The sequence below is a fragment of the Patiria miniata genome, unplaced genomic scaffold, assembly GCF_015706575.1.
Source record: "Patiria miniata isolate m_02_andy unplaced genomic scaffold, ASM1570657v1 HiC_scaffold_3, whole genome shotgun sequence".
In the NCBI taxonomy this organism is placed as follows: domain Eukaryota; kingdom Metazoa; phylum Echinodermata; class Asteroidea; order Valvatida; family Asterinidae; genus Patiria; species Patiria miniata.
In genome coordinates this window covers 36566521-36710089 of record NW_024037069.1, presented here as the reverse complement: position 1 = coordinate 36710089, position 143569 = coordinate 36566521, and the positions used below count along the sequence as shown (strand labels likewise).

The 143569-nt window shown below is 41.4% G+C and overlaps 8 protein-coding genes and 1 long non-coding RNA gene across 11 annotated transcripts in view; 3 read left to right on the top strand and 6 right to left on the bottom strand.

The window, feature by feature from the left end:
- LOC119738000 (transmembrane protein 220-like) overlaps nucleotides 1–1925 on the bottom strand; it is a 5743-nt gene extending 3818 nt beyond the window's left edge. The window contains exons 1-3 of one of the 2 annotated variants that reach the window (XM_038212701.1): nucleotides 1861–1925; nucleotides 801–976; nucleotides 561–590 (exon numbers count right to left, since the gene is read on the bottom strand). In XM_038212701.1, the coding sequence (XP_038068629.1) occupies nucleotides 561–590; nucleotides 801–956 (186 nt within the window). In that variant the 5' untranslated portion in view covers nucleotides 957–976; nucleotides 1861–1925. Of the gene's footprint in view, nucleotides 1–560; nucleotides 591–800; nucleotides 977–1801 lie in introns of both variants that reach the window. The other variant, XM_038212700.1, reaches the window with a different exon arrangement.
- A 1908-nt stretch (nucleotides 1926–3833) lies between these two features.
- On the top strand, nucleotides 3834–10049 carry LOC119736783 (steroid hormone receptor ERR1-like). The gene is made up of 6 exons (XM_038210793.1): nucleotides 3834–4126; nucleotides 5028–5144; nucleotides 5918–6025; nucleotides 6482–6732; nucleotides 7434–7752; nucleotides 8562–10049. The coding sequence occupies exons 1-6, from the start codon at nucleotides 3913–3915 to the stop codon at nucleotides 8960–8962; spliced, it is 1410 nt and encodes a 469-aa protein (XP_038066721.1). The 5' UTR covers nucleotides 3834–3912; the 3' UTR covers nucleotides 8963–10049.
- A 1349-nt stretch (nucleotides 10050–11398) lies between these two features.
- Nucleotides 11399–15659, top strand: LOC119736782 (steroid hormone receptor ERR1-like). The gene is made up of 6 exons (XM_038210792.1): nucleotides 11399–11784; nucleotides 11963–12079; nucleotides 12308–12421; nucleotides 13012–13212; nucleotides 14195–14467; nucleotides 15144–15659. Exons 1-6 carry the CDS (start codon nucleotides 11511–11513, stop codon nucleotides 15557–15559), a joined length of 1395 nt encoding a protein of 464 aa, XP_038066720.1. The 5' UTR covers nucleotides 11399–11510; the 3' UTR covers nucleotides 15560–15659.
- Nucleotides 15660–22522: 6863 nt separating this feature from the next.
- LOC119737410 (tektin-3-like) lies at nucleotides 22523–34527 on the top strand. The gene is made up of 6 exons (XM_038211748.1): nucleotides 22523–23630; nucleotides 25573–25643; nucleotides 29031–29174; nucleotides 31380–31602; nucleotides 32124–32278; nucleotides 32909–34527. Exons 1-6 carry the CDS (start codon nucleotides 22935–22937, stop codon nucleotides 33132–33134), a joined length of 1515 nt encoding a protein of 504 aa, XP_038067676.1. The 5' UTR covers nucleotides 22523–22934; the 3' UTR covers nucleotides 33135–34527.
- Nucleotides 34528–37294: 2767 nt separating this feature from the next.
- On the bottom strand, nucleotides 37295–99199 carry LOC119737008. Of its 2 annotated transcripts, XM_038211065.1 has the most exons (44): nucleotides 98895–99199; nucleotides 97998–98168; nucleotides 96583–96701; nucleotides 94997–95378; nucleotides 93642–93765; nucleotides 92023–92216; nucleotides 88594–88729; nucleotides 87444–87676; nucleotides 85622–85785; nucleotides 84737–85397; nucleotides 83943–84133; nucleotides 82825–82960; nucleotides 81468–81935; nucleotides 77402–81199; nucleotides 76677–76839; nucleotides 75063–75161; nucleotides 73291–73484; nucleotides 71889–72083; nucleotides 71280–71410; nucleotides 69283–69496; nucleotides 68657–68793; nucleotides 67686–67811; nucleotides 67136–67247; nucleotides 65805–66001; nucleotides 64585–64738; nucleotides 63504–63839; nucleotides 62575–62812; nucleotides 60992–61187; nucleotides 59910–60134; nucleotides 58750–58837; nucleotides 56809–57098; nucleotides 55737–56618; nucleotides 54988–55214; nucleotides 53448–53625; nucleotides 51722–51899; nucleotides 51088–51207; nucleotides 48833–49123; nucleotides 47734–47918; nucleotides 46712–46849; nucleotides 45714–45818; nucleotides 44183–44330; nucleotides 43086–43219; nucleotides 41270–41402; nucleotides 37295–38859 (listed from the first exon to the last, which is right to left on the bottom strand). In XM_038211065.1, the coding sequence occupies exons 1-44, from the start codon at nucleotides 99169–99171 to the stop codon at nucleotides 38696–38698; spliced, it is 13032 nt and encodes a 4343-aa protein (XP_038066993.1). In that variant the 5' UTR covers nucleotides 99172–99199; the 3' UTR covers nucleotides 37295–38695. The 2 variants fall into 2 exon arrangements, with proteins under 2 accessions (XP_038066993.1, XP_038066995.1); XM_038211067.1 differs by lacking the exons at nucleotides 92023–92216; nucleotides 93642–93765; nucleotides 94997–95378; ... (1 more) ...; nucleotides 97998–98168; nucleotides 98895–99199 and adding an exon at nucleotides 89842–89966.
- LOC119737009 lies at nucleotides 40628–41256 on the bottom strand. Its single transcript, XR_005272333.1, has 2 exons — nucleotides 41027–41256; nucleotides 40628–40911 (listed from the first exon to the last, which is right to left on the bottom strand). It is a non-coding gene; the product is annotated as an uncharacterized LOC119737009 (long non-coding RNA).
- Nucleotides 99200–102255: 3056 nt separating the features above from the next.
- Nucleotides 102256–112822, bottom strand: LOC119736781 (polycystic kidney disease protein 1-like 2). The gene is made up of 14 exons (XM_038210791.1): nucleotides 112541–112822; nucleotides 111735–111977; nucleotides 111145–111372; nucleotides 110638–111018; nucleotides 109892–110133; nucleotides 108899–109076; nucleotides 108409–108586; nucleotides 107667–107792; nucleotides 106906–107193; nucleotides 105488–105810; nucleotides 104184–104439; nucleotides 103574–103707; nucleotides 103205–103337; nucleotides 102256–102947 (listed from the first exon to the last, which is right to left on the bottom strand). Exons 1-14 carry the CDS (start codon nucleotides 112802–112804, stop codon nucleotides 102814–102816), a joined length of 3108 nt encoding a protein of 1035 aa, XP_038066719.1. The 5' UTR covers nucleotides 112805–112822; the 3' UTR covers nucleotides 102256–102813.
- A 1032-nt stretch (nucleotides 112823–113854) lies between these two features.
- Nucleotides 113855–126555, bottom strand: LOC119736780 (sperm receptor for egg jelly-like). The gene is made up of 16 exons (XM_038210789.1): nucleotides 126485–126555; nucleotides 125607–125791; nucleotides 124589–124789; nucleotides 124270–124400; nucleotides 123103–123271; nucleotides 122024–122061; nucleotides 121697–121822; nucleotides 120854–120974; nucleotides 120227–120282; nucleotides 119844–119997; nucleotides 119215–119309; nucleotides 118470–118722; nucleotides 117617–117742; nucleotides 116761–116911; nucleotides 116146–116356; nucleotides 113855–114109 (listed from the first exon to the last, which is right to left on the bottom strand). Exons 1-16 carry the CDS (start codon nucleotides 126553–126555, stop codon nucleotides 113855–113857), a joined length of 2343 nt encoding a protein of 780 aa, XP_038066717.1.
- Nucleotides 126556–128201: 1646 nt separating this feature from the next.
- Nucleotides 128202–141132, bottom strand: LOC119736779. Its single transcript, XM_038210788.1, has 11 exons — nucleotides 141053–141132; nucleotides 139876–140075; nucleotides 137300–137444; nucleotides 136181–136413; nucleotides 135911–136026; nucleotides 134550–135255; nucleotides 133966–134153; nucleotides 133625–133736; nucleotides 132883–133035; nucleotides 128743–131808; nucleotides 128202–128227 (listed from the first exon to the last, which is right to left on the bottom strand). The coding sequence occupies exons 1-11, from the start codon at nucleotides 141130–141132 to the stop codon at nucleotides 128202–128204; spliced, it is 5025 nt and encodes a 1674-aa protein (XP_038066716.1).
- Between the last annotated feature and the right edge of the window lie 2437 nt (nucleotides 141133–143569).

Genomic DNA, 143569 nt, shown 5'->3' with positions numbered 1-143569 from the left:
TACTGAACTCAAAGAACAGTTACCCATGAAAGTGTAAAGATTACCAAGATCAACAAAACAAAATAAATTCAAAGAAACAAACGAAAAGAAGAAGTGTTTAAAGGAAAGAAGGAAATGTCAAAAAGCACAATTGATAACCCTGAAATCCCTGTTTGTTCCAAAAGTATCGAATCTAACATATTTTATGAAATTAAAAATCAAAAGAAACAAAAAACAATAAATTTATGAAGAAACAGGGAAAGAAAATGTGGAGAATTATTCTTACCAGCACTAATATGCTTTCTACTGAAGATATCACAATGAAGACAGTATGATGAAATTGAACAAAATTATGTTAAATTGTGTGGCATTAGACGAATTTGATTTCTGACCAACAAGGTTGGGCGTAGACGAGACAAAATAAAATACTCCGGAAAAATGTGTGCTTATAGTTTGAATCTGCTGGAACTTAATTTGAAATTGGCTAATAAAAGACATAATTAAACATTGGAAGTGCACTAAATCAATGTTGCTGGATGAATTTGAATATAAGCATGATAAACGTTTTAGCAGAAACTTACCACCCAAATATATGGATCCGGATCATTGATCTACAATAGAACAAAACAAAAACTTGTCAAAAGGGGCATTTATACTTCCAATTTTCTTACAAAATACTTACAATACTTTAAATATAGTTTGTATAGTGATGTAATGATACTACATTCTCTCTGTACAGCTAGAAGCTTTTCTTTAGTGTTAATTTCCCATATTAAATGACAAAACTTTTTTAAAATCAAATTAAATCATGAAAGGCTGACCTGAACGAATGCAGCTAATGCAAAGAAGACGGCCATGACGGCGTTAATGCCGGCCCACAGCCACGACTGAGGGCCGGTGATTTCCCTTGAACCTGACCCATCGCTGTGATTGGATGTAACTGATGATTGGCTCTTCGACGATTGGCTCTTCCTCATGTTGCCATAGTCTGGTTAGACTGAAGAAAGAACGAAATCAGAACTTGTTCAGCTTGATTGAATTTAAACATTTTTAATGCTGGTTATCATGATTGATCTATCTATAACCCTGTTCATACCTGTTACGTCCCAACCATGGCATTGTCCCTCAAATGCGGAAAAACATGCACAAAAAAAAAATCAAGCCAAGTTTGCTCACTCTTTAGCCAACAAATTTCGGAAAAAATGTTGCAACCTGATGCTACTTTCAGACTTTCAAACAGAAAAAAAGACTTTTGGTTTTGATTATCTTGTAGTTGTACCTCAGAATGTGTGGCCAACTTAGTGAATTTGTACATGTCACGCGTCGGTTGAGGGCTTCAACATGCAATGACATGTAAAAATTCACTAAGTTGGCCACACATTCGCCTACAAATCTCTCTTAAAGACTTTGTCAGCATATTCCTTACAGTTCTCACATGAAAGTATACTTTCTGAGGTACATTGTAAGCCCAATTTTTTTTCTTTTTTCTGTTTCGATGTTTCGAAAGTAGCGTCAGGATGCAACATTCTTTCCCAAAATTTTCTTAGGGCAAAGTAAAGCTCCCCAACAGTATTTCACCAACCAAGTCACGCAAGTTTAAAGACTCAATTCAATTATTAAAGGAGACGTTTCTTCAATATTTTGCATGCGAGGGAAGTCAAGTGATTTTCAAAATGAGGCTAATATAAAACTAAAGACTAGACTGTACACGTCAAATTCATTTATTTTCAGACAAAATTCCGACATGCGCAACTGTGTAATAAAGCTGGTAACTAGAAATACCTTCAAAGAAGATGGTTGAGTAAAAAATTTAAATACCAACCTTCCGGAACCCTAACAATTAGTAACAATTCCCACTCCAAAAATGCCAACTCCGCCTACCCTTGCAGTGATCCTGTCTTGACAGTGAACAGCGCCCTCTATAGTTCATGTTTATTTTCAAAGGTGAAGAGTGAAGACGTATGAGGGCGCGCGCGTTTCAAAGTAATTTGGGCGAAACCGTTCGCAATCATGAAAATTTTACCGAAATGTTTCATTATGTGATTGAGAATTGGCATGATTTAAGAATCTCGGAAGTTACATGAGCAACAGATACATAACCGCTTTGCAGGGTTGTTTGCAAGGTCATTTTTATTGGTTGGGGGGGGGGGGTTAAAAACTTTTTGAAAAGGGCACTTGCACAACCGTGCTGAAATGTAGACACTTTTTTCCCGGACACTTGGCGTCCGTAAAATCAAATAGTGGATGGGGTTGGGGTGGGGGGTGGGTGGGGGTACATTCTGCCGATGGGGGCGCTGTTCAAAACCGACGATTATGCACACTAACGGACAATATATGTTTTTCAGGCATACATGCGCGAAATTAAAAACAAAGGCACCCGTGACGGCCGATGGCACAAAAAGAGCACGCCTTTATCTTTAAAAAGGGCACTTGTTCAGAAAAAAGGACACTTGTTAACAAATGAAGGGCACTCTGTACAAATATTGGGGGGGGGGGGGGTAAGCGCTAGAGAAAAAAAGGGCATTTGAATTGAATTAAAAGGGCAGTCTTTACAAAATAGTGGGGGGGGGGGGGGGTAAATACCCCCTTACCCTCCGCTGGCTACGCCTATGCTTTGGCTGCAGTGTGGCATTATAGACCTATAGACCGTATGCTTATATAAGGCGGGGTTATAGGACAGTGGTTCTGTACCATTCGGAAAGGACTGAGTAAACCAGCGCATTCATATTGTTACTTAATTAAAATAACAAAGAAAAGTACGTTCTGAGACACCAGCATGCAACGCAAAAAGTCTATGGGTCCATAACAATGCAGATAGTAGGCCGAGGCCTATACACGATTTCAGGGGCCTATTTCATTTGCGATTCTGTGCAAATGCAACCTCGTTCCCATGGCGTCGTGCAGTGCGCTCTAACTATGGCTGCCCTCTACTATTGTCTGAGGTTGAAAGCAGACCCCGGGAACGAGGTTGGTGCGAATGGAATTTGGTCCTCCATAAAAGTAAACGCCCAAGCTAGACGTCATTCCTTTTGTTTGTAGAAGTGTTCACTACGATAGATCCGTCCTGTATATCTTTCCAAAAACATGTTATTGCGTCAGGTGACGTAGTTACCATACGTGCAAATCATGAGAGTAATTTGTGTTCTAGTCTCGGTGAAGTGTGATATGGACTGTAGAAAATAGTACGTACCCATTGGTTGTATTGAGTATGCGCATGTCCCAGTGGACAATTAGAACATAACAGTTATTAACAAGCCCGTCAAGAGTGTAGCTAATGATATGAGTTTATAAAGGTGGCCAGATTTCACAGGAGTCCACATTTCATTATGACACCCAGCCCTATAGCTATACCTCTAGTACCTCTACAAAAATCTCGTCCAAATTCCACCTGATGTTATCATGATATGAGTACAGGCCAAGCGTGTGCAGGTACTTGAAAACCAATTAAGTAGTATCAAGACCAACAGAAACGGTGGTTGACACGGGTTTAAGAGGGTTAAAGTTTAAACGTGTAAAACAGGTCACGAGATAGTCGCAGGAATTAGGGCCAGAAAAGAATAATGGACAGATTTAGTTGGAATAGGTCCGTCGATATAGCGAAGGGCTTTATATTGTACAGTTAAGTGTGACTTAGGTATACTATAAGGGTTCTAGAAAGATGTGTATACCGAAAGCACGCATCAATATCAAAGCTTCGGTAGTGGTTGCATCAGAAAGCTGTAAACTGCACCCAGAAGGAGAATCGCTCTTGAAACGATTATGAGTTAACCACTGAAAATAAAACGAAGAATGTACGGCAGTTCAAGTTTTGTTTACAACGCCATGGCGGGAAGCTTAAGTCAAAATGACGATACGGTGCCGGTGACGTTACGAGAAGCCCTTAATGACGGCGACCGTGGTATCGCAAGCAACGACAGGTTGAAAGTCACCTGCATGGGCCCCCAAGATGAAACGTCGAGGTTTGATGCGTCATCAGAGAGGACAGACGCACCGGCCTGCCTCGCCGACGCAGGGGCGAGTGACGGAGGGGCGGATCAGGGGGACTCCAAGCGGCGCTGCACGGTGTGCAAGGGGTTAGCTACGGGGTACCACTACGGCGTGGCGTCGTGCGAAGCTTGCAAGGCGTTCTTCAAAAGAACCGTTCAAAGTAGGTGCATGCTCTATTAAAAATACTTTCCTCCTAGCATTTTGGCTTTTGGAGTGAAAACCCCCAAAGTTGGGGATAAGTTAGGAACCCTATGCCTCCACCATTCTCGATGTTGGTTTCCTCTCCAGATTTTTTTTGTCCCGTCAGTGTTTTTGGATATCGATACATGACTTATGGCGATTGTAAAAGTACATGTACGTTCCCTTTCCCTAGGTTACGAAAAGCAACCTTTTCTCATCCAAGTAGTGACACTGACCCCCATTAGTCAGTTTTGTCGGCAAAATCATGGTGCTGTCGGAAAAATAGACAATGAAGAATGGAGAAGGAAGGGGGAATTAAATGAAGAGGGCAAAAGATAAATGGAGAATGTAAATAATAACAAATGCTGCTCAAAACCCCGCGATGCTAAAATCCGGTTCTGCAACCCATGGCAAAAGATTGTACATTCTGTCCTGTCGGCACGAGCTACCGAGTGAGGTCGCTTCATATACGGCGGTTGACAGCTAGCTGTGCAAAACACAAGCATGTGCTCGCACGGAGGCTGATTCTTAGTGAGGACTCAAAATCATGGATCAAGCTAAAGAGGGCAAATCTCGAAAGAGAGTCAAGCTACAGTTCTGATGTGATGTTTGTGATGTAATATATCAACTTTGATGACCCACCCCCATCTCCGAAACACTAGCACATTTTCATTCAGGGAAAGTGGCCAGGAAATGCCTCAGATAGCTGCACCACAGAGCATCTAGAATCCAAAAATTTCCCGGGGCCCTTAAGCGGGAAAGAACATTGCATATCCCACCCAAAAACATCACAGCTGTTCAAATTTTACAAAAATAAGGTTATTGAAATTACGGAGAAGACTGTTTTAAAAATTTTACAAACCTGTAATTACAACCCGCAGAGAAACTCTCTTACACGTGTCTGGAGAAGCGGCAGTGTAGCGTCTTGTATGGGAAGAAGCGAACATGCCAGGCCTGCAGATATGAGAAATGTATCGAGGCGGGGATGATGGTCAATGGTAAGTACCCACACCCAATGCTTGCTTGAAGGCATTATAGGATAATCTACATTCAATGCATTTTGCTTGTTTCCGATAATTATTAATTTCTGGTAATGAAACCAAGGATTCCTCACTTGTGCTCCCACTATACTGCGCCTTAGGCACTGTAGCTCGAAAGCCTGAAGAAACCTGTAGATATGAGACAATGAGAAGAAATTACAGTTTTAGAGGTGGGAGGAAAACCCCAGAAGAATATTCTGGGGAAACTCACGGAATCAGGTAGGGACTGAAAACCCAATCCACATGTGGACCAGGGCAGGAATCGAACCCGGGCCATAGAGGTGGAAGGCGAGTAAAGCAACGACTGCGCCAACCTGCAATATCACCATTCAAAATCAAAAGAAGAAGGTTTAAAACCTAACCTGTTGGAGTTTTCACAGCTCAGCTCATTACACTCTTCGAGAAAACAGTGAAAACTATGCAGGGCCTTTTGATCACCAAACAGCATTTCGTCAATAGAACTCTTTATTCCAAAAATCAGTCAATTGACTGATCGTTAGAAATCACCTACATTTTTGGATTTCTTCTAAATGACAGCAAGCCAGACGGAATAATTTCATGGGGTGTTTAGTACCAATACAATCTTGAATCCAAGTAAGCCTTTTGACAATAAATCGGTAGGTTGGACAAGTGCAAAGTATCCTATGTCTTTAAGCTGTTCATCATTTTCCATCAAATTTAAAAAAAATGAAATGCTGACAACTCCTTGTCTGAATTTATACACGCGATAGGTGTTCGACAGAACCGGAGCAAAGGCGGTCGGCAGGAGTACAGACGCAGACCGGACGAGCGGGACTTCTCGCCGGCTACATCGGGCAAGAAACGCAAACACAAACTGGGTAAGACTGGGTCCGTCACGATTTGGATAATTGATACTTGATAGATACAATGACCCAACTGAACCCCAATGGGAAAATGTCCGAAGTTCATCTTGCAAGTTTAGAGCAACGACGTCGCTGTAATTTGCCTCAACGGACCGTATATTCAGCGAAGATCAAGCGGGCGCTATATTATCGAATGCTATTTTCACGTTAAAAATGAAAATATTACCGTGAATTATTGTTCAAATAAGGAGCAACATCAACCAATCATCAGATATTAAATGTTGACTGTTATTTCATCCTTCTAGAGTTTCATGAATTCCATTACCAAAAATACCCCTGGGTTCCGTTAAATACCTAAAAGGGCAAATTTTTCCAACTTTGAAATCGCTAAAAAAAAATACATGATTAGCCTACTACGTGTATGGTACTCATTTCCACCATAAAACAGCACTTGTTTCTTCATCTCGCTAGCTTTGGAGTTTTCTGAGCGACTCTTAGAGATCGAGCCGGAAGTGCTTCGAGTTCACGTCCCCGATGACATGAAGACGTGTTTCAATTCCGGTTCACGTGATAAGACCAAGCAGGTGCCGGGCATGATGATCATGGCGGATTTAGCGGACCGAGCCTTGATCACCACGGTGCGATGGGCAAAGAAAATTCCAGGTATGAGCATGGACAATCCGTCAATTAAAGACATGTGTTCGGTTCTGTTCTTCACAAAGGTAACTGCATAAGCACTGCATACTTAGTGCTGTCCAAGAGTTTGAGAGATAACAAATAACACGGCTTCCTCAGGTGGGACTCGAACTCACGACCTCCTGCTTACTAGTACAGTCGTCCTAACCACTCGACCACCGAGCTGTCCGGGGTCAGCTGGCTGACATGGTGGATTTCTCGTCAATATCTAAATAGGCCTACGAGGTATTTTAGATCAATAACTTGTCACTTTATTATTTTAATTAAGACTGGGTGACTTGCGACTGCTTCTGGTTGACTTATGATGACTTGTGATGACTTAATTGCGACTTGTGACGACTTCTTATGCGATCGCTTGTAAAGGCCAAGTCTGGATTATAGCTATTGTAGGAAGGAGGGAGCTTAGCATCATCAATTAGGTCAAGATGATGTGCTTCTGCCCATAGAGAAAGTTCTTCATGTTCTCTATGTTCTGCCCGACCCTCTTTATAGCCCCATGAGGTGCTGTGGCTTTTGAAGTCCCCAATGATAACATTAATGTGTTGGTAACTGAAAGATTGTGGTTCGTCAAAGGCAAATGTAGAGCCTGGCGGTTTGTAAACAGATGTCACAATTAGTTTCCACAGGTTCACAGCAAAGATTTCTATATGTTGTTCCTTTCTGTCTTGACTTGTGACTGACTGTGATGCTTACTGACTTGTGATAGCCTTGTTACTGACTTGGGATAATTTTATTACAACACCCAATCTCAGGTTTCGACAAGCTGTGCCTGAACGACCAGATGGCCCTCCTGTGCAGCTCATGGATGGAGATTCTCCTCATGAACGTCATCCACCGTAACTCCCTCCTGCCAGCCGCCGAGGCATGCGGGGGGATCGTCTTTGCTCCCGGTCTGGTCGTCTACCGTGAGGACATGAACTCACCGGAACGAAGCGTCTCGCCCCTCATCTTTGAGCAGATTGTGAACTTGGTAGACCGTATTCGACCGCTCAAACTCAGCAAGGCTATCGTGGTTATTCTGAAGGCTATGGTGCTTTTCAACGCAGGTATTCTTGAAAAAAATAAACCTCTCTTGTCAACAATTTTTTGTTTTCACGATTCATTCATGAATCAGTATTGGTTTTGCCCCATCAGCGACGTAACTTCATAAGCACTGTCAGTGGTCGCTCGCGTGGGTGTCACCCCATTATTCGTTTTTGCCGGTAAAAAGTCCTGTCGGTAAAATCGTGTGTTGGTTGGCATAATTATACGATTTGCAACGTATAACACCACCTGTTGTATAATAGTCCCAAGTGTCTCCGCTTTGGACTGAGCCCGATGAGTCAGATAGTGTCCCTTCCCCCAACTTTTTTTTAGTTTCAGTGGTCGGGTGACCAGAGTAAAAATTACAAGCAAGCTAAGGCCATCGGCATTTTTGATGTCACACCCCTATTCATATTGGATTTGCAACGCCCGTGGGCACTGGTATACCGATGTTACTTCGGGTGGGACTCGAACCCTCACCCTCCTGCTTAATACAAACATTTTGGAGTCCACGTCAAAACAAGCAACAATATTTTACCCTTAGGAGGGGGCGGGCTTACGCCATCCGATGTAAAAGATCTATTCATAGATCATTTGCACACCAGTTTTCATCGGTTGCTATGTGATACCATTCAGCACTCCAGACTCAAGAACCATTCCATTGAGTTTCAAGAACATACATGTAGGTCTGGGAGCTAGATAAGGAAAAAAATCCCGGATGTCCGCGCCTAACTAATGAAGGCGCTGATTTAAATACACATCGCATACAGAAAATATCAATAAGAAACATTGAATGAACTATGAGACGAGTACAACACTTCTGTTTTGACAGGCCCCTCGTTGTCGAATCGACTTCTGATGAAATCTCACAAGGAGTTGGAGGAAATCCAGTCAACCGTTCAAGACGCCCTACACTATCGCATCCAGCAGGAACATCCGGGCAACAAGCGTCTGGTATACCACCTCATGATGCTGTTACCGCTCGTCAAAGAAACGGCCCTGACTGTCTCCAGTCTGGTCTGGTCCGCGTTCGACCGGGAACGGGTGCCCATGCAGCAGTTGCTGAAGGAAGTGCTGCAGCCGATACTGCAGACCAGCGAACGGAACCAGCGAAAGATGCCGCGGTACTCTGCCGATGCCACCTCGACCTTACCCGAACAGCCGAACGATGACCGAGTCAAGACAGAACACACCCAGAACGCTTCCAAGCCAGCATTTGGCTACCCCACCTGAGTAACATAACACCGTGAAATAACATTATTACAACACTGACGATTGAAAGGAAATGTCAAAAGAATTCGTCGGCAAATCAAACTGATATCATGGCAAAGATCAAATTTCAAAGACAGAAAACGAGACTCGATAGTGGAATAATCTTGTGTAACTCGGGGAAGTTAACTTCAAGCTGTGAAAATCGTTCATTACATTAAAGTGAAACAATCAGTTTGGTACCGTACGGCAATGTTTAAAACATAAGAGAATAGAACTGTGATAGAAAGTGTATAAATACATGTAAATAAATAAATAAATAAACATTTTATTTAGTATTCTGTTCTAATGATGCATATACCTTTTGATCCAGATTGAATCTCCGATAAAGAAATCTGACTCCGCTACGATAATAATTTTATTTTCCCTGTTAAGTGTTTTATCCCCTTCGGGAGTGTACATTTTTGGTGTTTTTTAAAGCGAGTTTTCAGCATCGAATACCTTGAGGTATATATAGTTTTAGTGACTGAACAATAATTACAGTTCATTGGGGAAGGTCAGGCTGATATCAATTACCTCGTTAATAATTCGTCTTTCCGTGATAATTTGTCACGGAACACGCATGGTCACTTTCTATCGTTTCATTCACTCGGGCCATATCCCAATTTCGAATAATTCCGATTGCGAATTACGGTTAACTCAGCGAAAGCACACTTCCGTTCGTTGTAAAGTTATGAAGTTTCGATCAAGTGTGAATGTTGGTGTTTCTCATCTGAAGTTGAATTTCAAAGCAATATCTAAGCAAAAGGCGAAATATAAACCGAAATGTTCATACAACAAGAACTTTTTAAAAATCATAAGGAGCCTATCAACTGAAGAAATCCCGCAGTGATCCACAGAGGCATTTAATTAGCTGCATACATGTATATCAACTAGCACACATTTAACACTTAAAGTCAGCCATTTTTATTAAAATGAACTCATTGTTTCAACGAATGAGAGAATCACTGGCTACTAAAGTAAAATGGTATGGAGTGAGAATTTCAGTGTGTAATTTAGAGTGTTTTTCTCATTAAATATATTTATCACTAAGTAACATCATAAATGTTGTCCACTTTGTAAACAGAATTTAATGCAAAGAGAGCCAAGTTATTTTGTACCAAGCTTTCACCGATGTTCTGATTTTGTCTAATTTGCAGCCTTGCAGGTTATTTTCCAGTAACCACTCAGGCACAAACTTTGACATGTATATCAAGTTTGTCGACAACCATTCGCATAATCAGGTACGCCCACACAATATTGTTTTTTGGACCGAAGTCTGTGGTTCATTAAAGGGAATATACAACATTTGCAAACATCCAAAAATAAAACTACCATGTTTTTGCGAAATACCTTAATAGGATGTTGGTAAATGACAGTCTAAAGCATCCTGTAAAATTATGGCACCTGGTATACTGTCATTTTCAAGAAAAGTGCTATTTTTGTATCAATTTCCAACGCTGATCGGCCGATCAGCGTTGGAAACAACTGGCTTTTTTTCAAATACTGGCCCCAATTGACCATTGCACTTGTTTGCAATCGATTACAAACCTATGAACGGGTACGAGCCAGCTAGACTGGTTCCCTGACCTTACAATTCCCCAATGTATGTAAACTGCTCTGTTTCTTCTTATATGGAGTCGGGGAACCAGACTACAGGAAAATGATCGTTTTTCTTGGTTTTTATAGCATTTCGAACCCAAAACCTCCAAAAAGTCAGTGTAACTATATTTGCTTTATATTTCCAACCCCCCAATTCCATCCATTTCTGAAAATTACAGCGAAAGCAAATGATGTATATTCCCTTTAAAACAGGCTTAGCAATTATATGGGCGTGTTATAATATTACTTCACTATTACATGTAATATAAGATCGGCATTACTGAAATAGAAATCTAATAGATTGGGCACAGCCAAGATAATGTGCGTGTATGGTGTGCAAATGTAACATTTAGTCCCGAAATACGGATATCTCCATTGCCAGACGTGCCAGGTTAATCCCATTAAAAAGATAATCTCCTTTTGTAATAGAGATATCTCAATTTTTCCTATTTAAAACACAGACCGCTCTTTCAAAAAGAAAAAAAATATCTAAATATAGATATATCTTATCAGAAAAAGAAACTGAGATATTTCTCTTTCCAATGTAGATAATCTAAATATAGATATATCTTATTAGAAATAGAATTATCTCTTTTTTAAATAGAGATATCATTATTTTCGGGATTAAACGTTAACTTGGCACGTCTGGAAACACAAATATCTATTAAACTGGAGATTTCTCAATTTCAGGATTAAAATGTTAAGTTTGCACGCCGTCCGTGTTTCAATTTAGTTGCTCTTTGTACTTCTCGTTGGCTTGATACTATTATTAGTGCAGATACGATCTTACCATGACATCACCTGTCCCATGATCGGCCCACTTTTTGTCTCTTATCTACCCGTACATCTGGCTATTTTAAGGTCATGGTTACGTTACACTAGCTTTTTGACTTGTTGCGAACCGGTCTAACCATTATACCGAACTCCAACAATGGCAGGTAACACTGACAGAAAATCACCTTTAGCTGAAATCAAAGAAGCAAAGGAGCTGGCTTTTCAGGGATGTAACATTTCTCCAGACAGCTCCGTCCAAAAATTAGGTATAAAAGAGGAGGAATGCGGCAGTTCTGGCGGATGTCGGGAGGATGACGGGACGGCCGTACCGCGACGACTGTGTGCCGTGTGCGAGGGGCTGGCCACGGGGTATCACTACGGCGTACCGTCGTGCGAAGCCTGCAAGGCGTTCTTCAAGAGAACCGTACAAAGTAGGTAGTTCACATTCACGGATATTCATTACTGATAGTTAGGAACTTTCCCAAACTGAAGACGGTGGAAGTAGGAACAAATTTGGCATTGTGTTTTTAATTTGTTAAAGAAGACACATTGGTCAATTGGTCAATCGTCCCCAAGAATAACCATTGGTTGGCCATTTTGTGTGTGCAGGAAATATGTGCTACACATGCATTGAGGAGGGACAGTGTGACGTGTTCCGTGGAAAGAGGCGAACATGCCAGGCCTGTCGATACGACAAGTGCATTCAATCCGGAATGATGATCAATGGTAAGGTTGAGTTTTTTCTTTAAATTTACATCAGAACCCCTAATTCATTACTTCGGGAGTATAATGACATGACGTAAAATTCATCATTTCGTCATGCAGTTTTGTAGTCATTTTGCATTCGAAATGAAAGTTCCAATATCCCGCATGCACCTTTATCAAAATAAACGTAAACCAGCTACATTTCGTAATATTTGTTCTCAATAATTGATTTTCATTCGCCGATTACAGGTGTTCGACTGAATCGATGTAAAGGCGGTCGGCAGGAGTACAGACGCAGGCCGGACGAGCAAGGCTTTACCCCCGTGTCGACCGGCAAGAGACCGAGGAAGAACAGCACACAGAGTACGAAGACACTCATATTACTTGTCACATTCTCTGGAGAGGCTCACCTTTATCGAAAGTTGTTTTGGGTGATGTCCTACAACTCGAAAATATTACATTTCTTTGAAAGAGTCATAGTGGGTCATTGGAAGAAGAAAAAGAAGCAGAAGTCAATCATGTCAGTGACAAGTCAATCGCAAGTCCCTCACAAATCCATCAAGAGGTCATCACAAGTCCATCACAAGTCGTCACAGGTCAATCACATGTCATCCAGTCTCAAACTATTCAAATGATGCGGCAAACATTCCCTTGTCAAAGTTAATTTCCTGATTAACACTTCTCAAGCCGCTCGCGTGACGTTTAAATTGACTTGTGATCGACTTTTGATAGCCTTGTAATTGGCTTGATAAACTCGACTTAGAACTGGAGTCGATGGGCGATATTACGATATAAAATAGCGCGCTTTTTCCCCCAGACTATTACCGATCCTACTCGAGACTAATATCGCAATAACTTTGACGATTTGGTGCAACTCTTGAATGGTTAATTCATAATTTTCTTACCTTTACGTGACTGCGAACGATGTTCTCTTATTTTTTTATTGACATCAGCTTCAGAATTTTGTAAGCGGCTTCTTGAGATTGAGCCGGGGGTTCTTCAGATGTCCCTACCCGACGGTGAGTGGGGCTGCTCGGATCCTACCACCGAAGGTACCAGGAGAACACCGACCCAAAGGATCTGGATGGAACGGATGGCGGAGGTTGCAGACCGGGCATTGACAACGACGGTCCAGTGGGCCAAGAAGGTCCCAGGTGAGGAAGCATGAAAGTTGACCTCAAATTCCGCCATGGGTTTAAACACAATATGCAAGAAAATATGATAGCTCGTTGGCCATTCCGAGCACAAACAAGTGAAGCTACGCACTCGTTCCCGATCCCTCCATTCGAATGTGGGCAGGGAACCAGCTGCAACAACTCCCATTATTCAGAATAATTAAAATAAAGTCATCTAAAAGTATTAACTGTATTTTTTTCAAATAGAAATTTTATAAAATAAATTGTTGTTGCCACATTGTTAAGGGGGAAGCAAAACATGTCAGTTAAATTAAATATCTTTCTTTGCAAATCTATTGTTCTTGGAGTGGTACGGCGGACGGTGACTTTACTTCTAATAGTCAATGGGTTGTCCCGATTTTTGTATATGGAGATCAGTGGATTTTACGAGAATACCCGGTGTTTCAGGGTTTCGTTGGTAACTTCCTTTTTATTTATTTTATTTCCTGGATGGGCTTATTTTGAAAAATGGCAATTAATGAGCTATGTTGGGTGGTGGACCCAGAAGCAATACAACTTTAACATTTTGAAAAAAAATATTGCAAATTGATAACCAACCTCCGGTGAATCGAAGGACCGGCCTATTGTCCTCTGACCGACGGACTTACTGACTGGCTGACTCAGTCACTAAGGCTACAAAATAATGTCCAAGACCCTAAAACTGAGGCTTTAAACTCAACTAGACAAGCGGAGTATTGTTTAGTCCCTTGTCAGACTTGACCTGGAATTCGTGTTTGGCCTGACACTTTTCAGGATCAAAATTGACACTGCGTCAAAATGACACTTTTACCAAGGTTTCCGGGTCAAAATGAAAAAAAAAATGAGTGCCATTTTGACCAGAATAGTGTCACTTTTGATCCTGAAAATGTCAAATGGAACCTGGATTCGATCTGACCAGGGACTTTTTAAAGTGTGCAAGACCATCCGATCTGCTGTTCTTTTCCCGAACTGCACGGCGCAGGTTTCGACAAGCTGTGCCTGAACGACCAGATGGCTCTCCTGTGCAACTCCTGGATGGAGATCCTGCTGGCCAATGTGATCTACCGCTCCATCCTGCTCCCTAGCGGCATCTACTTTGCTGACGGGTTCATAGTGACCAAGGAGATGTCCAAGGGAACGGAGAGGGGTCCACTGATCTACAACCAACTCACCAACATCGTGGAGAGACTGAGAGAGCTGAACGTGAGCAGGGGGATCATGGTGCTCCTGAAAGCGGCAATCTTGCTGAACTCGGGTAAGTTAGCTTTTGCCTTTCTTCTATGAAGGGTATGACATTTTTGTTTCAAGCGCTTGTACTGACCTAGATACTTCAGTTTCAAAGAGGAAAAGTGTTTCACATTGATTACATGTCATTGCCCATAATGTTGTTTATAACATGACATTGTGAAATGATAACATTTTTCAAAGAGCCTCGTGAGTTACCAAACACATGGAAATCCAACACTACCAACAGTTTATTCTGCAAACTGTAGAGATTGTATATTCTACTACTGCTTGGTTGATGACTGCTCTTCCTGACAGTCAGTCTATCTTGGCTTGATCGACAAATCAGCCCCTTTCGGCCAAACTGGTAGGCCAACTATGGAACATCATCTGGTCATACAGCAACCGGTTTAACCCAGCAAGTCAGCCAAGGTGGCAGGCATGTAGTTTGCCTGCTGCCTGACTTGATAGTCCTCGTGCAGGTTGGTGGTTGGCTGGCTTTCCGGTTGGCTGATCGGTTAGATTTCTCGTTAGTTGGTTGGCCGACCGGTTTGCTGGCTGGCTGACCTGGCCCCGCCACTTACTGGTAAAACTGACTGACTTGCTGGATGGCTTGTTAGCTGGTCGACTGGCGAGTTGTCTGTTTGGTTGACATGACTGGCAATTTGGCTTTCTGAAACGTCTTTTCATTTATTATTCCTCCCAAGGTCCATCACTGGCCAACCGCCTCCCCGTACAGTCTCCCAGCGAGGTCGGCGAGCTCCAGACCCAAGTCTACGACGCCTTGCATTACCGCATCCACCAAGAGCACCCAGGCGACCCCCGTCTAGTCTATCGCCTCCTCATGATCCTACCACTCATCAAGGACGTGGCTGTGACGGTGGCCAGTCTGGTCTGGATCGAGTTCAACCAGGAACATGTCTTCATGCAGGAGTTACTGAGCGAGGTGGTCCAGCCCATCATACGCATCAAGTCCCACTTGGTGGCGCCCTGCTGCAGGGCCAGGCTGGAATCTCGAGGCCAAAGCAAGGACCGAGTTGACGTCGAGGCGAATATAAATGACAATATCGCGGCAGCTGCTGATGATCAGAATTGGTCAGTTACAAACGCCACCGTATTGTAGATTTTGTTTATATAAACCAAACCCGCAAAGCCATAATTTGAGTGAAGGAAAGCACAAAACTGACATGATTTTCTAGGTACTAATACTACAAATCAAACATTACGTTTATTAAAGCAACGTAGGAACTGTACTTGAATAAAACATGTTAAAGTTGCATTCCCGTGCTAGTTTTGAGTTTCACCTCGAAAATACATTTTTTTCCAATTGTTATTCACTTTCGAATGAGACATCGAACGCAAAACTCCACAGACATGTAACGGTTATAAAATTATTTCTTCACAAAAATATAATTATTGGCTGCCAGACAATAATTCGGCTCTCGCAGGGCGGGTTCATTTGTACGCAAAAACTGAAATCCCTTTGCAGCGGGTTGCAGACGCTCAAAATCGGAATAAAGTAGTAGAAAAACTCCTTTAAGAGCATGGGGATTGCATCTTTAAAGATTGTAAAACTGCCATTTTGAAGTAATGCAAAATGCAACCTTACCTCAATTGCCTAGCTTGGAGTCAAGTGTGTTTGTACGTACCTCCAAAATGGCGTAATAACAGCACTGCCATTCACTTTAAAAAATGTTAATAGTTGCGTGCAAGTGCGCATGCTCACGAAACCACCCAACTGGGATTCGACGTATACGTGCAACATTATAGAGCGTACCAACGAAATTGAAAAACAGTTCTTGTTTAGCAATGAACTACAAAATTCCAAAACAATGAACATCATACTTCACTGTATGCAAACTATTTTCATCTTAAATTTGGAATTTATTCATAACTACCGTGGGAAGTTATATCCGAAATGAAATAAGTAATAATGAAGTGCGCTTGCGCAGTTGGAATCTGTAACAAATTGGTCCCGCTGTTTGCTTTTATTTAATAAAGAATATTTGAATATCAGAATTGTTTTATACTTGGTACTTGGTACTTGGTGGTTATCCTCTTCAGAACTCCTCGAGGAAGTATAACTAAGAGGCTTGGAGAGTGGCATAATTAACTATATCAAAGATTTAAATTGAATGTGGTTTGGGGCATTGATGACATCTTGGGGTAATGTGTTCCATTTTCTGACTGTTCTTGGTAAGAAGGATTGCATGTAGACATTGGTTCTTGCAGTGATTTCATTAAATTGGCAGTTGTTCCCCCTCCTTTGTCTGTTGCTTTTCGGTTGCAGTGCATCTGGTTGAATGTTTACTGTGTTGTTGATGACCTTGGACAGAAATACTAGTTGGTTTAATTCCCTCCTCTCTTCAAGTGATGTCCAGCCCAACGTAGCCAACATCTGAGTTACGCTGCTTCTTCTTGAAAAATCCTTGCAGACGAAACGTGCAGCTCGCCTCTGGACTCTTTCAAGTGAAGAGATGTTTTTGGTGACATATGGGTTCCAAGCAGTACTCCCATATTCAAGGAGGGGCCTCACCAGGGTGAAATATAATTTCTCTTTGACGGACTTTGAGGCTGGGTAGAAGTTTCTCATGATGAAGTTGAGGACACGGGTGGCTTTATAGGCTGCATGTTCAGTCTGGCGGTTCCAACTCAAATTATTCTGGATGATGATACCGAGATAAGTGATCTCAGCTTTTACTTCAAGATTTACCCCTGACATGGTGTATGATGGTTTTACCGAGTCTCTTTTTCTGGAGATTCTCATGATATTGCATTTGCTTGGATTGAATTTCATACCCCATGTATCTGCCCAGTCAGCCAAGGTATCAAGATCTTTCTGGAATGAATGCTCATCGGATGGAGAATGAATCTTGCGGTACATCAAGCAGTCATCAGCAAAAAGTCGTGTTGTTCCACCCACAGAGTCGTTGATGTCATTTATGAAGAGTAGAAACAAGTGCGGTCCCAGGACTGTTCCCTGCGGAACTCCACTTAATACTTGATGCCACTTGGACGTTTCACCGTTGACCATCACCCGTTGTAGCCTGTCTGTCAGAAATGATTTAATCCAGTTCTGAGTTTTACCTCTGACTCCATAATACCCAATTTTTTGGATTAGCTTCTTGTGAGGGACGACATCGAAAGCTTTCGAGAAGTCTAATACTGCAACATCTGTGGTTATCTGGTTGCCGAAATTACTGGTCAGATCTTGCATGGTCATGACGAGCTGTGATTCACATGACAAGCCTTTCTGGAAAGCGTGTTGGTTCGGGTTCAGGATTTGGTTGTCTGTAAGATGTTCCATAAGATGGCTGTCTATGATGTGCTCTAACAGTTTACAACTAACCGACGTCAGTGAGATTGGCCTATAGTTGGAAGGATCATATCTGGAGCCCTTTTTGAAAAGTGGCGCAACATTTGCTTTTCTCCAATCTGTAGGCAGAGTGCCAGTATCGAGTGACTGTTGAAATATGACTGCAAGCATTGGTGCAATGACATCAGCAGCCAGTTTGAGTGCCTTGTTGGACAGAGCATCGGGTCCTGCAGATTTGCTGGTGTTAACCTCCTTCAGCAGCTTGGCAACGCCATCCACGGACACCACGATGTCAGGCATGTCAGGATATGGACTGGATGGTAAACTCTGCTGGGTATCTGCATCAACCTCCCCTTCTCTGGTGAACACACTACTGAACTGGTCAGCTAACACATCAGCTTTTTCTTTATCTGTGGTGATGTTTGTGTTATCTTTTTTGAGAACCTGTATGGCCGTGTTGTCTTTCCTGTTGGAGTTAATAAATCGCCAAAACTGTCTTGGATTTTCAGTTGAGGTAATATCCTGTAGGTGAGAACGCTTTGCTCGGCGAACCTCACGGTTGACTTTCTTCTGTAGTATTTTGAAGTCTTCCCAGTCTGATGCTAACCCACTTTTCTTTGCTTTCACATAACGCCTCTCTTTCTTTCTGCACATGCGTATTAGGTCAGTTGAAAGCCAAGCAGGTCTAGGTCTGCCCTTGGCAATCTTCTGAGGAACTAGTTGATTTATGATGTTAGTCAGCCCATTTTTGAAGATATTTTCCAAAGTTCCATATTTATCATGTGAACTGTAAAATAAAACCAAATGAAAGCCTCATAAAATGAGCTATATTTTTTTAATAATAAGTTTCATTACTGATCAATGGGACAAAGCAATATTATCATAATTTGTGCAATTATTCATGTCTCTAGACTGTGTAGATACATGGAGCACGTTTGTATTGGTTTCATATTTTTTTAGGAAACTATTTCATTAGTTACAGAATCTGTGCTGCGCCCTGACACAAGAGGGCGCTGTTGTTATGATGTCACTTTTTATACATGTATTAACTTTTCACAACTGTTTAGTGATTTTCTGGACAAGTTACTAAGCTAAAATGGTATGTTTTGCTCACTGACTGGCCGCTATGTACTTAAGTATAAGAAGGTTAAAAACAATATTTCTTGATTTTTAAAAAGTATTGGGGGGGGGGGGGGCGCAAGCAGCAACAACACTGACTTTTTTTGCCTCAGATAACGTCACTTATTTGCTCACGAATACGGAAATTCGTATTAGTAATATCCTTTCAAGCAAAAATAGCAATGAAACACAAAGGTACCATTTAACTTCATTAAAGTAACTTTTTAGAATGGAGCTCCATATTATCCCGTTACGATACGGCGAAATTATTGGGCCAATACTTTCGCCGTATCTTTTTTTTTTTACTGGGAAAATTAGGAACTTGCCAATAAAGAAGATAACATGATTATAATGACTGTTATTGTTACTATGTCACTCAATGAGACACTGAACTCACAGAAAAAAGCATTTTACAAATTATTTGAATATGGTGAATTTGAGCGCAGATGGTTTTTGTCACTGTCGATAAGAAATATCTCTGTCACGGTAATAATGGTTATAGTAAAAAATATGCCAACTATTGAATCAAAGGGACATTTTAAGTTCAGATTCAAACCAATAATTTTGAAAGAGACGTTTCTTGCAACATTTTGCAATTGATAGAAAACAAAAGCTAATTCGTCGGTTCACCGTGTGCAAAGTGCATGTGTGGGAAAATATGAGAAATAAAAAACTGCTGCGCTTCCGATGGTAGACGTAAAATACACATAATACACATAAGAAGTCCTGAGGTTTCGGTAAATATTAGCAGGACCTCCGATCCTAGCTAGTTTATGGATTAGCCGCTTGGACACAAACTGCGTCTATCGCGTAGATTTGGCGATTATTTATGCAAAAACAAGACTGCGTCTTGATCTCGAGATTCTGACAATTCAGCGAGCGCCTTCTATCGGGTGTTCGGTAACCGTTAACATTACAAAAACATGGCAGCCAAATTAACCAATCAACAGCTTAGTCCACATTTTGATCGAAATGACGACACAATTTCTAAAATCGACTCAGATTGGCTGGCGCGCGGGGTCGCATAAAATTTGCATACACGGATATATCAGACGCTCGTAGTGTGGCTATGTACGGGATCTACCCAATGTTCCCCACTACCGATGTTCCCCGAAATCCTTAGGATTAGGGTTAGGGTTAGGGTTAGGGTTATATTGGTAGGGATTTCGGGGAACATCGGTATTGGGGAACATAGGTATGCACCCCTCTGTACACGTGAACGACTGATTCTCAGACTCGATCCTATAGCTGGACCTTTTTCAAAAGGCAAAAATAAAAGAAAGACAAAAAGATGAAAGATGGCGAATCAAGTAGGCCCTAGATGTGCGTCTGAAAAAACTTGGACTTTGTTAGAACTATGCTTTTGTCTTCAACCTGTCTTCTCTGTACATTTTGGTGTGACTATGGCAATTAATCTACCGGGCGGCAACCGTATACGGATAACGTGCCTTGTGTGGCACTGTTTTTTTATAGTGGTTAATATACCGTATCTTACCTTCAATAGTTCGAAGAAATTACAACAAAACATTATTGAACACAACATAGGCCTAACCCCCAGAAAAAATGTACGCGCATTATTCCACTACCCGGCCGATCGAGAGAGTGAAGCCTTCCAAATTCCCGCATCCTTCGCAGACAAGGCTAGTCCGCGGATGTATTTACAAAAGGCAGCATGTAGGTACATAATAAATGGCATTCACCGATTGTTGTTTGTTCACTCTCAGACGCGGACGTTACGGTAAGAGACGCAGTATATTGCTTTGAGGAAAACAACGTCAAATTGAGCAATGCAAGGCCAGCTTTTGTACGACATACATGTACAGCAGTGTAAATGTTTTGAAGCATTACTTAGGTTTCTCCGTCGCAAAGTAAACTACCATCAAAATACCGTTGTGGTGAACAAACACAGCCTGTGGATTTGTGTTGACTTTGCAAGACTTGAATGTAGGCCTACATGATTTTTATTCAAATTCTAATTTTGATATTCACTCCCAATTTTCACTGATTGCAATACGGGCACAGAATTGGCTACAACAATTTTGCTGGGAGTTGTCGGCCATTATAATTTGTGTATGATTTTCGGCTCATTCTTGTTAAAAAAATTACAGAAACTGCTTTGCCATGGGGCACAGAATGCAAGTATAATGCAACGGACCGCCAAATTTATCATTTCATGAGACTTATACCCAATAATCAAGTTTCATTTCATTAGGTTTAAGGCACGAGATAAACTTTCAGACGTTCTCAAATAAAAAGGAAATAACTTGAATACTGTTTAAGATAAAACAAAATCAACAGTATCAAGTTAAAACCCGTCTTACATAATACAAAAAAATATATTTAATAGTTTACAGCAGACAAATTGCATGTATTGTGATGTGAAGCGAATAAAATGTGCTTAACTACATGAAAGAACTGTCAGTTTTAAATCCAATGGCATGTAGACCTACCTTGCCAACATGCTCTCCTGTGTGGAAAAGTATGATCCGTTTTCCCCACCGATATGACTGTAACATGATTGATTAATGACCTGGGTTTTGGATTTCATGTACCGAGTTATCGGAATCCCACCGAATAAACGGTGCCGTTGGCACGGACGACGACACCAGTGAACCCGCACGTGCCGATACGAGCACCCCGCGACCTCGGGGAAGTTCGTTGCAAAGCTCCGCCATAAAACAGTCTGGTTTTCCGGATCCATTGGTCCACTTTTGACAGTTTCAAAACATAATGTGTTTATGCATTCAGAGCATTTACTCATGATCATCACAACTCAATTTTGGAAAGTAGGACTACATAATGTATTTTCAAAACTATATAACCAAATTTAATCTGTTTACTGCATTTTTATAACTTTACAAAATGAGAAAACTCCAAACCATTTGGTCTTAGGTTCTTTTAAAAATAGTTGTTAATAATTTTAACAATTCTCTGATTTGACCTGACCCCATCCTATTCGAGAACATGAAAAAGATATCGTTTCGGTTTGTGTTACCGGTAACACAATGTGGCATAACTATTGCTCAGTTTATATTTAGTTCTGAAAAGAAATTGTCCTGCTTATATTCTATCAACTTTCGCTAAGTTGTTTTAGTTCTGATAAGAACAGTCAAGTTCTTTTATAACTTAAAGCATGACTGTCATTCTTATCAGAACTAAAACTACTTAGCGAAATTTGATAATAAGCAGGACAAGTTCTTTTCAGAACTAAATATCTACTGTTTTTATTCCACATGGTGTTACCGCAAACTGAAACGATACTGAATCTCCACCATGGAAAGCCTAATAAAATCTTATATGTAGAAGATATTTACATATAAATGACCGATGTCAATGGGTGGGCGTGTTTATTGAACTGGTTTTGTGTAAGCTGGAAGGGTGGCCCATTATTATGATCTGTGTTACCGAGATATGAATGGGCTCGATGTACACACACACGTACCCCCTACCTGTTCTATAGTTCCAGGTCATGTGACAAGCCCGATCGATCAAAACTGAAACCTCCACGTGGGGTGCGTTGCTAAGGCAGCCCATTGATAGTCGTCATGGGGTGGAACAGACCTTTTGTCCCGTTACATTCACTGGTTCGTCAAACAGCGCCATCTATACGACCCCAGTTTTTAATCCCCAGTGTACACACACGTTCACGATGTTAACCTAACTACTGGCGCGACCGGGCGAACAATTGCGTCCGTAGCAACACGGCTTGCACAGCACTGCATTATGCATTAAGCGGATCGGCGCGACGTTTCTATAAACATAAACCCGGTCGTGAAGTGAGTGGAGTGTTGGATTGTAGGTCTACCGAAAAGGATTTCCCACGTCATTTGGAGTGAACATATCTAAATGTCAACACGTTTTGGGAGTTTCAGAATCCTGATTTCCCTCGATTTGGAAGAAATAACTGTAGTCGCTAGTTTGTCTCAACCTTTTGAAGTTTCCGCAGTACAAGCTCTGTGACAGGAAATTCCTGTGACACACCTGTTGATCCTACGCGTTTACACCTGACACCCCAATCATTTAGTACTCTAGATACAGTACGAGCGATCTATAACCAGACACCATGCAGGACTACTACGGTCAAACCATGACGGCAAGCTACTTCTCTGCCCCCAGAGTGGGCATGGGAACGAGCTACTTGCCCCCACTAGAAAGCACCATGCAGGCCTCCTACAAGAGCTACGCACCTCCATTTGTTGTCAGCCAATCTCTCAATCTACCGTGGAAGCCTAGCACTTACCAACGCGGTGCTATGAGGTCCATGCCGACCAGTCTCAGCGCTCCGGAGCTCAACCCCAGCACCCTGTACCGAGACGATGTGGTCTCCAAAGTCCCTCCTCTCATGCCCTCAGCCCGTACCGCCCTGTTCTCCAAGTATACCCCGACAGATTGGTTCAAGTCCAACAACCAGAACTACCGCTCCTCTGACATGACGCGCAGCGCAGCCCAACGCCTGCGGGACGAGAACGTGCGCATCTGCCACGACACCGACGCGCGCACCGTCAAGACCCAACAGGAATCCAGCAAGAATCTTGGCAATCGGCTCCAGGACATCAACTTCTGGAAGTCCGAGATCAACCACGAGCTGGACGAGATGGGGAAGGAGATCAACGACCTGGTGGCCTGGAAGCTGCGGACGGAGAACGCCTTGAAGGAGACTGAGGGACCGCTACAGATCGCCCAGGAGTGCCTCTTCAACAGGGAGAAGCGACAGGGCATTGATCTGGTCAATGATAATGTCGAAAAGCAATTGATAAAGGTACCAGAACATTTCTCCATCGTTTTCTCTTTCACAGTTCCGCCAGGCTCCCGAGCTTCAGTGTTTCAGCACTTTTGACGAGCCCTTGTTCTATTACCAGATAATTCAGATAAATTTAGTTATCATTTTGAAGAACCTAGCCACTTGAAAAAAAACCCACAAAATTTTCCTAAACACAACTCTAAAAATTGCAATTCTACAATACTTTGTAGTTAGAAGGCCTAGCAGGATCTTTCTCAAAGGCATAAGAAATGAGTCTCTATATTTCTCATAAATTTGCTTGAAATACAATTTCCTTAGTTTGGACTTATTAAGTGTAATCGTAGCTTACATTTAATAAATGTTAAACAAATTGTCAATAATTATATAACACTTGTTGGAAATAACACAAGGCCAGTCCTCACTTGCACCACAGAACTTTACCAAGGGAATAAAGTTCAAAATGTCGCTACCATAATTCTAAAACACTCATGTCCAGGTTGAAAGGTGCTGTGGTGCTGTTAAAATTTGATTAAAGGGAATATACAACATTTGCAAACATCGAAAAATAAAAGTACCAAGTTTTTGCGAAATACCTTAATAGGATGTTGGTAAATGACAGTCTAAAGCATCCTGTAAAATTATGGCACCTGGTATACTGTCATTTTCAAGAAAAGTGGTATTTTTGTATCAATTTCCAACGCTGATCGGCCGATCAGCGTTGGAAACAACTGGCTTTTTTTTTCAAATACTGGACCCAATTGACCATTGCACTTGTTTGCAATCGATTACAAACCTATGAACGGGTACGAGCCAGCTAGACTGGTTCCCTGACCTTACAATTCCCCAATGTATGTAAACTGCTCTGTTTCTTCTTATATATAGTCAGGGAACCAGACTACAGGAAAATGATCGTTTTTCTTGGTTTTTATAGCATTTTCGAACCCAAAACTTCCAAAAAGTCAGTGTAACTATATTTGCTATATATTTCTAACCCCCCAATTCCATCCATTTCTGAAAATTACAGCAAAAGCAAATGATGTATATTCCCTTTAAGTGCCTGCAGTGTGTGATAAGGTTTTACACTTGTCAACCTTTAGTTATTGACTTTATGGAAACGGACAGCCACTAAGGTGCAAAGTATGGGTTCAGATTAAACAGTGCTGGGGTACCTAACCAGTATAACGATTATGAATTTGCATTCAATCGTATGGGAGGTGTAAGTGACACATAATTCTTATCAAAGCAAATCTTTGTGACAGAAACAACTGGTTACTCGCATCATAAACGCAGAAACCATGCTTTGCAATTTAAGCAGCATGGCTCTATTTTCAGAATTGGAGGAAAATATTTACGTCTTACAGATGCATCACACAAAGATAAGGCCTTCAGGGTACGGGTTAAAGTTGACTTATTACAAGCCGAATGTAATCCGGATTTTAGAAGACTAAAACCTCGGTTGCGCGAGACTCAGCCTATTGTAAGGTATCTGTTTTTATAAGGGAGTGACGGTCGGACATGAGGGTGTGTTCTTTTCAGTGTTCATTTTGGCTTTGTGACATTTCACGATGACAAGTACATTCTGTCTCCAGCGTTAAAACTATTGAACAGTTCAGTGGTTTGTTTTAAATAGCTTTCACCGCTTGCTGGGGAACTACGTCATCACACTCCACTATTTCCTGGTGCTGTAGGCGCGGTGTATTTGTTTACACCATAAATCATTGATGATGTGGGAACAAGACGAATATTAACGTCATCAATCACCTGTATCAATAACAGCCTCAACTACCTTTGCTGACAATCAATTTTCGAATAACGAACCAATTCTAGTTTCAAGTTTATTAAAATCCACATTAAAAAGAAAAGATTCCGTAAAGCCTTATGCATGAATGATTCTTCAACTTTTTCATTCTGTTTAATTCTTTTCATTCTTTTTTTATATTTTTCATTTCTTTTATTTTAGGAAGTAAATACTATCCGTGAGAGCCAAAACAAGCTGAGAAAAGCGATTGACCGCGCAAACACACATATAAGGTGAGTGGATAGGCCCCCAAAAATTGACACTGATAACGGACCAAATTGGTCTAGGCCTGATTTACTAGACTTGTCCAGTTTTGTTTCTTCTAAACCGATCATAAAATGTAAGGGTTCATTAACAAAAAACATTACATGTCCTTTTTGTAATGACATATCCCTGGTATACTCAGAGTCGTATTTCATTTGCATAGTGCTTAAATTGGAATTCAGCTGTTACTAGGGTTTGTAATTACACCGTGTATTCCTTTTGTATAATCAAATTAGCCAATACATTGCAACATGACTGTATCGCTTCTTCACTGACAACAATCAACACGGCCGAAATGTTTGACTTACACGTTATCGCATGACCATAGGTAGATCCAACTTAATAAAGTCACATGTCATTGCTTAGCAACGAGTTAGTGGTCGACTGTAGTCATTCACGCCATTTTGAGAACGCATCTGAATGGAAACAACGATAATAGCTTATCTCTGACCTAATACCTACATGATATACAGTAGTGAATTAGCCAACCCTTAAAGAAGAATATTAAACCAGCTTGTCCATACCCTGTTAAATCCCGAGTGGGGGTCGGTACGGGGGGGGGGGGGGGGGGGGTTAAACCTGCCAATGTATAAAAAACACTTCCATCTTAATCACATATCTTGAAATCGTTTTCAATCATATGCAGGAGATATGAAAACATCCAGAAAACAACACTTTTGTTGGGGCTGTCGTGTCAAGAATGGTCTAAAAACATGAAATAAAACAAATGACAAAATTAACTTTCCAAAAAAACCAAGCACCACCCTAACAGAAAACCCGTCACCAACCTCCCCCCGCAAAAAGAAAAAAGAAAAAAAACCTGTCACTCAAGGCTTTACATGACGCAAGCGTCCTTTGGACCTTTTCATCCAAAACTTTCCCTTTATACCAGCTGATAACAATATGTTTAATCATTGCTTTGGTCCACTTCACAAACTAAGAAGACACAATTAAAGGTCTTTGGCACGTAACATGACACTGCGCACTAATTGCTTAGGATGTACATGTAGATGTACATGTAGATGTACATGTACATGTGATCACTCTACCTTATGATTCGTGGAAGAATGTAACTTAATTGGCAACGTGAGTAGTGTCACGTACAATAGACTCGACCTCAATCCCATTTGGGGACCATTCAAGACATAGAATTATTGGTACAATGACCAGGATGTTGTTGCCAAGGAGATAATGTAGTGTAAAATGTTGTCAGATTAGTCACGTGGTTGGTCAGTGGATTACGACGTTTTCCCGCTGTAGTTCCAATCAAGTCATCACAAGTCAATCACAAACAATCACGGGTAAATCACAAACAATCGCAAGTCAATCACAGGAAATCAAAAGTCATCAATTCTTGCATAAAATTATGACAAAGGCATTCCTCAATTCCTAGGCAATGTTTGGCCACTGTTACTCGTGGCCCGATTTATGATTTGACAAGAGATTTGACGTGTTATTGACTCAATCATAACTCTGAATTTTACAACATATCTCGTCACCCGTAAAATAATTTACAGTGTGAAACAGCTCAGGAGAGCATCACGGAAAGTTATTTCCGTTTTATGATACCATTGTCTTTTCTTGGCATTTTACATGCACAATGAGTTACTACTGCACTAAAACACTTTCTTTTTTTTCGAGAGGAGCACCTGCATTTTTGCACATTTTCCATTTCTGCCAAAAAAATGGTAGAAACACTTCCAGGCACTTTCACGAAGATGATCACAGCGAAATGATCGAAACTTTAAGTCAAAACCAGTCGTCGAACCGTGCGACTTAAAAGTACATGTACATGTCTTAATTATTGCCATCATTATGCTGCTACTATTATATCGTCATTAATTTAATTAACTACATTATTATTTATCGCAATTACAAGTTGTCTAACATTTTACCATGTTGGGCCTTCGGCAATTTTAACAGTACATGTACATGTCTTAATTATTGTCATCATTAAGCTGCTACTATATTGTCATTAATTTAATTAACTACATTATTATTTATCGCAATTACAAGTTGTCTAAAATTTTACCATGTTGGGCCTCCGGCAATTTTAACACCTGTTGTAGCTTGATATTCCATCCGCAATTAAAAGACAAGTACAAAAGGCATTCACGCATTAACGTGTTCATGAAAAAAAAAAACCATTCCGGCCCATTTTCAACACCCATAATAACGAGAACATGTTGCCTGGATTGTATCCAAGGAAAATATCTGACAACAAGGAAAAAGTCTGACAACGAAGCGCCGATGGCCACAAAACGCAACACAATGCAACAAAAAGTCCAGGAAATTGTGGTCAGAGATGAAACCGCGCCCGACCTACGCTGGCATTGAAGGTGTACATGCACTTTAGCCGAGAGCTCAAGTGAATTGAAATGCGTCATCGTGTCTGGCATGTTTCATTCTAGTCTGTTCGTTTCAATCTTAAATGATTGAATTTAAAATAAATCACAGGTTTGTGTGGCAACACTGATTAAACAACAAACACAACTTGATGAATTGTAATTGATTATCTTCCAGGTGTTACTAAATCGCACCACGAAGTGACGTATAGTGTGCACAGTCCATAGTCCATAGACGATCCGTCACTTCGTGGTGCATCCAATGCTCACAGCCATTTTAAAGTGGTGTCATTCTGTTGATTGTAACATCTAGACTGAAAATACCAAATAAAACTACTGCTTTCTATGCCTATTACTGGCCATCCTGTTTTCCTCTGACTGAGAAACTGACTGACTGAGACACTGAGAAACGGACTAGCTGACTGACTCCCCGCCAGACTCCTCGACTGACTGACTTCCCGACTGAGACATTGACTAACTGAGATGCTGACTTACTGGATGACTGGCTGGGTATAGGCCTAAACAAAGCTGCTCCCACAATGCACACAATGATATTCCATATTTTACTCAAAATGGCTTTTCACTGGAAGTCTTTTCGTGCATCCGGTCTTGGGTGGATTGAGCCCATTCATTTGCGTTATAGGGTAATACTACACGACAGCACTGCCCGACTCACAGGTGACAATCAGTAATTCAGTTTGTCACATATAGGCTTGTCCTCTTGGACCAGCAATAGACCATTATCATGTTGCAGTCATTTTGATTTTCCCCTATTCAAATCCATGTAACCAAAGCGAGGCTGGAAGGAAAAATAGTCTGGTTCCTCTTTGCACAAAAACATTATCATTCAGTACTGCTAATTGGATGCAGGGAACATGCCTATAATGGTGGCAGCATGATAAAGGTCTATAATGTCCCAAAACTGAGACTTTCGGTCGCAGCTTAACTGGGCACACTTAACGTCAGGAAGGGCAATACATGCATTGATAACTTCTATTATTTTTTTTACAGCATGAGTCGCGCCGCCCAGCACGAATTGGAGAAGGATCTCACAGACAAGTTCCGCGCTCTGACCATCGACAACAAGTGTCACCAGCTGGGCAACACCTCCCACGGTCTGGCATACTACCGCGGGATTGAGGGCGTGGATCAGTGGTAAGGATATTCCCTTAACATGTGTTAATGTCGTCTGACCAAAGACGGTCAGAATCCTGCCCGTCTCCGAAAAAAAAAGGAATCCAAAGTTTTCCGCATACGTTTCATTGACACTCGGATATGTTCGCGACAGCTCGGGTATTTCCGGTTAGTTAATGTTTCTATTCACAAACAAAACGGCTGTCGTGCTTGTAATCACTCCTGGAAGTTTGCTTTATAATAATCAAAGCTCGCTTTTACGAAATTGAATGCTTGCCTCAATGCCAAGTATCTGTATTTAATGTCCATTTAGGGCACGCATTCCAGATATTTTACCATAATTTGCCATTATATACGCATATGTTACCATTATAAACAGTTCTTTTCCAAAATATGTATTGAAGTGTATCTCTTAAAAAACATATTGACTTGTACAAGTAAAACCTGCGGGAATGACGCGATTATAAGATACGTTGGATACCACAGAAGGAAAATGAGTGGTTTAACTGCTTGAGTTAATAATGGACATAACACGAGCTAGGCGCAATTTCGAGTTGCTAAACTCGTTTGAACTTACCCAACTTTACTCATAATAGCCAATTTGGTTTGTCTCCGCGCAATACAAAGCATTGTTGGTTCTGGACTTAAAGACAATTAAACCATACAAATGGACGATTTCAGACATTTATAACCCTTTTAATAGGCCATCACATCCTTGCCCCAACAGAAAAGCTATATATGCACAATAATGAGATCATAAAATACTCTAAGAAAATCGTTTACTATATAAGAACATTTGGTAAAACATAAACGAAACTTGCTTTTGCTAAATAGTAATTTTATGTTGAGAGTTTTTTTTGTTGACGTTGCTTTAGCAACAACTCCCACGTGTGCACACGACCCTGCTATAAGACTAGATAGGAACCAGCAGCATAAAATATGCATAGTGTTTATGGTCTCTGCATGATATAGATAGCGAGAACCACCGAAACAGTGTAACTAATATCTCATAGACTAAACACACACAGAACACAATTCTTAAGTCTTGTACTAGCAAATGTACGTCTGGCGGTTGCTAACTACTAAGGCAACAGCTTCTCTTACATTGTTGCTTTTAGTTGTAACAAGAGAGAGAAACAGAAGCCGCACGCGGACAGGGATGCTATATATTTTTCCTCGTACATCGGTTAGCTAATAAGCTTTAGCTGACCAAATATTGTGAAACCAAAGATGAGGGATTGCTTTAAGTGGTTTATATAGTGCGCCAGGACTCAACAAACATTTGAGACAAATAAGGAATAATACTTAGGAACACTCAAGGCAGGGGGTTGGTCAATCAACACAAATAGGGGCGCGCAAACGGACTTTGAGAAATGTAAACACTAACCAGCAAAGGTCTGCGGTGACTTCTCGCATGCTAACCAATCTAGCAGTCAAACAAAGTTGCACAAGATGGCGCCTGTTGCTAGGCACCGTGCCAACACGAACGAGGTTGCTGTTACAATGGTTGCCATGGTCAGTTGAAGGACTGGCAGTGAAAGGTCATGAATTTTTAAGTCCGGTTTGCACACCAGATACAATGTTATGAATAAATTATTGCGAAGGTTTGGTGTTTGGGAAAGGGGCTTATTGGATTCGAAATAAATAATGAACAAGACTAGCTGTGTAGTTTCCTTTCTTCATAGCTTTAAAAACCTCCCTGTGACCGCCTTACACCCCTTTCCTATATTGGTCTAAACAATATGGTGCTAGGCAACAAGGGGCACGTTGAGACGAGGCCCTGGTTAAAATTAATTTGCCTTGGGGAATTTTACACGAAGAATAATTTTCTTCATTAAAACTATCAATAAGGTTCCTTCTTAAGACTAGTGTTATTAATTCCGGAAACTTTAAGATGGCCTGTTGTTTTGGTCCTGACAGGATCTTTCTAAAATTTTACAAGAATCACCATGACAAAATTGCTCTCTTTTGTTAGACTCCTTCCCAGTGTAATTGGAGTTTGATCCCGGTAGAAAAGCAAAATACTACACTTGGTCTCCTTCCGTAGTCATAGTTTACTGGCGTTTAAATATTCCTATACTTCTCGTAGGATTGGAATGCATGTACATGTATTACCAATGCTCACTCTTTCGGTGTCGTTCTGTGGTAAACATATATCAAAACACATAACCATGAAAAAACAGGTCATGGAGGCTATAACATTTACAACGTCTTTTTTCTTAACAGTGTCTCAATTCCCGAATCCTGGGCCAAGTTCTCCAACGACAACATCCTGCGGTCCCAGCGGGAGCGCAACTCCTCCAAGGGTCTCCGTGGCGATATCGACAGCACATTACAGGAGACGTCCAACGACATGTGGACGCAGAACAACGGTGTCAACGTGGCTTTCTCCGGGCGCATTGCTGAGACTATGGACGCACGCAACAGCCTGCAGTCCCACCTGGCCAGGGTAAGATGACCAGCGGTTTACGGGTGACCTAACAAAAAATCCTGGCTAACTTTCAGCACGGAGTAGTCTGTTGGCAAGTTTACCTGCCCGTGTTTCCCCCTTGAAAAAAAAATCATATGGTGACGCCATGGTCAACATGTTCCCCCTTGAAAAAAATCATATGGTGACGCCATGGTCAACATAGCAGTGGTACTCAAGCTTGATTAACAACTGCGACAACTATTAAACACAACACCATCATGGTTTAAATTCAACCGAATCATCACCAGCAGGATCTAAATCCTTATTCCATCATCACCATAATTTACAGGTTCTTCCATGACAACATCTCTGTGTCCTTATATAAAATTCCTCAGCCAAACTAGTACATCCTTTGGGCCATATATAGGTGCTTTGTGACGACTTTTAAAAGTGGCCTTAAAATCTTAAAACCTATTTTGCCCTAAACTCCACTAAGTCATCACCAGCATATTATCAAGGATCTAAATCATTATCTCATCATCAATCACCGTAATTTACAGGTTCTTCAAGAGATTAACGAGATGGAGAACAACATCGACGTCCTACGCAAGGCGATTGCCGACAAGACCGCGCCGATGCAGGTGGCTCAGAGCAGACTGGAGAGCAGAACACGCCGCCCCAATGTGGAGCTGTGCCGTGACCAGCCACAACACAGGTGAGTGGAGACCATCGATCTAAAAAAAAAAGGGAGTTTGTCACAGAAGTTTACTTCGCACCTTTCACCGGCTTTGAAACTCACTATTGGGCCTACAATTTCCTTGGAATGTCAGTCTAGGGTTTTCTTCAAAATGGTCTTATCTTTTCTTGCCTCTCATGCGTTCTTTAGGCCTTGGAGCTACTGTGCCTGTGCCCTTTTTTTTTTAAAGGAACCGGCGGTATACTAGAATAAAAAATTACTGGATTGTGGGTTCCGTCAAGGCTATATCACTAAAATCAAGTCTTTACCATTTTCATATGGTATTCTGAAAAATCGACACAAATTCAAATGAAAGACTGAAATATCTCCTCAATATAAACTTCCCATATAACTTTCACGATAAGGCATACAGTGACACTTTGTGCCTCAAGAAAGCTTCGAAGGTTTCATTCAAATAGAATATAAGAGACAACGAAGTAACGTTCAATACTGGCACATTGATGTATTGTAAACACTTTTTTTAGAAGAGGAAAACACACTTTTTTTGGAGACTAGAACCGAACACAACTCAAACTCATGTAGGCCTTCATGGTTGAAAAACCACTTTTTCATGGATTTGCTATAATCTTCCATTTGTTCTCTCCGAAGGCTTTTCCGCGAAGTTGGTGAGATCTACGAGACGGTTGACGTTCTACAGAACCGCCTCCGCGCGGCAGAGTCCGCCCTTCAAGAGCTCTGCAACACCAAGACCACCCTAGAACACGACCTGGGTGTCAAGAACAACAGCTTGTACATCGACAAGGAGAAGTGCATGGGTACCAGGAGGACATACCCAACCACTGCTAAGCTGGCCGGGTACCGGGGACAACCATGAAAACTGCGCATGATCGCACAACATCCCGCGCATGCGCGTGCGGAGTAATCTGACAGATTTGCATACATGTTGCATAAATTTGCATGCTTTTTTGTGGTGCGTCCATTCAAATTTGATCGAATGTGGCAGCTTTAATTAAAATTCCAAATGATGTAAATTGTTGCACTCACAAGTACTTTTTTGGTTTGTAGGCACATGGTCTGAGACAAAAGTCTGAGAAACAGCTTAGGCACCACATGTTGCAATTATTTTTGGACATGTAATCATTACAAGTATTTGTAAAGGGTATATACATGTAATAGTCATATTTCTGTTGCCTTTATCAATGAATTCCGTCCAGAAATAAAGAAACTTCACAAGTATATCCTTGCCTGATTGTTCACATTTTAATTAAAACAAAGAAACTATTTTAGTAAGAAAGAATATCTAGAGAATAGGCATTAGTAACACTTAATGAGCATTGATATGTCAGTTCAAAACATATGCAAATGCGACTTAGTTCCTGAATATTAATAGGGTAGACCTACATCATGAAGGTAAAATTTGAAATGTACTAATTTGTTCTCTAATAACACCCACCGTATATATTTCGAAAATATTTTTTGTCAGATATTGCAACAGCCGTCTGTTAACATCTGTGTTACGCAAATTCCTAATTTCAAGTTGTAGACGACTGTTAGAAATATCAAAAAACTGTCAGCTGTGCATAATCAAGTGTGCTTTAACAAAACCATGAAAATATTTCAAGTAAAAAAACTTAATTTGTAAAGTATGTCCGATAACAAGTATTAAAAGAAACGATATGGCGTTTCAGGCAAGACCAATTACGACTGCCAATCTTTCAAGGACAAAAACATTAAGCAATGCCAAATAAAAAAAGTTAAGTAAATCATTTGTTTGATTTTTTTTGTTTCATATTTTTTAAATCTGAGCACGAAGGATGCTTCTGTATATAATTGGGAAAGTTGATTTCAAGAGGCTTTGAAAATTGTATAATTTCTGTTTGGCAAAAATATTACCAGTGAATAATTGTAAATAACGGCTTTTTCTCTTTTTTTCCCACACTTGCAATAACTATGCATGAAACAAAATTAACGTAACGTGTGTGAATTGGTGTGTATCCTTGTAACAAATTCGGCGGTTTGATATTTTTCTTTACAACTGAAAAGTTTATTTATACACCTATTTTTTTTTGGAATTTAAGGGTATATAGGACTACGCTATTTTTTAGATTAAAATTCACAGTTTTATTCAGTCTTAAGGAAAAATATCAAAATACCGTTTTTGTCTGTTTTACTGCATGGATGTGTTTTTAAGCAAATAACTGAACATTATACAAGCGGCTGTGCAAAAATAAAAAAAAGTGTAAAAAATAAAGTTTGTTCAAAAAGTGGACTACCTTGTGAATTCTTTACTTGCTTATTTGAATTTCAGTACTTGTACAAAGGGCAAGCATTTACAATGCCCGGAAACAAAATGAACAATATCCCCTCCAAAAATACTGACGGGGCCTAATGTTAAAACAAGTTAGGTATCTTTTGCCCAAAATAGGCCTACATGCCCATTAGGCCCAATAAACATAAATTTTCCTCCATGTTAAAATGAACAAAATGTAGGATATCTTTTGAGGAAAATGGACCATTTTTGTTTCTAAAGACAAAGATGTTGGAAATGATAAGTTTACACCAACGTCCTTAACTAAATACATGTAGGGTAAGTTTTACAGTGTAAACGGAGCCCTTCCCCAATCCATAGATACATGTAGGCCCTATAAATCATAATCGTTTAGTTACTGAAGACCCACCTGGGCCCACGTGGTTTTGAGAGATGTCATTTTTTTCCCGTGACCAATAAACGGAAATGTGTAGATATCATTCTATACAAAAACAAATCGAATCTGGAGGCTGTTTGAGAACTTCCGAGGCGATATTCTGCAGTACACAGACAAATGAAACAACATCTTTTTAAAATTAAGTTCAGAGTTTTGGCGGCCATTTGACTTCGCCCGCCATTTTGACGGGGAATTTTATCGTCTGCACGCAGCGGCACGCCGTGCTCAAAATATGCCACAACATGGAGCAAGGAAACGGGCACAAAGCAAGAAATTTACTCACCTGTTTTGAAGTTTATTCACTCTTATCCCGACACCGTGTTACGAAAGCCCATTAGCGCCACTGCTAGTATATATGTTGCGGATTATTTAATTCGTTATTACGGATTATTAATTCGTTATTACGGATTACTAATTCGTTATAACGGATTATTAATTCGTTATTACGGATTATTAATTCGTTATTACGGATTACTAATTCGTTATAACGGATTATTTAATTCGTTATTACGGATTATTAATTCGTTATTACGGATTACTAATTCGTTATAACGGATTATTAATTCGTTATTACGGATTATTTAATCCGTTATTACGGATTACTAATTCGTTATAACGGATTATTAATTCGTTATTACGGATTATTTATTTCGTTATTACGGATTACTAATTCGTTATTACGGATTACTAATTCGTTATAACGGATTATTAATTCGTTATTACGGATTATTAATTCGTTATTACGGATTACTAATTCGTTATAACGGATTATTAATTCGTTATTACGGATTATTAATTCGTTATTACGGATTACTAATTCGTTATAACGGATTATTTAATTCGTTATTACGGATTATTAATTCGTTATTACGGATTACTAATTCGTTATAACGGATTATTTAATTCGTTATTACGGATTATTAATTCGTTATTACGGATTACTAATTCGTTATAACGGATTATTAATTCGTTATTACGGATTATTTAATCCGTTATTACGGATTACTAATTCGTTATAACGGATTATTAATTCGTTATTACGGATTATTTAATTCGTTATTACGGATTACTAATTCGTTATTACGGATTATTAATTCGTTAATACGGATTATTTAATTCGTTATTACGGATTACTAATTCGTTATTACGGATTATTTAATTCGTTATTACGGATTATTAATTCGTTATTACGAATTACTCATACGTTCCGAGTCATTACTCGGCAACTTAGTATGGTACGAAAGCCCATTAGCGCCACTGCAAGTATATATGTTGCGGATTATTTAATTCGTTATTACGGATTATTAATTCGTTATTACGGATTACTAATTCGTTATTACGGATTATTAATTCGTTATTACGGATTATTTAATTCGTTATTACGGATTATTTAATTCGTTATTACGGATTATTAATTCGTTATTACGGATTATTTAATTCGTTATTACGGATTACTAATTCGTTATAACGGATTATTTAATTCGTTATTACGGATTACTAATTCGTTATTACGGATTATTAATTCGTTATTACGGATTATTAATTCGTTATTACGGATTATTAATTCGTTATTACGGATTATTTAATTCGTTATTACGGATTACTAATTCGTTATAACGGATTATTTAATTCGTTATTACGGATTACTAATTCGTTATTACGGATTATTTAATTCGTTATTACGAATTACTCATACGACCTCATCAGACCTAATTCGTAATAACGAATTAATAATCCGTAATAACGAATTAATAATCCGTAATAACGAATTAAATAATCCGTAATAACGAATTAATAATCCGTAATAACGAATTAGTAATCCGTAATAACGAATTAATAATCCGTAATAACGAATTAATAATCCGTAATAACGAATTAATAATCCGTAATAACGAATTAGTAATCCGTAATAACGAATTAAATAATCCGTTATAACGAATTAATAATCCGTAATAACGAATTACATAATCTGTAACATATATACTTGCAGTGGCGCTAATGGGCTTTCGTACCGTGTCCATGGTTACCGAAGTCAACTTATGTCGTCTTCCAGCTAGTCCAGTAACTGGAATACATGCAATTGTTGTTTTGTGAAGACAACACTGCCTTAGAAGGGTATTGACCTATAGCCGTTTTCGAGTTAGCCACGCCCCTTCGACAACCCATGGAGTTATTGTACACTTAAGTTTTGTTTTACGTCTCAGATTTTGCGACTTTCGCGTCCATTTGTATATCATGTAATTGGACATGTATTTCACAAGCTGCGTTGACGCAAGTCTAACGCGATACCATCAAATCTGGAAAAATATCAAAATCAACAACAACAAAATCAAGTGCGAAACATCAATCCTTGAACTGGTCTTTTATTTGTCAGTTTTCATCCCGAATTCAGAAACACCAAACAAAATCAAAACCTTGGTCAAAATCTGGCATCGATGTAATACATGCCTTAAGCTAATAGAATTCTCACTCCAAAACAGTCAGCAGTTACTAATTTTCTTACACAATAGTTTATGAAAAGAATTGCATCTTATCATTTCAATACATGAATGTAAAATGATCTGTGTATGTAAACTGGAAAAGAGGGAGAAAAAATCCAAACATAACACATGCTAGGAACCATCTTTATCATGTCCATGAATTTGTCTGCCCTAGGTAGTCAAAATTTGGTAGTGCTGGAAATTTCAAAAGGGGACGCTAACTTACTGTAGTTGGTATTATTTCTGGTACAAACTTATGAATGTATCTATATTTTGGGCATGCTCTTCGCATGTTCCTAATATTAAATAATCATATTTTAATAGAAGATGGATAACTATGCAAAGTTATGAACATCAGATTCGAACCAGCCAACCGATCCCATAGGCTCGGTGGTCGAGTGGTAAGACATCTGCACTAGAAAGCAGGAGGTCATGGGTTCGAGTCCCTCCCGAGTGATTTTTTTCCAACTTTCACTCGGGAAGTAACACACTGAGTATACAGTGTTTAAACGTTGGTGAAGGGCAAAAAGCTAATATTGACATGTTGAAGATTAAAGTAATGTCAGTTGAAATCAATATGCGCACTGCAACAAATTTTTCTAGGCTTGCCCTGTAGAATTTTAAATATTTCCTCTGAATGTATACATAACATATCCTGCAATTGTTAAAGTTAATAAAATTCCTTCAATTGCTAGTTAATACAATATAGCCATCTACTACAAGTTCAATTTTTAAAAACCAATAACAAAAACAATAGCTCCTTTAGAGTAATTACAATACTATTATTTTTTTAAAATACTTTCTAATATCAAAGGCAAATAGGACCGTTTGCTTCTCGTGAATTTTGTTTATTTCCGATAAAAACACCGCTCAAAATCCAAAGAATGATGTTCAAACCTAACCTGTTGAAATTTAAACTCAGTGGATATTACACTTTTTGAGAAAACAGTGAAAAACCATGCACAACGTTTTGATCACAAATCGTGATTTTGTCAATAGAGCACTTTATTCCAAAAAAACAGTCAATTGACTGATCGTTGGAAATCACCTACATTTCTTGATTTCTTCAAAATGACAGCAAGCCAGATGGAATAATTTCACAGGAGTGTTTATAGTACCAGCACAATCTTCAATCCAAGTAAGCTTTGTGATAATAATTCGGTCGGTTTATACTTTTGGGACAAATGCAAATGATCCTATATGCCTTTAAATCTATTTTATTCATCATCGCTGATCCTCGCATATTTTATTTATCCCAGAAAGATGACTCTGGGTTTGTCCTCCTCTTCCGTTTCAGTTCCTAGGACTTCTCTGTCTTCTTTCTTGGTAGCTTTGATGAAGTCGTTGAGTTTGCCGATCATGTCGTCCAGTTTGAACTTGAGGTCATCGCACTCTGCCTGCTTAGGGTCGATGCCTTTTGTGTTGAGATAAAAAAACAGGGGTCAGATGAATGAACATGGGGTATATCGTGAGGCGTCGTAGTTGACTCAGTCACAAGTCGATCACAAGAGTCACAACTCAAAATCACAGGTCAATCAAAAGTCGCATATTAAGTCAAAACATGAATCAATCAAACACAATTCATTCATGTGTCAAATCACAAATCAATCACAAGTCAGACACAAGTCAAATTAAAATGTAAATCACAAGTCAATCACAAGTCAATCACAAGTCAGTCACATGCCAAGTCAATCACAAGTCGATCACAAGTCAATCGTTAGTCGCTCGCAAGTCAGTAACAAGTCAATCACGAGTCGATCACAAGTCAATCACAAGTCAATGCACAAGTCGATCACAAGCCCTTACAAGTCAATCACAAGTCGATCAAAAGTTAGATCTCAAGTCAGTCACATGCCAAGTCGATCACAAGTCAATCGTTAGTCGCTCGCAAGTAACTAACAAGTCAATCACGAGTCGATCACAAGTCAATGCACAAGTCAATCACAAGTCAATCACAAGTCAATCACAAGTCAATCACAAGTCAATCACAAGTCAATCACAAGTCAGATCCCAAGTCAAATCACATGTCAATCAGAGGTTTCTCACAAGTCTATCACAAGTCAATCACAAATCAGATCCCAAGTCAGTCACATGCCAAGTAAGTAAATCACAAGTAAATCACAAGTCGGTCACATATCGATCAAAAGTCGATCACAAGTCGATCACAAGTTGATCACAAGTTGATCACAAGTAAATCACATGTCAATCACAAGTAAATCCCATTAAGTCAAATCACATTATATATCAATTATCACAAGTCATTGAAAATTTAAATCGCAAGTGAGGTCACAACCAGCTTAGACTATTTCTTGCATCACCCTTTGGTGTAAATATTTCACATGGCCCAATATCTGCATTCTAACTAGGTTGGCGTGAGTAGAATAGCGCCGACACCATGCCAAATGAAATAAATAACCACACAAAACAGCGATGTAACAGATAAATATCTCTGAGCCGTATATGTCTCTCCCAGCTACTTGCATCGTGTCTATAATGGGTTCCCTTATATAAAAAAGGGGATTGCGTGGCCTAGTGGTTAGGGTTCGTGACTCATGATCAGAGGGTCCGGGGTTCGAATCCAGCCGCTGGTCATATATTGTGTCCTTGGGCAAGCCACTTAACCCCCACTTGCCCCTTTCCACCCAGGAGTATAAATGGGTACCGGCATTAGCTGGGGAGTAACCTGCGATGGACTAGCATCCCATCCAGGGGGAGTAGAAATATTCTCAGTCGTTTCATGCTACTGAAACCGGAGATAAACGCCGGCCTGATGAGCCACATTGGCTCGGGACAGACTTTACTTACTACTTTTTGCACTTATATAAAAAAGGAGTGTCTTTGACACGGTCCTTCTTTCTGGTTCGGACATCAAAGACTTCGGACTGATTCTTGTGCTAAATGATTCTTATGCGAGAAATGAAGCACTGTTTTGAAAATAGCCAAAGGTTTTATCAATACAGTGGAACATGGCTATGACGAACATCACGGTGTCTATACAAATTGTTCGTAATAGCGATCATTTGGTAAAGCAATTTTAAGCTGTCGGTGCTCTGGTACTCAATAAAAAGCCCCCTTCAGAACTTCACCCGGCACGCCCTGGTAGTTTACTGAAAGACGACTTTGAACACATGCCCACTACTCACTGAATTATGTTTTTGAGCTTACTACCCACTAGTACCTACAGCTTACTACCCACTAGTACCTACAGCTTACTACCCACTAGTACCTACAGCTTACTACCCACTAGTACCTACAGCTTACTACCCACTAGTACCTACAGCTTACTACCCACTAGTACCTACAGCTTACTACCCACTAGTACCTACAGCTTACTACCCACTAGTACCTACAGCTTACTACCCACTAGTACCTACAGCTTACTACCCACTAGTACCTACAGCTTACTACCCACTAGTACCTACAGCTTACTACCCACTAGTACCTACAGCTTACTACCCACTAGTACCTACAGCTACCACTAGTACCTACAGCTTACTACCCACTAGTACCTACAGCTTACTACCCACTAGTACCTACAGCTTACTACCCACTAGTACCTACAGCTTACTACCCACTAGTACCTACAGCTTACTACCCACTAGTACCTACACTTTTGAGCTTACGTGGGGTCTAACGTACCACTGGACCACCAAGCTTGTGAGGGTTGGCTGGTCATTTTGAATGTGATAAACCACACAGGGAAACTGACCGGTGCATTACGATAAATAGGGCTGGATAGGGCAATTCCTTGGTCGCAGATTCAAACCCTGCGCCAATGAATTTCTTTGTTCAACCTGAAAAAGTTAAAAAAAAAGACATATTACCTTCAATGTAAGTGTGCACCTTGCCGTCGTTTTTGATTCTCTTCTCGGAGAAACCGCTCCAGAGCTTGAAGCGGCCGACCATGAAGTCCACAATCTCCAGTTCGTTCTTACGCTGGGCTGCCTCTTGTTTCACCTGGCAAAATCAGGGGACACAGAAAAAAACAAAAGGTAAAATAAAAAAAAATGTAAACAAAAAAACTCATTACAAAATGGAGCCGCCCACCCACATCCAACTTTAATCAGAAAAAAAAGATGTCCCCTCTGTTTTCAAACTAATTCTCAAAAGCAGCAAATTGGTGTGTTAGGGTTGGGGCAGGGTGCAAAATTCAATGTCACACCATTTTTTAATGCAACAAAGATTTCTGCTTCTCAGAAAATATCCTTCTTGTCATCCGAACATGTTACTACAATTCATACCGGGTTTCGCCCTTCACGGATGTATTTTATTAACACTGTCTACTAAGTGTGGTCCTTGAGTGATAGTGAGAAAAACAATCACTGGGGTGGGACTCGAACCCACGACCTCCTGCTTACTAGTGCAAAGGGCTAACCACTCAACCACCAAAGTCGCCTGGGTCAGCTGGCTGGTCATTACAAGTAAATAAAAAGTCACCACAAGTCAGTGGAAGTAATAACAAGTCATCGCAAGTCAATCACAAATAAATCACAAGTCATCACAGGTAATAATCACAAGTCATCACAAGTCATTACAAGTCAATCACAAGTCATCAAAAGTCAATCAAAAGTTGGAATTGCTTTTGAATTGACTTAATAATAATAATAAAGGGATTTCTATGGCACTTTATGTAAAAAATACCTCAAAGCGCCTCACAATAAAAAACTATAAACCCTATAGGCGATGAAAATACTAAAAATATGAAAGTTACTTAAAGTGCTACACAGTGACAAGTACTAAAACACGGAAGCAAACGAAACTAGAAGGCAAGTTACTATGCCAAAAGAAAACAATTCAAACCTAAAAACTATAAAAAGCCAAAAGGAAATTTAAGCATTCAAAACATCAATTATTTATAACTACCACATGCACCTTAAAGGGAATATACAACATTTGCAAACATTGAAAAATAAAACTACCAAGTTTTTAAGAAATACCTTACTAGGATGTAGGTAAATGACAGTCTAAAGCACCCTGTAAAATTATGGCACCTGGTGTGAAGTCATTTTCAAGAAAATGGTATTTTTGTATACATTTCCAACGGTGGTCGGCCGACCACCGTTGGAAAAACCTAACTATATTTCAACTACTGCTCCAAATTTACCTTTTTTTAGTCCAAATTTTGTTTGGTATTGGTTACATGTTCATGAACGGGTGCAGGCCAGCTAGACTGGTTCCCTTACCTTACAATTTTCTGGCAACTATAAATTGATCCATTTCATCTTTAGTGGAGTCAGGGAACCAGACTACTTGAACAATTTTGTTTTTCTTGGTTTTTCCAGCATTTTCGAACATAAAACTTCAAACATGTCAGTGAAACAATATTTGATATATTATACTAACCCCTCAAATACTCCATTTCTGGAAATTACAGCAAAAGCCAATGATGTACATTCCCTTTAAGAGTGCTACAAGAAGAAAATGGCTACAATAGCAAAAGGTATCACGCAACACGTAACACCAAACCAAACAAGTAAAATGCATAAAAGCTACGCACAAAATGTATAAAAAAACAATGTATACTGTAACGCGGAACAACAAGCCATTAGAAACACGAAAAAAGGCACCGGATGACTTGTGATGGTTTGGGATCCAGCATGATTAGCTAGTCTACAACGCTGACATATTCTTGACGCTTACCTGAGAGAAGGCTTCACAGATGATGGCTAGCAGCATGTTGGTCAGTGTCCACATGACCACCATGACGTAGGTGAAGAAGAACATGGGCCCCATGAGAGGATCAGCGCTCACCAGTTCCTCAAAGGAGAACTTGCCTACAAAAACAACAGAACCAGAGAAAAATAAATAACGAGTCAACCATTTCTTTGAGTGTAAATCCTTCTATTGACTCGTGCGCAAATAATAGATAGCGCTTTTTTTTTATCACTTGCAAAAGCCCCATTGGCACAAACCATTTGGTGAAAATTGGTAAAAAAAACCAAATTCCAATTGGAACCTATTGGTACCGATTGGAACTAATTCCAATTGGAACCAATTGGTACCAATTGGATCTATATCCAAATGGAAATAATTGGAGTTAATTGCAACAGGAATTTGAATTGGAATTTGAATTAACTTTAAGTAGTCCCAGTTGGTTTCAACTGTTTAGGAAACACTTGAAACCAATCATACAAGACAGCCCCATTTCAACAATAACAAATAGAGCCATTTTAATTTGGTTCCAGGAGGGCGCTCTGTGCAAGGGGTCTATAACAACCATAGAGCTATATTCAATTACTAGAGAGCTAACTTTGTGTACAAAGTAATGCCTGCTGGGCGCATCCATGTTTGTGCACAAACCTACGGAGACCTAGAAATTTTGTACGGCTTTTGTACGGCTATTTGCATAATATCTGCGTTTGTATTCCAAACCGGTGCGTTATCGAAGCCAATACGCCCAAAACCGAAACGCACGATCAGCAAATGAGCGTGTCATTTTGCTCTACGCAAACAGCGCAACGCGTGCGCGTATTCGCTGCAGATGCTTTTTGCCGTAACGTTTTTTTGAACCGTCAATGACGCGCTTAAGTTGTTTGCGTATGTTCTACTTGCGCGTTGCATGTAGAGTTCACTATCAAAACTCAATCCATCTAATTTCATTATGTTCTACAAACACGCACATGAATTCAAAATGTCTGCGCCCAGGACGGCTTCAAAGCGTCTCCGCGCGCAGAATGAGGAGTTAGCGCTCTAGTAATTTAATATAGCTCTATGATAACAACTGACATAAACCTTACCCAGTAGTGTGCCAAAGAGTGATTCCAGTGTCGTCAGGAAGTTTCTGTAGTCACGGACTTGGAAGAAGACTAGGAAGCAGAAGCTAGCGTAGCCCATGTACACCACCATGAACATGATCATGAAGAGGGAAAGCTCGTAGGCAAATCTCTGAAGAACAAAAACAGGAAAGAGAACTCCATTTGTGACCTGTTCTGTCAAAATCAGACTTTTCTGGGCATAAGGTCAAAAATGAGATTTTTGCATACTGTTAAAATATGTTCTTTTTCCTTTTAATAGGCGGTTTAGTTTTTGAAACCGGTCATTCCTGGGCAGAGTTATGCTATTTTGAAGTTCATTGTGTCGAAAAGTAGAAAACAGAGAAAATGGCCACCAATGTCACAAAACACTAATTTCTTTAACTGATAAACCTTAACAAATCATCAAAAATACTATATTTAGAGTTCAAATTAGGGTTTCAAACTTTTATAGTGTATTTTAGACATGTTCAGGATAACAAATATGCAAAAATTTTAAAATCGAAAAAAATCACCCCCACAGCGTTTTTTGGCCCTATCTTAATATCAACCTCTGCCCAGAAGTGTTTGCTTTTGACACAACAGGTCACATATAACCTTCAATTCAAAGAAAGTGATGTTGGATTGCTATCACTGTGCGACCAGATGACGTGAAAACCTTTTGTTGGAACAAAAAAACATGATCAATAGGCTTACTTTCCACGTACTAAAATAAACGTGATAAGTCCGCTTTCAACTTATGGCAAAGTATCTTGTATTTTTTGAGGTAGCCCCATTGCTAGGGTTGATCCTTCGCGTACAGAATACGTGAAAACCTTGCCGCGCAAGCACCCATTGTTGGCGGATTAATCGAGGTGCTAATATGGACTGCTTAAACAACTAATCCATGAACGGTTACCAACTAGAGACCCAAGGCTGGTTCATATTGAATGCGAATTTATGATGTCATAGAAAGTTTTCGTGCTGTGAATTTGCAAGTTGAACCCATTTCAACTCCAAGGAGACCACGAATCATCATCTAATGGTCATGCATGAAGTCCAGAGACTAATCAAATATTCAAGGGGGGGGGGTTGAGATTGTGGGAAAATGAATAATCCTGAAATCAGGACAAATCCTGACCAAAAAAATTCTGAAATCAGCTAAAATCACAAAATCACAAAAATCCTGAAATTAGCAAACATCCTGACAAATCTCCCCCTCAATAATAGTGTATTAGCTGACTATTCAACAGAATTTCACAAAAATGCGGATGTTTGTCCCAAATTCTTGAGCTTATGTTGTAAATCAGATGAACCAAAGTTGCAGTAGCCAGTAAGAAGGAACATTTAGGAAAAAGTTGTGCTGTCGACAAATGTTCCAATAACAGTAAAACAAAAAAAATCCACAAATTTGGAAGAAAACTCTGTGAAACTATTGCGTATTATAATAGTCTTAAAAGGTACCCAAGTCACCCGACTACAAACTCGGACAACTTATGATCTGGAATGCGAAGAAAATGGCAGCTGAATCACTCACACTGACAGTCTCCGTCAACATGAGCATCTTAACGTTGAATCTCAGGAGTCGCGTAAATTTGATGACCGCCAGGAACAAACACAATGTAACCATCGTTAGGTATATCTGTGGATAGAAAGAAAAGAAATAACCCATTGACCTTTCAGCACTTGTATAAAATTGTATTACATTGTGTTTACTCTTCAATGAAACCATAGAGTACTGATGGTGTTTGGGGCAGTATGAGGGGTAACAGGCAGGGCAGTATGAGGGGTAACAGGCAGGGAAGTATCGCGTAGTACTAGGGTAACAGGTAGTGCACGAAAGGAAGTCCACTTTTTCACTATTAACCAACTGTACTACAATTGTATTACATTTTATTTTTCTGTGATGAATAAGTCTGGTTACGACCGTGAAACTAGAAATAGCACGAGGAAGGCATCTTTAATGCAGAGTTGTTATGACTAGAGTCAATGACTCGACTCGAGTCCGACTTGAGTCACAAAGATCTAGACCCGAAGCCAAACCAGATAACTATTAGTGATACAAATGACCTTCTCTCTTGTCTTTATTTGTTATATAGCATTCAAATATGCATGACTCGAATTGACTCAAGCTAAATATTCTACTTGACTTGACTAGAATTGACCACACAACGTGACTCGACTCAACCTTCTTGACTTGACTCGAGTCACTTCCTTAAAATGACTCGACTCGACTTGAGTCACAAAAATCAGTGACTCGTTACAACTCTGCTTTCATGGTTCTGATTCTTGCGAACTGACTTGTGATTCTCTTGTGACAAGACTTGTGATGTTCTTGTGATCTATCACAAGAGCCTTGACAACGACAATCATTAAGTCGCTCTTCCTTTCATACGGTATTAGCGCAAACGTCTCCCCTCCCTTTTTTAACAGTAACCTATGAAAAGCACACTCTTGTGTCGAGCAGCTAGAACTTCTTTCAAAATATCTCAAGCTGTTCAGAAATCTTCACATCATCTAGAGCATAGGACTTACGTCGTCCCAGTAGGCCAGGTACTGGAAGTTGTGGAACTCGGTCGGGGCAGCCAGTATTTCGGCCGTGAGTTCGTTGGCCTGGAATAGACGATACATGTAAGCCACTATTGCTCCGATAGAGAGCCCATGGTTGATAACCTTCACGTCAAAAAGGAGAAACAAAACAAGTTTTTAAATTAACTTTAGTAGGTGGTCCAAGGAATGGGAAGGTTTCTGCCTGCGTTAAAATTGTGGCAGGGGGTGAAATTACATCTGTTCATAGTGATGTTCAGGTCCCGCTGAACAAGTATAAACGCCAGTTCATTCTTCATGCAAATCGGAAGCAAACTTGACGTCACCAAACTTCCACAGCGAAATTCGACCGAGTTGAAATGTGTTCAACTATTGCCGGTTCGCAGAGGGAAAACTTGCAATAGCTGTTGCAACTTTGCTTTGACATCCTTGCCGAGTATGACCTAGCCCTTAGGAGTGACTGAGTTTGACCAAAACTATTTCAACTTCTGAATGGTGACTTAAGCAGTGACAAAGCAAAAGGGCGGGGGGGGGGGGGGGGGGGGGGGGGGGGGGGGGAGGGGGGCCTGGGAGGCCTGGAGGCAAATTCCAAGACCCCCCCTCCTTCCACAGGTGCCTCCTTCCCCCCCCCCCCCAAAAAAAAAACCCACAGAATTTTCCCCTCGCCCAAAAGTGTCTTTTCAAGTAAATTAACCACAGGGGAATTTTGACCAACACTTTTCAACTTGATGCTAATTCCCTAAACCCTGTGGATTTATGAAATCATTCTGAGAAAGAGATGAGAAAGGGACAAAGAGCGCCCCCTAGTGTCAAAAAAAGGTCCAGCCCCCACAAACCCCCACCCCCTGGAAGAAACTCTCTGGAAATTAGGGGAAATTTTGTTGTGGATACGCCCTTTGCCACCCCACCCATAAAATGCTGGTGCCCCCCGTCCCCCACCACTGGAAATATCCTGGCTAAGCCACTGTCGTTAAATCAAGATAAGTTGGGTGAAATCCATCTGTTTGTACCTCGTAAACATTCCAAACGCTCTTGAAGTAAGCCTTCTTCTCTTTCTTGATTTTTCTCGCCTCTCTGACGACGTAGAAGAGCAGCAACAGAGCAAAGATGATCTCAGCTCCCAGGACAAAGTAGGCAAAGGGTCCATAGTAGTGGTCCAACGTCATGGTTTGGAATTTGATGTACGGGAAAGCGCCTATTTGCAGAAGAAAAAGGAATCCACTGGCGTTTGCACAAATATTTACAACTACTCTTTCTTTTTAAGCTCTGGAGGAGGCTCTTCATGTCACTTGGTGGTTGGTCAGTCCCCAGAAAATTGACCAAAAATAAGGCCCGCTAAGTCTCCCACAAAATATAACTACCAAATTTTATTTTAAAAAAAAGCAAACAAAATCAATTAAATAGTTAACAAATATTGTTTATGACAATTTGGAATAATGTTTATAAAAAGTTTGTAAATGGAGGCAAAATAAGTACAGAAATATTCTGAATATTACAACAAAAGCTGTATATTCCCTTTATTATTGAAGGGTGCACAGATAACCTTTTTGAAGTTTTAGCTCAGATATTTCTATTTAGAGAAAACAGAGTGAACATTATGTGATGCAATCAAGCTAAATGAGTCGTTTGTCGACCCTGGTCATTATTTTTTTTTTACAGATTTGAAAAGAGCACAATCTCAGTATTACTGCTGTGAAAACCGCATGCTGATACCATCTTTAGTTCAAAAATTATGGAAGTGGGAACACCAAGAGATGTGATGAAGTGATGTGATGAAGTGGCCCTATTTTGGCCTGAATCTCCAAATGAAAGTTCCCGACAAACGACTCATTTAGCTTGATGGCATCAAATATGTAAAATTTGTTGTCTTGTAACTGGATAAACCGCCTCGATTGTTTTTTTGGCTCTGATCGATACCATTTAAGGCAGAATATTTTCACAGCCGGGTATCAATAAGAATCAGCCTTATCTTGAATTAGAGCAAGTTTTCTCATTAAAATGGTAAACATATTTCTGGGTAATTACCAACTTTCCTATGTTCCTTAATAGGTAGGATCAAGACGGTTTTCTAAAAGGATTCCTGATTCCAGTGTTTTCAAATAGCCTCACCTCCAATGGACGGGAATTCCACCACATTCAGCGACAGCACGTGGGTGTTGGAGACAGGGTTGTAGAGCACGTACTCTAGGAACACTGCCCTCGTCTGCTGGTCTATCCACGAGTTCTGCTCCAGGTAGTCAATCATCTCCATATCCGCTAGGATGTCGACGCCAAAATTGACCGTGAAACCCCCGCCGTAGTAGCTGTTCTGGTCGGCGAAGGCCGGGTAGGAGTCGAGCTCCAGCCAGCCCCGGTACTTCCAGACACCCAGGAACGGCGAGGATTCGTAGTCTGGGGGAGCTGTCAAGAAAGAGTAATTACAGGGTGAGACAAAACAAAACCCAAATGTCGGGAATATTGTTTTAGTGAAGTTCTGCATTTAGCCCTTTCAAAATAAAGGATATGAAAGCCCAATTCAAAAGCTTTCTTTTAGTACAAGAATCATTCAAATCACTCAAGTACTTTTCAAGTTACGGAAGTTTAAAAACAACCACCATTTTTAAAGTTCTGTCCACAGATCACAAAAAAGGTGTGTGTTCTTTCAGCAAAACAAAAACAATTCCCACACATCCCTATGTGATTTGTTTTCATTTTGCTGAAAGAACACTTACCTTTTTTGTGATTTGTGGACAGAACTTTAAAACGATAGTTGTGTTTAAAATTCCGTAACTTGCGAATTACATGAGTGATTTGAATGATTCTTGTACTAAAAGACAGCTTATGAATTGGGCTTTCATATCCTAGATTTTAAAAGTGCTACATGCAGAACTTCACTAAAACAATTGTCCTGACAATTGGGTTTCGCTTTTTTTTACTCACCCTGTATATATACAAAAAAAAGTAGGCTACTTTTTTTTTTTTTTTTTATCCCCGAGATAAGGTTTTCACCTAAACCTCTGCTTTCAATTGTCTCTGCTGCAGCTGCAGAATATTTTTAGTAGAAAAAGTAGATCAGTCTTTGTGGATGTTCTGCTTGCAAGTAATAATTTTAAGGACAATATTACCCGTGATTTACTACATGTGGCCAAAATAGACAATGGCTATTCAGCAAACAGTTTTCAGAGATTCACTTGAATAAGTTTCAACTTCCTTCCCATCCAAGTGATTGTGAAATTAGGGACAAGCTCAGCCACTTATAAAACTGCCAGCAGAAACTATGGCTTAGAAAATGCATGCGTCGAGCAAAAAAATCAGCTGGGTACCATGACATTTAGCTGGTAACCAGTTCTTGTTAAAGGTAGAGTAGATCATTTGTCATTTGTGCATTTGTTTTGTTTGAAGCAACAAAAGTGCTCAAAATCTTAAGAAGGGTGCTTAACAACTAACCTGATGATGTTTCAGCTCAGTGAATGCTGTATACTCCGAGTAAACAATTTTCTGGACTCTCAATTTCAATTCAAAAGTTGACGAGTAATGTTTTGAATTGCGCACGTGTGCATCGTGTCAACGCTTGCGCGCACCCATTCATGGCTTCACCATATTAATAAATGACCTACTACTGGAAAATTCAAAAAATTCGTCTTTAAACACATCTTTGGAAATGACCTTCTCTTATTGTTTTCTTCAAAATGACAGCATGCCAGAAAGAATAATTTCACAGGGAGTTTAGTGCCATTACTATCTTTAAACAAAGTATGCTTTAAACAAAGTGGGGTGCTGTGGTCCCATGGTTACGGTGTTTGACTCGTGTGCCGTGGTACATGGGTTCGAATCCTGACCGTGGGAACATGGTGCTTGTGCTCTTGAGCAAGGCACTTTACCATTATTGCTTCGTCCTTTGGATGGGACGTAAAGCCGTAGGTCCCGTGTGTTGTGTATATGCATGTTAAAGAACCCAGTAACACTTATCGCTAAGAGAAGGGGTTTTGCCCCAGTGTTTCTGGCAGTGGCTGCAATATGCGCCACAGCACCTTGTAAACCATTATAAGGTGCTACATAATGGGTCTCATATTTCTCATAAACTTTATTTACCTTTCTTTAATAATAGACATATCTCCAGCGCCTTGAGTACCTAATAGTTGGTAGATACGTGCGCTATATAAGACTCCGATATTATTATTATTATTATGCTTTTCAACAATAACTTGGTCAGTTGCTTTTTGGATAGCTGCAAATGATCTACTCTACCGTTAAGCAAAAAATCGGCAAGGGAACCATGGCCAGTCACAACCAACGTACATCACATGACATTTTAGCTGGTAACCCGTTTTTGTTAAGCAAAAGTTATCGGTGCTTAGTCAATCTCTGCGCCATTGCAGTCTTACTTGTCTCGTTGACTGGTTGCCATCCCTCGTTGTACGAGATCTCCACATCATCAGCGGCCGAGTACTCATCATAGCAGTGGTTGATGGTGGTTCTCATCACTTCTTCAATCTTGCAGGAATCTGTTAAACAGTTTCAGAAAAAACAGTACCCAAATGAGAAGGTGACGTTTAAAAGGACTTCATGTTGGACTATTTAGAGGGCAGTATTTTTTAATTTTTGATGCTACATTGTGAACCCAAAAATGTCTAGGGGAAAAAGTCCAACATTCATACAATTTTTGCTTTTAGAATTTTAAAGTGTGAAACAATTAAAAACGAATTGTGCCGAAACGAAGTGTCACTGTGAAAAATAAATTTTTCTTACCAAGAACCCTAAACTGTGTAAAATCTTGTTTTGTTTGATAGAAAAAGTTCTTAAGTTTGCACCATGGTTTGTAGAAATTTAGAACAGTCATTGAACATTCAGACACATCCCAAAGTAAATAATTTCTGATATTTGCGCTTTTTCAGTCATTGGCACTTGTGCAGTATTCTTGTTATAAAGTAAACAGAAAACTATACTTAACATTAAGAAACACTATGAATTGGTCCAAGTGGGAACTTTTTTTAAAAAGTTTAAAGGAATGAAACTCACTGCTGTACACTCGGACTTGTCGCAGACGGGCCGTGCCGAGCAGTATGTGTGCCCGATCGGCGACATATTTTTGCTGGAAGGAATCGTCGTCCAGTTCGTCATTGTAGTGATTTCCCGCGTACAGCGACGGGACGAAGACTTCCTTGATGTGCTTCCAAAACAGAGGTCGGTTTTTGACCTGTATTTTAAACAAAATAGCTAAATTGAGGGTGCGAAACTTGAATTGCAACATTTCAATTTGTTGCTTAGATGGAATTGTATGGTCACAGTTCTTACTAGATTTGGAAGGATAGTCGATTGTCCTCTGACTGAATGAGTCAATGACTGACCGAGACACAAGACTGACTGACTGACTGACTCCCCGACTGACTCCCCCCCCCCGACCGACTCCCATTGCCTGACCGACTGAGTCACTGACAGATTGACTCCCTGAGTCACTGATGATTGACTGACTGACTAATTGACTGACTGAAACTGAGTCACAGACTGACTCAGTCATTCACTAAGTCACTGACTGACTGACTCCCCCACTAAAACTGAGTCACTGACTGACCGAGTCATTCCCTGACTGACTGAGTCATGACTAACTGACTCCCCGAAGCTGAGTCACTGACTGACTGACTCCCGAAACTGAGTCACTGACTGACTAAAACTGAGTCACTGACTGACTAAAACTGAGTCACTGACTGACCGAGTCATTCCGTGACTGACTGAGTCATGATTGAGTCACTGACTGGGTGACTGGCTGAAGCTGAGTCACTGATTGACTGACTCCCGAAACTGAGTCACTGACTGACTAAAACTGAGTCACGGACTGACTGAGTCATTCCATGACTGACTGAGTCATGATTGAGTCACTGACTGGGTGACTCCCCGAAGCTGAGTCACTGATTGACTGACTCCCAAAACTGAGTCACTGACTGACTAAAACTGAGTCACTGACTGACCGAGTCATTCCCTGACTGACTCCCCCATGATTGAGTCACTGACTGGGTGACTGGCTGAAGCTGAGTCACTGACTGACTGACTCCCCAAACTGAGTCACTGACTGACTAAAACTGAGTCACTGACTGACCGAGTCATTCCCTGACTGACTCCCCCATGATTGAGTCACTGACTGGGTGACTGGCTGAAGCTGAGTCACTGACTGACTGACTCCCCAAACTGAGTCACTGACTGACTAAAACTGAGTCACTGACTGACCGAGTCATTCCCTGACTGACTGAGTCATGATTGAGTCACTGACTGGGTGACTCCCTGAAGCCGAGTCACTGACTGACTGACTCCCCAAACTGAGTCACTGACTGACTAAAACTGAGTCACTGACTGACTAAACCTGAGTCACTGACTGACCGAGTCATTCCCCGACTCCCCGAGTCATGATTGAGTCACTGACTGGGTGACTGGCTGAAGCTGAGTCACTGACTGACTGACTCCCGCCCCCCCCCCCCCCCCCCCCCCCCCCCGAGTCATTGACTGACTGAATGGGTCACTAAATAACTGACTGACTGACTCCCCTGCGGAGTTACTGACTCACTAAATGACCGAAACTGAGTCACTTACTGAGTATGAATAATATCCTGAACTGAGACTTTTATAATCAAGCTCAACTTGGCAAGCTCAGTCTTCACTATTTGTATGCTGGATTTGTGTGTCGGGGAGATGTAAAGTTAACATTGGATATTATCAAAAAGTAGGCTAAAGTTTGTTCACACTGCAGACTTACAGAAGAAAGAGGCGTGATGCCGTTGTAGTGAGCATCTATGAAGGTATTCTTGACGGATGTGTAGACATTATGACTGTTGGGATCCTTGTTGCCGTAGCCAATCAGCAGGAGGATGTAGAGATAGAACATGTACAAGGCAATCTCCTTCAAGATTTGGTTCATCTTGATTTCTTTGAATCTGGAAGATTAAAAAAAAAAAGGAGAAAATCCATCTTGATCTCAATTAATCCCAAGGATTACAAATTCCTTGTGCAAATGTTAAAGCTTTTGCATATGTTAAATTAGTTTACATGTTACATTCATTTTTGTTTAAATTAACTGTCTAGTCCTTTTGGTTTATAATTACCCACAGAAGTGTACTTTTGCTTCCAGAAAGTACCTGTACTCGTACTTAACTCCTGAAATGTTCTTGTACTCATATTCGTTGAAATAAACGCAACTGCAACACTGGGGACATGGCCGAGTGATCAGTATTTGTGACTCATGATTGAAGGTTTAGGGGTTCGAAATCCAGCTACTGGCCGTGTGTTGTGTCCTTGGGCAAGCCACTTCACCCCACTTCATGCCCCTGCCTCTCTCCACCCAGGAGTACAAATGGGTACTGACATTAGCTGGGAGTAACCTGCGATGGACTTGCATCCCATCCAGGGGAATAGAAATATGCTAAATCTGCTTGCCATATGTTGTGTCCTTGGGCAAGCCACTTCACCCTACTTGCCTCTCTCCAGCTAGGAGTATAAATGTGTACCGGCATTAGCTGGGGAGTAACCTGCGATGGACTAGCATCCTATCCAGGGGAATAGAAATATGCTAAGTCTGCTGGCCATATGTTGTGTCCTTGGGCAAGCCACTTTACCCTACTTGCCCCTGTCCACACAGGAGTATAAATGGGTACCGGCATTAGCTGGGGAGTAACCTGTGATGGACTGGCATCCCATCCAGGGGGATAGAAATATGCTCAGTCTGCATGCTGGCCATATGTTGTGTCCTTGGGCAAGCCACTTTACCCTACTTGCCTCTCTCCACCCAGGCCAGGAGTATAAATGGGTACTGGCATTAGCTGAGAGTAACCTGCGATGGACTGGCATCCCATCCAGGGGAATAGAAATATGCTCACTCTGCATGCTGGCCATATGTTGTGTCCTTGGGCAAGCCACTTTACCCTACTTGCCTCTCTCCAGCTAGGAGTATAAATGTGTACCGGCATTAGCTGGGGAGTAACCTGCGATGGACTAGCATCCTATCCAGGGGGATAGAAATATGCTAAGTCTGCTGGCCATATGTTGTGTCCTTGGGCAAGCCACTTTACCCTACTTGCCCCTGTCCACACAGGAGTATAAATGGGTACCGGCATTAGCTGGGGAGTAACCTGTGATGGACTGGCATCCCATCCAGGTGGAATAGCAATGTTCTCAGTTGTTTCATGTTTCATGTTTCAAATGGCTGATGAGCCATATGAGCTCACCACAGACTTTACTTGAACACTAAATTTAAACAACCCCCCTTTTGAAATATCCTGGATCTATATTTGAAGCAGTACCTGGTTTCCCTGGCCTCATCTAGTTCATCAGTATCTGGTGGCTTGACAGGGCAGGCCTGTTTCTGCCGTTCCAGCTGAGCCAGTTTCTCTGGATCCTTCAGTTCTTCTTCTGTCAGCCGCTCGTGCATGTACTCCTCGTCCGACTTAAGGTGTGGCGTGGAGGGCTGGTCGTCTTCCTTGTCTGGACGCTTGATGACGAGAGCGTAAAATGTGGCCAGGCATAACACCTATGACCAAGAAAAAAAAAAAAATTCAGTGAAAATTTAAATTATATCCGCTGTAATGGAACAGATTTAATTTAAGGCCCTCATACTTAAAAATAACGTTTTGCCCCTTATTTGTTATTATGTGAATTATTAGATTTGTTAATGATTCGGCCACCTCTACTGGCCATTCTTATGATTTAATATACTTTTCGATACTATATTTCATTTTTCCATGAAGAACTAAATGCTTAGATATACAACAACAGGCCTTTGAGAAAAGAAAAACTTGAATTTTTTGTCTCAGTCCTGTTACACCTTCAATGCAAACTTTGAGCTAAAGGGTCTCAGTTACAAGCCTTGTTTGAATCGCCAATTTTAGATGGGAAAATGTGGTCAAGTTAAAATATAATGCTGCACTAAAAAGTATTTTACAAGTTGAATTGAAGAAGGAAAACAGCAGCTATTGCAAATTCCTCCATTTATTGACTTTCAACTTTGCAAAGCTTCTTGTCTCTATAAAAAATAGAGATTTGGTAGACGCACCTTGATGGGTTGGGAAAACAAAATGTCCTGGACTAGGGAGCAGGCAATGGATGAGAGCCACTCGGCAGCCTTCTCCGGTCCAAACTGGCCAGCTACCTCGATGGTCAACCAGAAAGAGACGCCTACTGTTCCCACCGCCACCACCCAGCCGATGAACTGGCAACCCCAGGGCAGCATAAACTTGGGCTTCTTCTTCTTGGTCTTGACGCCAGCGACAAGCTTCATCCCCTCGCTGTCAGTGTTGTTGCTTCCGCCGTCCTGCTCACCGTCTTCTTTAACTTCCTGGATTCCTGCGGACTCGTCTGCAAACCGCACCGACCGCCTCCGGGCTGACTTCAGAAGCCTCTTGTCGTCGTCGCCCGTGTTGAGAAACTCCAACTGCTTCTCCAACTCTGAGGTGGCCTTCTCGTCCATCCGCTCAGCTTTGTCCCGTTCCACCTCCTCCGTAGATTTGTCCCCGTCTTGGGGATTCTCTTTCTTCTTCCGGAACCAGGAGAACCAATTGATCTTGTCTGGGATGGGCTTTGAGAGCCGGAACATCTGGACAATGATGAGGTTAGCTGGCATGACCATCAGGCTGCTGATGACCCCGACGCAGATCTCGCCGACGGAGACGCTGATGGGGCCCAGGACAAACGAGCCGCCGCTGTTGCCGCCTGTCACGTCCACATTGTAGAAGAAGATGTTGGACATCATCGTTGAGAAGAGCAGGGAGAGACAACAGGTGCAGCGCATCATGCGGGTGAAGCTGCTGCGAGCCGGCCGGGCAAAGACCGAGAACCACAAGTGGCCGTCGCTCAGGTTACGCCGGGTTTTGGAGTAGAAGAGGAAGCCGAAGCTGGTCAACTCGCTCTTGCCAGCAATTGGAACAACACGCTCAATCTGCAAAAAACAATTGAAAAATCCAATGCAAATTTACTTCATACAGAAAAGCTTGTGGTTTTCGAACATTTTTTAGGATTTAGCAAATTTCTCTGCTGAGCTATTTTTTTTACTAAAAAAATTCTGTGTTCAGCATCTCCATGTCCTTAACCCCAGGTCACGAATTTTAGCCTCCAAGCCCGAGAGTTACCTGCCCATCATCTTCTTCCACGGCCAGCCACCTATCCAGCATGAAGTAGTACATCTTATCCGTCTGTAGGTCCTTGATGGACATACGGCTCAGGTACCAGCTGGCCGACTTGCCCGTGTTGTCATGCCAGACTCGGATGTGCTGCAGATTCCCCAGGGATCTCGGAGCAGCCACGACGAAGGTGTCGATGCCTGCCACCTGGAAGACCTTACGCTCGGGATCGTCTAGAAGCCTGGGACGGGATTCCTCCGCGTCGCCTGTGATGATCAGCGAAACTTTGGCTGTGGTGTCTGGTAGAGAATCCAAATGAGAATCACAGGTCAATCACAAGACAATCATAAATCGTCGATTCAGTGCTGAAAGGTCCTTACAGCAGTCCAATGATTTCTGGCGGACACTCTAACGTCAGATTTTGAGAATGCAAAAGTAAATTATTTTGGATTCAAACAACTTCCAGACCATTCATTTTAAAAACAATTTTTCCCCCAACAATATGCTTAGGTTTTGCAATTGCTTGCTCTTTAGTTTGTTGTTTGAAGCTTTTTTAAAAAGAAGAACCTTTTGCCCAAATTTTCCAATACATTTTTGATATGAGATGACAAAATCAACAACAAGTCGATCACAAGTCCATAACCAGTCGATCACAAGTGAATCACATGTCGCTCACATGCCAATCACATGTCAATCACATGTCAACTGCAGGTCAATCACAAGTACTTCAATCACCAATCGATCATAAGTCAAATCACAAGTCAGGTCACAAAGTAAACAGTAGACTAAGGAATGTCACATCTTTTTTTTTTTACTATCTTCAGACAGGGTGACTTGAGATTAGTTTGTGATGACTCGTGATGACTTGGTCACAACTCCAGCAGAGTAATGCTTGAAAAACCTCAGAATAAAAACTGTTTAATTGTCTTCTCTTTGCATGCCGGAATAGAAGTTCAGTTATCTGATGTCCCAGGTCAAAGTAGGAAATACTCAGAGATGAAACTGGCATGTGGCAAAAAAATCAGAAAAAAGGCCGAACAAAAATACGTGTCCGAAATCTGGGCCGCGCTGCCATTACACACATATACATGCATGTACAATACACTTCATGCCCAATTTCCGGACACCAACTCCTGCTTTATTTTTGATTCAAACAAAATTTTACGATGAAAAAAAAACGGTTAGTGTTTTCATTGCATAAAATGCCTGAATTACGGTTAGAGTAATGGAGTCATCAATAAAGAAGTTCACTTCTTATTTGAGAAAGTCGAGGGAAAAGTCCGAAAGACACCGTTCATGGTGCTTCAATCATGTCCATGATTCAACCACTTGCATTCATACATGGGAAAAAATCAGGCATTACCGTCTTTCTCTTCCAACAAATGCCAGTGAAATGTTTCGCTAATGCTCTCTTCGTTATCCTCGAGATAATCATCATGATTTTTAAAGCATTGCATTTTGTACAACTGAATCTGAAACCTCCGAAAATCGCACAACATAATGATTTTATCCACAGGATCCTTCACAAGGCTACCCGTCCCGGCCGGCCATGTGCTAGCGGACGGTACGGTGGTGCCAACGTACGCACGCTGGTACCATTGCATATTCGCACGCACGATTTTTCCATGTCGCCTGTTAATGTTTAACCTTTTGTGCAGCCGGAGAAGGCTCCGATCAGTGTTATGCCCTGTGTTTCTACCGTTGAAACTCTCCAATAACGACTGGTGAAAGAGATTAAAACTACGTTCGCGATGATTTAAGCACGCCATTTCCATCGACTTTTCTTCGAAATTATGATTGAAATAAAATGACATTTTGTGAAAAAATCATCAGAAAATCAAATTTTGTTGGACACACTGTAAAAAAATCGGAAATTTTGTTGGAAAATTCAAAAAGTCGGTTTTCCGATTAAAATCGGAAAAGTTTCATCTATGAATACTGGATACTCACTTGAATTAGCACGCATTCCAGTGAAGACTGTGATCTCGTACATGAAATGGTCACGTGGGTCATTGTCTGGCAATGGGGTGGCTCCAGCCTGAGTGAAAAGACATCAAAATGCCGTAGATGATCGAACTTCAATCACATCTGAACATTGTTCTCACAGGCACAAACTTAACAATCCTGGGTTTTGCCTTATACCAATATAACTGTGTAAGCTCTATAATCTTAGTGCCGTAAAACAGCTTGCAAGAACAAATTCACAAGCTTGCTTGGGTGGGACTCGAACCTATAACCTCCTGCTTGACAGTGCAGATGTCTGAACCACTGGAACACCAAGATCATGTTTTATGGATATACTATAAATACTACGTGCTATGGCGCATCGCGCTTACGACATGTTTTGTGAAATGAATCGCAGGACGCTTCTCGTAGGGATGTGAAGCGTCCCAGCGCTGCGATGCATCATAATTTACAATGAGTTTCATGAAACTTGAGAAGCACAGTACTTGGACATGACTATTCAAACTCGTACTTGATTATCAAAGTACTCATAACCGATTATAAGGACTCAGGGAAAAAAATGACTAATTTAGTTTTGAATGAGCAAATAAAATCTCCTTACTTGGAAACGCACATGCTCTATTTTATTGATACTGACTGAATTGTACTGAGATATGGACAGGATCAATTTCATTTGTGCTGGTCCATGCACAGATAACATGTTTTAGATAGATAGACTGGTTTATTAAAAATCATCGTGGCAGCACATGCCGAATTAAGATGACAATACAATGTTAAACCATTAGAAACAAAAAATCAATTAATACGGAATTTACACAAAATGCAATAAGATACGGTCCCCATTTAAATTTGTCTGATGTACAATGTCCAACCAGCATCTGTGTGGTATCTCATTACTTGAAATTTTGTTTTCACTTGAATACTCCAAAAAGTATTTGTACTCATAGCTGTACTCAGAGGTCCATGTACTCAGACTCAGCTTCTTAAAACTTGTACTCGAAGGTCCAAGTACTTGGACTTGGGTACCTGTACTCCTTCTCAAGGGTCAAAGTACTCAGATGCGACTGCTACTCGATATCTTGGCACTCAGCAATACTATGTACTCGGATAAAAAGTACTGGACTACAACTCTGGACATCACTTACCTTGACCTTATCCCTCTGGTCGGCCTTGTAAGTCCACAGTATGACGATCATGTATACACACAGACATGACGTCATGAACATGAATACCAACGGGTTCTCGTCGAGCTTGCCGAAGGCCGAGTCTGAGAGATCGATGCCGTTGATGGGGACTTGGAACCCACCGCCGAACGCCGTCAGGTGAGTGGTGAAGCACTGGGTTTTGTACAAAGTGGTCAACGGTCCCACCTACAATCCAGAGGATTGGGTTGAGAAAAAAAAAAGGTCAGTGTTTGAATACACACATTTTCATAATATAGTGTGCTACCGAGTGTTCGACTTGAAAATGTCATTTTACAACTTCCTAGATTTTGTTCTGTCCATTGTTTAAGCTGTTTGGGTGCTGTGCCACAGAAACACAAACACATTTTGAAGCCTTGATAGGGCTGTCCCGAATATAACCAAAATTTGAATATACGATCATAAACCAAATATTCAAATAGCTATTTGCTCGTGCGAATATTCAAACGATAACAAACTTCACACACGACTGTGGGCAATGTTTGACATGTACAGCATGCATTTGCAGCATGTGTCAACTTGACTGCTGAGTTTCAAATATGTGAATATTTGAATATTCGAATAATCAATTAGTCGAAAATGGACAGCCATAGTTGATAAACTCTTAGGTTTTCACACAAAATAATTTCAGCTCCAAGGTTTGACAAAATGTATGACAAAAAAAAAATCAAAGAACTGAATAAAATATGACACATAAACCACAAAAGAAAACTAACTAGGTGTATTAAAATAATTTCTTTGTTTATTTGAAAATTTGTAAAAAAAAGCCGTATCCTCTCTGAGTGATCCCCGTTTGCTATTTCCCTGGTTTGCAGCATTGCTAATGTTGCTAGCATCGTGACTTTGGGCGTGATCCCTGGCTACATGGCTTTATGGTTTCTGACTAGCACCTCTTGATAGGGCTGGATAGCTCAGTCGGTAGAGCACCGGAACGGCAATCCGGAGGTCGCAGGCTCAAGCCTCGCTCAAATAAATTTCTTTGCTCAAGTTTGAAAAAAAATGAAATAAAACAACGATTGAAGTACCTCACAGCCGTCGCTCAGCCACTCTTCCGTCTCTTCCTCATAGTAGGAGCACTTGGCGCTCCACGGTCGCAAGGCGTAATGAATCTGCCAGAAATTATTGTACTGACCAGTCTCCAGATACTCCGGATAAGACGCGTTGCTGCCTCCGGTATGCTTGATGATCACATAGATGGGAACAGTGCTGCCATTGCCGTAACTGAATCAGGGAGAACAGGCAATGCTTTGAAACATACAATGAAAAACAACTTATGAAGATTTACTTTCCAAAACGCGACAAACGCCATGTTGTTACTTTGTGGAATCCCACTCTCTTGGCTGCCCAACAGTCAGTTTTGAGGCGTTTTATATTATACAAATATTGAATGGCTCAGCATGGAATGGGAGAAATATTATCGCAAGGCAAAATCTGGACTTTTCCATTTCAAGAGGCAAAGCCGAGTGAACTGGAAAAGTCACATTTTACCGAGCGATAATATTCCTCCCATTTCACAATTTAAAGCAACTCAATATTTGTTTTATATAACTGACATATAGATCCTTGTCATTTGACATATTTGAACTTTTATTTCAACACAAAATTGGTGAAAAATGTATTTCTCTCTTCCAAACCACCCCTCTACAAAAATGTTTGAACCCAACGCTGAAGCGCTGGCTCTTTGGAACAATACGCGCTATGCACAACGCTGAACGCACACCGCTGAACGCACACACCAGCATGCATTTACACACAAATACCGCGTCATGGAACAAGACTGATCCTAACTGTTGAATAGTATTTCCCATTCCCCATGGGCGGATAGTACTTTTTGAGCCGCGGCGTGAATGGCAGTAATAACGAATGACACATGATGTGAGTTCCACCAATCAAATGACAAGGATCTGTATGTCGGTTATATAAACAAAACCGGCAGCAGCAATTTTCTGCGGTGGCAGCAGGCTCACGCGTCGAGTCACGCTCAGGTAGTAGGCACGCACTCCGGGTTCTTTCCAATAGAAATACCATAGAAATACCAAAATTAGTGTGCGCCTTTAAGAACGCGTGCAGCATGCGTGCGAGCGTGACACCCCGCCAGTAAAAGCTTCTAATTCTGATCACCAGATTCCACGATATATAGTTAAACACAATTCAAAAAGACAACAAAGCGAAGAAAAAAAAACCCAGCTGTTAAACTCTTTTTCTTCTTTTCACTTTTATTTCAAATGGATGTTTTATTTTATACTTTTATTCCAAAGGATATTCTAAATGGAAGTTCCACTTCAGAATGAAATCACAGCAGTTCAATGGTTACCGTGTTCAACTCATGTGCCGAGGTACGTGGTTTTGAACCCTGATTGGTAACATGGTGCATGTGTTCTTGGGCAAGACTCTTTACTACAATTGCCTCTCTCCACCCGGGAGTATAAATGGGTACCTGTGAGGGTAGAGACCAGATTGTGCCGACCTCAAGCTGCTGCAGAAAAAAATGGTCTCATGGCCTGATGAACATCGGTCAAAACTGTCAATCGCTTTGAGACCTTTGGTGTAAATTTAAAGCGGCATATAAGTACCAAATTTTTAATCGATTTATAATTAATTTTTTTACCTGTCCAAAAGTGTGTTACTGAAGAAGCACGTGTTTGGATCGGGTAGTTCATCCAGCGAGACGTTGACATATTCGTAGCCATCATATCGTTTGGGAAGAGTGCAGTTGAAATCATAGAGGTCAATCGTCGGGGCCTGACCCACCCTGATGAATAGCTGCATGGTCACGTTGTCCACGTTGGTGAAATTATGCGGCATGACGTTGACAGTCAGATGCATACTGGTGTGAGGCGAATTCACTGTATGCAAAACATAAAAAGGAATAGTAGTTTTCAGGGAATGAATACTAGAGAAAAAAATAATGACCAAAAGACTTACGCAGAGCTCCCAACATTCAGTTTTCAGAAATAGTACTTTTCAGCGAACCGGTGGGACAACTCGACCATCGTCACACCACCGGACCCCTGCATACTATCACCCTGCGATGTGTACCTTCACGGCGCCATCGTGCATGCAGCGCCATGCATCCCTGCTGGGTTGTGCCTACATGCCATACGCAAGTCGCGTTGTCTCATGAAAAGCATGCCTGCGCAGATTGTCACTGAGCACTTTGTTTCATAGACTAGCTACCAGTCCTTCACTCTCTTGACGTTACAAGCAAACTCCTCACGTGAATATAAGGTTGGATGGGGCTTTTTTTAAATGAAAATATTTTTTGAAAAGAGCATCGTCAAAAATCGTAAATTTGAAGAACGAATCATAAAATGGATGAAAAATTGTAATAAGTACGCCCAAATCATACATGTTGGGAACTCTGTTTACGATGACTTATGATGACTTATAATTGACTTGAGATGACTTATGATTGACTTGTGATGACTTATGACTGACATGTGATTGTCTTGTGATGAATTTTGACTGACTTGTGATTGTCATGTATTGACTAATAACAACGTCCAGCCACGTTTAGTAACAAAACAGCAGACTTACTGATAGTATGGACGACAGCCGCCTCCGTCATGGGTGTGGTCACATCATAGATGGTCTGAATGGTAGACATATCCATCTGATCTTCCGTCCGTTCCACCCAGACCTCGATGGGTTCTGGTAGCTCCTTAATCTCCATGGCTCCTCCCGTCTCGTTCCGGAAGCTTAGCTTGGCCGTCTGGCCGGCAATGTCACTGGAAGAGTTGGACCAGGTCTTACTGTTTTCCTTTTCGATGACTACTTGGGCGTCGACGAAGAGCGTGGTTGCGTTGCCGCTGCCGAACATGGAGGTGACTGAGGGAAGTTTGAAGGAGGATCCGCCGGAAGTGCCGTATTGCCCTAAACACGTACCAAACGATTGTACATTTGTAAAAAGTGCAGAAATCTGCCACAACTAGATACCGTCACAAGACCAGACGAAAGACCAATTGAAGAGCAAGCACAAGGCAAGCCACAAGTAACAGGGCACAAACAATGACAAAGGAATGCCTTTGCTACAGTTCATTTGAATAGCTTGTGACTTGAATTGTGACTGGAGCTCTTGTGTTGGTCTTGTCGCCAATGATGAGGAAAGGGTTAAATAAAAAAACAACAAAGAGATTTCATACATTCTGGGCTTATGGGCTCCGTGCTCCAACAAAAGAGGACACCTTATAAAAGAGGACACGTTTTTTTTCCACTTTAAGAGCCCCTTGGACAGGACACTGCATGTGCATACGGACTGGTTCGCACGACTTATTTATCCTGAATGTGGAAAAAGCTAAGCCGTAGCCTCTTCGCGCATGAGCGTCAGGCGTCATCGGCGCGCGAATTCCGAATTTAACTTGCGATGGCCTCGCAGACTAATCCCTGCCCCCAATAACTTTGGATCATTCGAAATACGCTGTGGATGGACCGGGAACCAGTCTAGGTCATCCCCAACTCTCCTTTTCTGGCCGTTGAAGGAGAACTTGTGCACGGAGCCAAAGTATCGCGGAGCCCCTTAACACACTAGACACACCTTTCTCAGAATACAATGCTGACATACCCAGACCATTTCGTTTTATTTTCTAGAAAGACGTTCTACAGAGAGAAGATGGCTTACGGTTATCCAGACCGGAGGTGAAGGATTTGTCCACAGTCAGGTTGAGTCCCGCCGAAGGCATGGTGATCGGCGCTTGGCCGGTAACCATACCGCCGTTAACTGTATCCATCAGGTTGCCTATCATGCTGTTAGTGTTATCGCTCAACTCTTTGCTCTAAAGGAAAAAAAAAATTATTTGCAAAGAAGTTTCAGAACCACAAAAGGAAAATTGACTATGATAATTTGAGAGGCGTTCTGACAAAATGCGGCGGAATGGGCACAGGCTGTAGTGGAAAAAAAATGCAAAGAACTGATTGTGTTTTTTTTTCTTTATCAGATTTATTGATATTTGATATGTCTACTGCACATACTCTGAAGATATAGTCGTCGTGTGCCAAGGAAAAGGACGTTAGCAGCCAAGACACGCAAAAAAACCCACTTTTTGATATAATCGAGTAGAAAGGTTTAGTGCCCCCATTTCTAAACCAAAATTCACATAAAGCTGAAATTTTGACTCATGAATTTTATTAATAATTGAAATAATATTGTGCATTTTTATTTCAAAGTATTACTTAATTTTGAAGTTATTTACATTTTTATGCTAACGTCCTTTTGCTGGGAACAAACTTGGCTTTGCGTACCCATTTCAGTGGTACGTTAGGGCACTTTGAACGTATTTTACAAGCTAACGTCCTTTTGCTGGGAAAAATAATGAAAAATCTCCTTCCGTCTTTTTCATACTGTTAATTACGTCAGAATGACGTAGCCCCTTTCGAAAATATGTATATCAAATGACAGATATTTCATGCTCTATCGATTACCCGAAAAATCAGAATTTTACCTTTTGCCGTTATGACCTTCTTCCATACACCCGACATAGTATAAAAATCATGGAATGAAATTTCCTTTTTGGAAAACCAACTGGCATCTTGTATTTTCAGAACTTCAAAACAGTCAAAAAGTTTAAAGGCCATTTCCTCAGGATTTTACTTTTTTGATATGCCGATAAACGCATACTTTAATTTAAAGCCATAACTTGTCAGAGGAATGTCCGATTGAAGTGCAACAAACAGTATTGTAAGAAGAACTTCATTATCTTTCTTAATACCTGAAAAACCCTCATTTCGACCTCTACCCTGTTCTGTCTCATTTTGCCAGTACGCCTCACATATTTAGTTTCGCACAACTCCTGATGACCAGTATGAAACGAGTCTTATAGTTAGTGTAAAGCTTCTACTGACCAGGTCATTCATAGCAGCCACTTCGCTAGCCGTCTGAGCTTCTAGAGCTTCAATGTCCACGGAGCTGGAGGAGCCGGCGTAGTCATAGTCAACACTGGGCGCCCCCGTCACCATCATGGCTGCCCTAGACGCAGCCACTGTTGCAGCCGCTGCTCGGGCTTGGTTGGCCTTGTTCTGGATACCGCTGACGGCGTTACCTGGGGTGTGAAGAGAGGGAGGGGGTCAGGGGTGAGGGGTGGGGAACAATTGAGAGGAGTGACTCAGCTTGGTAAAGATTCCATTTCTGAACCCTCCTGCTGTTTAAACTGTCACAGACAGTCTAAATTCACTTCCACTTCCCATGCTTTACTTTTTACAAAGGCTAGTCACCAGCAGTCAGATCAAATTGGGTCAAAAAGCAGGCAAGTTTATTCTCAAATCTATTTCTTGAGATGAAACTTGAAAATAACATGGAGATTGCATCTTTAAAGTAACATGGAAAGGCTACTGGAAAGAATGGTGTATCCCGACGCCACTTTTTTTCACCATATATCATCTTAATGAAGGTCAATGTTGAAAAGACATGAATCATGGATGGAGAAACATAATCCAATTTTGTTAGAAAACACTTTGAAAATACACTTAACTTTCCACAGACTTTGTACACAACCAAAGATGTGGCGTCAGAATACTAATTATTTCAAGGCTACCCTGTATTGTGGATTGTCTGGAGCCAGTTCAAGTACAAAAAAAAGTTTTTTTTTTAATGATTACATTATTCAATCGCTCCCTACTAAGGTACATCCTTGTAAATATTCCTAGTCGTTGAGAGTCAACTATCTGCATTCCAGTGATCTTTGCCCTTTGAAACAATTCTAACAATATCTTGTAATTCGGACGTTTCACAATGCAGTGCGCCATCAATAGTTTGCCACGGAGAGTCCATTTTTCAAGTTTACGGTCGACAAAACACGGCCCATTTGAACGAGCATCAGTTGACCACTTGAGCTTATTTGTTAAGGATTGGGGCATAGCATTCTGCCGCCTTACAAAAAAAACACCATTTTGAAAAAAAAAAAAAAAAAAAGGGCAAACACATACTCAAATCATACGCTTACGAAACTACTGACCGGACAAACAAACAATTTAAAATATCCTGCGCTGTGAATTTGTTGACCATCTCCCACAATGCACCAGGCAAAATGAACTCTCCGTGGCAAACTATTGGTGGCGCACTACATTGTGAATCGCCTGAAGTAATGAGAATTGATTCAGAGCCTGGCAAGAAATCAACGAGTGTAAGACCTTTTTTGGGGTCAGGAAATGATAAAAAAGAATAATGTTTGATATACCAGTCATGGATAGGATTCCTTTGCCACTTTCCTCCACTTCGTCTGCTCCTGCCTCCCCCGATTTCTCTTGGAGAAGACTCATGAATTTCAGACCGGTATTCATGGAATTTTGCTACGAGACAGAAAGAAACAAAATTGAATAAGTTTATACTAAAAACTTACCATCCAAAACAGTCCATACTGTCTATTTTTTTTCTAAGGCATACTCAGGATCACTGATTTGCCCCCCCCCCAATGAAAATGTATACAACGATGGCTTCGACATCATATTTTGGTTGTATAACAACCCCCCCCATAAAAAATAAAATAAAAAAAATAAAAAATAAAAAAAAATAAAAGTAAACCGAGAGCCTTGAAAGTGCCCTCATTTTCACAGCTTTAAAAAAAAATGCATCGTACTATTGATATAAAATGAAAAAGCGGCCCTTTTTTTAATTGGCCATAACTCAAAAGATATCTTCCCAATTGAAAACTTAAGTAAATTTGTTAAAGATGTATCAATGTTTGCAATGTAGTTTTAAAAGAGCTGTGAAAAATTCCAAATTCTTACCGCTGTCGTAGATGAAATTTCCTGGGTTGAGCCCGATGCCTGGACGAATGCCGACGTAAGCTGCTTCATAGAACCAACGGTGTTAGGAGAGGATAGGGATAATGCACCCACCATGCTTTCACGCATCTTAAAATAAATAAACAAATAAACAAATAAACATAAGTAATTTCAATGCAATATAGTACAATAACAATATACCCCTTACATAGACAGGCATTAGATTTTGTTCCTCTTCGACACGTGTTGCTATACCTCAATGTAGAACAAATATTCCTTGATTCCAACATGCTGCATCTCGTTGGAATTCCTTGCCTGGTGATTGTTTCCCTCCAATTTATGATCTGTCATCGGGGAGTGTGGGGGAGTGTGACCTAGTGGTAAGGGTTTATGACTCACAATCAGAGGGTCAGGGGTTCTGCACCTCCCCTGCCATGACCCTAGCCCTGGCAGATCAGTGCTTCCCTCAACTACCACTGCTTGGATCCGGGTTTGAATCCCCACCCAGGCCAACATGTGGCAAGTGTTATCAGTCCCCACCTAAGTCCATGGGTCTCCCTTAAATAAACTTTCTGGGGTTTTACCCCACCTTGAGAATTGTAATTTTTCTTCCTCATTTTCTACCAAGGTAAGTAAGACCAGTCTGTCACAGCCCATATGGCCGATCAGGCCGGCGTTTATCTCCGCTTTCCTTGACATGAAAAGACTGCGAATATTTCCGTTCCCCCTGGATGGGATGCCAGTCCATTGCAGGTTACTCATCAGCTAATGCCGGTACCCATGTGTACTTTGGCAAGTGGGAGATTGGCAAGTGGAGGTGAAGTGGCTTGCCCAAGGACACAACATATGGCTAGCAGCTGGATTTGAACCCCTGACCCTCTGATCATGAGTCATGAACCCTAACCACTAGACCACACGCCCCCACTTTCTACCACAGGAAATAAGTCAGGTTTTACACAAGAGAATTGGCTGACCTGTTCTCTTTCCAGTCTCTTGGCTTCTGCTAGCTCAGCGGCGATCCTCTCTGCCTCAAGACGAGCGGCAAGGAGTTCATCTTCCGTCAATTCTCCATCCTGGCCAGCTTGTCGCTTCTTTCTTCTCAGATTTTCGACTAGTGCGAGTAAAAAAAGTAAAAAAAAATAGAGAAATTTATTTGCATGCAATCTTGTTGTAGCTATAGATTTCACTGCTGGAGACATGTCATTAGCATTTGCCTGTTTGGAGATCTGGCGGACGCAATTTGGAGTCGGAGAGGAACAGTAACCAACAGTTACACCAAGTTGACATGTGAGTGCTGTCATGACTTTGGTAACATTAAGGTCATTCCGTAAATTTAGGGTGGAAACTTTATTTTAGGAGATTAAATGCAGTGAAGAAAAGAACAGCTATCTGAGAGTTGGAATCACGTGAGCACAACGTCAACTTTTCTAATCGGAGATGGTCTATGGCTGGGAGAAGCAAATCAATGTCCCTCATTATTTCTCGCAGTGATTTTAAAAGGCGTCACTTAAAACTTCATGATATTTTTCATCCTGCCAAAAAAAAAAAACTAATAGTGGAATATGCAGTTGTTGTCAGAATGATTGTTTCTTGTTCACACCAGTTGATGCTGCGTGTGTGGCAGCAGTTGTGGCCTGGGTAGCGGCAGCGTTACTGGCCTCGATGTTCAACATTCCGGCACACGCCGCAACGATGTTGGCCGCACCACCGGCGTCGCCAGACGAGATCATCTCCGACATGACGCTGCCCTCTCCCGACGTTAGATTCTTGAGTTTCTCTGTCATGTCGTCACCACTAAGAGATGGGGCAACAACCTGAACAACAAAGGGGGACCAAAAAATAACTTTAATTTGTTTTTAGATATAATATAAAATCAGGACTCATTTTTGTAGTGTTGTAAGACAGATGATAAATTGCTAAAAGTCTCTGTCCATTTCACGAAGACCATAAGTGACTAGTATCCCTGAGTTGGGGAAAAGTGCATCTGCAACAGGCGCATGTTATATGCTAATTAGTTGTAGAATTCTGAACAACTTGGCTGATATCCTTTATTATATAACGACATACAGATCCTTGTCATTTGATTGGTGGAACTCACCAGTGGCGTCGCCAAGGGGGGGCCAGGGGGGGCACGTGCCCCCCCTGGAAAACCTAGTGCCCCCCCGAGTGCCCCCCCATCTGAGATTTGGGTTCGTAAAAAAAAATTCTGCGCGTTGTTAAAATCATTACCTCGAAAATAGCAATTTCTGGAGATATCTTCAGATCGAATTTAGCATCAAATGTGGCACCATTTTGCATCTAGCCCATCCTCCGTATGCGAAAATTTTCCAAAGGGGAGGGGGGCACCCCCTCCCCTTAGACCCCTCCCCCAGGACGGCGATCCGTATCCACCTAAGTGCCCCCCATCAAATGCTGGTGCCCCCCCTGTGCCCCCCCAGACTGAAAAGTCTGGTGACGCCACTGGAACTCACATCACGTGACTTTCATTATTGCTCCCATTCACGCCGGGGCTAAAAAAGTACTATCCGCCCATGGGAAATGGGAAATACTATTCAACAGTTAGGATCATGACGCGGTATTTGTGTGCAAATGCATGCTGGTGTGCGCGTTCAGCGTTGCGCGTAGCACGTACTGTTCCAAAGAGCCAGTGCTACAGAGGTGGGTTCAAACATTTTCGTGAAGGGGTGGTTTGGAAGAGAGAAATATATTTTCCACCAATTTTGTATTGAAACAAAAATTCAAATATATCAAATGACAAGGATCTATATGCCAGTTATATAAAACAAATATGGAGTGGCTTTAAATCGTGAAATGGGAGGAATATTATCGCTCGGTAAAGTTTGGACTTTTCCAGTTCACTCGTTTTCGCATCTTGAAATGGAAAAGTCCAGATTTTACCTTGCGATGATATTCCTCCCATTTCACTCTGAGCCACTCAATATTTTTATACTGATCAAGTCATTGTGGGAATATTCTGGGGAGATTGTTAAGAAACCTGCAACAAATAGTTGATACAATGCGCCAATTACGGATACATTTTTCAGCAAAAAAGAGCACATTAACATAAAGTTGTGTTCCCCATTCTCTTCAACAAATTCTATTTTTATTTTATTAATAATTGTTTAACATGTACATTCTATTTCAATCCAAAAACCTCTTTCCCCCCATTTTTGGATGTCTGAAACCTTCTGCAAAAAAAAAGTTTTTTGTTTCAGGCACAAGTAGATCTCCGTACATTATCAATACTGATCATTTGGCTCGAAACAGCCTACCCTGCAAGAATGGAATTATTGTCTGGTGGCTAATAATTCCAAATTGTAAAGTAACAATTCAATAACTAATACATGGGTCATTTTTGTTCAATCGATGTCTCATTCAAAAGAGAATAACTTTTGTATAGCTAGAAAAATAGCAATTTATGAGAGGCATCTATTTTTCGGAATGAAACTCAAAAACAGCATGGGGAAGCGCAACGCAACATTAAGAGGCAGAATTTGATCAGTGAAGTAACAATCAGCTTGTTTGGCAAAGGCGGTGGCAGTAACAATTCCACAGGAATCTACACAACGACTTCCAACGTTGAAACGTCAGACTTACCTGAACCCTGAGCTCGAGGTCTGAATACGAGCCGATGTAATCGTCCACCCTGACCAGAATGTAGACGTAGTAGTCCTCGCTTTCATAGCCCTGGGGGAATATAGACGGCTGATCCATGTAGGGCTTCTCTCCTAAGTAAGACAAAGAGAGTACAACAAAAAGTGATTGAAGAATCATCCCAAACAATTGGCTCGGAGGAAGAGTAGAGGTAATTAAGTCCGTCACAAGCCAATATGGCCCATCAGGCCGGCGTTTTTCCCTGGTTTCCTTGGCATGAAACAACTGAGAATATTTCTATTCCCCCTGGATGGGATGCCAGTCTATCGCAGGTTACTCCCCAGCTAATGCTGGTTCCCACTTATACTCCTGGGTGGAGAGAGGCAAGTTAGGGTGAAGTGGCTTGGCCATGGCCAGCAGCTGGATTTGACACCCCTGACCTTCTCATTATGAGGCACAAACCCTAAACACTAGGCCACACTAACCTCGGTGGAAGAGCCTCATGCTATCATGCTACGTGAATAAAAGGCAGAACATACTTTTCAAATTCCCGTCTCCCTGATTCGCCCCAAAACAGGTACAACCATACAAAAAGTCTGTTTCTGTGCATACCGCTGTACATCCACGTCCAGGAGTCCGTGGGCAGAAGGCGTTGGGCGTAGCGGAAGTTGAGGGGTAGGTCAGGGTCAGACCAGTCATTGCAGAAGATGTTGAACTCCGTGTCTAAAGCGGTGCCGTTCTCTGGAACCATGCTACAGTTGCCGACAATGGGCCGCTCATTAGTGATCAGATCCAGGGATGCCATGCCTGAAAAAAGGGAGACAGTATACTTATACAACATGGTTTGAAGGGAAGTAGTGTAGTATTGGTCCTAAGGTATTTGCTGATTTGAAAACACCCGATGCCAGGTAAGGTTGTCAAAATCAGACCGTTAAATTAGCACAACCCCTCCCCCCGAAATATACCATGATGTACATATTTAGTTTCATAATTGACCTATCGCCGTTTGCGAGTTAGCCACGCCCCTTAGACAACCCTATTGAATTTTTGTATACTAAGTTTTGTTTGTCTCAGATTTTGCGCATTCCGCGTCCATTTGTATAACATGTAATTGGACAATATTTTACAAGCTGCGTTGACGCGATTCTAACACGATTCTACCGCGATAGGTCAATTTAAAATGGAAACACAGTTGTTTCTGCGAAAATGACACTTCAAAATTAAAGTATTTTTGTGTTGTTTAGAGCGTTGCAGATGCCAAAAGTAGAAAAAAAATAATTCCTGTTAAAATAAAACATTGCAAAGTCTTATTTTAGTCAGTGAACAAAAAATTGAATTTTGTTAAAGATCACGGACAGTACTTCTTAAAAATAATGCCTAAAAGCCAGTTCATATTTCATGAGTATTAGCGAATTTCATGACGTCAACAATAGAAGTTCCATTTGGACGTTCGTCGCTATCCCAACGAATTCGCTTTGCACTGAAGTTCACATGAGATATGGCCTTAACATACAGCTTTATTAAATTACTAAAGCGCTGACTCGATCTACAAAGTGCTGCCTGCTGGGCGCATCCATGTTGGTGCACAAACCCATAAAAAGCTCAAAATTTTGTAACGGTTTTGTGCAGCTATTTATATATCTTCGTATTCTATATAGGTGTGTTATCTAAGCCGATCCGCCCAAAACCGAAAGCACGATCAGTAAATGAGCGTTTCATTTTGCTCTGCGCAAACAGCGCAAACGCGTGCATGTACCTGCTGCAGATGATATTTGCTGTGACTTTTTTTTAACTGCCATGGCGGGCTTAAGTTGTTTTACGTATTTTGTTCTTACACGTTGCAATAAGAGTAAACTTTCGAAATTCACTCCGTCTCATCTCATTATGTTCTACAAACACGCACATGAATTCAAAATGTCTGCGCGCAGGACGGCTTCAAAGTATCTCCGCGCATAAGAATGAGGAGTTAGCGCTCTAGTAATTTAATATAGCTCTATGGGCCTTAAGGACTTACCAAAGTTTGAGAAATCGGGAGACCGGTCACAGTAGATACGTATCCTGTATGTGGACTCATCTGTGAAGAAGCCTGCATCCATGGCTAGGTTAGCCATGTCGTCTCCGGTCCCTGAGTAGGACAGCCACTGCTCTCTGTCTACCACCTCAAGTGTCGTGGCCGTGCCGTCAGAGATTGCTTCGTAAATCTCCCATCTTGGGGAGGAGGGGGGAAGGGAGAGAACAGTACCAAAAACACAATCAGATCTAGTAATCAAACTACAGATGTGGCCAGAGCATTTCAGGATTGATTCCACTTGAGTATTAAAAGCAGCACTGTCTTAATAAAAATGGATACATAGCACTTTAAACTAAGATCAAAGTGCTTTACATTATTATTACCCATGTTCATCGATCCACTAAACTATTCCAAAGACTATCTCAGCTCCTTGGAGAGTATGCACCTTGATGTTGCCATTTTGATGCCAAGCAGCTAAAATTAATCACAATAACCATCTCTGCCCTTACAGGTACCCATTTACTACTGGGTGGGGAGAAGCAATGAGTGACAAAGTGCCTTGCCCAAGGGCACGTGCACCACGACCCCAGCTGGACTCGGACCTACAACCTGCAGAATCACCCGCAGACTATGAGTTCAACACTCCAAACAATTCACATATTGTAAATCGCTCACAATGTGATGCGCTGGTCCCATTCGTTACGCACATAAATGGACGGTAGTGATCAAGATCTGATACACCGTACCCTCTGGAGACATGCACACAATAGGGAACAAAAGACTGTATACGTCTCCACAGGGCAATTTCTATAGATGAATACACAAGGTTTTCACAAAATAGATACATGGATTTTACCCCAAAACTAGGAATTTTCAAGGTATGTTGATTTGTCCCAAGTAGTAGAGTTTTAGAAAAGGGATATTTAGTCCAAATTTCAGCCAAGGAAATTATTCTGGTTAAACATGTTAAAATTAAGAGCATTTTGAAATTGTACTTTCAAACTCGAAAAACGTTAGTACACGAGAACAAAGAAATGTCTCCACAAGGATACAAATTTCAGCATGTGTGGCCTATTTTGATTACTGTTTTTACAACCAGATCCCAATTTCATGAACCGGCAAACATGCCGTAAATCCTTTTATACCAGAAAACCCGAGTATAGAGCTTATAGTCAGGTTGTTGCCTGAGCTTGTAACCAGGATTTCAACGCTCTCTTGCGGTTGTCTTTACCTGTAATACAGAAAAGCCGAAAATAATATCCGGGAGAAACTACCCAAACAAAATCAAAAGTTAAACCCACTCCCGACCTACTCCGGCTCTTCCGAAAAACTAACGAACCCGATTGCTCTCCTTACTAGAGGAACAAGTTGAAACCAACTAAAGTCACATGGTTGTAACCACAACACTTCAAACTTACGATACATGATTGGAATATAACCAATCCCAACCACAACTTTTTCGCGAGTCAGCTTCGATTCTTTCTTGAATCACCTATTTGCAACTGAAGAGTGCCCAACAGCAAGGCACGAAAGCATGCTATTGCTAACAAGAGGATTTGCGAACATAATCCTCTGCTCGCACCTTTAATCACATTTGATTACCCAACCTATCATAGTCACTTAATCTCTTATGTCCGCCCACTCTACATTTCAATCGGACATAACCGGCAAAGACTCAGTCATGCTTAAAACCCATACTAAGCCATACAAGTCACCAGAGAAGAAGTGTCACTAAATGGGATAGTGCCATCCCTTTTCCAAACAAAAGTCTTTACCTGTAATACAGGATCATGCCTCTTCTGTAGTCCAAGTTTCTTGACTCCAGAGCGAATCGACTGGTGGGGTTCAGCTTGGACTTACAGTTGGTCTTACAGCTGTTCTCAGACGAAACACAAAGAAAAGAAATAATGCACAGAAAATCAAATTAATACTGAAGCGTTTACAGAAATAGAAATTGAAAGATAAATATGCTATTAATGGTTCTGAAAGAATGATTTTGAAGGTTTTTTGTGTTTCAGTAATTTGTCGAGACTTGAGACAGGCAAAAAAGTTTTCTTGTGCCCCTGTTCCGTCTTTAGACCCACAAACATGGAGGTGTACACCACCATGTTTCGGAAGGGGTACAGACATCAATTTTTCACCTGTGCGTCCCCTACGTTTTATGAGCTGAAATTGCACCAGCATGTTCAAAGCACATAGTCTATCCGTGAATAGCTATTTGCACAGGACCTGTCATTTCCAGAAATTTGAGAAACAATTGGAGTCTGAAACAAATGTAAAAATGTCAGGAATCATGCAACAAATTTCACAACCATTGCGGACTGGTTTGTGCACTGTATCCGGACTCCTTGACATGCAAAATGATAGGAGCCCTTCGAGACACCCGTCTATTGGTGATGTGTTTACCTCCATGTTTATGGTTCTATCCCTTTTTCAGGACTTGACGGCGGGATAATTTTTGTCCGAAAAATCCCATTTTTGAAAAAGACAAAATATGTCGGCCTAATTTTATAATCAAGTCAAACACCACAAGAGCTGACTCTTCAGAGTTTGTTGTACAATATTTGTATGATGCTTCTCACATTAAATTTATATTTTGCAACATTCCAAGGCCTTGCCATGGAGTGACAATTGCTGCTACGGCAGGTCGTGTACAGCAGCCAAGTTCAAGTTCAAGACATGATGTGTACAAAACCAATTTGAACAAATTACTTGTATACATGTACATGTCGGCCGCCAGAGACTTGGGCAAAGCTTGATGATTTAAAGCTATAGTCCATCATTTGCAGCTATCCGAAAAGTAGCTGGCGTAATTATTGTTGAAAAACATACTTGGTTGAAAGATAGCAAGGGGACTAAACTCCCTGTGAAATTATTCTTTCTGGGAAGCTGTCATTTTGAAGTAATCAACGAAAGAAGGCCTTTCCAACGGTGCGTCTTAAGACGCACAGTAGGAATATTTAAATTAGTAGTACGTTTTGTTATTCGGCGCAGCGCGTGCAAGCATTGGCACGACGCACAAGCGCGCGCGGTTGCTATAATTCGTCGGATCAGTGCGCGACATCGCGTATAGCTGCGATTCAAAACAATTCAAAACATGATTCAGCAACTTTTGATTTGAAATTGAGATCCTAGAATGCTGTTTTTCTCGGAATATACAGCTGAAGCTGAACTGAAACTTCATCAGGTTAGTTGTTCAGTATCCTTCATTAGATTTTGAACACTTTTGTTGCTTCAAACGAACAAAATGCACAAATTACAAATGATGGACTGTATCTTTAATGCGATGTCATTGGCAAAATAGCAAAACAAGAATGGGTTTTAAAAGCATATATACACAAATAAATGGGTCTTCAGTTTGTGTAAAATCCTCTCCGCAAAATCCTTACCTAATTTCCATCCGTGGCGGGTTACCGGTGGCTACGTATAGCACTTGTGTGTATTCAGATTGCCTGGTGTCCTTGAACACGATCAGCTTTAACTCGTAAACCATCTGCTCATGCATGTAATACGTGTCCATCACAAATTCTCCAGAAGTCACGTTCAACATGCCTAGACAAAACAAGGAGAGTATAATGAGTGCTATGTCCAAAAACTAATGTTGATAAGGGGCAAGACCAATTACTGTGTCCAGTGACATATTAAACTAGGGTTTCATTTAATGCATGGAGGAATTTGGGGTTATCCATTTCCTAGAGGGTTGGGTGTGGTAGTGGACTTTCTTGTCAATCAGAAGTCATTTATTCCAAAGTGAACTCACAAGCTATTCCAATGAACTACAGGCCAGTGTCCCGTCCCCCCCCCCAACCCTCAAATGCCCTCTTTTTTCAGTTTCTAAAATTACATGGCAAATATCATTTTATAACCTATACAAATAGATTTCAACATTCAATATGAATAAAAACCCTTTCTGTCTCATTTTTTTTGTTATTCCTTTCACATTACTGAGAATGCTAAAGGCATTTGTGTACACGTCATTCACGCCTAGCCTGTAGCAAAACTGACACGTCTCTGCATATTTTGAAATAAGAGGTAAGAAGCATCCCATATCATTCGCTCAATGAATCATTTCATTACTATAATGGCACTGCCAGTTTTTAAATAACTAACTCACCTCCATATCCAGAAGTGTCATAACCGTATCGCCCAAAGCATCCTCCCAAGTCACCCTTCTCATGGATGTAGGACGCGTTGACTCCACCCTCTTTGATCATCACCGTGTAGTCAGCGTTCCACTCTTGATACGTTTCATGCTGCCGACGGCACAGCCAGACATAACGGATTCCTGATCGGTCAGACGGGTCCACATCCGGGTCCAAGGTGTCGGTGTACCCGTCCACCGGGGCCTGGTCATTCCAGCGAATGATGCGCTCAGACCCGCCGGAGATCCTGGAAACCAATGGGGTGGGTACCACTCGGATGGTGGCAGAGTCTACGGACTCTACTCCGCGCTCCCCCCACATGGACACGTTGAGCTCGAAGCGGTACAGGCCGTAGGGAAGGACAAACCTCTTGACCGCTAGCTCGCGACGGGTGAAGCCAGCCATCTCCGTCTCCCCCAAGTCAAATATTTCAGTCTCCACGCCGGTTGTGTCGGCGATCTCGAAGGCCCTCCATGTGTACATGGTGTATGGAGTGGACGTACAGTTGATCTTGACATAGGAAAAGACGAACATGTCCTTGGATGCAAAATACTCGCGGTTGCCGTCACTGTCGCAGAAGGGGTAATACTGATCACAACCGTTGTTATCTCGGACGTTCACTTCAGGGTAGTAGCAAGGGCCTTTTGTCACGGCAGTCCGCAAGTAGACGGTCTGTTCAGAGACTTTATTGTGGGCATGAACCACAATCCTGAAGGCGTTAACCGACTGGAAGACATTGGTGAGGGTTATGTTTGGAGACCTCCCTGCTAAAAGAAGGCCCGCCAAGTAGGCATTGCTGACTTCTGTAAAGCGCAGGAAGGGATCCTGGAACTCATCTGGGTACCGTTCCTCACAGGTCTTACGATGCCCCCACATAGCAATGTTGTTGATATCAGATTGCTTGTCCCGGAAATCCACATGGTAGCACACGTCTGTCCCTGCATTTCCGGTGTCCAGCTCAAACTCGATGGTCGTGTTTCGGGCCCGAGGTCCATGATCTGTGAGTACCATGTCAAAGATGCCACGCTGGACCACGATGGTCTTCTCCACGACCACCCAGTGTACGGGGTTAGAAACATTCAGTGTGATCGTGTAAATGCCTTTCTTGGTGTACCACCAGATCGCCCGTGGCTCGGTGGTTTGAACAACGTAGGGAGCTAACGTTGTTGGGGTTTCAGTAGGTGGTGTGGGTGTGGTTACAGCTTCAGTTGTGGGGAGTTGTGTCGGCTCCGGCAGGGGACAGAGGGACGGAGTGGTAGTGAAGTTGTTTTGGAGGAGGTATTCACCTATGTCGAACAGAATGTCCATGTTCAGACAAAAATAATCCTTCAACTCATCCACCAGGTCAGTCAGTCGGACGTTTTGGAGCGATGTGTCGTTCTCGCCGCGCATCCGCTCAAAGTGTGTTGCGTTTGTGATATTGTCGATTCTTTCAAAGGTCCTGTTGTAGAGAACAATGCCGACAAAATTGTCGTATATCTCGCACAATTCCTTCTGGGTGGGGAGATATATTGGCGAGACATCACAAACGAGCTCGTATATCGGACCGGGATCTGTAGTGTTGGTGATGTTCTTGACACAGTAGATGGATGTTGTGTTGAACATCGTGTCCGTAGAGTTCCACATGGTGTCATTGCCACCCATGGATGTGTCATTGGCACCCGTTGTGTTGACCATGATGCAGTAAATATCAGTGCCGTTCTCATCCGTGGAGTTCATCCATGTTCCGTTTAGAACCACTGAGGTATTGGCCACCACCTCTTGATAGGAGCAGTTGGGTATCAGGGATGCATTCATCGCTTCAATTTTGACCTCATCTTCAAGAAGCAGCTCATCTGCCATACTCACCGCCCATTCTTCGATTTCGTAGGTGCAGTTTGGAGGTAGAGTGGTAATAGGCTGTGTGGTTGGGGGCTGTGTGGTCGGAGCCATAGTGGTGGGCCCAAATGTGGGTGCAGGTGTGGTGGGTGGCGGCTCGAAATACAAATCCCCAAAGTCCCAGGTGTAGGTGAGACCAGTGCCGGATGCCATGGTAGCCTTGACGACGATGGCCTCCTCCAGCTTGAAGTAGTTCTTGCCGACGTCAAATCCTTCCTGGTCCAGTGTGTCATTGCCGGGGGAGTAGCTTCCATCCATGATGAGCTCGTTGTAGTTAACCTCCTTCTGCAGTTGGGTGATGGTTTCATAGATCCAGATGTCAAAGAGGAGTGTCACATCGCTGACGAGATTCCAAATGCGGATGGTGACATTGTAGTGGCCCCACGTGTCATAGTAGTGGGTCTCACTCAAGACATGGTACTGGGTTTCTGTGTCTTTTGAACTGTCTGCCCTGTCCATATTAAGATCTCGAGCAGCTATGGTCTGGCCATCACCGAAGTCTATCTCGTAGGATGCCTCGGTCGGGAAGTGGATATCTTTGACAAGGAGAAGATGGAAAGGTACACCAACGTAGATATTGGCTACATACAGCCGACTCAGTCTTCGGCCAATCCACTCCATGCCTTCGACTGGATACTGGACTTTCACTGGGTCTGGTAGAGTGTACTCCACCTCCCCGAGAAGATTGTAAGCCACCACAGAGACATAATATGTGCCTTCATCTCTGTACTTGTGTCTGCGAGTCCGAGAATCACGGATGCCCAATTCCACTGGTTCGTCAGCGTCCTGGAAGTACCACCGCCACTTGACACGGGAGCCCCAGTCTATGGTGGCCGTCAGCACAGCCTTGTATAACACCCTAATGTGTAGATTCTTACAGGTGACAATCAGACCTAGAATGGGCCTCTCCATCTCAATCTCCTTGGTGAAATTCATCCAGCTCACCAGGTTGGAGATGTTGACAAAGGTAGAGTAGGGTCCGTGCAGGGCCAGAGAGAGATTATGAACGACGGGATTGGTCTCAGCAATGGGGAAATCTTCCACAGGTTCAATCCCCTTGGCTAAGTAGTACTCGACTGTGGCGTCAGTGGGAGGCATGGACTGGTCCCCATTAAACGCGTATTCGTACTTGATGGTACCTATCTCCATGTAGGGAATGACACCAGGGGTGTACACCGTCATGGCCAGATCGACAACCGGATTCTGGACTTTGATCTCAATCCAGATCAACTCATCACTGACAGCACTGGTAGCGTGGATGGTGATATTGTAATCCCGGGCGACTCCGAACTCATGCCACTGAATGTAATGGTCGCCATCTGACCGTCTCATCTCCTCATCAATGAATGTCCTGGACCATCCGTCGTCAGTGTCCATCACTATGGTCAGATCGGAGCCAATCTTCATGTCAAATCGGATGGAGATGCTCGTGTAGGGAACAATGTACATCTCGGAGACCTCCATCTGGAATTCCTTGATGGCATACTCCACTTGGACCTGCACTGAGTCCGTTATCGGGCCGCTGACCAGGTTCCAGGTGGTCAACTCCAATGCATAGAATCCTTTGTCGTCGTACTTGTCCGGGCCGATGACGATGTACCCTTCCCCGTTCCTGTCATCCATGTAGTACAGCGAATGGTTAGTCAGATCCAATTCATTGCTTGCAAAACTTCCAGTGAATGACAGATTGCTGCCGGTGTCATAGCCCACCCCGACAATCTCGGTGTCTCCGAATTTCATCGGGGGCGGGTCCACAATGTGGAAATTGGTGATCTCAATCTGGACAACGGCCGTGGAGTCAATAATGGCCCAGCTGACTCTATTGGAGGCATTGATGGTCACGGGATAGTAGCCAATTTTCTCGTACACAGTGAAGACGCTTCCTAAAACACCTGCAAAGCCAAAACAAAATTGGAAAAAATAATTATCAGAGAAAATTGCTACGCATAGATTAATTTTCACATTGCTCCATAAAATTGGATTCAGTTGGTGTCCCAACTGAACATCCTACCTCTTGTGAGAGTTGAAATACTTCTAAAACTTCTTTAAAACTGTAAAATAACAGCAGTCAGAAACAGACTTCTGGTGAAGTTTCGCTGATGAACTGATTTTCCCTAATGACGTTGTGAATTGGGATCTTGAAACTCTTTGCAAACATACCATTGTGCTCTACTGCAAAACGATCAGAGAGATTCCGGGCCGGTTCCATGGTGGGTCCCCCGCCAGCGTTGTTGCCGTTGATGGTCACGTTGACGCAGACCCACTGGCCCGGGGGACCGGAGGGAGTGGTCGTCTCAAACACCTCATAAAACGAGGTTCCATTTCCAATGGTCTCGTTACCGAAGGTCCCGTTGCTGAAGGTAGCATTGCCGATGGTCATATTACTGATGGTTGCGTTCTCGGTGAGCATGGGCGGGGTTGTTGGCGGAGAAGTGGGCGGGAAAGTGGCAGCCACCGTAACATTGTCAAGGACAAAGGTGCAGTTGAGTTGGTACATGGGCTCAACGGTTGTGGTGGGTGGGGGTGGTTCGTATAACAGCATGCCTACGTTCAGGACCTCATCGTGACGAAGAAGAAACGTGGGTACTATGCCGTCGCCAATATCAATCTCGTACGTTACATTTGTGCCTGCATAAAAGAAACAGAAAATAGTAAATCTACGCTTATGGGTGCAGCAAAATGGAAAAAAAGTTTTAAAAATGAATTGGTAATTTTCCCAAGTTATGAGCTGTTCAATTAGACATCACTTGAAAAAAAAATTGGCCACTGTGAGCAACGGATAGAACAAGTTTCAAATTTTGAATTGGAAACGTGTGTTTGACTTGTGATTCATCAACAGTATTTCAACTACAGCACTATTAAATATCCACATGTAAATTTGTTGTGTAATTAATTTTTTTTTACAGACATGCAACTGTTAAGTTATACAAAAAAGAGAAACTCCTAGCTTTACGAGATTTAAGTTACACAGTAGCGGTAGTTTTCACCTTTTAAATCACTTTGCGCCAGGATAATTTATGCTGAAAATTTTGATTTTTGCAAAAGGCAAAATTGTCCAGCCAACTTCCGAAAAACAGCCAAACGCCACAAATACCGATTCGCAGGAGTCATTTCAACAGTATGTGTGCGATATTTTTTGCTGAAATCGCTTATGTTTCAATACTTCGTGGCGTGCACTGGAGAGTAAATTGTACAACAATACGCCATGCACAACGGCCAATTCAAGATCGACACACGGTCCACCTCCACAGACTTCACAGACTTTGTCTGTGTGTACAAAAGGCACGAGGGATTAGCATGTTTAGATGTCACCCGGAGGCGAGTCAAGGCAATCTTGACGTCTTATCCTGTCAGCCGTGCCTGTGTATAAAAACACCCAGTGAGTGTTATCACGTCCTATGACGCGAACTGGTTAACAGCAAGTGTGCATGAAGTGAAACAAGGAAATCAGTTGATCTGAGAAAAAAAGTGGCGTGCCTGTGTCGACTGTTTTTGTCTGTTTTGTCGAGCCACTCACCCAGGTCCATGCCAAAATTGATAACGGTCTCCATGCCAAAGATCTTGGGCGTGATGGGATAGTCCGTCCAGCTAGACACGGGGATGGAGTCCTTCCAGTCAAAGCCTTGAATGCGATGCTGGAGGACCACGTAATGCTGCGAGGAAAGAAAAGTGATTTTGGAACAACAAATGAGAAGGGCCAAAAGGGGAAGACACAAATTTTAAATGATTGTGTGGTAACCATTCAATGATGTATGCATTTTATAAATTTGTTTTGCTAGAGAATTCTTTTCAACTGGTCAATTTTTGTGACAAATTTCCAATAAACTTCAACATTTTCAGTGTTGTTTAAAACGGTTTACTTCAATTTTGCAACCGGGTCAACTGCAGTGGGGTTTAGGGCTGTCCGGAACATACCGACTATTAAAATATTTGATTATCAACAAACTATTCGAATAGCTTTTTGCTGGTTTGAATATTCAGGGAAAAAATATAAACCTGTGCACGTATGTACACACACAACTGTGATGTTATTTAATCGTTAAGTTGTGGTAATTTATTGTCAGATGCCACTTTTTTGTTGACGCCAACTTTTTGGTCAATGATGGTTTACTGTTCCCATCCTTTAAAAGAAAAAAATTCTCAAAAACACTTTTTGTGGAGCACTGTGGTCTAACAGCTACATGGTCCATTTCATGTGTAACGGTACATGGGTTTGATGGGAAAATGATGCTTGTGTTCTTGGGCAAGACACTTTACTACAATAGTCTCCCTCCACCCAGGAGTATAAAGGGTACCTGTGAGGGTAGAGACAAGAAAATTGGCCCATTGCCTGTTGATAATAATAGGTCTCTCTCAAATGATGTCATTTTCTACAGCATTTTGAGCGCCAACTTGCATAATGCGCATCGGCTGCGTCGTATTTCGAACACATTTCAAACAACAAGCATGCGTGTTTGGAACATTTTCAACACCGCGTAATGCGTGTTTGATTGCCTAAAATACACAGTTGCAGTTCTCCTACAGAGATGGCCGTCATTGAGCGAGCCCTATTGGGAAGGGTGTAGGCCTAATAACTGTGCTTTGAGAAATTGGTCCAAAAAGGTTATCTAAGGACTAAATTATTGTTTTTCTCACTTCGTAAATGTCCTGGCTGATGTCGTTGTAAGCTCTCAGCGTGACGTTGTACACCCCGTCATCTTGCCAGGTGTAGTTGGTATACATCGCCTGGGTCACATGCTCGTCACCGTTGCCGAAGAACCAGTGGTAAGTCACCTCAGTACCCAGGTGAGAATTGATGGTTAGAATCTGTGCTTCCGTTACAACAGCTGAAAGGGAGGGGGATATGATAATATGTTGATGCAATATTGAAATAAAGCTCCAAACAAAGATTTGCATAGTTGTGAATCAATGATTAACAACTGTATCAGAAATAAGTGGAATGTTTTAAACAGCTTTTCGACAGTTTAGGTTATTTGAACTGACACCAGAGTCTAGTTAAGGGAAAATTGAAACATTTTAACCCCTCCTTCTGCTAGACATACAGATAAATCCAAGCCGCGTGCCAGCCAATCATAGACGACTTTACTAAATCATGACATTGTTTCATTCCCAAATCAGGACTTAATGGTTTGATTGGTCAATTTGAATGCAGAGTTTAGTAATACAACAACAACCAAGCACATTATTGTGTAACATGATACAGAGCTTGTGACACAGGTTTTTTTTATCCATTGTCTATGACGCGCAACGGGTGAATGACCGAAGATCCGATATAGAAAGCGCCTGCTGATTGGTCAATTACTAGAGGTCAAGAGGCGATTGTCTTTCCTAATTAATCAGCGAACCTGCTCACATACATGTATCAAAGACCACTTCATACATCGTGGTCTATTACATAGACTATCCTTTTGTATGAACAAGGGACTCACCCAAAAGAGGAGCCTCAAATGACAGCAACGAGACTTTTTCCATGACCTTGATCTCCTGTTGCATGTCCCAGATGCCCGAGGCAAGGTTGTTGCTGGCGTTGACCGAGACGTTCCTTCGATTCTCCGGCCAAGTGTAGTTGTGGAAGACGTGCAGGTGGGAGGGGCGCACCACGTGGGCCTTGAGGGCGTGCTTGTAGCTGTGGGCGGACGCGCCAGAGGAGTAGGCAATGTACCCACTGGAGAGACGACTGCCGTAGTTGCTGGTGCTCGGGAGAAGCTCGGGTCCATCGATTGCCGCGTCGGCTGACTGATACGCCAGCTTGCCCGAGTTGGAATTATACCATCCGATGACGTCCCCTGGTTTCACATCCACATGTTCTGATCGGGACAGCGTGAGGAAGTTCCGTCCGGTCTCACTGATGCTGTACGTGAACTCCGACAGAAAGTCGTAGTCCAGGGGCAGGGCACTGAAGACATGGCGGCCCTCGAACAAGCCGTCTGAGTTCTTGACGCAGTCACGGCGGGTGAAGCTGAAGCGGCCCGTATCGCCACAGGTCTTGCTCCAGAGGCTTGCCTGCTCCTGGCAGTTGATGCTGGGCCGGTGGCAGCTTGCTGTCCGGTGGCAGTACACCTCGTTATTGGTGCAACGTGGTCGATAAACCTGCAAGTAGTGTAAAGCACACGTCAGACAAAAATGCCACTGAATTCCCAATAACCAAAAGTTGTGAAGCGAAAAAAATAACATGAGAACCAATCACAAGGGATACATATTTTGTGGCATTTTATTTTGGCATGTAACCAGATTTCTCTTTAGCAACTGTGGTTAGCTAATTTCTTTGCATAGCAGAATTTGTCACCAGGGAAGCCTTGGAAGTCACCACGTACCTGCAGCGTGATCGTCCCCGTTTGGATCGCGTTCATCTCCCACGCCACAATGCGACCTTCGTGCTGAATGACCGAGTTGATCATGAGGTACACGCGGCTCACTGGCTGGTTGCTAATGGAAGCATCCTGGTCAACAATCTGGCCGTAGAAAAGCGTCTCAGCATCTGCAGAAAAAAACGGGAGACAGATACGTATCCAAGTTATGTTTAAAGCTATAGTCCATCATTTGCAGCCATCCGAAAAGTAACTGGCGTAATTATTGTTGAAAAACAAACTTGGTTGAAAGATAGTAAGGGGACTAAACTTCCTGTGAAATTATTCTTTCTGGGAAGCTGTCATTTTGAAGTAATCAACAAAAGAAGGCATTTCCAACGGTGATTCTTAAGAAGCACCGTAGGAAAATTTAAATTAGTAGTTAGTTTTGTTATTCAGCGCAGCGCGTTCAAGGTTTGGAACGACGCACACGCGCGCGCGGTTGTTATAATTCGTCGGATCAGTGCGCTACGTCACGTATAGCTGCAATTCAAAACAATTCAAAACATGATTCAGTAACTTTTGATTTGAAATTGAGATCTTAGAATGCTGCTTTTCTCGGAATGTACAGCTGAAGCTTAGCTGAAACTTCATCAGGTTAGTTGCTCAGTATCGTTCATTAGATTTTGAACTCTTTTGTTGCTTCAAACGAACAAAATGCACAAATTACAAATGATGGACTGTAGCTTTAACACTAGTCCGAAAATTTTAGAATGGTTCACAAAACAAAACAGACAGGTGCGAAAAATATGCAATTGAACTCTTCTGTAGCACAGCACAGTGTATGTCAAGAGAAGCATCTGGTACCTAGTCTCTACTTTAGTACATTTAAATCACAGTTGTGCCACCAGTCTAAACTGTTCTAGTCTCATATGCGTCAAAGTTTTATAACTTTCAGTTGTGAATTGTTGAAAAAAATATTCAAATTTGACTGGTGAAACACTAAGGCCAAAAAAAAAAAAAAGTCTCAGGTTTTTGGTCTGCGCACACATCGGCGTAGCCATGCACGTGGGAAAAATTTAAAAGTTTTTCAATGTAAGATGATGTCTCAAAATTGCCAAACTCACTGGTTTGACTGGAATCCTGCTTCTGCACAATTTAAACAGTTTTAAGATGGGGTTACGATCGAGTATAAGCTTTATGTGGTCTCTCTGGGCTCCCGTATATTTTGCACTTAATTTTGTCAGGCACTATTTGCAAACGGCGTTGAAATTTTGTAATTGTGCGTCTGGAAGCCAGACTGAGGGAGCGATGGTCGTGTATCTGGAACCTGTAAACGCTGTTTAATTAGCGCAATATGTAAGGGAGCAGACTAATGATCAGCCTGGCAGCACATGCACAATGTCGTTGTTGCCGTATGGTCTAACGCTACTGTTTTCTCTGATTTTTGTCTTGACTATTCAAATTTTCCGAAGAATGTTCGTGTCGGTCGAGATCGTAAGTGGGTGCAGACTTCCCAAGCCTTATGGCCTTACTGAGGTCACCTCAAGCTCCATGCTGAAGGATATTTTTGAGAGTTTTAAGGGGATCGAAGCGTCATCTGCAACATCAGCTGACATTTGAAGAAAAAAAAAGAAGAGAAAACAAAAACAAAAATCTTTCAATTATTTTTCTCCAAAACTATTTTTGTTATTATAATGAAAAAAAGAAGAAGTCCCATCTCAGTGAAGAATGCTTTTGAAGTAATAGATTTTTTTCATGCACTTGGTGACTTTAATTTTCAACGCGTATTTCGTGCAGTGTAACCTCTAATGCCATACAGTCTTGGGTTTCTGAATGTAAACAATACCTTCGGTGACAAAGGACACGATGCGGCCATCTTGAAAATCAACCGTGGCACTCAGGTTGGTGCCTTGGTAGATGTAGAAATCACAGCCAAAGCGGTGGTCGTACTCCACCGCTAGAGGGCAGTCTACAAGCACGTCGGTCATGTTGGTTTCCACGGTGGCGCTGATGGTTTGATTTTCCTTGTTCAACCACAGGTCCGTTGCAGTGGCAGTGATCGAGTATGTCCCGGGTTTGCTGCAATAAAAAGAGAGAGTTTCGTTATTTGAGAGTAGGGTCCCCAATGTTTTCGATTGTACTGTATCAGTCATCCGACAGAAATCTTGAAATGAAAACTCATAATTTTTCCAGGACAAAATTAGCACTTTCCATGACAAATTCCTGCACTGTTTTGGCATCTTCTCAAAACTGCTCTGGAGACAAGATACACAACTCCCTTTCAGCCATCCAGTTAGACACAAGACTATGAAGCACCATGAAAGCAGCGCAATGGTGTAATGGACGGGCAACAGGTACAGAGGAATACATGCATATAAAAGAGAAAGTATAATAAACTGGAATGCAAACCAGAAGACTGCAAAATATTACGCATCATCACATATGGGCTGAACAGTATTCCAGGACTTTCTTAATTTTGGAATATCAACTTTTCATGACCCCTTGTCAGTCAGATAAAAAGTTAAGTTTCCTAGAATTAAGTTCCAATGTCATTAGGGTTGTCAAGGAATAGGCACACTTATCACCAAAATGTCATCATTTAAGAAGTTTTGAGACAAACTATTGATATTAGTACCCATTACATTACCGTACCAAACTACATACATGTCAGAAAAAGTCATATTCTGGAAAAGTTTAAAAGGGCATCACGAATCTTGTAACAACTAAATCACAAGTAACAACTAAAACACAAAAAAAGGAATTCAAAGCGTTGAAAGCAAAACAGTGTTTTTTAACTTTTAATAACATAAAAATGAAGAAAATAACCTATCTCTGGAAAATTTGCATGGCTATTCACACTCCCCTAGGTTTTTCTCTCACTAATAAAACTGTAAAATATTCTTTCTTAGTTCAATACTTGGAAGGAGACAGTATTGTAGACACTGATTAGGACTCCCTGAATAAATAAAGAACAAAAAAGCACGGCAATTACGTACTTGTAGTGGTGGATGATTTCTGCGTCAGACAGTGCAAGGTCACTGAACCCGTCGCCATAGTAGAAGTCATAGGTCACACCGGTCCCCCGCGTAATGTTACCAACCATGTCAACTGGCTGGTAACAGACCTCCAGATCTGTTCAGTAGCGAGTTAAAAAAAATGTTTATTAAAATGATGCTTCACTGTTATGCAAAATCACATTATTATTCAACAGTAGATCAAATCTTTAAGAAGTTTAGAATGTCTAAAACTTATCTACCCATACAATATGGCCTAAAAATAATAACAAGATGATGTTTAGAACATTATGAACATGGCCCTTTGGTAGTCCGAGTAACTTGGACACAACTTATCGCCTTTTTAAAATTCAGACATGGACTGTCCGAATGTTAAAAAGGCAATAAGTTGGGCATTTAAGTTACTCGGACTGGGCCCTTTGGAACCAATACCTTAGCTACCCCTAGAACTACGGGTATTAATACGTAATATTACGTGTAATACCCATAGTTCTAGGGGTATACCTTAGCAGTATGGGAAGAGCATCGCTTTTAAGATAAAAAAAAAAGGTGTTTTTAGTAAAGAAAGAGGGAGCAACTCAGCAAGTGGCCAATATGCATTATTATCATGTTGCGGCCATCTTGATATATATCCCTTTCAAATTGAAGTAACCAAAGCGAGGTTTCTGCTTCTTCTGTTGGCCAGACTCTATGACAAGCACTATTAGTAATAGCTAGGCTTGTGTGGGGGTGTGTGGGGATGAGGTTGAAAGGAAAAACAGTCTGGTTTTTCTTTATTCTGCGCTAGTTCTCAGTGGCGCACAACCTCGTATGCGAATACAGATCAGTGTACAGGTGTAGGTGGGGCTAATATGTGGAGTGTCCAATCAAACCATGCCTGGTAAATCCCGACGTCATCAAATTATTTGCCGCTATTTGCCTTTTGTGGACGTGTCAGAAACCACATTTTTTTTGTATCGGTGCTGTGTGTGTACATTGTGAGACCATGGAGGAAGGAACACAGGTGTATGTTATGTACAGTACATGTCACATGTTGTAGCTATATGACCTTTCACCGCGCGCTAACTTTAATATGCAAATTTCCACGCATCCAATGATCTAGCGCAATAATCTAGCGCAGAATAAAGTTCAAAAGTGACCTGTTGAGTGTTGATTTACGAAAATACGATTTTTAAGGTCAGCTCGAGCACCATCCCCAAAACCTCACATGGCGAGGATATGCAATTGAACCTTCATGCTCCCCGTCATGAAATCCAATTTGCCACAATTTTGACAATTCTTCTGTGACAGAAATGTGAGAAAAGTGAGCTCCATGAGGTTCCTTCACGAAGACCGTATCTCGATTTATTCATGCGCGCCGCCATCTTCCGAAGTTGTACTGAGCTCGTAGCAAACATAGAGGGCGGTACATTCCAAGATTACATGGTGCTGTTTTTATAATATAAGGCTGCATCCGAATCAGCTGTCTAGCTAGGTCTAGGTCTGCCCCCATTGAAATACGCGGGGACGCGCTGACAATAGACGTAGCCGTAGCTCTGGAAGCCCGTTTCGGACACGGCCTAACTCTATGGGTGCAATGGATGCAACCCTGCATTAAAATTCCCATAGATACTAGTGCTAATGCCCATACTTCAAAATTCTTTTAAAAATACTCAGAACTTTCACAGGTATTGAAACTGCACAGAAAAATTATGATTGACATGTCATCTTTCATTTTCTTTTCATTTTTAGATGGGTTGACCGTTGACTTTTCGAGATTTTCTCACCCAAAGAAGACGACCCCCATATATTCCCCAAAGTGGAACAGAATTGAAAAACGATCCCTCCACAACATGGCAAAATAGCGCAACCCCCAAGCCCAATTTCATCCCAAATGCTCAGAATTGGAAGCCCCAAGTCCGGGCCAGAGGTTCATTGCCGTATATCTTGAATTCCTCAATTTATGGCTCTCAGGACTCTCGATACAGAATATTTTGTTACGGTATAGCTTTTATTCATGCGCTGCCCCCCCCCCCCCCCCCCCACACTGACAACACTATTTCTTGAAATTACTGACGTGTCTTTTTTAAACTAAAAAAATATATACATGCAACGCAAAAAAATTATTCGCTCACGATTTTTTTTTCTTAAATGTTTCCTGCACGCTAACTTATTGCAAATCTGTGGACTTTCATGCCGCGCACTCATGATGGTCCCACATGGCCCACAATGAATTAATGTCAACCCAAAGCAAAACTCAGGAAGGCACCGCTCATGGTTCTTACCCCAAAACCTTTATTTACCGATCGCTAAGGCCCATGGCAAGAATAAGGACAGGCTTGAACATAATGCTGGCTTGATAAAAATCAATAACATTTGGTACCGAACTACACAACTTGAATTGCAGCTATACTGGATAAACAGACTCGACGTTTCAGCCGATAAAATCAATGGGTTTCTATTTATTCAGTGCGAAAACAGCCAATGTGAACCTTCTACAGCGTATTGATTGTTTAACCCCAAAAGCCTGGATATAATTGTCAGCCCGCTGTGCGTGTTTCGGCCATCGAATACATTCCTAGATCCGAATAATTGGACCACCTTTTGCTGTCACTACCTTGAATAATTTGAGCCAGAATTTACCATAACCCCAATTTCTTTTCCCCTTATCGTAAAGATAATGCTTTTCAGACTGGCAAAGAATGTTCTACGTATTTCGATTTAAAAAAGAATTTCCTTTTTTTGTTGTTGATCGATCTCCCAACCCTCAGAAGGCAAGTTTTTGGTTGCTTTTACCTTTTCGAAACAAAACCATCCCCAGAATTTTAGTTGGGCTGCAAATCATGGACATTTTTGTTCATTGATGATTCCATACACGTTGGTGGATTTTTTTCGTGAGAAATCTCATTCGAATGGGATAACATGTAGTGTTGTATTGCTTTAAAACTACTTTAAATAAACCTGTTTTCCGGATGAAATCCCCCAAATCAAAGATGCCCAGTCTGCCATCGAGTCCAACTTTTTTTGCTTAAAAAATAAGGAAGCCGTGTCAGGATTAAAGATCCGTTCCCGGTCTCCGTACTTTTTATATAAGTTTCACTTCATTTAAATATATATATATTTTCAATTGGTCCTATAGAAATTTTTAATTTTAGAAAACATTTCAGAAAATTATTCACTTTTGAACGAGACATTGAACGGCAGAAATCCATCGATGCTTTTAATTGAAATACTTCTTCTCAGAGAGGATGCTACTTTCATACTAATTTTGCAGAGGGCTGCAGATCAGACGACCAAAATCGAAAAAAAATTCTTTTTTCCCGTTAAACGACATAAATAAGAGACTAAAGGATTGATTTTTGGTGGAGAGGGGGCATGGGGTTTCAAGTTTAACTCAAATTCATAAAAGAAAGAGTCGATAGACGAACTTACCTGGTAGTTCATCCAAAGTAAATCCCACGAGAACCAGAGGCGTGGCGTAGACTTTATTGGCCAGCACGCCGCCGCAGTTGTACAGGGGCTTACCGGGGCACGGGTAGTCACCGCATGAGGTGGAGTTACCTATCTCACTCTGGCCATAAGATTGACTGCAGAAACACAGGTTGCCTTCCTGAAGGGCCGCATATCTATTGGAGTGGAGATATTGGTTCACAAAAAGGTAAGCAAGTTCTCTCCTTGAAGGTATTTTAGGATCGTTTGCATTTCTTCAAAAAAGTAACCTAGCGAATTCGTCACCGACACTACGAAATGATACCCAGTTTTTTAATTTTTTTTTTTTTTATAGTTTTTACAGAACCGCGGGTTATTTTCGTTTTCTTCTAGCGCGTATCGATCCTTACATTTTCGTTTTCACGAACTGACACTGATCTTAATTTCACCAGTTTAAACGGTTTATAATCAATTTTTCGTGTAATTAGCCCACAAGTATACAAGTCAACATTTTCTAAACATTTTTTTTCCTCCGTACTCTATTGCCGCAACATGCTTTGCTTTTGGGTGTCAGTTCGTGAAACCGAAATGGTTGATTACGCAGTTTTACGAACTGACACCCACTAGCGCGTGTCAGTTCGTGGTGGTCGGTGACAAATTGTTATCAGAAGGCTTTACGTGGATTAAAGGCGATATGTTTGGGTGTGGCAGCCCGCTAAAGAAAGATTTTCAAATTGAATTGATAATTTTCTAGCATTGCCTTAGTTATGAGCTTTCCAATGAGACATCGAACACAACAATCGGCCAACAATAAGTAACCAAAAAATTAAAGTCAACGTTTAGTTCTGAAGCCAGCGGGACCTAGTTACGCGGACGCTTTTGCGACAGTGCAGTTAATTATGAATAATCATCTCAACACACGGACTGACCGGCCGCGATCATTGCGTAGATAAGATCGGGCCAGGCTAGGCGAATACAAAACGCGTGGACTTCATTGTTTACATACATGTCGTCCCCGACACCACGCGTACACCACACAAAAGTGCTACTTCGTGAAAACCGCAAAATGACAAATGTTGGTTTCAGAAATTAACACTCAAGTGTTCGCGCGCACACCGGACACTGGCGCAAACAAGTTCGTTTTCACAAAGTAACAACACCTTTACGGCAAAACTATTTGGTAAAAACGTTTTAAAACGTTTGACACGAATGTGATTAATCTATAGTCTTGTGGAATTGCAGAAAAATTTTACAAAAAAACTTTCATAGCGGTGAAATAAAGATAAGTGTTTTGTGAAAACGAAAAATATAGTGCACACTGTGTAGGCTACATGAATGTTACTTAATTGGTGAACACGAAAATCACTTGTTTCTGTGAAATACGCGCGCGTGGTGCGAAAGCAAGTCCACTTGCGTTTTACTTTGTGGTGTCGCTGATTACCTGGCTACGTCTCTAGATATAAACATTATTTAGCATTTCACTCAAAACTTTCTGAACTGGAGCGTGCTACTTAAAACCATTTTTGAAAACTGTATAGGCCGCATAAACAAGCAAGCACATTTATTTGTAAAAAGACATTACATTCCTTAATAATTCGTTCGGAAAAGAAATTGTTACTTACGTGTATGACTTCTTGGCGCACCGTGAGATACATATCTCGGGAGTCATTTCGGCCAGACCAAACTGGCCCACAGGTACAGTGAACTCGCGATCAGCGTAATTCTCGAAGAAACATCCCTTGTAGCCTGTATTCAAAGGAGAAAAATACTGATCACTTGAATAACCTAAAGCGAAATTCAGGATATCGGATTTTGAGTGAGCATTCATGGTCTCTCTCACAGTGTTCCTGCATTTTCCCTTTATGTATCCCTTCCCACACAATAGGCCTAAGTTGAATACTTTAGCAGGTGCGGATCCGGGGAGGGGGGGGGGGTGCCGCTCTGTTTCATATTTTTCCCCGTAGAGATTGAGTAAAAAAATGTGAAACCCCCCCTGCTCTGACACTCCAAAAAAAAAAAGTTATGACAATTGCACTGATAATACTTACGCATTTTGTCCCCAAGAGGCGTTGACAGCTGTATTTAGTGGGTATTTGTATACAATTATGTGATAAAGTGTGCACGATCGTCCGATATGAACAGCGCCTCCACTGAGGCCCGCAACTACTGATTTTACGGAAGCGAAGTGTCGGGAGAACAAAAAGAGACGTGTGTACATTTAATGACTGATGACCCCCCCAGCAAAAATTATTGGATCCGCCCCTGTTTAAATTACTTAAGTACAGAAAAAAAATATCAATTTTTAAGAACATGTGTTGAAATCCAGTATGGTATATTAACCCCCACTTTTTTTGACCTGGAGGTGGGTGGGATGTTGCCTTCTTGGATCATCCCCACTTTTGTGGTGAGAATCCAACAACTGAATCGGTACAATAGCTCTGAAAAAGTAAGAGAACAAGTGTAGCGCCCCCTATAGTCGAATTTCCCGTAATTGTTGGATTTGGCTCATCACCCCTCCCCCACCTTCCGAACTGCTAGTTCAGACGAAATCTATAATGGAAAATACGATGATTTTAATTTGAGTAATAGGCGACAAGACAATAGAATGCTCGGACAGTAAAAATGAATAATTCTTTTAAATAACCGAAGTGTCGGGAGAAAAATAAACGTGGGTGAATCACTGATGATATGAACCCCGCCTGCAAAACGTCCTGGATCCGCCCCTGTTTAGATTGCTTAAGAACGGAAAAAAATAACAAGAAAATAAACAACCCGGCGCACACTTTCCCGGTTTTACGGGTTTCCCGGATCACCCAATTGCCGGTACGTTTTTTTTCACCGTTACCCGCACAGTCATATCCAATGGATTGGACCAAATCTTCAGCACACCCCTCTGTACGATGGCCCGATGATCTAGTGAACCGGTACAATCGGAAAGGTGTGCGCCAGGCTTTATGATGTAGTTTTGCAGACCTACCTAATGGCGAGATAACAGCTTGCAATGAGTAGGCTCTTTCCAGGGAGCTGCCGACAGTAAACTCATCCCCGACTTTATAGCTGTTATAAGCGTCGTCGGAGTGACTCGTGTAGCGCATGTCCATGAACTCATCAGTGGCCGTGTCATGCCGGATCCGGGACCCGCCGCTGTTCCATCGCCACCCGAGGACGTCACCAGGCTCGAAGTACAACCACTCAGCCTCGTCCTCAATCAGGTGCGTGTTGGCCTGGTTGTTGGTGTACCCGCTGGGCACGTCCGTCTCCCCAGTCAGACGAAACGTGGTCTCGGCCTCGTTGGTGGGTCTGTAGACGCCCGCCTTGAAGCCCCCGTCACTTGCCGCGTAGAAAGTCCAGCCCTTGATCTGTTTGGAATTCAACGATAAATATTTGTAGCCAAGGGGCGCAATGTGTTCCACTGAACAGGAAAAGACAGCTGTAAAGACGGTTCTCCGGCGGCGAGAGACATGCGTCCCACCACCACCCATCAGCAACTTTACGAAGTGAGGATGTTTTTACTTGCACCTAGGGCCTATCTATGCCGCACCTGCACAACTGCACAACTTGAGTTACCTCGACTTCTCCTTGGACAAATAACACTGCTTTTTAGGAATCTACACATCAAGCATCAAGCTCTATTTTCGGGTGAACCTTCCCTTGACCGGGCTATACCCACAGACAGCGCAGTTTTGTAGGGAATCGTTAGTACTGCAGGAAAGCGCCTCCATACAGGTTCGAGGCATGTTCGGCTGACTCGGCAGCCAAGGCGCCCAGGGGTGGTGTTAATTCCCCTTTCTGGTACTAGGCTGTTATGTGCCGAGGAGGGACGTTTAGGGGGCCCGGAAAGCCGACAAGCAGATACTCCTTTAGATTAAAACTTTCAAGGTAATTTTTTTTGGAGCATAGGCCTACTCAACTCAATATTTCCTTTAAAAGAAACTTGGTTGAAACGAAGAACAGAACCTTAGATTAATGAAGAGATACCGATCAGTATTCGTGAGAAAAACAGGTTATTTTACTTGGTTGAAACGAAGAACAGAACCTTAGATTAATGAAGAGATACCGATCAGTATTCGTGAGAAAAACAGGTTATTTTCAAAATTACAAAAATCGCGAGATGCCGCCAAAATAATGTTCTGAGTTTAAAGAGGCAAGGGCTTAAACTCGACAGTCGAATAAAAAATGCAAAAGCTTCCTTTATTATGAATAAACTCGAAGAGGACAAATCATCTCCAAAAAAACTTTGGCAGACACTTAAAGGTCTTGGATCTTCTAGCAAACCCGTTCGTCTAAATCATATGTCTAATGTGGACGGTACGCCAGTTTTCGAAAGAACGGACCTCGTGCTCGTGTTTTGGGGAAAGTTTGCTTCTCTACACACCACAGTGATCCCGTTGTGAAAAAAATCAGGTTTCTAATGTTTAAAGTAAGAATTGTCAGTCTCAATGCCCATTCTCTAATGAATAAACCCAGACAAAGAAATCACCAAATGAAACAACGAACAAACGAAGAAAAGAAAAACCCATGATTTTTGTTCTGTCAGTGCATGACTAGGCTTAATAATCTCACCTGCCCATAGCACGTGAAGGGTTGGCTGTGCATGATCATGATGTAATTACCACCGTCGTTCGAGGAGCGAGATTTGGGCTCCGGACCGTGGACCTCGTTATCGCAATCGACAGTGAAATCTGGAAGGAAATAAGGCAAAGCAAGAGTCATAAACTTGGCCCCATGAGCACACAAAATAATATTCCATTGATTCAGAACGATTTTTCACAGAAAAATAGTCTTTACGTTCATTCGTTGTACACATTGGTAATGCAGAGTTCGCCTTTTCCGAGGTTATGCTATAGGATAGCACTGCCCTGCTTCGTTCACCAGCCTACATCCAAGCTAAGGTAAAATAATGACGGTCAGTAAGCGATTAAGTCTGTCAGTAAGTTGTTGAATGTTGTAGAATTAGATAATTAATAATGATGTGTTGAAATAGCGCTTTAAACCTAAGGTTTCAAAGCACTTTACAATTATTATTATCCCTGTTCATCAGGAATGAGACAATTTTTTTTCTGCAGCAGCTTGAGATCAGCGAAATGTGGTATATAATCTTACATGTCTCCCATTCATACTCCTTGGTAGCAGTGGCGTCGCCAAGGGGGGCCAGGGGGGGGGGGGGGGGAACGCGCCCCCCCCCCCTGGAAAACCTAGTGCCCCCGGAGTGCCCCCCCCCCCATCAAATGCTTGTGCCCCCCTATCCTCTGCAAAATTCTGCGCGTTGTTAAAATCATTACCTCAAAAATAGCAATTTCTTGAGATATCTTCAGATCGAATTTAGCATCAAATGTGGCACCATTTTGCATCTAGCCCATCCTCCGTATGCGAACATTTTCCAAAGGGGAGGGGGGCACCCCCTCCCCTTAGACCCCTCCCCCAGGACGGCGATCCGTATCCACCTAAGTGCCCCCCCCCCATCAAATGCTGGTGCCCCCCCCCCCTGTGCCCCCCAGACTGAAAAGTCTGGTGACGCCACTGCTTGGTAGAGAGAGGCAATTGTAGTAAGGTGTCTTGCCCAAGAACACAAGCACCATATTCCCCGTCAGGGTTCGAACCCACATACCATGGCACATGAGACGATGTTCGACTCATGATGAGTCGAACATCGTAACCATGGGACCACAGTGCAAGGCCGGTATAAAACTTGGCAGAAACCTGGCGGTAAAAGTGTATTTTAGGACACCTCTTTCTCTTCAGTTTGTTTTCATAGTTCCAAATGACGTCCAAAAACCTAAAATAATCTTTCTTTCCCCTAAAGTAATAATAGATAAATACATAAATACTAATAAGTAAAAGATAAATAACTAAATAAAAGGAGTTCAGTCTGTTTCGATTCCCTGTAGCGGCATTCATAATCGCACGAGAGTGGCCCTTTCCAAGCAGTTTATTTTGCGCTGGATTTATTTTGCGTGTATCATTCATAATATGCTTACCCTCGTCTTCGAAATACGCTTTCAGAGAGTAAGCCCTGGTCGTCGTCGAACTGACACTGTAGGTCGAGCCGACCGTGTAGTCGGTGGAGTAGTCCGACATCCCCCTGTATCGTAGCGTCACCGACTCCAAGCTCAGGTCGTAGTGCAGGGCCGGGTATGCGTGGCGGAAACCTGGCGGGGAAAGTGTACTTTAGGGACGCCTCTAGTCTCACTGTCATATTCTCTCAAATATTTTTTAACCGTGTATGGACCAAAAAATATGACCTTTTTTAACCGTTTTCCCCAGTAAACGAATACCGCAAAAAAATCAATAAAGTTTTGGTATTCCTTTGGATCGCGAGTGAAATTTTGGTAAAAGTGTCGTTTTGATCCAGAAACCTGTCATTTTGACCCTGGAAATAATCAGGTCAAATCTGATCCGAATTCCGTGTCAAATATTTCCGACCCTGAAATCTTGGCAAAAGTGTGATGCTGATCGCCAAACTAAAGTCAGTTTGATCCTGAAAAGTATCTAGTCAAATCTGATCTGTGTTGTGTTAGGTCTTTCCGACCCGGAAATCTTGGTAAAAGTGTCATGTTTATCCAGAAAAAAAAATGTAAATTTGACCCTGAAAATAATCAGGTCAAATCTGATCCGACTGCCGCATCAAACTTTCCGACCCTGAAATCTTGTCGAACGTGTCAGTTTGACCTACGGAAATGTCATTGTGACCCTTAAAAAGTATTAGGTGAAATCTGATCCGGATTACGTGTCAAATCTGAAATCTTGGCAAAAGTCTCATTTGAACAAGAAAAATGGTATTAATTTTTGGAACCTGAAAATAATCAAGTCATATTTGATCCCGATTCAGGGTCAAATCTGAATCGGTCTTTAAAGATTGTTAACCTGTAACTAACCTAGCATGTCCCCCGGCTGGAAGGCGATCCGGTCACTAGCCGGTACCTCAACCGCCGTGTAGCCCGAGGTGCTGGCCGAGACCGTATTCTCCCCTACCAGCTTGTAGTAGTTGCCCGCAGTCTTGCGCCAGACGCCCGGCTTGAAGGGCTGGTCGAGCGTGCTGTAGAACACCCAGCCTTTGATCTTTCCGTAACAGCTCAGCTCCGTGGTATCGAAGATGTAGTGACGGTTGCTGGAGTCGCTGATGATACGGTCCTTGATGGACGCCACAGCCATCTCGGTGTAGGCGCAGTATGGGTCTTCTGTCGAGTGTGGGCATTTTGAAAGAGAGATACTTACTTAAGTATGTATTTTGAGTGGTCATTTATTGGAAATTGAAAATGCATGCAAAGATCCTACACATGTCATCTGGGGCACAATTCGAACTTACGATCTCCGAAACACCATCGCCAGCGCACCGGCATAACCTCAGACCCCGTATATTCCAATTGACATTTGGCCATCTTGGAGTTGGTTTTGGATATTGTAATTATGATTCACTAGCAATGAATGCACAAAAGTCCGACTCATGCTTTTTCTTGTAAAACGAAAACCCACACCTTCAAGATGTCTGCTAAAGAAAGGCGTGTGATTTTAAAAAGTAAAAACATGATACAGCCGAAAAATTACTTTCTGAATTTTGAACTTAATGTGGCCAGTATACAGGCGCGTATGGTTCGTGCATTAGATACTCAAAAGCAGTATCAAAATAGCAATACCAAAAGTGTTGGGTTTCTTGGTTGAAAAAAAAAAACAAATCGAAAATTAATTAAGAGACAAAATTGACAAAAGCGTGAGTTACGAGTGTTTCTGTGGCAGTTTATATAGAATCAATGAAACTACGTACCCGCAGAGCCAAACGGTGCTCCAAGCATCAAAACCTGAACACAGAAGTCAGAACAAGGTTATCAAGATTTTAATCAATAAAAGATAAATCGTTCGTTGGCTACTTCAGAAAAAAAAACTCACTAAGATTATAGAGGAGAAATAAATAGCAATATCAGTGAAAATGGTATCAGTGAAATTTGGGGAGAAAAAATAATGAGGATCAAGATTTTTTTATTAAAATACAATCAGGACTCAATTAGAAACTTACAGATTTATAATTAGGACATAATTATGCGAGCTTTTTATCATTCCAAATACATAAAGCCGTAACCTAGAAAGCGGGATAAGACATAATATGGAGATATTATGGCATTTTGCTAGGCCAAATCGAACAAGTTCTTTTTTGTTTGTTTTCTTCAACACAGCAAAAGATGTTCAACTCACCAGAATGGTTAACAATGCAGCTCCGACCCTCGTCATTGTCGCCATATTCCACATACCAACAGAATTATCTTTATGATCTGCTGATATTTCTCGAACTTCTTAGCTATTCCCAGACGAATGGACCCATTTCAGCCCCCAGCAAAGAGGAGAACTGAGTTTCTTTAAGATGGCGTCCTCTGTTTCACAACTCTTTCCCTTCTTCTGGTTCTTTCCTTGCAAGACGTCTGTGCGGTGCGCATCGTCTTACATAATTAATGAGACTTTGTATTGATTACTGTGTTACTTTGACTCCCAAATCCTCCCCATGAACAAGAAGCCCACATTTCTGATCGCCAATATCGATTTTTGGAACACAAAGTAATAGCTGTTAATAGCACACGTTATGAAAAGGCTAAACGTGCGTCGGCGAAATGTTTAACCATCAAGATGAAAACGTTTCCCTTTTCTTGGACGGAAAACATCCTGCTGTTATTTTCTGAATTTAACTCGAGACTCTACTTAATTCGGCCTAAAAGAGCTGTTGTTCAATACATAGGCCTATAAAGGATCTTAAATATCTTGTTCAATTAGATCTCAGTAACAAACTAGAACTCGGAGCACCACCGATTTTTTTTGTTGCTGTGCACAAACCCATATAACATTTCAATGTCTTACCACAGTGCTCTTGGTATTATTATTCAGGTTTTGAAAACTTAAATAATTGTAGTAGTATTTCAAATCGGATCTGTTTGTAGACGAAAAGAATTAAAAGACCTTTTCAAGAAGGTTGCAGACACCCAAAATAGAATAGGCATGTTTTGGGGGATACAAATACAACACTCGCTGAGGTCAACATTCGTTTGGAGAAAAAAATATCAAAATGTTATAGTGGAGTACGGATATATCATTAAACTGCACACTACAGGCGAGCCGAGCTGCATATACCATTGGTTTAGTTGCCTTATACGCGCAACAATCACCTAGAGTGAGAAAGGCAAGTTTTTTAACAGCAAAATATCAACAGCCAATCAAGGACCGCATAATTTGCATGTTACTGCGCAGGATTATCCTCATTTGCATATACCGGTAGCTGCATTGAAGTGGGCATTGTTTTGGCTGCTTTCCAACTCCTGATCGATACTTTCGTGTCCTTGCTATTCTTCGCTGTATTTTATTTGGCCTTTAAGCGCAATGAGAGAGATGTTGTGAAATACATATCAAATTGAGGGCGCCCTATAGTAGGTGCACTGGAGTCAGCTTTGAACAAGGGTTTTATTATATTGATTGGGGGACATAAAAGACTTGGAAAAGTAGCGTGGAATTTGTGCGCTGTCTTTTTATTGGCTGTCTGCTGGCGCACTTACCGACCAGTAAATAAATCGCCATGGACATGAATGAAAACTACCCTCACTTCACCAAACAAAAATCTTTTCGGACCTCTGGAAGTTTTAAAGACAAACATCAAATTAAAGCTGAGATTAACACTTCGTTTACTTTCTAAGTAATTATTTTATGTTTGATATTCATTTGTTTAGCTACTGACTTAATATTTCTACTACATTAAACTCAAAAAGGCACGAACCATAACGGGCACCACGTTTAATTAAATATGCCAAAACTATTGCCCCCTGACTCCGCCTCCTGGCATCAGGTCTATATACAGTAATGTCACACAGTTGCTCTATTGAAAGGTTAACAATGAAACTGAATTTTTTCCACCAAAATTTCTGTCAAGAGTTCTACAACTATTAGTTTCAGCACAATGCACAAATACAATATCAACACCTTTTACTCAGATCCAAAACTTGTCTCGGTAGAAACAGACTAAAACAAGAGCTGAAATGGCAGCTAACTTTAAGGTTATAGATATATTTTTGCTAGACCAGGCATATTTTATCTACATTGAAAGTAGAATTTGGTATTTACCATTGCCATGTTGCAGCCATTTGATTTTTTCCCATTCAAATCATTGTAACCAAAGCGAGGGTGGAAGAAAAATAGTCTGGTTCCTTTTTGCACAAAAACATTATCATTCAGTACTGTTATTGGATACAAGGAACATGACTAAAATGGTGGCAGCATGATAAAGGTCTATTGTCTTTGTTGGGGAGGTAAAGGGGTGCAGAGGAACTTCTAATAGCCATACTATGGCCAGTGATTAAACCACTTTTCTACCTCAACTGAAAATGACCCGTCATTTAAATTGAGTGGTAATGAAATACAATTCATCTGCTCATGCGTATCACAGGAGAACAAAGACCTGCCATCAGATGTGACTTCAGATACAAGGGGTCTATCAACTCTCAATTATATCTAATTTAGTATCGCACATTATGTTTATGTCAATGTGCATTCGGATCACTGCAATACATATTAAGAAAATATTCTACACAAATTCTTTTACAAATCTGCAGGTATTAAGCGCAGCACGAACCCTGTTACTAAATACAAGGCTTAAGTTAAAGTATAATTTCGAGGTTTTACCATTTTCAAGAGTGAGGCATTATTATGTTTAAGAAAAGCTACTCTTTTTTTGAAGAATTTAGAAAGCTTCCTTCTGTAAAACTGTATCTGGGAGTAAGGTAAGGGTCAAACTAAGGTGGCAATGTTTTGGTTGGGAGTTTTGTTCTAGCTGCTGAGGTATATCCGCCTGTCGGATTTCTGTGTTCCCCGCTCGGCTCGGATGAACAGATTCAGTCGATCCACCATGGTGGTCAGTTTGTTCCTTAGCAACCTCATCTCTGCATCTTTAGGATCAATGCCTAGGGAAAAAAGTCATCCGTAAATATGAAAGTTTCTATGATGTTAGCTTGCCCCATGCCTTGAATGGTGTTGAAATTAGAGTTTCCATTTGGGAAGTTTTACGACTGTTATTAATTTTATAGAAGTCCTTTTACAACTTTCTTTGACATTACCTGCGCTATGTTTGGTCTTTGGGAGCTGTACATTCGGTGTACGTTACATTGTGGAATCAATTTTTTTTATGTTATGCACCATCTACTCTTGCAGCAGTACATACCTTCAATGTATTCCTCCTTCTGGACCGGTTTAATGAGTCGACGTTCAGAGTAGCCGCTCCATCGCTTGAATCGCTGCATCATGAATTCCACAATCTCCAGCTCATTCTCTATGGCTTCATTGTCGTGTCGCACCTGAAAGGGTAAGCAATCGGGAGGCGATAGTCAACGGTGATGCGCAGTGCGCCCCCTAGAGTTTGCATGGAAAATGCCACTTTTCAAACTCATGGTCGACTTCGCGCATGTACCGGCAGCGCAGTTTATTACCTGCCCTGTAATGTTATCATGTGGTACATACAGCACATACCAAAAACGTTTTTGGAGACTCATGATAATTACCATACCAAATATACACACGAATGATTTCTTACCTTCCCGAATGTCTCCATGATAATAGACAGAAACATGTTGATCATGATGAAGACAATGATGACCACGTAGGTGAAGAAGAAGGCGGGACCCAGGAAACTGTGCACGGATATCATGTCTTGAAAATCAAATTTACCTGCAAAGAGAACAAGTTGTTCATCAAATTTCATAACTTTTTCAACATATTCTCAATTTCCGAGCGTGCCCCCCCCATCGCGACGTCCATGGCTGTCACGTGGTTTCGTGGAATGATGAACAGAGAGAATAATTGTAAAGCGCCTTGAGTTGTTGAGGCGATGAAAAGCATTCAAAGAAAATATCTCTTGTAAACCAAACTGCGCTCGGACAACATTGAGTGTACAGTGTTTATGAAATTATGAGCTGATGGGCAAAAACCAAATTATGTTGAATTCACATTTCCGCAACACATCAACTCCATCATATAAAAAGTAATTATGTGTATCAGTTGAAGCTTTATTTTCATTTCAGATATTAACAAAAAAAATCTTAAAAACTTAAAACAATTACAAACTCGGAAAAAAAAGACTTTTTATTTCAACTTTAATGCTGAATTTCTGCCCTTCCTAAATTCCAACCCCTAACACAACTAACCCAACATTGTTGAGAACAGCGTCTCAAGTGTCCCAACAAAGGTACTGAAGTCTTCCAAGTGAAGGTGGAAAATGGCGTAGGCAAAGAGGGCGTAGGCGCCAAAGACGATGCCGAAGACCACTGAGTAGTAGGCCAGGTCCTTGGCACATTGTCGCAGCGTCATGGAGAAGAGAAGGAGGCGACGGTTGAAGCGAAGGAGACGGATGAACTTGACGTTGACCAGGAAGAGGACGAAACCTGAGATGTAGCCGTACAACTGGAATGATGATGCGGTAAAAAAAAATCGTTAAGTGATGTGTGTATGTGTCTCTGTATCTAATGCTAGGTTCACACATTCCCGAATTACTTATGAATACAAGAATAAACCAAGAATTAAAATTGATCCCCGAATCACCCTGCCAATTTTGAACATCACCCTGACAATTTTGAACTCACAGAATAATCCCGAGGCAGCCAAGAACCATCCCCGATTTACTCAAGATTCTCTATTCGTAAAGCGATTCAGCTTAAAATTCGGGAATGTGTAAACCTAGCATTACAGGCATGCATAATGTACGATATAAATGTGCAAGTGTGCGCACAGCTTAAGGTCTGCCGTCCATTTCGGGGGTACCACCCCCACTCCCTAAAACCCAGGGTAAACCGATATTTACATTGGCTGCAATCACAAATCAAATTTGACACATGGGATAAACAAATCAAATTATCTGGAATTCACTAAACAGTATATTATTTTGTCAAAACGTTCTGCTGCAGCAACGAAAAAAAAAATAAAGTTTCTAAACTACTCTTAAAGTAGGCGTATACGTGCTTTTTGGGTGTGGCACCTTCAAAGTAAATTTCATATTGAATTGATAATTTTCTAGCATCACATTAGTTATGAGTTTTTCAATGAGACATTGGACGAAAAAAAATCGGCCCTCGACAAGTAATCAATTAATTATTTTCAACTTTTGAATTAAGAGCGGGACGCTCCTAATTCGTTCTGAATATAGTGTGGGCAATATCTGAACTTGAGCGCGCCATTTAAAACCACGTTTTAAAACTGTACAAAGGCCTGTAAAAACAAACAAGCAAATTCACTTGAACAGGACATTATATTTCCTTTAAATTTCGTTCGGAAAAGAAAATCAAAGTTTTAAAAAAGCACGTATATACCAACTTTAACATTTTAGAAATCAACTGCTTTCAGAGAAAGTTTCCACTGCGAATGACTTTCAAATTCTTACATTTCTTAAAATAAAAAAAAATATTTTTTTTCCCAGAAATATTTTCTCGTCTCACTCCTTATATTTTTTTTGTACCTGGTCCCAGTAGGCCACAAAGTGAAAGTTCAGGAACGTCTTGGGTTGCGTCCGCCATTGCTCCATCAGGTCCCAACCAACGAACATCCGGTAGAGATAGAAGACGATACTTGCCACCGCTAACCCAATAATACAGACCTCGCACAGGTTCCAGACGCTGTCGAAATATGCCCGCTTCTCCCGGAAGATGTTTTTGATCTCCCGGAACAGGAAGAAGACTATGAAGAGCGTGTAGATGATCTGGCCGGCGACCACGAAGTAGGCAAAGGCACCGATGTAGCGGTCGAGTCGGATGGTCCAAAAGTAGGGGAAGGGCAAAGCCCCTGTTTGAGAAAAAAATGTACTAAGTAAGAAGATAAGAAAGAAAAGTAAAAATAAAATCTGGACAATAACAACTTCTTTTCTGCAACTATATGGAAAAGTCAGCCAAAACAAAATAAAAAAGTAATCACAAGTAACGTCACAAATTCAATCACAATACAAGTGACAAGTTGTTTGAATGAACTACAGGGTGGTGCAAAAAGACGGAAACTCACTTTTGACAGAACTTTTAACCTGGTTTTAAACTGCTTTTTTTATTTATTTATATTTTTACATATAATGTATATAGTGAAGTATAGCTTTTCAACCATACGCGGTGAAATTTTTTAAAAATAAAGGCCAGAAGAGTGCTTTTATGCTAATTTGAATACAAGTCACTAACATCACTGTTGTCCACGTGTAAGTCTAGTGTAGTGCTTTTTTCTCTTCAAATCAAGCTCCGGAGCTCATGGAATAAAGCCGTCCGTGGACAAACAGGTTTGGCACATGAAATATTTAAACTACTATATCTCAGAGACAAAATATGCATTTGTAATCATTTTTTCGTCACTTAATGTTTTAAGATCACTATTTTAATAGGTGAAATTGAATTTTTGAAATATGCCCAAAAGTAGGTGAAAATTGCTGTCAAAAGTGGGTTTCTTTCTTTTTGCACCACCCTGTACGATATTCCTTTGTTTTTGTTCAAGCGGTAGCTACAATTTCAGAAATGTCTGAGATTGTTTAGGGAGAAGTATTCTGAAGTTCCTCCAATGGGTGCTAATTTGCAAATTTCAGCAATTTTTCCCAAGGCAATTTGAGGTATTTTTTGTGGGTGTCATATTCCTTATTTTAAGGGGAGGCGGGTGATTTAAATTGTGACCAAGTTAGCTGAAACCTAAGTTGTACAGCTAAATACATATGTGCTAGTTTGGAGTTACGTTATACTTTTCGTTTTGTTTTGTTTATAAACACTTTTATTTACCAATTACATTGGCAAAGCATTCGCGATATTGGCCACCAATTCGGGTCAAGCCTTTAAACACAATCTTGCAATCCAAAACTTTCTGGTTCGCAGGAATTAACCCAGGTTTTTATTTCTTAAATCTGCGTTTCACCTCCTTGGGGTAGAAACTCCACCAGCAGAAACGATGTTGCGTACATGTTGATGTTCACATTGTACACCACAAACTCCATGAAGACCGCCCTCGTGTGTTGATCGACCCACATATCTCGCTGGAGGTCGGCCACGATCTGTAGGTTTTCCGCCAAGCTGTCGCCGAGTTCGATGATGTAGCCGCCACCGTTATAGAAGGCGTGCTTTCCGTTGTACGGGAACGAGGAAACGTCGTACCAGTGGTTGTACTTCCATGAGGCTTCGTACCGGTCGGCATAGTTTGGCAGAGCTTTGAATAATGAATCAATGTTTGTTTTTTATAGCGACAAAAACAAAGAGTTGATTCAAACCTGTGACCTCAGGAATGCCAATACCAGCAATTAATACAAACTAAACTATTGGCCACAAATTGGCAGTCTATCGATTTGCGAGTTAATATGTATACTATTTTTTTTTTTTAATATTGAGTTCACAAAGAACATTTTTAAGATTGGTTTCGAACCTACCTTCAGAAAAAATTTCACTTGCAAGAGATCAGGCAGGACCGGCTAAATTGAAAAAAATATCTAAATTTGGTTTTGGACCGAGACTAGGATTTGCTTAACGCACACAAGAAGTTATAAACAGCGTTCAGTATTGAGTGCCATCGGGATGAAATGTGCCATCAGTCCAGGGAAATTCTAATTTTGAGGATCTTTGGCCCTTAATGCAAAGGTTATTTCTAAGAAATAAAGAGACCAGAATGCCACAAATTGGACCAACCTGATGCATTGAGAGGTTTCCAACCGATGTCATAGCTAGTAGCATCTTCGTTACTGATACTATAGGGTGCTCGGCAGTCGTGCGATTTCATCGTGGTCTGCATCACATCAGGAGTTGCGCATGCATCTGCGCTCATCGGACGCAATCAAAGAAATCCAGCTAATTGTTTTGTGTATAATAATGTGTCTGTTTCTCCCTAAAACGACTTGTTATTGCCCAAGCAGTATGCAAATTTGTTTTTTTTCCACAACAATTAAAAAAATTGCTTTCAATTAACTTTTAAGTGAGGCGGGAACTGAAAATTGTGCCAAGTAAGAAGTGTGTTAAATAGTGATGTGTTCCGTGAAAAGCAGACTCTTAAAGCAGACTCTTTGATAAATACACAAATGTAGGTCTGTAAATTATGTCATTTTTCGGTGGGTGATGTCCAGTGGTAAAAACCCCCGAGAAATTATCTGTTACAGTTTTCTGCAGGGTATTTTCTTGATTTGCTACAAATCGTCTAAAATCTCCTTTGAGGCAAAATTTGTACAATTTATTTGAGACATTTTTAGGATCACAAATTTGCCCCCCGTAAAAAATCATCCCCTATAGATTTTTTTTTATTCGTATAGCCACTTTACGATCTGGTTTAAAGCTGCTTGTCTTGAAGAAAAAGAAGCACATGCAAGATATAAATTAACACATCAGATCGGAAAAAAATCTGCCATCCTTGAATTTGCTCCTAAAGGGTCAAACTTACCTTTCTGGATTCGAAGCTGTCGGAATCTGACCCTCCCAATAAGATGCATGTTATTATCGGCCAGGAAATTCTCCCTGCGACCAATTTCATCCGGGTCACCATTGTACCAGTTGTACGAATACAAGGAAGGAAGGAAAACATTCTCCGTGTAGTTCCAGAAATGATCACGTCCACGAATCTTAAAACAAACAGAACACAAAACAGTTGCGCAAACGAAAAGAGAAACGCTTTTAAAGTTAATAGACACCACTTGCGGGTTTTTTTGGGCCGATTTAAGGAACAACAGTTTAATATCTGAAGCAGGTTATTAAAAAACTAATTTGTCGAAATTTCAGCTAAGTATAGATGTCATGGCCCTCCCTTCCAAATGTTCATTAATACGTTGTGACTGGCACTCCCTAGTTGGTCACTCGAGAAAAATAATTCTCTCTGGGAAAATATACTGTTAATTTTCTTAATCGCAAGGCTTTGTGAAATAAATGCGATCCACCTTAGTGAACAGTAAGCGGCCGTTGTACGAAGCCTTGACGAACATGTCCGTCATAGATTTGTTGACGTAGTAGACGTTAGGGTCCCGGTCTCCGAAGCAGATGAGCATGGTGACGTTGAGGAAGATGAGATAAAAGATAATCTCCCGGATTATCTTGTGCATCTTTATTTCTTTGAATCTGATGAGCAGAAAAACAGGGAATTAAGTTTTGAGGCTTTGTTCAGCAATAAATCTCAGCTTACACAGTGTCCATCTCAATTCATATCCGGGACGAGTTCCAGACAAGTTGCGGGTAGAATCATTCACGTTGTCCAGAAGAAGTTCTGCGATTGTCCCGGACATGTTCCGGGGAAATCTTCATTAGCAACTGCTTGACTCGCCATTGCGGGAAGATTACGGGGAAGTAGTTCAGACTCATGCAACTTATACCCGATACAATGCCCGCAAGTTGTCTGGAACCCGTCCAGGATATGAACTGAGAAAGGTCCTTTGCAGCTTAACAACAGTGGCCCTGGTTATTAGTATTGTAATTACTAGTATTGTAAAAAGTGGTTGGGAGTAAAGCGCTTTTTTTCCAAATAACATAAAAATGCAACTCTAATAAGCAGTTGGTAATCAGTATTTCAAGATGTATTATTCATGCTATTGTTGACTTTCACTGCCCTTCCGTTTTACTTGCCTTTTTTTGCTAGTAATATACACAACTGTTCTTCGATTTCGAATGAAACATTGAAAACAAAAATTGCTCCACATTAAAAATGGCACAAAATTGCACACATTTTGCTTTGTTTTGCAGCCAGCAGGGAAGACTGGTTTTAGCCCCTGCATCCGGATCGAAATGTACGGAACAGAACCAGGAACCAGTCTGCTTGCAGAGCATATATACTGCAACCTAAAAAGAATACCGTTTAGTTGGTTACATTATGCCCAAAATAGAAACCAAGTATTTTTCAATAAAAAAACAAAACAAGCAAAATGAGCAATTGTTGTCACCTGATGTCTCTTGCTTCAGCCAGCTCCTCAGGGTGCAATGGAGCCAGGTTCTTAGCCGAAGCCTGGTCCTTAATTTGCCTCAGTTCAGCCTTCTTGGCCGGGTCTTGCAGCTCTTCCATCGTCATGCGATCGTGAAGCCACTCCTCGTCATCTTGGAGATGCGGCGCCATCACTAGGTTGCTGTTCTCCTCCTTCTCGGGGTCGCGGATAACCAGAGAGAAAAAGAGGGCCAGAAGCAGCACCTGTGGGAAAAGGTTGAGATGGAGGTTAAAATGGCAGTTTTAAAGGGCACATTGCCCTGAAATTGCCAATTATTTTTTATGATTTAAATTGTTTACCTTATCTTATTTGAGAGGTCTGGTTGACAGGAAGCTATTCGTAATGGCACACTGTTCCTCAAAAACAGACAAAAAATCCCAGATTGTTCACTTCTAACACGGCAGACATTTTGTGGCTTACACAGTACGAATACAATTTTCAAACTTGCCTATGGGAAGTGAAATTCAGCCACTTCTATACAGGTGCATGTGTTATTGTAAGCCATAACCAATTAATTAAACGTGACCGTAGATAGACGACCCATGTCCACTGTATGCACACGATAAGATGATTTGAGTCTGTGTCCATTCAAGGAACCTTAGCACTAGGTTACGAAAGCTGTACATGACCAGAAATTTACTCTGAGCGATGAATGTTTGTGCATTTCATTTTCTCATGAGTTGGGGAGGAATTTTTGCCCACCTTACCTTGAAAGGCTGGGTGAAGAATATGTCCTGGATCAACGAGAAGCACATGGAGGTCAGCCACTCGGTGGCTTTAGTCCGGCCAAACTGACCGGCAACCTCAATGGTCAACCAGAACGCCACGGCAACCGAGGCCACCACCAGCAGCCAGGCCAGGCAGCAGAGTGGCCAGGGCAGCTCCAGACCCTTCCTGACCCGCCTGGTTTTCTTGAATCCCAGGACTGGCCGGAAGGTTTGGCCATCCCGGGGTGATTCGGTGTCAGAAGTGGGATCAGCGAGGAGGTCTGCCTTTGGTTGCGATTGCAGGCTTGTCTGGCTGTACACATTGAGGGAGATGCTGGGAATGCTGCGGCTGGACTCCTGGGCATCCATGCGAGCCAGTTCCTGCAATTTTGACAATGACATTCCAAAAAATCTTTGAAATTGTGTGCGTTTTCTTTGGTACATCTGAAATTCAACACCTTTATGCCAATTGAAGAAAAATTTTAATAGTAAAAAGACAAATGTTACATTTTCTAGGTCGTTAGTGGCACTGGACTGCTCGCTATCAAAGGACGTTCTTCGGAATTTATCCACTTTTGCCTGATTCTTCCTGGTACTAGTGCATGATGGGATAGGTCTGGACAACCTGAAGAGCTGAACCACAATGAGGTTGATTGGCAGGACCATGAGGCTGCTGATGACCCCGATGACGACCTGGCCAAAGGTGAAGCTGATTGGTCCAATGGTGTACACCAACTACGAGGAGAAAAACATACGGAAACGTTTGCCAGCTTTCATCTCATGAAAGACTTTGACACACGTGGGCCACACTTGACTCCAACCTTCCCTTGTTGAAGGGTTTCACAAGGGTGTTGCAACTTCCCAGTAAGGTGGAAAACAGGGATGTAGTCGAGACCATGACAAATCTCTGCAAGTGCACGACAAGAGCTCCAGTCCCAATTCAAGTCACAAGCTATTCAAATGAGCTTTGACAAAGGCATTACTCTGTTATTGTTCATTCACTGTTTATACTTGTGACTGGACTAATGTGGTTTACTTGTGACTGGAGTTGTGATGGACTCGACAAGATCCATGGTGGGAAACCATCCCATGTAAACCTGAGTGCCGGAGACGTCTGCAAAGTCCACGCCATAGAAGAAGATATTGGCCATCATGGTGCAAAAGAGCAAGGAGAGGCAGCACGTGGCACGCTGGACCCTGGTGAACTTGCTCTTGACCGGCCTGGTAAAGATGGAGAACCAGAGATGCGAGTCGCTCAGGTTGCGTCGGGTCTTAGTGTAGAAGAGGTGGCCGAAGCTGGTCAACTCACTCTTACCAGCGACTGGAATGACACGCTCGATCTGAAAATGAAACAGAATGGGATTTTTTTAACACGAGTTACAATTATTGTATGGCCTCTGACAAACAGCAGTGAGATTGTGGAAATATGAAAAAAAATCTACGAAATATCGGCAAAGGATTTGAGAGACTTTGAGGGCCACAGAGCAATGTTGGAAGTAAAAGAGTTCTATAGACGAAAATGAGTTTCGGCATCCAAAGGCTAGGAATATTTTTTTTCACTGTTTTATTGAATAAGTATAATATTCACTGAGCTGAAACTTCAACAGGTTAGGTTTTTAACAGTCCTCTGTTCATTCTGAACGGTGTTATTTATAGTGGAAACGAACAAAATGTAAAAAAGGCAAATGATCCTATTATGCCATTAATGACTGTACCGTTCTCTTCAAGGCAATTTTAACTGCTAAAATTGATTACTTTCAATAGCCTATTCTTTCCTTTTCAGATTGTCTTTTTTCCCTCTTTTTTTCATTCTGGAGTGTGGACGGGGGTTGGGGTGGGGTAGGGGTGGGGTGGGGGAGGGGTGAGGTCGTTTCGCCATTACAAAGTGCTAAAGATTACCCACCATGCCGTCGTCTTCCTCCACCGCCAGCCACCGGTCGGCCATGAAGTAAAACGTCCGGTCTAGGCGCAGGTCCTTGACCATGATCCGTGCCAGATACCAGGAGGGCTGTTTCCCACGATTGTCGTGCCAGACCCGGATGTGATTCAGGTTACCTAAAGGGGCGGGGCTTGCCAGCAGGAAAGAATCCACGCCCCCGGTCTGGAAGACCTTGCGTTTGGGATCGCGCAGGACGCGAGGGGCGCTGTCGTCTAGATCACCACTCATTAGAATCGTAACATTGGCTGTTGTACCTGTTCAGTATTTTAAAAAAAAATCATTCAATTCAGAATTTGGGCAATTGTGGGCAACAACACGTGCGCGTCTCCATGCAACCACACTGCATGATCCAGATGCGCACAAAATATTATACAAACGCACGCATGTCGTACGTTTGTCTGACATTAGTCATGTCTGTTTGTAGTCAAAATGATGAGGGGCAAAGCTTTGGAATAATTTAATAATTGGTTATGCATACCATACCCGTACTCCACGCCATTAGTGCGAAAACTAGTGAGTGCGCAAACCAAGTCCAACCCACCCAAAACCCAGATTATAATAAGCGATTTTGGGGACCACACTCCTTACTGCTTTTGCACAAAGACAACAATTTTGAAAATTATAAAATACCGACAAAGAAACATCCGTAAAATTTCTTACCAGCATTTCTTTTCACTCCGGTGTATACCGTAATTACATAACGGAAGCGGTCTCGTGGATCATTGTCCGGTAAAGGAGTAATGCCAGCCTGGAAAATAGAACAGTTAAACATTGGGCAAAATAAAATGATTATTTAGTAAAAACATTTTTTTCTGTACCAATTAGGTATCGGCTGAAAGCTGATGTTGTGGCCTATTTATTTTTTGAGCAACCAAAAATGCTTGCTCACTGTAATATAATTGAGTGGGATTTATATTTACTTCAATGCCGTTTCTCTCAAACTAGTTTTTTCAACTTCAATAAAATTGGCAATCTGTATTTCTTATCTGACTTTAAAAGCTCTTGTTCAGGAGCAAGTTAAACCACTTTGTTGTGATGACAGGTCACGTGACCTCTGTTCAATGGCGTAACTGGGTCCAATTTGCAAAAAAGTAGTGGGGGAGGGGGGTCGCAGATTATGGAGGGGGCACTCAATAGTTCTTACAACAAAAAGTTATTTTTGCCGTCCCAACTTCTGAGTATGGCGGAGACAACGGGGGGGGGGGGGGGGGGGGGGGCAAAAGGGGCCACAGGCCTCTAGGGTGAAGGGGGGGGGGGCAAATTCCTCCGCGCGCCCCCTCATAATGGCCCCTGCCACTGCAAGTATACCTTGACAATGTCTCTCTTATCAACCTTCCGTGCCCAGATGATGACCAGCAGGTACAGCGACAGGCAGCAGATCATGAAGATGAAGACTACGGGGTTCTCATCCAGCTTGAGGAAGGCCGAGTCCGACAGGTCGATGTGGTTGATGGGGATCTTCAGACCTCCACCAAACATGGTCAGGTGATTGCAGAAACACTGTGTCATCGTGTCCGTGCTGTTCTCACCGACCTGTTTCCATCAGGTTTACAATTTTAAAAAAAGTTGCAGTTAAATACATGATAATGCAAAGGCATACAGGATCATTTGGTTTGGCATTTTGTTCGTTTCCACTCTAAATAACACATTCAAAATCCAAAAAGGCTGTTCAAAACCAAACCTGTTGAAGCTCCAGCTCATCAGTGGATATTACACTTTTCGAGAAAATAACGAAAATCCATGCTCAACTTTTTGGTCTATAGCACTCTTTGTTTCCTATGATCAGGCAATTGACTGATTGTTGGTAGTCATCTAAATTTCTTGATTTCTTCTTAAAGACAGCAAGCCAGTGGAAATAATTTCACAGGGTGTTTAGTACCAGTTCGATCTATCAGTCCTCTATATATGTATGCTTCTTGATAATAACTCAGGTGGCTACTTTTGGGATAAATGCAAATGATCCCATATGCCTTTAAATATATGCGACTGGATGACCTGTGACTGACTTGTGTTCCTGGACAAGATATATTATTTCAATTGCCTCACTTCACCCAGAAGTTAAAATGAGATTCCTGTGCGGGTAGAGATCACATTGGACTGATCTCAAGCTGTTGCAGAAAAATGGTCTCATGGCCTGATAAACAGGGGTAATAATTCGTCAGCGACACCACGAAGTGACACCAATGTACATACCAGTAAAAACTAGCAATCGGAGAAAACGGCATCTAAAGTTGAACGCCTTCTAAAGCAACACTTTGCGTCAAAACGGCAGAGTATTTTCAGATGGGTTTCTCGTTGTGGACACTTGATGAATTAAATTTATTAAATCTGCTGTTTTTCACCCGTTTGTGTATTAAATCAACAAGAAATAAGAAAGAAAAAAAACCCACGTTTTTAAGCAGAGTGCGCGTCATGCATTGCAATGGTAAATGGAACTTGAGTGTTACTTCGTGAAAACGAAAATTGTCAGTTTTGCGCAAAAGTTGCCATGAATAATTAGCGTAATTATTAAAGTAAAGCTCTTGAAACTTTGAACTGTGTGCAATGGTAGGCCTTGATGAATAAATGTTTAAAAATGTAAAAAACTGAAAATCGAAAAAAAAATGGTTTAACACGTAGCGTGTTTCTTCGTGGTGTCGGTGACGAAAGGTTAAGTTCTTTTAGACATTGCTCTATAAGAACAACCTTAGATATTAATTATTATTATCATCATCTAATCCAAAGTAGTCTTCATTGTTATGGTTGTCACATAGTATATAGTGCTACTTGAAGTGGGTAAGCCCTTTCTTATTTTACCAAAATTATTTAAACCAAATAGCGCATTCATAATGTGGCCACCGAATCTCAAAAAGAGTAAATGCATCTAATTTCAAAAGAAATGAGATAGCTAACCCTTTAGTTGGAATTCATTCAATTTAGATTTCGATTGAGCTTTTTGTTTTTATTTATAACACCTTCGTAGCCCTAAAGCCAAATTGCGAGTGTGTTGCATCAGATAAATATCAAAAAATTAAGCAGAATAAGACGATAGTCATTGGAGAAACAAAAATGAAGAAGGCATAAAATCAACGTATAAAGGAAAAAAAAAGAAAAAATTGTTTAAACCATATAATCACAAACATACTTACACATAAACAGCAAAACAATACAACTAATAATAAAAAAACCCACAAAAACAAAGGCCAGCAAGAACCTATTGAATGGAAGTTGTAATTTATAAGTAGAAACTAACAAATAAAAAAAAAATACGTTGGGATACATACAAATATCATGAAGGAAAAAGTATATAGAAACTATTTATTTAAAAGATCAAGGAGAAAGGAGACTGGACTTTTCATGAATATATGTGTTCTGCTAGGTAAAATAGACAATTTGCACGATTAGCTTTTGGACGTTTGAGCAATGTTGCAACCTTCGGCTGTTTCAAGGGAGTCCAAACTACAAAGGAGCAGATCGTGTTTGCATGTATCGGATTTATTTTCTCAAATTATCGTGCAAGCTCTTTCTTGCAGAAAACCAACACAAACGGAAAGAACTAAGCGAAGAAAAACATCTGACAAAAAGTTTACCTCACAACCACGGGTGGACCATTGAGTCTGCGTATCTCCGATTGCGAGACAGGTGTACAGGGACGATGTAAGAGCGTAGTACATGGGATGAAACCGTCTGTTATCCAAGGACTCTGAACTAGTCTTGTCACTCTCATCCATTGCATTGGATGAAAGCGATACTTCGTGGTTCACGCCGTATTGTAAGGAAAGCAATCCTCCATTTCCGAGGCTGAATAAAATAAAAAGAAGTGCAGAACATATAACAGGACATAGTTATAATATGAACCTAAGTTACCTAGCCCGAAATGTTTTTGGTTTAGAGGTAATGTCTAAACTTTTGTATGCTTCTGCCCTTTCATATAGGCAGGTTCCAGTTCTACGAATACTTCTGCAAAATGTCATGCCTGTAATTCCAAAACAAAGAGATTTATATAGAAATGTTTGGGTTTGTGCATCCATCTTCAATCTGTTGCTAATGAAAATATTTCTGCTTCCGGAAAGCACTGTGGTCAAGTTTTACATAAGACATCCGCAATGGTAAGCAGGAGGCTGTGGTTCTTAGTCCCAACTGAGTAAGACAATTACGTTATGTCATTGAGGAGCAAAGCCCAACATTGAAACTTAAATCCTTACATGTCCAATTGATCGCTGACAAAGAAACATCTTGTCTGGGAGTCGTTGGAGAGGACGGTGCTGTATCCCAGATCCCAGGATTCATTGCTTGGGATATAATCCTCTTCTACTGTCACTCGTTGTCTTAAGGTGCAGTTTAAGTCGTGTATTTCTGAAAGAAAATATCAGGACGTTATATCCTTTAATGTCTGACATGGAAATCAAAGTTGAGAGTACCTGAAGATAATTGTCTCAGATTAATGACATATCAATCACAAATCAAATCAGAAGTCATATCACAACTTAAATTAAAAGTCAATCCCAAATCAATCACAGGTCAGTCACAAGTCAATCAAAAGTCAATCACAAGTCAATTATAATTCAATCACAAGTCAATCAAAAGTCAATCATAAGTCAATCACAAGTTAATCTCAAGTGAATCACAAGTCAATCACAAGTCAATCACAGGTCAGTCACAAGTCAATCACAAGTCAATCACAGGTCAGACACAAGTCATTCTAAATCAATCACAAGTTAATCATAAGTCAATCATAAGTCAATCACAAATCAATCACAAGTCAATCACAAGTCAATCACAAGTCAATCAGAAGTTGATCAATCATAAGTCAATCAACCACAAGTCGAATAAAAAAAAGCAATCATAAGTCAATCGCAGGTCGATCACAAGTCAATCACAAGCCAGTCACAAGTCAGTCACAAGTCAATCAGACGTCAATCCTAGTCAATCACAAGTCATGGATAAGATGTCACGTGATGTATGTTGCCTTCGATTGGCTCCTATATGTGCTACACAAGAACACTTGAAAACGTTTTTCAACTTTTAGGCTAAGTAAGATTGAAACCAAGGTTAAAATACCTAGTGACGGGTTTCCTCCCTGTCTCAAGAAGACGTAGAGAATGACGTCATATGACGAGCCTTTCTGCATGTCGTCTGTACCCAGGGATCTCACTTCTAACGACAATGCATTGCGAGACGGCACATCTAAACGATGATGATGAAAATCAGGTTTTCAACATTTCATAAAATTGATTGAATAATGTATGGAGGAAAGTGGTGCTTGACTCGTGCTTCAGTACACGGGCTCAAACCCTGACGGGGAGCATGGCGCTTGTGTTCTTAGGCACGACATTGTACTACAATTGCCTCTCTCAATTTTTGATTTGTTTTATTGTTCATTTTTTTTGCACTTCCTCATAAGTCTAAAACATACTTTTAAAAATTTAGACTATGATTCTTTACAGGTCATTTTATTTGGGGTATATCAGTTCAAGAGTTACATAATCCAAAACCTAATTAACATACGATTTCTCTGTGTTCACTTTTGTGAACTTTCTGAATTCCAAAGAGTGACATTAGGGACTAGACGTTTTAGAGTGAAAATTACTCTCATTTTAGGTTGACAAAGTCTGAAAAACGAACCACTTCAGTCAAAGCTCGAGTGAAAACTCGATCTTTACGATGGAAGGAATTTCACTCTAAAACGTCTAGTCCCTAGTTTCCGACTTTGGGGGTGAATCTTTACTCAAATGGAGTGAATTTTCACTATTTGGAATTTAGAGAGAAACCAAACTTTCAACTTGGCATAAATTTGCCAATTTCTAAATGTACATGGACAAAAAATTACAAACAGGAAAACTTATTAAAAAAACCTCAATTGTAAGAAATGGAACACATTACAAGTGTCCAGGTTTTCCAAAACTTGACCCACCTATCTGATGGACAACCATCTTTCCCCCGACCGGCGCAGTCCGATTGACGTAGACCACTTTCTCAGTCGAAGACCCATTAACAGTCAGGTGATCTTTGTTCCTGACCACGCTGATTTGGATTGGGCTGGAGGTGTTGGCGACCACCAAGGGCGATTGGTCCGTGTCGTTGATCAGCGTCAGGCTTACTACCATGGAGTTGACTTCCTGGGCGCCGGTCGCAAAGACCTTGGTGTTGCGATCCCGCATGATGAACTGAATAGGCATAAAGGTTTGAATTAAAAGGCTTTTTTTTCTAAATAAACAAAAAGGCAAGCTTCTGACTTAAAACTTTTGTGCACAAAATCTGTGGTATAAATCTGTGTCAATAATGTGCACGTATCCATCAGTTTTGGTGCTCAAGGCGCTTAATAATTTTTACCCTGCTCATTTCAAAAGACAAATGAAACATTCCTAAGATAACACAGCTGCATTCAACCATTTCAGCGCAAAGCAGTTACAATTATCACAAAACCATCTCTTCCCATTTACCCCAGGGTGGGGAGAAGCGATGAGTGGCAAAAGTGCATTTCCCAAGGGCACAGGCGCCATAACCCCAGGCTGGACTCGAACCCATAACCTGCAGAATTAACCACAGATACGAATTTTTTGATCCAGACCACGAGGCAAATTTGTATAGATTCTTACCTTTTTGTTTTCAAACTTGTTTGTTATAAAAAGGCGTTTTTTTAAAAAAGATTGGCCTACTTTTTGAGTAACTGCCGTGTAATTGTCGGTGTCTTGAAAGAGATCTTCATACAGTGGCAGTTGCACGTTGTTCCCATCACCTGAACTGAAAGTTTCTGAAAGCGAGAAGAAACGAAAAACACAAAAAGGGTTCCTTTCATCATTTAAGATGAAGCGTGGTCTCGTTACAATGGCGAAGCATGGTCATTCTGATTGGGAGGGTAATTTTCTTTTAAAAGGGCACTTGCACATCCGTCGTAAAATGTATGCACGTTTTTTTCCCCGCACACTTGACCTCCGTAAAATCAAAAAAAGGAGGGGGGGGGGGAGGTACCATCTGTTGGTGGGGGCGCTGTTCAAAATCGACCATTATTGACACTAGCGGACAATATATGGGGTTATTCAGAGCGATACGTGCGTCAAATTATACCAAAAACGGCACCCGAACGGCAGCTGGAACAGAAAGGGCACAAATTCTTTTGAAAAAGGGCACTTGTTCAGGAAAAAGGGCACTTTTTCATAAAAAGGGCAAGTAAGAGCCGGGGGAAAAAAAGGGCATTTCAATGAAAAAGGGCAGTCTAAAGAAAATAATAGGGGGAGGGGGGTAAATACTGGTCAATAATATAAAAAAAACATGAAATGATACTGACTGTTGCTGATCCACAGTACTGGTGACCTGGCCAGGATCAGAGTCGACTTCGACGACAATACTTCCACGTCACTCTGCCCAAGTACCATCTTGGCCGATATGGCGGACGCCAACCTATCGACCACTTCCTCCGATTTCTTCATGTTGTCGATCCCCTGGAAAGAGTACACCCCCCCCCCCAAAGTAAATCACTAGTCTGTTCACAATTCTGGTCACAATTTCATTACACGACTGGCCACAAGTAAATCACAAGTCTGATCAAAAGTAAATAAAAAAATCAATTCTGGTAACACAAATAAAAAAAAATGAAAAGATACACAAAAACAAAATGGCAGGAAAAAAAAAGGAAAGAATTATCCATATGACATTTCAAACCCTACTTACAGAGCCGTCAACCGCTTCCTCAACACCAGTGCTGTGGGTAGCCTCTACGATGTTTTCTGAGACGAAAGAAATGGAAATGTGGAAATTATCACGGACCTAATACATCGGACTTATTGGCACAATGGACTCTGTGCACGAACAGAGAGGGCGCTTCTTCACCACTCCGGTGCGTTGGACTGTGTGGGTGTACTTGTTTGTGCATTTTATAGCGCAAAGGACGCAAAAAATATTAAATTCTGAAAATGCACAAATCTCCCTTTGTGACCGTTGAACAGAACAGTTCAGAACACAATTTTGGGGGCCGCAAAGAATTGAGTCCCAAAAATGACGGCGTGGGGTTCGGGCCCGGTTAAGGCCCCCCGAAAATGTTTTGGATTCTAGATGCTCTGTGGTGCGATCTGAGGCAATTTCTGACCACTTTGACAAATTTGTTTTGAGGAAAAGATAGTGGTGAACGCAGTGCCTACCTTTATTGCGACAGTCACTAAAGAACACTGGGTTCGTTTTTATAAATTTGTTTTTTTTTTGGGGGGGGGGCATGGCCCCCTTTGGGCCCCCCGGATCCGCCTTTGAATCCACTTACAAAAAAAAACGTTGACTAGTACACAAGTTTTGACGTGATCTTACCGACTACCTCCATGCATACTGCAGTGGCCGCCTCCAACATCTCCACACTGATTGGATCATTGGATCGAGAGTTATTCTGCAGTACCTTGCTGTACCCCTCCATGGATCCCAGCAGACGGGTCTGCGTTTAAGAAACATAACATTCGTTGCAATTTCAGAAACGATTCTGTGGGGGATATTCAAAATTGGGTTTTGCCCTTCACCGACGTATTTTTTTTATAAACACAGTATACTCAGTGTTGCCTTCAAGTGATTGTGAGGAAAAATCACTGGGGTGGGACTCGAATCCAACACCTTCTACTTACTGGGTCAGACGGCTTAACCACTCGACCACCGAAGTTGCCTTTTGGCCGTCTGGTTCAGATATAGCAGTGGGAATCGCAATGAAACTATTCATAATATGGAAATTGAATTCGAGGTGATGCAAATTCAATATGGGCCTTATTCACGAGTTGGCTTTTTTGTCGAGTTCCCTGAATGCATTTTCATCAATTGTTAACTGTGTAATGGGATGGCGCCAGACTATTTATGTAGGCAAAATGCAGCCTTATTTTACTGTCATTTTTGTTAAATATTGCTTTAAACATTGGGGAATGTTTAATTACAAATTTCAAATTATTCATCGAAGCAGACTGAAATTTATTACCAATGAACTAGCTTTCATTTCTCTTCGCAAGTTACAAAAATTAAGATTTTACCTAATTTTCAGTCCAATATTCAAGGCCGACTTGTGAATAAGGCCCACTGACTTTTGCCCGTCATCGACGTATTTTTATAAACACTGTATCCTCATTGATGACCCGAGTGATATTTTCTCACTGTGTCAGCAGTCAGTATACATACCCTTGCATTCTGGGATACCTCTTGTGGTACCTTGGTAACAGCTGCCATGGCAGACGAAAGCTGCTGTACTCCCTCCACAGTGCCGACTTGGGCTTCCGACAGCATCTCTGCCATGTTACCTCTCATCTGCTCAAATACACAGAGATAGACTTGAAAAACATATTAACAAAATACTGTGATATCGCACGGATTATCTCCATACATTAGTGTGTATGCACTCTGTTCTAAAACATAAAAAAGATCCTGAAATTTAGTCGTTAATTATCACTCTTTAAAACAATATTTTTGCAAATTTTTATCACAATTTGACACTGGAAAAATATTCACCTTGGTCCTTTCCTCAGAAGCATCAGGGTCCACGACATCTGCTCATAAAGAAAGGAGTACTAACTTATTAATTCTGAGGCAAGTTTCGTTCTACCCAACAGTAAGTAAAAACTTTTGGACAAGATTTGTATTTTCACAAAATGGGGTAGTAAAACAAGCTTCATTGACCTCCAAGATAAAATACGGACTTGATGTAACCACACTGTACCTGGTGAGTCAAAAAAAAAATCAAACAACTTAAGGCTGCCTTTGATACGTGGTGAATGTTTTTACAGCTCACTCCAAACAAAAGTATGTGTTCCAAGCTAATAACGATTCAGCAGGCTAGAAAGTAACTCCAGTTTCCTTGGCATGAAGCGACTTAGAATCTTTCTCCCCCCCCCCCGATGGGATGCCATTTCATTGCAGGTTAGTCCCCCAGCTGCTATTGCCGGTATCCATACTCCTGGGTGGAGAGAAGCAAGTGGTGGTAAAGTGGCTTGCCCAAGGACACAGTATATGGCCAGCAGCAGGTTTCGAACCCCGGCCCTCTAATAATCAGCCACAAACTCTATAGCCACTATAGCAGCACCCCCCCCCCCATTTCACACAGCAGTAAAGTCTGTCACAAGCCAATATGGCCCATCGGGCCGACGTCTATCTCCGGTTTCAGTTGCACGAAACGACTGAGAAATTTTCCACTACCCCTGGATGGGATGCCAGTCAATCGCAGGTTACTCCCCAGCTAATGCCGGTACCCATTTATGCTCCTTGGTGGAGAGAGGCAAGGGATGAAGTGGCTTGCCCAAGGACACAGCAAATGGCCAGCAGCTGGATTTGAACCCCTGACACTCTGATCTTGAGTTACGAACCCAAACCATTGGGCCACACTCCCCACACTCCTTTCCACACAGTGAGCTAATAAATGGGCACAAAATGGTACATCTGCAGGAAATGATTAAAATATAAGTTTTGAGGCTTTGCATGGTGGGGTATCGGTATCGTTTCGGTTAATATATAGCAGCTCAGCATAATAAAGTATTTTCAAAATTTAGCCTAATCAAAGAAATTAGTTCTGGAGTCCAAACGCTAATTACTACCAGTGTTTGAGCTTTCAGTTCCGTTGTTTGCAGTGTTGAGGAAGTCTGCTGCGGCTATGACCAGGTTAGCTGCTGATCCCATCTTGGCATCGGCAAACAGATTCTCCATGTTGGATTCAATGGTCTTGAGCTGGCCGGTCACATCTGTGCTGTTGTCTGGCGGAAGAACCTGCACAGGTTATATCAAAGAACAAGTGGGTGATTCATGACATACTGTGTGCTTGCATAAGGGCATCCCTTTTGGGGGTCCCAACCAAAGATTTTTTTATAACCGCTGATCCTGTCTAGAACCCCCACTATAAATTAAAGTTCAGTTCAACCCAATTCTCATAATTACAATTAGTGGACGAGGTCTCCATAAAGCAAAGTTTGTAGAATGGAGATCCCCTTAAGTTGTGTACTTACACACATTGAAATTACTTTCATAAGTATACTGAAAATAAGCGTGAACAGTAAGTGGATTTCAGTTAATGTTACACATAAACAGACACAGGACAAACACGACAAGACAACATGAAGAGGCTGACAATTCGACAATTAAAAGTGTAACATCAAAAGGGGTGATTATACAAAGGTATACAAAATGAATAAATAAACAAGGCAGGTTGCCCCCCAAAAATATGAGGGGTCTAACTTTGCAGTTTATCTTTACTTTTATTTCATCGCTGCCACTTCTGTCAAAACATCAGAAAGCTGCATGATGCAGATATAATGTATCAACTACATCTTTCCAAAGATGGCTTTATCATTTCGTTCAGTCATAGCAACCCATGATTATGCCATGCATTGCAATAAACGAAACCAGAGACAACACTTAGCATCAGTTAATTCGAACTTTTAAACGGGTGCAACTGCATAATCTTTCGTCAGATTTGTTTTCTCAGAAACACAGTTAAAGATATGAGAACCCTACAAATAAAAAGGATGCCCTAGTGAAATCAAAATGGGTTGAATCACTAGGTAAACTATGGTAAAATGTCACTTTTACCAGCAAATAACAAACATCACATTCAAATTGGCAAGCTGAACAACAAGGTGGCAGCTGATTAATAATTAAACTTTACCATGAAACTATATGGCGGCAATGCATTACACGAGTCCCTTTTTATTCTCTCTTAAACCTGTCAAGGAGGTACATTTGGACAAAATCACTAAGTACTGCAATACCTTGACTTGTAGATCGACTGTCTTGAAGCAACCTAAGCGATCTGTTACATCAATGGTGATGCGCACCACGTAGTCATTCTCTGGCAGGCCTTGGTTGAGTTTGGTTGGCCGGTCCAGTTCAGGTCTAGTGCCTTATTTAAAAAAAAAATAACCAAACTTATTTTTAATAAATATTCCTCGGCTTTCCACTTCCACTCCTGGATGTTATCTATGTTGTAATCAAGTTTTTACAAAAGTCCTATTATCATGAACCACGACATGAACCAATTCCTCTGTTGTTGTTTAACTATTGTTGCGCAAGAGAAACCATGGTTCTTACTTGCGTGAATTGTCCTTATGGAGGATGCGCCGCCATTGTCCACTTTGAACGTATATGACAGAGGGAGATCTTCAGGCACGTCCATCCAACCCTCACACGAGATGCTGAAGTCAGTGGTGAGCGCCTCACCCTCTAGTGGCGCGATTGAGCAAGTGCCGTTGTGGGGACGATTGTTGACGTCAGCTTCCTCTGACACTGATCCTGAGATGAAAATTAAATGAACGATGACATTTCAAACCTGCTAAAATAGAAAATATTACGAGTGGTAAACTATTATCCTTGGTATTTATCGCTCCTTATGAACTCAACCAAAGTCCTGAAGCGTTCCACGGTCACCAACTCAGATTTTGATTTCTGTACCTCTCTGTGTTATATGAACACATATAACAATTTAGGCGTCAAGTCGTGAGGGTTTCTGATTATGACCCTCCAAAGACGGTATGTCACGCCCACTTTATGCACTCGCGAGTCGCGAACGTTAATTTATAGGTCTTTCTAAGACAATATCTTGGAACTTAATCAGAGATCTGTGGTAAGATTTGCTACCCCGGGTAATCTGGCACCAGGCTTTCATAATCTGCCATAAGAATTGGCACATTTCTTTTCATTTTAGAGTTATTGGGCCCCTCAGTATGAACCGTTTAACCATCGGACCTCTGGTTGAGTTCATATGGAATGACCCCATGTTAATCATACAATTTAAGGCGCGCCCCCAAAAATACGTCTGTCTCAAGCCAATATGGGGCATCAAGCCGGGTTTTATTTCTAGTTTTCTTGGCAAGAAACCACTGCAAATATTTATATTCCCCTGGATGGGATGCCAGTCCATCGCAGGTTACTCCCCAGCTAATGCCGATACCATTTACAGGTGAAGAGGGGCAAGTTGGGGTGAAGTGGCTTGCCCAAGAACACATAATGACCAGCAGCAGGATTCAAATGCCTGACCCTCTCATCAGGAGTCGCAAACTCTAACCACTGCGCCATATTCCCCTGCGATGCGGTGTTTATAATTTCAGACCTGCATTGGAGAAATCAGGATTTCTGGAGCCGATCAGCTTCAAGAGGTACGTCGTAGATTCTTGGAAGAAGCCAGGGTCGATGACAAAGTTTGCTCGGTCCGGCGGTGTCCTGGAAAATTCCTCCCATTCCTCTTTTGGCCTCCTTTCCCAGCGTCCAGTCGCTGACTTGGAATAGATTCTCCACCTCAGAAGTTAAACAATTGGGGGGGGGGGGGGGGTGGCAAAATGAGGTAGTAATGAAAGATTCACATTTGAATGAACGCAACAAATCGACCAATGTTTAATTACTGAGTTATACTTTACAAATTTTCGTTTTTGACACGAAGGACAGGTTACACAATTGTTGACATGCCCACTTTGTAAAAATACCAGCCATATATGAGTTGAGATTTAGAGGTATACTCGCTATACATTTGCTTCAAAAATGTCGTTTTCAATAACATATTCAACTTCTTTCATACTCATCAATACGACAAGAGAAATTTTTTTATCATAATACATTCCATTTTAACATGCATGTTAATACTGCTGAGTTTGGCACTGAGGGTCAGGCAGGATTTTACGCTGCAAAAGTTAGGTTTATTATAAAGCTGGTGGTTGACGAAAAAATAAGCGCTCTCTCGACCAAAATGGTTTTCAAACTACACCCACGTGTAAAGGCATATTTGCACATACAATGTCGCGCGTTTTTATAAATGCACACAAGTCAATGACCGTGTTAAAACTTACGCGACAAAATCGTGCGACTTATCGCGCAATTGTTTTTAAATAAATTCAAAGTAATTTTTTTTATCGCACGACACAAAATGTCACATACGTATAAGTTAGCCTGAACCTGTGTCTGACTAGATTCGTCTATTAATTTTGTAAAACATACTGCGTCTTGACTGCGTCATTCTGACCATTCAGCGGGCGCCAGCGGGCGCTGTCTATAACGGGACTCGTCATGGATGTATATAAATAAAACCTAGACACGACACCTGTTATTTTTAACGATCTGAATTGAGCAAAAAAGTCTGCGGTCACGCGTTTTGTAACGATGTTACGCGATATGCCAATCAATAAAAGATCCGGCCAATCACGGTCGTGTCTTGGTTTTGTAGATCTATGCGCGCCCGGCCGCTGTTGTATTTCAAAACCACTGCATCCGAATCGACCATTCACAATCTTAGTCCAGATTTAGAAATGAAATGACGTCAGTAAAGTCGACTCGGTGGACAACGGGTGATACTAAGACTGGTGCCTGATCTGATTGGTTGAAAAAAGATTGACGAACAAATCATGTGTCACAAAATCATCGTGTGTATGTGTGAACGCCCGTAACGCGCATCTGCGACGTTGCTGCACGACAAAGTCGTTGCGACAAAATCGCACAAGATAAATTGGTCTTACATCTATTGTAATAATTGACTGTATTTGAGACTTACTCGTAATACAGACTGAAGAAGTTGTTTTCACCAAAGGCCTCCTGCGACTCCAGGGTATAACGGTTGGATGGATTCAGCTTTTTCTTGCAATTCACCTTGCAACTGAAAATAAAACAAAACCCTAAAATATTAGTTGATTGCATGTTGCCCACACAATTGGTTGAGATGTCTTTAATGGGGTCCTTAGTGAAAATGTAGACACAATTACTTTTTCTATTGATATTACCCAAAGTTCAGCTGTGTTACTTCCATATGAACTATTGGTCATGTGCAAGGCTGTGAAACATTTCAAATGGTGTACATCCTGAACTACATGTATATAGCATTCTTATAGTGGTTCCTGCACGGAGCATGCAAGAGTTGTGTAAAATGAGCTCCCTAACACCTGTTCCACACTCCCATTCAGTAATTAAAACAGAAAAAAAATTATTGCACGGAGAGTCTGACATCTGAAACAGTTAGGAGTGAATTCAAGGCATCATGAGACTGACTGGCGGAGACTTTGAACAACTGAAGAGCTTCTGCATTCAGATGTCGCAAAGTCATGCCTATATACAGTTCACCTGTTTGACACCTGGGTCACCCCTAATAGGTGGGGCGAGCTGACGTCATCCGGTGAAAGCATCTATTCATTTGCACACCAGTTTTCATTGGTTGCTATTTTGTGCTACCATTCAGCACTCCAGACTCAAGAACCATCGAGTTTTAAGAACCTACAATCCTGTCCAAATCTCGCTGCCCCCGGCCTCTGCTCAATGTTGACGCGGTGTGTGCTCCATCAGCTGGAGAGAACAACATTGACCGGGGAGCGGTGGAGTGGGTGGCCGTGGGAGGCTAAGGAGTGTCCCAACCATTTTGGCCAGGATTGTAGGTCTAGGAGCCAGATAATCCAATGTAAACAAAGCCCGGATGTCCGCGAACACCCTTACCACTTGATTTGACATGCATGCAGAAATGCCTTATTGTTCTTACAATGTTTGTAGTATCGGTGGTCGTCCTTCCTTTATGTCCAGTGTCTGTCTGGCCTCCGCCACTCTGTCTCCTTTAATGACAGCCACTTTCAACTCATACTTCATGTTGTAGTACATCGACGTGGTGCTAAATGATATCTCACCCGTCGTGTATTCCAGTTTTCCTACCAAGAAAAAACTCACTCTGGTTTATCTTTTACCTATCCCAAGTAATCTGAAACACTAGTCGAGGAAAGGATATTAGCATAAACAGACATTTAAAAAGAAGAGCTAAGTAAAATATTCATTTCATACTTTTAATACATGAGGGTTGCTCAAACAAACTCAACAATAGCACAACTATCAGTCCAGACAAATTTGGTTAAAGGTAAACATCTGATATTAAAGCATAGTTCCAACTTCTGTGAATGAACTAGAAATGATAAACAATGGAAAACAAATATACATATCCAAATACCTAACACATTACCGAAGATGTGAATTTTAAAGGCCTATCCCTGTTGGTTTGATAAATAGGTTTCATCATAAAAACTTGTTGACGAATATTCTTATCAATGTTACCTTCAGCTTGCAAGACAGAATAACCACTGCCAATCATTTGGTTAAAGGTCTTGTATAGATAGCTATCAATAACCTTACAGGACTTTCAGCACAAAATTACTGCTTTAATTAGGTTTTTAATTGCACACAGAGCAATAAGCAACATTTGGCAAAGAAAATAATGTTGAATGTCTTACCTCCGGGCGCAGGTACGTTCCCGTCTTGAGACAAACCGAAGCATCCTTCACGATCACTTATGCCAACAAGTCTATCACTGGCATCAATTTCACCGTTCTTGTTGTCCGAACCATCTGTTTCCAATTTGTCATAGAATTTGTCCCAGACTTCAAAGGGTTCTACGTCGTAAGTGGTGTTAAACGTGTTGGTGCTGTAGTATGACTTACGACGGCACAACCAAACGAATCTGAAGTCATCTGGTTTGGCGCTGCTACGCGGGATGTCGGGATCGTACGTCAATCGCTCGGCGTCTATCGTGATGGTGTAGTTGTTACTGACGGTGCGTTCGTCTCCGCCGTAAATGGAAACTTCCAGCGGGGAGGAGACCACGTGGATGTACGTGGAGTCGGTGGCAGCAATTGGCGGGTATTCCTGGTACATGGAGACGTTTAGCTCCAAGTGGTACCAGCCGTACCTCAAGGAGGCTGGCTTGATGATCAGGCTTCCGAGTGACAGACCAGCCGTCATGATGTCGTCTGGAAGGTCATAGTCCTGACCCTGGTTCCCTGTGCTGTTTCCCAAGAAAGAAACGGACCAGTCGTACCAACCCTTATTGCTGCTCTTACAGTTCAAAGAGACCTCCGAGTTGATGATGATTTGCACAGAGGCTAAGTAAACTCGGTATTTCGTGTCTTGCGCACATTTGAAGAGAACGTTGTCGCAGAGGTTGGGTTTATTCACGGACACCTTCGGGAAGGAGCAATCCGGTTTAGAGACATATTGCGACAGCACAAAAAATGAGCTTGACACGATGTTACTGCCTGTTACTGAGATTGCATAACTGCCGTAGCGATCATAAATGTTGGTGATGTTAAATGCTCCAGGTGCTCTATTCTCTTCCCAGTTGCCAAGCATGTCTAATGGTTCGAAAACAAACGGGTACTGCGCATAGCTAATTTCGGTTCTGTAGGTTTCCAGACAGACACTTTGAGAGCCGAAGTAAACAATGGGGGCGATCTGTGAATCCTGGAAGTCAACTCGGTAGCAAGCGTCTGTTCCCAGGCTGACAGCACGAACCTCAAAGTACATCGTCACGTTGCTGGTTTGGTCGCCGATGTCGAGAACCGTCAGCGTGACATCAGTGACCGGGACTTGGACATTGACAGTGACACCGGTCGTCATGTGCGAAATCGGGTTGGAAGCGTTCAAAGTGACGTTGTACACTCCCGGGTCATTGTACTTGTAGATCTCACGGGGTTCGTCTGTTATGGTGTGCAGACCTGGGGTTTCGCCAAAGTCCCACGTAAACGTGAGGCCATTGCCGGAGGCAAATGTCGCAACCAGGACGACTGCGTGGTCGATTGGAATAAACAAACCATCAGCTACGAAGGGTTGCTGATCCAACGCGGGATCACCTGAGGTGAAATTGCCCACGGAAAACTCGTTGTATTTCAGGAATGCTTGCAGGTCAGATACCACCTTGTAAATCCAAAACTCGACCATGAGATTCTGAAAACTAGCCGGATTGGCAATGTGGGCCGCCGCGGTAAATTTTCCTGTCTCGTTGTAGGTCATGGAAAAGCTGGCCATGTGAATCGCTGTCGACGTGTCTAATTCTGGTCGGCTCATGTTTACAGCCGTCAGACCAACAACGGTAGGCTTACCATCATCAAAATTGATGCTAACTGTGACATTGTTAGCCAGGACAGCTACCCTCTTAATGTACAGTTGAACTTCTACCGTGAAAGATCCGACTAAGGGTAACCTGTGCAGCAATGGTGCTTGCAGAAAGAACCCTGTGACTCTGCCGAACAATCTGACCGATGCGCTTGTATTGACTATCCCTAGACCATTCCATGCTTCTGCGTAAATCTGATATTCACCGATAGCTGCATACACGTGGGACACTTGTGTCCCTCGCTTCTCGCTGTATATCAATCTTGACGTACCGTCTCCAAAACTGACACTGAAATCGATCTGTGAGCCCCACGATACGTTTAGATCAAAATGGAGCACTTCGTCAATCAAAAGATCAAAACCGTTGGTGGGCACAATGGAAAAGCTCTCGATGAATTCTTCAACATTGACGTTTATTTGGAACGTAACTTCGCTGACGAGGTTGAACACTGTGACGTTGCCAACGTACCACCCATGGCTTGGTACTGGCAGCACTTGGGTAACAGGGTAGTGGGCATTGTTGGTGATACCTAGAGCGTAGTTATCATAGAATGCATTTGGGATGAAGTACGCCGCTGTTGCGTCTGTGGGCTGCAAGGTACCACTCCCATTAGTGTAATCATCAATATTGAAATCGACAATTATCTCGAATGAATCACCCTTGGCAACACCAATCAAATCCGAGGGAGTGGGCCTGTCCATTGACAGGATTGTCACCGGGTTCTGTACCCTGACTTCCATACTGTAATTCACACTGCTGACTAGATTCCAAGTAAGAACCTGACTTGCGTACACTCCGGCAATAGAAAACACACGATCGACTTCGATTTCGTCCTCGCAGCCAGGGAGGAAACAAGACGTAAAACCGGTCACGTGATTGCTGCCGTCTCCAAAGTCAACCAAGTGGTGGACGTCAGATCCTTGCAACATGTCAACAACAACACTGAGACTGGTTCCGGTGGCGAAGACCAGACCGGGCGAGATTTCTACACTGAGATTGCTGCTACTAAATGGCACCTGTATGGTGATATTTGTCACCACAATGGCTGGTCCACTGATGCCATTGTAAGCCGACAATTCGACGCTGTATTCGCCGTCTTCAAAGTAACCCGTTAGATAACCCAGCATGCATTCGCCCTCAAGATCGGTAGTGACGCAAGTCCCATCTACCTGGTACCCGTCCACAGTCATTTCAACAATGACAGTACTACCGCTCGCTAATTCATACACCAGGACAATGTCCTCGCCAAATTTTTGAGGCGGGACATGAAAGACGTTGAACCCAGATATGGCAGACTGGACGACGACACTGGCCTGTATGCGCATGTCGCTAACAAGGTTGAAGACATGAAGGGAAACAGTGAGATTTCCTTGTCCCTCTGGGATGAAGGTTGTCATACCACTCAATGCTGTTGGTGAAAGAACGACTTAAGGTTATCGAAACTTGTTACAAACTATGTTGGGATAGGTTTTTTTTTAGCACACACTATTAAATTTTAGAGCCATTATGTATGAAAGAACTTCACTTTCCAGCAGTTTTACCAAGACTTGGGCTCCGTGCTAAAGTACCCCCTCAATGGTAAGAAAGGGAGAGTTGGGGGACACCACTGTCTAGGGATAGACATTTGAACTCATTGCCGACGATGCCTGACGCAATGACTTTGTGCACATTCAGAATAAAGAAATGGAAATCAGTTTTAAACAGTTTGGGCATACCCTAGGTAAAGAAATGTAATAAACAAATAAATAAACTGTGCGTGCTTTGCGCCATACGAGCGCAAACCAGTACATGCACGCGCTGTATCCCATCCACGGGGCTCCCGAAAGGGGTAAAAAAACGCCCTCTCTTGTCCCTGCACGGAGCCCATTCTCGAACAGTGACTAAGTCAGTCAGTCGGTCAGTGATCTAGTCAGTCACAGGTACGTGGGCTGACCTTTCTGGGCCAAATTTCATACTTTTGCTTTATATCGAAAACGGGGGAGTCAGGTAGGTGCCGGTACTTGCTGCCAATTTCACTTCCGAGTCCTTGGTTCAAATCTCATCCAGGCTGAAATGTGGATTGCGTCATCAGTCCTTGCCTGATTCAGTTGGTTCCCCCTCCCACCTCCCCACTCCCCCCTGGAGTTTTTCTCCTACGTTACAAAATCAAAGCCTCTTGTCTTTTATCCAAAGATGCTTTCAGACTTACGATTTCTACATTGCCAAAGGCGCCATGGGCTGGAACCTATTGTCCGATAGTGCCCATGATCATTCTGCTTTGAACAGCGCCCCCTATACGTTGATGGTATTCAGACCCCCCTTCCCACTTTTTGATTTGATGGAGGCGCACGGGGACAAATCCTGACTACCTTTTAGCATGGATGATCTGTCAGCAAATGTGTTGTCTACCCCCCTTCAACCCCGCCCCCATTCAAATTGGTTTAGCGATGCTCATGCTAAGAACCATATGCTAAGAGTAATTACAAATGAAGCAAAGTATTACCATCTGTTGAGAGCTGAATAGTGAAGCTCTGGAGAGCCCAATCTGACGTAGTCAATGAGGCAACATAATATGCCCCGTCGCTACCAAATGTGAAGTTTGTTACGGGTCGACCGAGGTTCCAGTCAAATTCAAACACATATTGCATATCCGTTCCTGAGGTTGTAAAAAAGGGGGAAATAAAGATAAAAGATAATTCTGTTTTGGATTTTGCACTTCAATGACTCAGTTTGAATAGCACCATATACTTAGTGCTCTTGCCCACTATTGAAGATGTCTGAACAATCAACCACTAGGCTTGCCTTGGTCGGTTTGCCCCTTTAATCAATCTGTATGTGAAAAAATGGAATTTTGCGTCTGGGAGATAATCTATCAGGTTAAGCTCCTGAACAAAATAATGCATGGAATACTGAGTGATGTCTAAAAGCTTGCAATCTGCAAACGAATTCTCAAAGTTGTAGATTTCCAAAAACGACCCTCTTCCCCTCTTGCTTTGAGTTTCTGGAAACCTTGAATATTAAGACCTAATGAAAAACAATGAACTAAACATGCAGATCAATATAATCACTAACTTATCACTAACTAGGAAAACTCTGCATACTTGTAGTTCATGAGATACAACATTTCAAACGTATCCACTCATTGCGTTTTACTGTTTGTAATTATACCTGAAGATGTCATCATGAATATAGCCATTTGTATAATTTCACCAGATGATAACGTTTTGGTATAAACACAAAATTACCATTGTCAGCAGTCCAGTTAAGAACTGCTTGGCTGCCAAGCAGGATTGGGGTTCCGAGGTCAAGAGTTGTCCAGTTGAGGCCAAGAATTCTCTCCTGGACTGTGATGAGTTTCTGTGGGACAAAAATCAAAGGATCAGGAAATTCCAAGTTGCATGAGACGTTTAACAATATGCAACACACTGAATTAAAAAAAAAATCAGCTGATTTAAGGAAACGCCTGTGCAAAATGCATTGTTGAAGGTATGTAATGGGTGAACTAGAACAGAAGACTTTATGCCATGTTTTAAAGCATATCTGGGTTCTTGGTTTAAATTTGACAGCGCATGAAATTAACACCTACTGTATCAGACTGTGCGTTGTAATGGTTGAGGACCCTGACGGTGATGTTATAAGAACCATTTGTCTTCCACTGATAGGTAGTCGAGTTTTCTGTAGTGTTGTACGTTATTCCGTCTCCCATGTTCCACTCCACAGCAAATGCTTCGCCATCGTAGTCGACCGTTAAGCCAACAGTCTCATACGTCTCAGCTTCAGAAAAAAATGAAATGCATTGATAGTTTTCCTATTGGTGTAAATGCTTTTCGGCAGTGTTTAAAAGGCGGCAAAACCTTTATTATGTCAAATATCCAGGTTCATATTAGCATAAAGCTAAACCCAAAAATTGTGAAGCAGATTAATAAAAACCGAAAAAACTGCAATAATTTTTGCTGTGTGTTTCTTGGGCCAAAGTTATGCTCTGCATTTTTGTTATGTTTGAGCAAACTTTATATCTGAAAGCAAATTAAAGCACAATATGCCTTTTTCAGGTTATTTCTTTTTCTTAGAGCTATGAACAAAACATAAAGATACAAGTTTACAGATATCTAATCATATCAAGTATATTCACAGAAGAGCTTTCATCAGAGAAGATGCATGTACATGTACATATGCACAGAAGTAGTAAATTCAAGAAGATAATATTGTATTGAATAAGGCCAAGTACACCTTTGTTTTTACCTAATCTAGAGACTATGAGGCTCACGTTATCAATCACATTGTCAACATAAATGACCGTTGCTAATGTTTGACTGCTGACAGCATTCTCGACCGACACTTTGATGCTCCGGGGTCCTAACGTGCTGTTTTGGGCGTACATTCCTCTGACGTGGAGCCGGGAAGGCCGCACTGCGACTGCCCGGAACAGAAACTGTCCAGAACTGGGAGGAGGATTTGGAGGAACGGAAATTATATCGCTGTCCGGAATCTGAACATCACCGTTCGATGCAATTGGAGGTTGTATACGACGGATCACACTGGTTCCCGGGGACTGGAAACCAACCAAATCTCCTGCCTGTAACTCGAATCTCTCTTCGTTAGGTAGTGGAAGGAACTGCTTTCCCGGTTTGTCGGTGGTGAAATTGTAGCGAGATACCTCGGAGTAAGTTATTGCTTCGGGTTGAGAGGCATCTGGGTTGACGATAAGTTTGGTGTCGGTGTCGAAACAGGAACGCTTGGTGAAGCTGAACTTCTCTCCTTGCAAGCACCTGTGCTGCATGAGGCTGGACTGCTGCAAGCAATCCTCGGCCTCATCTATGTAGCTGAGGGTCCGGTAACAAAACTGTAGTCCGTTTATGAAATGGGGTCTGAAAACCTGAAAAGATCAAACAACAACTCTTTTTTTTAACTGCAGTATTTAAAGAGCTGCCAAGTTCCAAGTGACAACTGCCGGGAACTGATGTATGATGACAGTAAATTCCTGAGTACACATACGGGTTTATATACTATGAAAGGCATCATCTAGATTCTTATAGCGTTCCATAGCTTTTTTAATTTCACACTACAAGTGACAGCGAGTATTTAAGGCATTGTCGCTGCGTCTCCTGCACCCACTCGTCGATGCACCAAGTTTGTTCATATTTAATTGAAACTTGGTGTGTTCTTGGTGTCATATACCAGTAGCCTGCACGCGGGTATATGATTTGTGTGGATTATTCACACATATATTTTGTAGGTAGTTTGCTATTTATAATCGCTCTTAGAGAAATCATAGACGTCAGATGTGAAGAGACATGAATAAATAGCGGACCTCAAATTTATAGGATGACCCGCGTGCCAAACACAGCAAATTGCTTTTTATGAGTAGTCACAAAACGCCATTTACTGTCTATGCACACAACCATACTGATTCTCAGATCTTGACAAAATATCACCCCTGCATAAAACAAAACACAAGACAAAGAGAGAAATCAACAACTTGCCATAAAAGTGACTAGTCCTGGGTTTTCCGCGACGAATTCCCAACCAACCAGTTCAGCATCGTCCGTGACTCGGTCAGCTAACTTGATGAAAACGCCAGGTACGTCTGGCTCTGTAGGCTGTTCAGTCTGGTCCAGGTTAGGCCCAAACATCAACACCGATGCATCTATTACAATGGACACCAAATAATTAAGTTTAAACCATGCGAGTTGATGCCACTGGAAGTTTATTAAAACTTAAGTTACTGAGAGCACCGCTTCCAAGAAAGCATTCAATTAAATTTTGAGAGCAGGGTACTTATGCCCATGGATTTAACTAACCAGCCAGTGTCAAGTTGAAGCTATGCATTCCCTCAATGTCCACCGAGGCTCGCATGCCTGTCCCGGCAGTGGTGAATTCGCAGTCAAACACCTCCCCTTGCAGGACAGCGATTGGGCAGAGCCTCTTGATGTCCATGATGGGCAGGTGGATCTGCAGGTAGGCTGCGGTAGGGTAGGGGGCTAATTGGGCTGCATCCAGCACTGTGGCTTCCATGTGCGCCAGGCCTGGGTATCTGAGTGCAATGAAAATATTGCGTATTGGTCACGGCTGTTGGTCTTGTTTTTTGAGGGAACCAAATTGCTCAAAATCTTATGTTGGGTGCAAAACACCTAACCTACAGGTTTGCATGGTGGACGCAACAAAGAATGGAATATTTTCGGTAACAGCATTGTGAATAACTAACCTGTTTAATTTTTTTTAGCTCAGTGACTACTGTTAATGCTTCAGTTTCTATCGCAAACCACTTTTAATGACTGTTTTCTTCCGAATAATACCATTTCAGGCAAGATAATTGTATGGAATATTGCTACCTTCCCCATCTTTACCTTGATCAAGGTTTTTTCCATTAAATCAGTAGGCCCATTTGGTTGTAATTACCAATGTTCCTTGACTAGAGTTTCATCGGCCCGATGATAAGAAGTAAAAACAATGTAAAGTGCTTTGATCTTAGTTTAAAGTTCTTATTTCATTCGAATGGGCCTTATTCACGAGTTGGCCCTTTTTGTCAATTTCCCCGAATGCTTTTCATTAATTGTTAACTGTTAAATGGGATGGCGCCAGACTATTTATCCAGGCACAATGCAGCCTTATTTTACTGTCTTTTTTTAAAATATGGCTTTAAACATTAGGGGATGTTTAATTACAAATTTGAAATTATTAATTCAGGCAGACTGGATTTGATTACAAATTTAGTTGCTTTCATTTCTCTGCGCAAGTTAAAAAAATAAAGATTTTACCTAACTTTCAATTCAAAATGGCCGACTCGTGAATACGGCCACGCCCCCCCCCCCCCAAGTGGTCTCGCCAACTCTCCTTTTGTAACCGTTGAGGGGGTAATTGTACACGGAGTCCAACACTACATTTTTATAGGACACATGCATGCAAAAAATGAGACTCACAGATATCGGTGACTAAATGAACGATTCGAAAACGATTCAATATATCCATCTCCAAACTCCACCACAACGGATGCAAATCCAGAACCTTCAACCTCCAGGGCAAAGAAAGTATCGCTGAAAGCCGTCACATCCTTGCGAGAAATCACTGCACAAATAAGATGAAAAAAAGGAACAGCAGTTTCTTCTTGTGTGTTATACTTAAACGGGGGAATGCTTGTTTTCTATTCTGGGCGTCTGCAATTACCATCTAAAAACAAGTTTTATACTTTTTGATGCTTTTACATACAAACAGATCTGCCCTGCAGGCAATAGTGTCCCTACTTTACTAATTCTGATAATTTCTAACCAAATGAGAACTGAATTATTGACTGGCCGGAAATAGTTTGAAATTTGTAATTTATTCCCTGACTAAACTCAGGGAGATTTTGTTTCATGTCTCATTCGAAAGTAAGTAACTTCGTATTGCTAGAAAATAAAAAAAATAGATAAAACATATATGGAGGGAGTTTGTTAAAAAAACTTGAAAATAGCAAAGCGATAGCAGGTTTAATTTTCAATCAATTTCAAAATTGAAATAGAAATTTGATAATTGCTTTCATTTGTTGAACAGTACAATTAGCCCCCATCTGTGATTATTGGAGAGTTCTAAATTCTTACAACTTTGCTCCATAAACAGCATCATCACAACAAAACAGATCATCCTTTTGACTTATTTTTGTTTTTAACATGTTTTATTACACTGTTCAGTTACTATAGTGTTTGTATGCTAAAGGTCAAGTCAACAGTCAAGCTAGTCTTGTTTAGACTGTTCTGGAGTTCCTTACACTGACAAAGAAAAATAACCCCCAATTTGGAACCACGCTGAAAATTGATTTCTAAATACATTATTTATTTGTTGATTGGGCGGGATCCTCCCTCTTGTCCAATCAATGGCACAAAACAAACAGCCAACAATTCAGGATGTCAATCAAGGAGTCAGTTGCCACGGTAACCTTTTTACCAATAGCCTAATCAATACAGAGAGGGGAGAGCAAGGTCTTCTTTGCACAGTTAAATATTTAATGTCGTACACATCAGTGAATTTTAAATGAATATAGATTGTCCCTTGACATTCAAAGTCAGATATGTGTCTCTTCAGCTGAAATATATACATTTCCTTCCCATAAAACTGGAAAATAACGAATAAGCGTCCTTAAAGAGAGGGGAGTAGAAAATCGTTTTTAAAATTTAATGAAACAATGTTGGTTATTAGGCCAAGTAAAAAAAAAACAGTTTCTCGTCTCCCCAGCTTCTTTTTTCCCCGCCCACCTCATACTTTTTAATGAAAACATTTGCAATATATTTTGCAAGATTTGTCAACATATTGTCTTTTTATTTGTTTCCAACAATATTAAAGCTATGCAAAAAGGGTGACAGCTCCTTTTGGAAACAATTTTGTATCAGGAATAGAGTTAACAAATTGGAAGAATCCATCCGCCATCTTGAAAAATCCGCCATCTTAGGGGAAAACCCCAAGGGGGCCGCTTCCTTCATTTAAAAAGAAATACTGGACGAGACGCTTTGTTTTCACTCGGCCTTATTTGGCTAGTATTAATTCAGAAGTTGTGGACCTTATCTAATGCTACGGTGCCCAATTTATGAGAATTTTTACTGATTGTAGTATCTGTGCCGCATTTTAGCCCGGAATTGTCCAAATTATGTTAAATTCAAATTAGAAAGGTGTCTTAATTCTCATGAAATCAAACTACAGGTAATTGGAATGAAATATATAGTGCCATCAACTACACTTTGAAAACTTGCTGTCTTCATGTAATTTTTGGGAATAACTGTTGGGGTACAGGACCTAATTTAGTTCCACCAAAATTGAGAGGCTGGATTTGTAGTGCTCATCTTGATTTATATTTCGCTACAAAAAGTTGAGTTTGAGGGGGGGGGGGGGGGGGGGGGAATAGCACCAACTGGGGGGAGGGGGGCACTACCACAAAAATGCCAAAAAAATTACATATGTATAGCTTTTGCCGTGGGGAGGGGGGCAATTGCTCGAAAAGCCCCTCCCCCCTGGCGATGGATCTGCCAACAGTGGAATATGTCGAGAAGCTTTGGCTTATTAGATTTAATCGGCTTCATTCATTTGCTGGAAAAAGCCTGTCGGTATTTCATACTTCCTTTGTTTACGTTAATTAACTGGTACAATGGTTTTACTAACTAATACCACACACACAACACTCGCAGTGAGAAGACCTAGTTTAGACTATACTTAATTTTTGGTAAAATGTGGCAATACAACGTTTGAGGGTGGTAATTCGGCCACAAAATTCCAGGCAGGTCTAACGTAAACAAACAATTTGTTTTATATCACTACAGGCCGTGTACTTGGATACGGCTTGATATTACACACGAGTCTATGGTAAGCGGCTGCAGCCACTTACCATAGAATTGTGTGCAATTTAAAGCCGTAGTCAATAATTCGGACACGGCCTAATTAACATGGCAAAATTGGCTGCCATAATAGTCAGATTGTTACCAACGATAAATCAAGATGCATATAATTGTTATTTCATACTCATGTGACTTACCGGAGTTATTGGTCATTCCAGACAATATCACGGAGGAAACTTGCAGTGGAACTGCGTAGATGGAATTGTGGGTAGCGCTCCCGCAAGATTTGGTTTCATCACCAGGGCAGGCCAAGTTGCACTGTAAGGTCTCATCGTGTCCATAGTTACCGTAGGAGTCGCCACAGAAGCACAGCTGACCAAGCTGAAGGCCTGCATACCTGGACAGGCACATAATGTATGTAATTGCACAATTAATCGCACAATTAATAAGTCAATTTCTTTGTTCAACTTGTCAATTGTTATAATTCACCCAGTCAGTTTCCCTGGTGGTTCATTTGAAATCTGTAATACAAAAGTGATCCCTGGCTGTATGGCATACTAGTTTATGGCTTCTGACTAGCGCCTCCTGAGCAAAGATATTGAGTAATTCGGAACCGCCAACATAGGGCTGGATAGCTCAGTTGGTAAGAGCATCTGAACGGTTATTCGGAGGTTGCAGGTTTAAGCCCCGTTCCAGTCAGTTTCTTTGTTCATTTTTTAAACTTTATAATTAGTTTTACTTGGTATGGAATTCTGATAGAAACCTCAGTCATGAAGCGTTTATTTGACTTTGTAATTAATTTATAACAAAATTATTATTTGCCTGATAAAACCTCGCTAGTTTACTGGTTTACAGACTAGTTTGCGTCTAACTATTGATGTCGAAACAACTAATTAAAATTATTAGAAGTAAAAAAAGGTTATAACATGTTTATTTCAACACACTGGCACAAACTGTGATGCTGGAATTTAAACATAATTATGAACAAGATGGTAACTAGGCACCTGTTCAATTAGTTTTGATCGGGTTTTGAAATCAAATTTGACATAGCAACTTTTAAGGTTCATTTCAAGTTACGCCTAGTAAGAAAATAAACCAGTTTCTTGTCCCCTCCTCTGATCCTTTCGTTCCCGCCCATTTTTTTCCTACATTTAAAATAAAAATGTAATTCGCAAACATATTTTGTTGCATATTAAAATTTGCAACATATTTTGCAAATATAGTGTCAATATTTTGTCCTTTTATTTGTTTCTAACAACAGTTTAGCTATGTAGAAAGAGCAACCGTCCTTTTGGATATTGTTTTGAATCAGCATTTGAGTCGAGAAATTGTAAGAATTCATCCGCCATTTTGAACACACTCCACCGTACGTACCTGTAGTTTGGCTGGCACAGTTTGGCACAGTTTCTTGGTGTGAGTCGGGTCGGGTTATAGTTGCCGGCGCTTATGTTCATCTCCCGACTCTCTATTCCCTCTCGATAGCATCCAAGATAATCTATTATAGAATTGCAAGATTTAGAATTCTCAATCAGCCCAACTTCTACTTTAAATCTGAATTCTTTTGAGTCTTTTAAAACGCACTCAGTTAAAATCTTTAAACTTAAAAATGCAGATTAACTATAATATTGCTCGAATTGTAACTGCAAAAATGTTTGGCAAGTAAGTTCTGGTTAATGTAGGTCTTCACACATTTTTAGTCAGATCTACAAAGTTTTATACCAGCAATTTTTAATCGGAGTTTATCTTAATTGGGATGATCAACATTGACGTCGCCAGGATTATTTTTCTAGAAGAGGCAAATCTCTCAAAAACCTTGTAGGCCTACATACTCTCAATTTATAATTTTTTCGTGAGTTGGCGGGCGGGGGGGGGGGGGAAGGATTGGGCGATGGGGGCCGGGGACATTCCCCCCCCCCCCCATTGACACCCCTTTGGACGCCAATGTTATTATATGTGTATTAAAATAACAAATATGTGATCTCGCACCTCGTCTTCTTCTTTTCTTTCCTTTTTTTGCAAATAAAAAATAGTAACCCACCCAGTTGATCAGCAGCTTCAGGATAAGTCAGTACAATCTATGAATATAAACAAATGACATTGAAAAGCTATCACAAAAAGTTCATCAAATTTCCTAATTAAAGAAATCATTGGTAAAATATTATATAGCACTGCACATTTCCGATATAGTAGTTAAATACGCAAAATTAAAAAGTTTGAAGTATCAAGAATCAAAATTTACCATATTAAGTTTTTCTCACATGATGAAAAGCTGTATTGCGCTCTGCTCCAAACTCACTGAAGCATCTCAGATCGGTGTCTTTTCTGACGAAAGATACTATTGTATCAATTCTTTGGGTAAATTTACAAAATTGCTTGTAGATAAGTCCGTTTGGACTGAACTTACCAGCACAGTGACCAACAAGCAAGTGAATCTTGCTGCTTTATGGGTCCACATTTTCCTATTTTATTAAGCCAGCTCAGAACATACAATTCGATTCACTCCATCATAAGAGGTTCGTATTTCTCCCTCGTTGCAAGTGTCTTTTCCGACGATCCTTCGGCTACAACCAAGCACCGGTAGACGTCAGAAACAACTGACCGACAACCAATGCGAAGTGCGATTTTCTCTTTGTGCACGGAGGCCTGACTGATCAATGAAGACAAATTTACACAAGTCGTTTGCCTCATTTCCAAGCAATATTGATTTAATTCCATGGGTCTGTGAGAACTGCAGATGTTGTCAAATTATGCACACAATTTTATAAATTCATGATTTGAAAAATTTACCTTCACTGAAATAAAAATGGACAATCGATTTAGTATAAAGAAAACCTCTTGCATATTATAACTGAAACTGTTCAAGCAAGTAGTTTGCGGTCTTAATTTGTTTTATTCAATTCAATCACCAATATCAAAATTTTCCCAATTATTTTAAATTTCTATGGCGTATATCTATTTTACTTTGCAACTTCAGCTCAAGGGAAGCAAATGCTGCAGAGAATGGCGTTCTTGCGGATATAGTTGAGAATAATGGCTCTCTCATTAATCTGAAAGTCTTATATGCCATGCGAATAGTCGGCTCACCCTCCCCTGTTGATAATAATCATGCGTAGTGTTAAGTAAACTCGGCATATTATATTGTCAGGTTGATTTTTTATATGCTGATGTAAAAAACATGAGTAGCTAAACGTGATAAAAAATGATTTAAGTACGATTTCCTCTGATTTTTGTTTTACGTTGTCCTTTTGTCATCAATAGCAAAAAATGTTTGGCCTTTTGTATTTTTCTAACAGTCAAACCACAAACAGTCAGTGGTTTACAGCATACCTTAAGAGCAAAAAGAATTATACTGCTAGTTTAAAAATTTCTCTGACCATTTTTATGAGAAGACATCCTTTTTTATCATGATTTATTTATGTCTCCTTTTAAGCACCATTGGCAACAACAATTGTTGATGAAAATATCACCTTTTTGATTACAACTACATTAACCAGATCTGTGAATTTTTAAGTTCACTCCAAGTTTCCATTGTTTTAATTGTGTAGCAGTGTCAATGAAATAAAAAATACAATGTTCGAAAATGTAGTCAAGTTTTGTGAACTAAGACTGGGCAAGTCCCAGCTCTCAAGAGTTGTTAATTGACGAATCCAGATTATAAAGGATTCTCTCCCAAAATGAATAATAATTTTCCTCTGCACAATTTTGTCTGATATTACCGCTCAGCACGTCAGCACGTAGCTCTCATGTGCGGCGTGCTTGCAACTGATTTGTCTGAGAACCACACAACTAGCCCCCAAATCACCTCATTAACGCAATCTTTAATATCTAATGAAAATGAAAGTTCACTATCAATCTTTTATGAAACTGTCTCACAGCGGAGAGGTAAATATC

Excerpts from the sequence above, each read along its gene's own strand:
- LOC119736783 (XM_038210793.1), top strand. The coding sequence starts at position 3,913 with ATGGGCCCCCAAGATGAAACGTCGAGGTTTGATGCGTCATCAGAGAGG. Across the intron at positions 4,127-5,027 it reads CTTCAAAAGAACCGTTCAAA|AGAAACTCTCTTACACGTGT; the intron begins GTAGGTGCATGC and ends TACAACCCGCAG. Across the intron at positions 6,026-6,481 it reads GAAACGCAAACACAAACTGG|CTTTGGAGTTTTCTGAGCGA; the intron begins GTAAGACTGGGT and ends TCATCTCGCTAG.
- LOC119736782 (XM_038210792.1), top strand. The coding sequence starts at position 11,511 with ATGGCAGGTAACACTGACAGAAAATCACCTTTAGCTGAAATCAAAGAA. Across the intron at positions 12,080-12,307 it reads ATCCGGAATGATGATCAATG|GTGTTCGACTGAATCGATGT; the intron begins GTAAGGTTGAGT and ends CGCCGATTACAG. Across the intron at positions 14,468-15,143 it reads GGCAATCTTGCTGAACTCGG|GTCCATCACTGGCCAACCGC; the intron begins GTAAGTTAGCTT and ends ATTCCTCCCAAG.
- LOC119737410 (XM_038211748.1), top strand. The coding sequence starts at position 22,935 with ATGCAGGACTACTACGGTCAAACCATGACGGCAAGCTACTTCTCTGCC. Across the intron at positions 23,631-25,572 it reads TCGAAAAGCAATTGATAAAG|GAAGTAAATACTATCCGTGA; the intron begins GTACCAGAACAT and ends CTTTTATTTTAG. Across the intron at positions 32,279-32,908 it reads CGTGACCAGCCACAACACAG|GCTTTTCCGCGAAGTTGGTG; the intron begins GTGAGTGGAGAC and ends TTCTCTCCGAAG.
- LOC119737008 (XM_038211065.1), bottom strand. The coding sequence starts at position 99,171 with ATGGCTGTGGCGTCCATCAAGGACCGTATCATCAGCGACTCCAGCAAC. Across the intron at positions 87,677-88,593 it reads GAAATCATCCACCACTACAA|CAAACCCGGGACATACTCGA; the intron begins GTACGTAATTGC and ends TTTTTATTGCAG. Across the intron at positions 56,619-56,808 it reads TGGAAGAAGATGATGGGCAG|ATTGAGCGTGTTGTTCCAAT; the intron begins GTAACTCTCGGG and ends TGTTTTTTGCAG.
- LOC119736781 (XM_038210791.1), bottom strand. The coding sequence starts at position 112,804 with ATGAGTGGTGATCTAGACGACAGCGCCCCTCGCGTCCTGCGCGATCCC. Across the intron at positions 111,373-111,734 it reads CAGACGTCTCCGGCACTCAG|TTGGTGTACACCATTGGACC; the intron begins GTTTACATGGGA and ends TTCTCCTCGTAG. Across the intron at positions 103,338-103,573 it reads TCATGGAGACATTCGGGAAG|GTGCGACACGACAATGAAGC; the intron begins GTAAGAAATCAT and ends TTACCCTTTCAG.
- LOC119736780 (XM_038210789.1), bottom strand. The coding sequence starts at position 126,555 with ATGACGAGTCCCGTTATAGACAGCGCCCGCTGGCGCCCGCTGAATGGT. Across the intron at positions 124,401-124,588 it reads CATAAGGACAATTCACGCAA|GCACTAGACCTGAACTGGAC; the intron begins GTAAGAACCATG and ends TTTTTAAATAAG. Across the intron at positions 117,743-118,469 it reads GATGGTTGTCCATCAGATAG|ATGTGCCGTCTCGCAATGCA; the intron begins GTGGGTCAAGTT and ends ATCATCGTTTAG.
- LOC119736779 (XM_038210788.1), bottom strand. The coding sequence starts at position 141,132 with ATGAACATAAGCGCCGGCAACTATAACCCGACCCGACTCACACCAAGA. Across the intron at positions 136,414-137,299 it reads TCATTTAGTCACCGATATCT|ATACCCAGGCCTGGCGCACA; the intron begins GTGAGTCTCATT and ends CATTGCACTCAG. Across the intron at positions 133,036-133,624 it reads TAACTGGACTGCTGACAATG|GAACGGATATGCAATATGTG; the intron begins GTAATTTTGTGT and ends TTACAACCTCAG.